This window comes from Aedes albopictus, chromosome 1, assembly GCF_035046485.1.
Source record: "Aedes albopictus strain Foshan chromosome 1, AalbF5, whole genome shotgun sequence".
In the NCBI taxonomy this organism is placed as follows: Eukaryota; Metazoa; Arthropoda; class Insecta; order Diptera; family Culicidae; genus Aedes; species Aedes albopictus.
Genome location: NC_085136.1, coordinates 233,594,387 through 233,738,565, shown reverse-complemented (window position 1 = coordinate 233,738,565; position 144,179 = coordinate 233,594,387). Strand labels below are relative to the sequence as shown.

At 40.7% G+C, this 144,179-nt stretch overlaps 2 protein-coding genes, 2 long non-coding RNA genes and 1 pseudogene across 4 annotated transcripts; 3 read left to right on the top strand and 2 right to left on the bottom strand.

Annotated features, from left to right (window-relative positions):
- Window positions 1-53,677: 53,677 nt before the first annotated feature.
- Window positions 53,678-57,323, bottom strand: LOC134285521 (uncharacterized). Its single transcript, XR_009996445.1, has 2 exons — window positions 56,329-57,323; window positions 53,678-55,615 (listed from the first exon to the last, which is right to left on the bottom strand). It is a non-coding gene; the product is annotated as an uncharacterized LOC134285521 (long non-coding RNA).
- Window positions 57,324-60,719: 3,396 nt separating this feature from the next.
- LOC115267097 (uncharacterized) lies at window positions 60,720-61,767 on the top strand. Its single transcript, XR_003897626.2, has 3 exons — window positions 60,720-61,060; window positions 61,119-61,217; window positions 61,282-61,767. It is a non-coding gene; the product is annotated as an uncharacterized LOC115267097 (long non-coding RNA).
- A 20,294-nt stretch (window positions 61,768-82,061) lies between these two features.
- Window positions 82,062-87,587, top strand: LOC109426713 (uncharacterized). The gene has a single exon (XM_062858828.1). The coding sequence runs from the start codon at window positions 82,062-82,064 to the stop codon at window positions 87,585-87,587; it is 5,526 nt and encodes a 1,841-aa protein (XP_062714812.1).
- Window positions 87,588-87,667: 80 nt separating this feature from the next.
- LOC134291289 (uncharacterized) lies at window positions 87,668-88,962 on the top strand. Its single transcript, XM_062858818.1, has 2 exons — window positions 87,668-88,306; window positions 88,858-88,962. Exons 1-2 carry the CDS (start codon window positions 87,668-87,670, stop codon window positions 88,960-88,962), a joined length of 744 nt encoding a protein of 247 aa, XP_062714802.1.
- Window positions 88,963-120,213: 31,251 nt separating this feature from the next.
- On the bottom strand, window positions 120,214-123,163 carry LOC115267030 (uncharacterized; annotated as a pseudogene).
- Window positions 123,164-144,179: the final 21,016 nt, after the last annotated feature.

Sequence of the window (144,179 nt, the reverse complement as noted above, 5' to 3'; positions counted from 1 at the left end):
ATAATTTGAGCAATGTGAAGCGACCCATACAAAGCCAATCAAGGTCAACGCTGAAAAATCAACTTCCAAGAAAGGGGATTTCAAAGTTTCTTCACTTCCGGCAGGCCAAGCGTCCAGCGCTAGTGCAACTGTCCTGGAAGCCCAAATGAAGATAATCAAAGAAGAGATGGTGATGAAGGAACAAGAGCTAATAGAACAGAAGGAACTGGAAAGGTGGGAACTCGATGTCTAACAACGTCAGATCGGGAAGCAGAAGCAGCTTATGGAGGAAGAACGACGACTTCGCCATCGAAAGCTGGACGAATGTCGGCGTTATTAGCGAAGCAGCAAATAATCCGAAAGGGATACAAGCGCCGACAGTAACCCGGATCGTCGTCCACCTATAACCGAAGGGTTCAGTCTCTTGTTCTAAAAACTCTCCTGGACAACAACCAAAGCACATGCATCAACACGGACGGAACACCCACACAGAACCATCCGAGACACATCATCTTCTGAAAGAAAGTGCAATTGAAAGAAGCCGTCAATGGAAGCATGCATGACTAATGGAGACTGAAGGACATCCATTATTCATGTCTTCTTTTTCCCATTATTGTTTCTCCGCTAAACCCCTCGATCACTGACATCGAAACACTTTTCTTGCCACGGTGGATGAAGTTGATTGGCGACCGCATCAACTCCATCAAGTAGCATCTAGGCATGATAAATCTGAAGAAACCACAATTCAACTGACCTGCACGACAGTCCAAGAATCATTGACAACTAACCACTTCCTGTTGCGTAACTCGAGCGGGTTCAAAACTCCTCCATCTGAGCCGATTGCTCAGCTAGGAACCCTGCGGAATAGCTGGAAGCCAACACAATCGATTTTCAACGAATTCTGGTATAGATGGATGAAAGAATTCGCACCAAACCGACGCTCATCGTACTGAATGTTGGAGATCTAGTTTTGATGGTTGAAGGGACTACGCGTAATCAGTCCGATCCGAAGATGCATAGAAAGGTTTATTCCGGGGAGTGACGGACTTATTCGTCGAGATCTAGTACGTACAGCATCGGAGTTCTTCAAAAGACCTGTGGTGAAACTAGCTCTACTAGACGTCGTGAAGAGCTGTGAACCTAAAGTCGTTCAAGATGGTGGCTCCAAGGAGGACTTCTAGGTTCACGGGTGGGGTAATGTCACGGTGATTCCTCTCCGCAGAACGGATATATTGACAAATGAGGCCAGCGATAGTAATACAAAGACAATTAGATGGTCGCCACATACTTGCTATCAATAATAGTGAGAACTACTTACCGAATTATATACAGTAGTAATAAATGTGCTCCTGATTTGAAAAAAAAAAACGGGACACTTTTCTCTGTCAGTCGCTGTTCGGCCATACGGGCCCATTACAACAAGGGGGCACCGTACAACATTGGACTAACGATGTGGTTTCGCTTTCTCAACACGTGCCAAACAGCAAACGAGTCTCTGCCGGCCTGGTCTGGTCTGTCTGCATGACTGACTGACCGGAAACGCTGCTGGAACGGAGATGATTAAGACTTTCCCCCATGAGCCTATGAATGCAGCCGAGAGATAATCCTTTCTACGGTTGCATGAATGTAGTGCCTCGCATCATCGAGACCTGTCTTGGAAAAGGGACAGAAAGAGGAAGTCGGCAACTATTAGCCCGTTGCAATCGGATGCAACTTTTCGATAGCTTCAATTACACCGATGTCCTACATGGAAAGTGCGTCCCAATATCACCTATCCCTACGACCCATGAGGAGGAACTTCATGGCCGATCGATGATCTACCTTTCTGTGCATTCATTCAAGCGAAAGCAGGATGAGATTAAACCACAACACAGAGCTGCGGAAATGAGAACAATCCCCAGATCAGAGGTCGTCAATTGTCGTGTGGTTTGAATGGCCAGACCTCTGGGGTAAATTATCTGGAATTAAAGACTGAAAATGGTGCACGCTTTCCTGCTTACTCTGGGAGTATCCATAAATGACGTAGTGTTTTAGGGGAAATCTCTGTGACGAGCCATATATGTAACATGTTTTCTATTGAATGTTTGAAAATGTTGCGTCACAACTGAAATCGACTGAGTTATATGTAGTAGCAGGTGCCCAAAATAGGTCCCTCTGCCCAAATAGTCTGTCACTTTTAGATTCTTCGGTTGAATTTCGTGTCCAGCATTGGTAGCATGTTCATGGAAGTGGTAAGTTTGTCAGCTAGATAACGTCTACTCCATCCATATTACTTTTAATAACATGCAGCAATGCCTCCGAAAATCAAAAAACGTAAGATTACAGCGGCTGAAAATACCAACCCGGCGAAGTTGTTTACCAAATTCGTCGAAAGCAAACCATCCCTAGAGAAGAAATCAACGGTAATAGAGTATTGCGGATAACATTGCATCTGGAAATCATCTAGGGTAGTGAAACCTTCTCGGCTAGGCTTCTATTTTGGGTACTTTTCCGCTGTAACTCAGTCAATTTTAAACCAATTGACAGGATTTTTTGTTCGCTGTGAGATACGTATAGTACACATCCGTGTACTAAAGTTCAAGTCAGTCGCAAAAACGCAAGGCAGCGTTTGGACGAGACAAAGCATTTGAGATTGCCTGCAGCCAGGAACAGATGCAAGAAGATCAAACTGGACACGGAGATAACGGATGATGGGTGCGAGGAGATGATCATCGAAGAAAAAGAAGGGGAAGGATCGGCTAAGAATTTAAGCGAAGCTATTATCGAAGAGGTTGTTTTTGCAGTACTGAACGCCAATTGAATTGAAATATATTGATTTTGCATTATTCCACAATGAAGTAGATCTTTCACAATGGAGATGGATATTTTTATTCGATCTTACTGCAGAACTATGTTTATCAACTGTATTTCATTCAGATTTATACTTGTTGAAATAAAACAAAATAAAATCACAAATAACTAGTTGAAGGACGAAACATTTCGCAAAACGGCGTGTCAGTTTTTGATCCTGGAGGTGTTCCATCAAGTATTGAGTACTTCAAAGTTGTCATTACAGGAGAAGCTGAAACATTTGCTCATTCGTTATTTGACCACAAGTCCGATGTTCATCGGATCTCGCCAGATGCGAGCAGTGATTATAGCAAACGTGGCTCATAGTTACCGTTTCACATTTTGCAGTTCGTTGAGGAGTGACGTTAATAACGGGGAAATGACGGCTCCTATTTCCATCATATTTTCATTTTATTGTTTTCTATGTTTTACTCCAAAGGCACTGAAATTATGTTTAAAGTTCATATCTATTGACCATATTGTTAGTTCAACTTATTTAAATGGTAAATCGCATAGGCCGATAGTATCAAATACTTGGAGTTTGAGTTGTTCAACGTGCGACAAGTATTCATTGACGTCAGCATTCGTCTCCATCCGTATCTCTTGCTACAATAAAAATGTTCATAAAAATTCAACCAGGATGATCAATTCACTCTTTATGTGTAAATATGGGAGTGCTTTGACATATTTATTTTATTTTTTATTTTAATTTTATTGAATTCATGTAACGTAAGATTAACAATCTTTTTAAATGTTACAATATGCAGGGTTCGAAATAGGATGTGCGAACAATATTTGCTTAACAAGTTCAATCTTTATTCATCTAATTTGAGTTCATTCTATGCTTAACTAATTCTAAGGTGCTGTGTATTTTCTACGCCGTGCGGCTCAACTCCAAGAGTAGGTTTCGTTTAAAGTTCGATAAATTAACGGATGTTTTAATGTTTATAGGCATAGAGTTCCAATTGACTATACCTCTCACAAACAGCGACTGACTATAATAGCTAGACTGATTTGAAGGAACAAAAACTCCTTGTTCTAGATTTTCTACATGTATTAAGTTTTGAAGACAGATAGGCTGGGTTGGCCTTTTTATTAACGTCACTTTAAACAATGAAGTTCATTCGTGACGGCGTTGGGTTTCCAGTAACAAGTATTTTAAAAATTTGACAACAAGATCTATATTTAAAGAAATCTTCAAATTGACAGCCAATTAAAGATTTTTGAAGATGAGTGACTCTTCCAAATCTAGGAATGTTGAAAACAAATCTGATGCAAGAATTAGGAGCGACACGTAGCCTGTTGACACTGTATGCAGAAGCATTCAAGTATACAAAATCGCTGTAGATGAAATGAGGATAAATAAGTGTTTTGAACAATTTTATTTTAGTTTGACGATTGAGATGCTTGGCAGTGAGAGAAAGTTTCTTAAGTATTCCGTAAATTTTTCCAACTTGAGAGTTAATGTGTGGTTCCCAATCTAACTTTGAGGTAAAAACAACACCCAAATTATTAACGTGATCCGTTAATTGAATTTGCTCATTATTGAGGAAAAGTACAGGTGCTTCAATGTTTACACGTCTCTTTGTTGGTCATAAAAGTTGAATTAATATGTGTTTTCGGATGTTCAATTGACAAACTTGTGATTATTGTGGTGTACGTTCAGATATAAGCAAATTTCTTGCGATTTCGCAAAACCAGTTACCTAGTTCTAGCATTAAGGGGACGATTTGTACATTATCGGCAAACATGTGAACTGAGCAGAATTTGATTACAGATGGAAGATCATTGATATATAATGAAAAGAGGAGTGGTCCAATTATCGATCCTTGAGGGACACCGGAGTTAATTGAACGTAGAGATGAATAAGTATCATTGTGTAGCACAGTTTGGTTTCTACCAATGAGATAAGTTCTCAATAAGTTAACAGCAGACTGAGAAAACTTAAATTGAGAAGCTAGTTTATGTAATAGTTTCTGGTGTGATACACGATCAAAAGCTTTGGCAAAGTCTATTAGTAAAAGAATTGCAATACCTTTCTTATCAATCGTTGAGGCAATATCATCGTGTACTTTCATCAAGGCTGTCTCGGTACTGTGATTTTTCCGAAAACCAGATTGATTGGGACTTAGATAATTATTAACACTCACATATTCAGACACTTGATAAGAGATTACCTTTTCGAAGGCTTTGGAAATCGCATTTGAAAGGCTAATGGGTCTGAGATTTGATATACTATTTGACCGACTTTTCTTTTTTATTGGTATTATCTTAACACATTTCAAAGCTTGTGGGAACTTCGAAGATGTTATGATTGTGTTGAATAAGTGAGTATATAATGGAAGAACAAGTGGAAGCATAATTTTGAAAAAGACTATTGGAAGATTATCGAGACCACAAGCATTCGACTTGACTGTAAACAGAGCATTGACAATTTCATAGTCTTCAACACATCTAAAACTAAAATCACCATGCATTGAGACAGTATTATCATTTTCAGTTTCGTTAGAAGAAAAATTTTCCGCAAAGTAATCGTTGATTTCATCAGCTGATGAGTCACAATTGATTGATAACTGTTTGTTTTTGGCTATTCCCAAATTTTTGATATTCTTCCAAAGCTGCTTACGAGGGACATTGGTGTTGATGCGCAGATTATCATAATTGGTTTTTGCATTTCTAATTAAAGTTGTCACTCTGTTTCTAAGAGTTTTATATAAGATATTATGAGCTTGTAGACGTCCATTTTTCCTACTTCTGTATGGTAAATCTCGTTCAATTATTGCCTTTTCAATTTCATGGTTAAACCACGGATTTCATTTATATTTATGAAACTTGAGGGGAAAAACTGATCATGCAAATATTGAAAATTTTCGTTTAACATATTTAGCAGCATATCAGAATCACGTAGAGTGAAAAAGTAATCCCAATTAATATTATTGAAAGCAACCGACAGCCCTTGGCTATCGAAGTTTTGGAAATTCCGGCAGAAGAAACCCGGTTCAGTTGCAGCTGAAAATATATCAAGTACAGAAAGAATCATATCGTGCCTCGAAATACCAGGCATTGATACTTGATTGACTCGTCTAACCACATTAGGAGAATCGGTAATAAAGAAATCGAGTAAGGAACATCCTGTTGTGTAGAAATATGTGGGTTCTTCATTGAGGCAAGAATAAGATAAATTGGATAGAGTATCCAAAAATCGCCTAATTCTAGATGAATCCTTTTTCAAATCAATGTTCAAATCAAGTCACCAGTAATAAAAGTCACATCATATTTCAATTTAAACTCTTCAAGATGTTCAAAAACTAGATTACTGCAATCGTTATTCGGTGGGTTGTAATAAACACCTAGAAAAAGTCTTTCATTGTCGGATGCAACCTGAAGTAGCAAATACTCAGTATTACTTGTTCTTTCAGAATGCTTAGGTGTGGACTTCTTTAACAGTTTAAAGCAAAGATTTTTCCTAAAATAAACGCATATCCCACCACCATGTCGATTTTGATCATTACGGATTAGATCGTAGCCTTCAATCTGAATCATTGAATCATCAATGGATTCATTAAGCCATGTTTCAGACATGCAGATAATATCAGCTTTACTGTTGACAAATAATGATTTCAACTCTTCGAATTTGGAAAACTTACGAGCACAGAGGCTTTGAACATTGATATGACATATGTTTATTTTATCTGCCCTAAAAACTGAGTTCATTACAGCCTTGGTAATGACGCTGTTTGAAGAAGTACCGTCAATTGAAATGCTACCCATAATCTAGCAGAGAGTGAGCACCGAACCAAAAACGAGCACCCATCGAAGAGCCAAGAGAGTACGCACTATACACAGAGCGTTAATGATTAATCATACATTTAATCATGATTAATGATTAATGATTAAGATTAATCAAAAATCAGTAATCATAATCACCAAAATTTCTCATTTAATCATTAATCATTAATCTTAATCACACTGATTTCGCAATTTAATCATTAATCAGTAATCATAATCATAAGAAAAAAAATTAATCAATCATTAATCATTCATCACCAAAAATTTTTCACCATATAAAATATATGATCCAATTTGAATTGGTTCAAATGCTGTTCTTATTGATTATTTTTTCAATAATCTCCCAGACAGAGTTACCTTTTACTTATGGAACTTCAAAAATATTTTAAACAATAATTATATTTTAATCATTTCCGTTTTTTTGTGATTGATTAATCATGATTAATCATGATTTTTAATCAATGAGCCATTTTTAATCATTAATCATAATCAATAATCACCGATAAAATCAATTTTAATCATTAATCATAATCATTAATCATCCCAAAAATCAAATAAATCATTATTCATAATCAATAATCACCGAAATTTGAATTTTAATCACCAATGATTAATCATGATTAAAATATTTGTTAATCATGAACGCTCTGACTATACACTACAGCAGAAAAAAACTTACAACTACACAAAATGATTAATGGGTTTGATTGCATAACAAAAGCTTCTGACTAACAACTCTACATCTTTCGGCAGAATGCAGTAAGATTCGGCAACAGCTTAAAATAGTGGGCAAAAACAGCAGCAGCAGCAGCAACAACGTAGGTCCACAACAATCCAAAAGCAAGACAGCAACAGCAATTCAACCGGCCAGCAACAGCAGAAAAACGTCGTGGTATTTGACTTTTAGGATGGAATAGTCATGGGAACTCTGGGATGGGTAGCAAGGGAAAAATGATGACAAGGATATAAGAGAGCATTGCGGATAGGTAAAAATACTAATAAAGAAATAACTTTTAGGAGGGGAAGAAAACATGGAAAAATAGGAAAGGCGCTAAAGGACAGCATCGGAAGAAGAGAGAAAATTATGAGGAAACGTTTAAAATATCCAGAAGATCCTGCTTCGAATGACATGGAATGACTGTATCCTTCAGCTTCCCACGTATCACACCATTCCTGGTTGTAACCCTCTGAATTCGCCCAGCTTTCTTCATCCTCATCGCCAAAGAACGAATATCGCGATCCCGTTTAGAAAGGCTTTCGTTGATGAATATACGCTGGCTCCCACTGAAATAGTATTTACTCTTTGCGTATCCGGATGTCGACCAGGCAGAGCGGTAAATTTCTCAGGTAGGCTTGGAAGAATTTATTTCTACTAGTACGGCGTGCGAATCGGCAGAGAATCGTTGTAGATGATTTTGACGGCAGTCGTGCTAGCTCCACAGCAGGTACATTTTCTTCATTGTATCCCAGATGCTTGGCAATACGATCAAACACCAAGTTCAAATCCTCATCCGTGACGTGTGGGACTCCAGAAATGACCAAATCCTTTTCTCTAGTTACACGGAGCAGCTTATCACGAGCCATTAGAGCATCCGAACGCACCTCTTGCACACACTCAGTCAGTTGATCAATGTCGGCGGTGCAGCAGTTGTGAATTGATGATATCCGAGCCTCGATGTCATTGATTGTATCGTTGAGTTTTTGTTGATACGAATCGATTTTGGATGTAATATTAGATTGCATCTGATGAATCATCTGTTGCATCGAGTAGATTTTACATAAAAATATCGACTGTTTAGATAATCAAAGTGAACATATTGTCTTTCAAAAAATCGCTTCTCTTCATGTCCTCGTATATCAGATGGCTCACAAAATACTTTTATTATTTCATGGTAGGCTTCTTGAATATAGTTTTGAGTTAAAATTGATGTTATAATACAACTTTTATTGAAAAAACCCAGATTAATCCACCTAGTGGTGACAGCGCCTTTCTCGTCGAATATACACGCAAAACAAGAAAAGCTACCAAAAATTGCGATATGCCTTTTCTACCAATTTATGTATTAGAAACGTACAGAAAATGTGATGAATCATAATCCATTCGTTGTATTAAGATGCGCTACACGGTTCCATAGCTTCCATACCACTACACACAAACACCTCCATTCAAACCCGAGAAGTTGAACCGGGTTGCGTCTAAAAATAACTTTCGCTTCGCTGCTGAGCTTCGCGTCCTATTGTCTACATGGAATTTTCCACTTGCAAACAGCAACCTGCTGGATGCGGGCTTTTCAGTGCACAATGGGTCTAGAGTCGTATTTACGAAGACAAAAATGATTCTGTCATTTCTTTTTTTTTTCATTTTTGTGAAATGATTACGGTCAATCAAGTGGGGCTTATCCAAAAATCTGCTGATTAATTATTCTCTATACAATATCAGAATGTTTTACAAAGTCACAGCAAATTTACAAAAATAAATCATTCGATTGATTTGATTGATTTGTCTTTATTAAAGAGACTTTCATCCTTTGGATAAAACATTCGAGTTATTAGAACTTTTCGAAAAGTTTTCAATAAATTGCAACTTTTTTGCCTTTGGTCATATTTTAGTCGAGTCCAACGATACATGAAGACCAGTACATTAGTCACAAACTTTCAAAATTTAATTTAATTCGGTTCGCTTAGTCCTAAGGTACAGTAATTTGATAAACGGAAGTCAAAAACTATCACGCAACCTGAGATTGGCAGATTCTAATACAATTGGGTATGAAACATATACAAATATTGTATTAGGGCCTTGCAAATACAAAAATTGGTAGGTGGCAGTATACCAAAAATTGTATTGGCTTCCTAGAATCTGGAAAAGGAAAATTTCGCATGTGTGCGTGTGCTCTGTCGCACTGGTTTCTCATTATTTGTTCTACTTTTAGACTGATCATGGCAGCAGCGGCGGCATCAAATACCAATACATGTTTAAAAATAAATACGGGCGGCGGTGGGAATCGAACCGAGACACTATCATGGTGATACACAGTATCCTGCGCTCAAACCAGCACGGCTATAACTGCACATGAATAGACAAGAGGCTGAAAGCCATCATGATCAACACAAACGTGGCTTGGTGATGGAAGTGATCAGGGAATGAAATTATCGATCACGATCGCGATAGTAGAAAACTCTCCCACCCGCATTATCGGCGAAAAAAGACGTGCGATAAATTCAGACCCGGGTTTCTCCCGAGAATGTGTTTTCGCTCGTTCAGCAGCGCCGAAAATCGATTATCATCAGCAATGAAAAGTTGGCTGGTTTGCTTTCTGCTCTTTGTTTGCCTTTCCGTAGTCCCGTCGTCACCGGCTGTAGCTTTTATGTATAAAATTTCTGCCCTCTCTCGAGCAGCTTGTGTGGTCGAGTGGTTATGGTGCACGCTCATACACATTTTTGTGGAGGGTCTATGTTCGAATCCCGTTAGCGGCAAATTTTTGTTATTTGCCTTCTGATAATTATCGCGATAACTTTGCAGGCGATAAAGTTGGATAGCGAAAATGAAAAGAGCGATATCCAGTTTTCGGCTATCTTTGATCGGGGACAAACAGCAACGACCGATAAACATTTCTCACAGGAAAAGTAAACACAGAAAAAATCGGTTGCTCGAAAAACGCCGTTTTTCGTCTCAATTTGCTGATAATTTCATTCCCTGGAAGTGATACAGCCGCCACACTGCACAATGGGTCCAGAGCCGTATTTGCGAAGACAAAACTGTTTAAGCTTCAGCTTTAAGTTTTTAGACACATATTGTGTTTTAGAAAGTTTATTTTCAATTGTTGACCCTATTCCCTATTATTGTTATGTTAGGGTGGTTCGTCTGGTTAAACTGATTCAAAAATCTGCTTTCTAATAATTTTATTTGCGATGCCATGATGGATGGTGATGGATCGTTTAATTAGAAATTCCACCAATAAACGGCAAATTCTAAATTTCATATATCTCAGGACTCTCACCACTTAGAAAGTTGGTGTCTTCGACAACGTTGTTAAGTGAGTCAAGGGCTTACAGTTAATGGTCCACTAGGCGGCGCTAGTTACACATTTGCAAAATCATTCAAATGATTGATATTTTTTCGTGAAGTAATCAACAAGCTGTAAGTTTATTTTCTTTGAACGTGTCCAAGTCAAGTCAAAGGTTTTTCAAAGAGCTATGTATTAGTCATAATTGTGCAATGTCGCATTTCATTCGGTTCACTTGATCCAGAGATATAGCAATTAAACGAAGAACTAGTTTTTGACTTCCGTTTATCAAATTACTGTACCTTAGGACTAAGCGAACCGAATTAAATTAAATTTTGAAAGTTTGTGACTAATATATTGGTCTTCATGTATCGTTGGACTCGACTAAAATATGACCAAAGGCAAAAAAGTTGCAATTTATTGAAAACTTTACGAAAAGTTCTAATGATTCGAATGTTTTATCCAAGGGCTGAAAGTCTCTTGAATAAAGACAAATCAATCAAATCAATCGAATGTTTTATTTTTGTAAATTTGCTATAACTTTGTAAAACATTCTGATATTGTATAGAGAATAATTAATGAGCAGATTTTTGGATAATCCACACTTGATTGACCGTAATCATTTCACAATAATGAAAAAAAAAAAAAGAAATGACAGAACTTGGCAGAAACATGTTTGTCTTCGTAAATACGACTCTAGACCCATTGTGCACTGAAAAGCCCGCATCCAGCAGGTTGCTGTTTGCAAGTGGAAAATTCCATGTAGACAATAGGACGCGAAGCTCAGCAGCGAAGCGAAAGTTATTTTTAGACGCAACCCGGTTCAACTTCTCGGGTTTGAATGGAGGTGTTTGTGTGTAGTGGTATGGAAGCTATGAAACCGTGTAGCGCATCTTAATACAACGAATGGATTATGATTTATCACATTTTCTGTACGTTTTTAATACATAAATTGGTAGAAAAGGCATACCTCAATTTTTGGTAGCTTTTCTTGTTTTGCGTGTAGATATAGATAGAAGGGCTCTAATTTCGTGTAAAGTTGAATAATCAATCAAGCCTAAATTTGCACCAATTAAATCAAACTCGTTGAGGAACAAGTAATCAAAATTTGAATAGTTTTGGTGGACTTTATAAAAGGATACAACTTGCTAAAAATATTTTAGGCATTTTTTAAAACTTAGCATGCTTTTGTATATACCACTAGGCGGTGCTAGAGGTCAAGCAAATTTTAAATTTAATATATCTCAGAATTCTGGTCACTTACAAAGTTGGTGTCTTTGACAATGTTGTTTGGTAGGTCAAGGGCTTACAGTTAATGGTCCACTTGTTTCGAAATTTTGCCACAAGGAAGCGCCAGTTACACATTTGCAAAATTATGGAAATGAATGTTTTTTTCGTAAAGCAATCAAAAAGCTGTAATTTAGTTTTCTTTGAACATATTTAAGTCAAGTCAAAGGTTTTTCAAAGAGCTATATATTAGTCATAAATGTGCAAAATTTCATTTCATTTGGTTCACTTAATCCAGAGATATAGCAGTTTAACGAAGAACACTCAAATATGATACATTTTACTAGAGTCGCTCCAACTTCATGTAAAATTATCCAATCGAGCTCAAATTTGTACCATTTATAGCTAATTAGTTGTGCAACTAGCAGATAAAATTTGAGAATATTCCCTACACATTATAGAAAGTTACAGGTTGCTGAATATATTCAAGATAATAAGTAAAAGATACATGCTTCTATGCAACTAGCGCCGTTTACTGGCAGAATCCTGAACCAATCAGCTAATCAACTGAAACGCCTTAATAAACCAAACAACATTGCCGAAGAAACCAACTTTCTAAGTAATCAGAGTTCTGAGATATATGGAATATAATAATTAATTTATCGTCAGCGCTACCTAGTGGTGGAATTTTAAATCAAACGGCCCATCACCAGTAAAACCTTGGCTGGCCTACCAACTTTGCCAAGTATACCGAATATTTAAGTAATCATGGTGCCAAGATGTACGGTATGGAAATTTCGCCAGTGCTACGTCTTGCTGTCTGTGATATCTGTCATACCAGAGACAAACAGACGTAACACTGATGAAATGTTTATACCAAATATATCATCATCCTGATTACTTAGAGAGTTGGTGTCTTCGGCAATATTATTTTGCTGGTCAGGAAATAACAAATGATGAGCCGTTTGATTCAAAATTCCACCACAAGGCAGCGCTAGTGAGCAAACAAATATTATATTCCATATATCTCAGGACTCAGATCACTTAGAAACTTGATGTCTTCGGCGATGTTGTTAGGTTGGTTACGGCCGCTCAGTTGATTAGCTGATTGGTTCAAGGTTCTGTCAGTAGGCGGCGCTAGTTACGAATTAATTGAAGCATGCAACTTTAATTTATTATTTCAAATATATTCAGTAAGCTGTAACTTTTTCAATAATGCACCAAATATTCTCAAATTTTTCCTGTCAGTTGCACAACTAGTAAGCTATAAACGGTACAAATTTGGGCTCGATTGGATAACTTTACATAAAATTGGAGCAACTCTAATAAAGTAGTTCATATTTGAGTGTTCTTCGTTTAATTGCTATATCTCTGGATCAAGGGGACCGAATGAAATGCGACATTGCACAATTATGACTAATACATAGCTTTTTGAAAAAACCTTTGACTTGACTTAGACACGTTCAAAGAAAACAAACTTACAGCTTGTTGATTACTTCACGAAAAATTATCAATCATTTGAATGATTTTGCAAATGTGTAACTAGCGCCGCCTAGTGGACCATTAACTGTAAGCCCTTGACTCACTTAACAACGTTGTCGAAGACACCAACTTTCTAAGTGGTGAGAGTCCTGAGATATATGAAATTTAAAATTTGCCGTTTATTGGTGGAATTTCTAATTAAAAGATCCATCACCATCCATCATGGCATCGGAAATAAAATTATTAGAAAGCAGATTTTTGAATCAGTTTAACCAGACGAATCACCCTAACATAACAATAATAGGGAATAGGGTCAACAATTGAAAATAAACTTTCTAAAACACAATATGTGTCTAAAAACTTAAAGCTGAAGCTTAAACAGTTTTGTCCGCAAATACGGCTCTGGACCCATTGTGCAGTGTGGCGGCTGTATCACTTCCATCACCAAGCCACGTTTGTGTTGATCATGATGGCTTTCAGCCTCTTGTCTATTCATGTGCAGTTATAGCCGTGCTCGTTAGAGCGCAGGATACCGTGTATCACCATGATAGTGTCTCGGTTCGATTCCCGCCGCCGCCCGTATTTATTTTTAAACATGTATTGGTATTTGATGCCACCGCTGCTGCCATGATCAGTCTAAAAATAGAACAAATAATGAGAAACCAGTGCGACAGAGCACACGCACACATGCGAAATTTTCCTTTTCCAGGTTCTAGGAAGCCAATACAATTTTTGGTATACTGCCACCTACCAATTTTTGTATTTGCAAGGCCCTAATACAATATTTGTATATGTTTCATACCCAAATGTATTAGAATCTGCCAATCTCAGGTTGCGTGTAGCAATTCAAATATTAATATAATAATTTCTGAAAAACCAGTACCGAGTGGATCTCTATGAAAGTACGGTGTAGAATTTAGTTCAACAAATTTCAACTCAAAGTTATAATAACTTCAAAATTCTGAAAAAAAAGAAAATGCTACTTTAGGGCGAAATTGATCAGCATACAATTGAACATCAGTTAGAATAGAAAATTGCCTTCAACACTAAATATTGATCTTCTAAATACGAATAACGCGTCAATACTCTTTAAACTAATAAATTCGGCTGTTGAATGGCAAATTAGAACTTCGAAATTGACCACTGAACGCCTGAATGTATGCAATTTCCTTTTAAATTAATTAGTTCAACCACAATAAAACACTTTTTCAACTGAAACTGAAAGTTTTGATATTGATGCGCGTACACATGTCGCTAAAAAGTGTAATAAGCTTTGAATTAGTGTTCTCAGTGTTGTACCTTTTAATTCCGCCCTTTATTGGTTATCCTTGGACATACATATAGGTACGCGACTTATACAAAATTGATAACACTCATTCAAAAAGGGAAATTTTGTTTAGAGGGTTAGAAAAGTCGGTACAAGATTTCCCAAGTGTGATCCGCTGTACGAAAAATGTAGAAAACTGCTGGTTCTTATTAAATCATTCGATTAGGTCATCTATAGCATGCTCAAATTAACTCTTTATGGTCAGACAGCAGCACTCCCATATTTCTCGATTCTCTCCGGTCGCATCGAGCGGAAGAAGCATCCTAGCTTATCAACGTCATTTGCACTTCCTCTAGCTACTGGTTTGGGATGCGCTAATCGCTGCTGGTGAGAAATTAGTGATATCTAGGTACTTTGATGTTAATTGAGATATGAGGTTTTTATGCCAATTTGAGCATGGCCATATGATGAAGGGTCAACTCAAACTGGCTTTTCCCCTCATCACAAAAAAAAATCATTAAGGCTTCAAGCCAGATGGAATGAGCAAATAAATAAATAAATAAATAAATTGCCATTGTATGAAGACACAAAGGGGATATAAGTCAAAAGGCTAATATCCACTTACTAAACAAGGGCCAATATCGGAGCGTTTCCATTTTCTCAACATCATCATATTATAATCTACACACTCAGATTCAGTTTCATTGTTCGGCAATTATTTTGCCGGAAAAATTCGGTAATGCGAGAAAACAACCGCTCTTTCGGTAAAGATGATTCATTTTACAAGAGTTCGGTAATAGTATTACCGATTGGGTTGTGATTTCATACTTTGACAGCATCATCTATCAAATAATTTACAGTATGGACAGAAAATTCGAAAAATTACCGTATACTGTAAGAAACATTACCGTACATTTTGTTAAATCACACCTCACTTTACCGAAGTTCGGTACAGATGCCAGCAACATTTGCGAAATGTCAAATTGGAAAAAGTAGACATTTTATTTCAGTTTAGTAGTCAATTCAGTAGTTCAAACTTGGTTTCCCTTGAAAAATCATTAAATCAAAACATCGTGCCGCCAGATAGTTGTTATTTTGTAAAGCGGAGCATCGTATTTTGTGAAATTGAGTAAGTATTTATAATTATATTTATTATGGCTTTCTCCCAATTGACTAATCAACATTTGGTTCCAGGTCTTCCAGGTGTTTACGTGGTGGAACGCAGTGGAAGTGCACTTCGCGACGTTCTTCAAATCAGTGCCGAAGCTGAATAATTATTAAAAAAAAAGAGTGACAAAATTATCGAAAATTATCGCAAAACTTGGTAAATAAAACATTCAAACTCTCCAGGCTGCATCTTTAATTTTTGCATGTACCGAAAATCTGTAAAATATTCAAAAGAAAACATTTAACTACCGAAATTCTACGGAAATTTTAAAACGTAGATTACCGAAGAATACGGTAATTTTTGACAGCCTTCGAAAATTTTGTTTTACCGGATGTTCGGTACACGTTTCGATTACCGAACGTTCAGCTGTTGAGAATTCGGTAAAAAATTACTGTAAAAAATCTAAGTGTGTAGGTAATTTATAGCATAAGTATCTTTATTTGTATTCATTTTGACCTTCTATGAGTCCTCTACGCCTCTCACATCACTGCACACTGGGCCAGGAATAGACATTAGAAGACAAAACCTCTAGCACATTGGGGTTACGTCCTATCAAGTTGGTGTCTTCGGCAAAGTTGTTGGATTTTATCTGCGTCTCAAATTGCGCTTGGAATTTAGTTCGTAATACCGCCGCATAGGTGGCGCTGCGGTGCTAACTTCTTTATTTTACATCCTAGAGCTATGGCGTCTTCGGTTGTAGAACGGGCAAAAATATGAAAAGTTGTCGAGGACACCAAAACTCTAGCTCTTGAAATAACAAAGTTACAATGAAATTTGTAAAATTGGTGTTAACTCTAATGATTTTCCATTGTTCATATCATTTCTGATCGCCTTATTCGTTCTAAAACATGAAGCTTCAATATTTATAGCTTTTCGTTCTCAATTGAATGTTTTGTTATTCACAATTTCAGATATTTCATCAAACCAATAAATTAATTATACAAACTCTCACTTTTTGAATATCAATTCAGTCCAATTTATTATATTGTTTTATATACACAACCAGGAAAGTTTTATGTTTGATATATTTTATTTTATTTTGTTATAAAGTTGTCCAAAAATTACTTTTACTATTTCAATAGACGCTGTACTGCTTCTGGGAATTCATCTTTGGGTGTATGAGGAAACTGTTTTTTGATGGTCATCACCGGGTCCGAGGTCAACATCAGCCAAGAAAACACATCTTCTGTGTTAGCCAGACGACTGAACTTTCTAGAATGATGTTCTCGAAACTTTCGAATTGATTTATTCCATGCTTCGGATATAGGCGTGTAATATTGGAACGACTTCAACTGCGTCGTCACGAATAGGTTATTCGGAGGCGTTGCTCAGTGCCATACCCGACGCACGGCAAATGTTACATGCCTGTGAGCTGGTTTCTGTTATGCTGTTGATAACCTTTCCATCAACCATGCTGAGAATCATCTCTGACGTAACAATCACGGTCATCCCATTTTTAATAAATTTTGTATCCTCTAGATGTTGGATTTGCGTGAGCATTAGACCGATGCAAATTTTGAAATTTTCGCTCCCCTATGCTTAATCGATGCCAAATTAGGTTCTGATTATCCTAACAAAATTTGAGCTCATTCGGATCAAATTTGATTGAGCACACGCCTTTTAAAGATTGTATGAAAATTACTATGGGAAAGTCAAACTTTCATTTGCACAAGTTGAAACTTTTTCCCATGTTGCGTTTAAAATGAAACCAATGTGGATTCGTATAGCTGACATTGCAATCTTTCACATTGCCGAAGACACCACACACGTGATACATACAGAAAATTTGCTGTTTATAAAAATGTAACTTTAAATCTTTTTAAATGATGTTTCTCTTTGCTTTATGGGAACACTGCCCGCGGAAATTTCTGCCTAGTAGGCCGATAGAAAAAATTGCAGCGCAGATGTCAAAACGAAAATGTGATGATATGCAGTACCAGCGAGGACAGCGATGCTCATTATTGGCTAGGTGATAAATTAGGCCAGGAATAAAAGACAGGAATTATCAAACTATCTATCTGCTATCGTTTGACAACCCGAAACTTTTAAACCCATTGGGGCCATAAACTATGTAGACTCTTAGGGGGGAGGGTGGTCTGGCCAAAGTCTACCGTCCAAACAAATTTTGTATTAGCAGAAGTCTACGAGGGGGTGGGAGGGGTCTAAGTTGACTAAAAAATGGGTCTTAGTTTATGAACAGCGCCTCATCAAGAATTGTATTCATGGGGTCATACTGCATGACAGTACAGCCACTTAGACTTTTGCTGAAATTATGAAAAACCTCTCCCTTGCCGCCTGTGCTCGAAGTTGAATCCATAGGAAACTTTCACAACAGCATCTGATAGACTATCCGAAGTCCACGCTCCATGCAAATCATAAAAGCATATGACCAAAAGTCTGTGGGAGGGAGCAATTTTGATCTATAATGATTTATCTTGAGTAATTACAGCAAAAGAGATGTTCATTATTAAGAACATATTGAAAAACACATTCATCATTCATAGGTTTCACAGTTTCACTGCTAATGTTGATTGTTGTACATATTCTCGTTCTGTCACTTTGAATTGCAAAATTGTGCTTTGGCCTACTAGGCAAAATTTTTCTCACACAGTGTTCCCATAAAACAAAAAGAAACATCTTTCCAAAAGATTGAAAGTTTTATTTTGTTGAATAACATTTTTTGTGTAGGTTTTACGTGTTAGGTGTTTTCGGCAATATGAAAGCTGATAATGTAAGCTATTTGAATCCACATCGGTTTTACTTCTAAGGCACAATGGAAAAAAGTTTCAACTTGTGTAAATGAAAGTTTGACTTTTCCATAGTAATTCCCATACAAACTTTAAATTGCGTGTGCTCAGTCAAATTTGATCCGAATGTGCTCAAATTTTGTTAGGATAATCAGAACCCCATATGGCATCGATTAAGCATAGGGGAGCGAAAATTTCAAAATTTGCATCGGTCTAGTGAGCATGTTGTTAACTTCAGCTTTTGTGATATCTGCTGTTTACTTTTGAAATACCATTTTGATAGGTCGACATAAATTTACAGAGGATGATGAACAATTGTTGTTCCAAACAATTTTACGTTCACTGGAAACTGGGTAGAAGTATATACGCACAGGGACCAGACAAATAAAAAAAAAGTGAGAGTAATTATAGGAAATGACATCATTTCCGATTTCTTCAAAAAAGGTCATTTTATACCGCGAGTGATTACTGGAACCATCACATCCCCACTTGAAAACAATTGAAAAGTTTCCCTGCTGTTGCATGTACGGTTCAATACATTCATCAACTGCTGTAAACATACGTTCAACCGTATGATCGATAAGATTCTGTAGCGGAACTTCTGCACAAGACGGTCGAATAGATATATCTGAAGCATAATAATAACAATGAATCAAGTAAAGAATATTTAAAAACTGTCACGCAGTTCAATATCTTACCTCTTGGATAACAAGTACCCTTTTTATCACGCACTTCGTTATACGTTGGAAATATATCATATCCTATTTTCATCGTCATGTTCCTAACGTTTTGGTACTGCTGCTTTGTTAAATCGTTCTCGCACAAAAATCGTAGAGCATCATCCACTGAAAAACGATCTTCCGCTAGCTCCTCGCTGGATTGGACAATCAGTTTTACACGCGCAGCTTTTTCAGGATGTTCAAAAAGGTGCTCAAGAATCCAACCAATTGAACGATAGCCATCACTTCGCAATGCCGTGCACCTGGCCGTAACCAATTCGGCAGTTGTGTGCTTTTCTCTGAAGCATTTGGATTTACAAAGTCTAGTTCGGTTGTTTCCATCACTGAATGACTTGCGTGGTCGTCCACCCACATTTTAAAAAAACAGGGCGCTATTCCGGCGGCTTTTGGAAAATCGTGCATCGAAATTTGCTTTAAGTTTACTGAGAGATTTCTTTAGGAGGCTTTGAAACGCTCCATCATTGGGGCCATTGATTTTAGCTTTCACATGAGATGCCACCTCATCCATCGACTGTTTTTTTCAAGAATAATTCCGCAATATACCGCACGCTAATGCTACGTACTGTAATTATTCCAAATATGATGAACATATTAAAATTATCAATGAATACAATAATTTACCTTTAGCCATGCCGCTTTCTCGACAACCCACAAAAATCGTCAATGGATAATTTGGAAACTGATTAATCTTTAAGATTTGCTGTTGCTGTAGATGTTGTTTCTGATTTGACGTGAAAACGGATGAAACAACTGTATAAAAAGATACGTGGAGTGAATTTACTCACCTTCGAAACATGCGTTTAAATCAGGAAGGTACACTCGACAAATAAAGCTACTCAAACACACTAAAACAGGAGTTGCTACTAGTAATACTTGAACAAACGAACGTTTTATTCTTCAAAACACAGGATTATTTCAAGAGTGAAATACAATGTCAAACATAAGACCTCGCTCGACTACTTTGATTATTGTTTGTTGTTACCACGGCAAGATAAACAAGATAATAACATAAAAGCGCGAATTTCGATGGTCCTTTTATAATATTCAATATAACTTTGCTATTTCAAGAGCTAGAGTTTTGGTATCTTCGACAACTTTTCATATTTTTGCCCGTTCTACAACTTTGCCGAAGACGCCATAGCTCTAGGATGTAAAATAAAGAAGTTAGCACCGCAGCGCCACCTTTGCGGCAGTATTACGAACTAAATTACAAGCGCAATTTGAGACGCTGGTAAAACCCAGCAACTTTGCCGAAGACACCAACTTGATAGGACGTAACCCCAATGTGCTAGAGGTTTTGTCTTGCTAATGTCTGTTCCTGGCCCAGTGTGCACTGTGGCCAGCACTAAATTATACCTATCTGAGGTGCTGGTACAAATCACAAGAGACCGTTCAGCTGTCCTAGGGGGTGACGGGTTCATTTCCCGGTCGGTCCGGGAACTTTTCAAAATGTACATCTCCTTGAGCACAGAGTATCTATTTAACACCTATTATTTCTCCAGAGGTGATCTGATCGAAAACGCCATTCTCTTATAACTGCGTGACCTGTGCTGATGTCGGTGTCGGTTTTGCGAACAAACTGTGCGTCGTCGTCCTGTATGTAATATGATGTATCTTCGGATTATTGCCTAAATTAAGTGGAATTGGTCACTCTTCTTCGTTCGCATCAAGTAAGTATAGTAGGCCCCGACTGTTTGAGGATTAGGTGATTTCCACTTTGTCCGAACAAACGGGCGGGGGCGTCTTGCATGGTCAACTTTCCCATTTTTGGGATTTGTGGGCGTTCAACAACTGGTGGAAACGGGAAAAAGCGGAAAAGTTGGACGGCTTATTTTTTACCGGCTACCACCGACCGACCACCAGCGATGAATGATGAGGATGATGAAGATGACGCTCGAATCAAGACTGTCGAAAGAAGCGACCACAAATAGGTTTCGAATAACTAATGGGACCTTTTTCTGTTGGGTGGTGAAGGAAAAAGTCAGCATCAATGGAGTGCTTTCAAATGTAAAAATCGGATTTTGCGACTAGGAGGAAAGGTTGGAAATTTCATAATCTAATCCTTGAATAGTGGTGGCTTGATTCGAAAGATAATAATGAGATTTACTAATAAATGGGATGTATTTAAGCTGGCCAAGCGTGATGAACTGGAACACTGGAACCTACTTTTATGCCATGAGATGAGGGTGCATAAATTAAAACAGGGCATAAAATGAGGAAGTTTACTTGAATTTCAGAAGCATTCCAACAATCTACAAAAAACAGTATCTTAAAAAAAAAACACTAAGCTGAAGAGAGAAAAGTCAAGTTCTATTCCATAACTGGAATTTTATTTTGGTTTCTCATCTTTGTCACATGGCATTTGCTAGGTTTATTACACACTTAAATTTTATTACCGAGTTCGGTAATTTTTTGACGAGAATAAAACTGCTGAGCACCGAGCTCGTTCAGCAAAAATGCCTTGTTTACCTTTTCCATACGATTTTGACAGTTGTTTTACTGAACCTCAGTAAAATCGATTACCGAAACTACCGAGATCGTACTGCTGTTATAATCTCGTCAAAAAAGTACCGAACAGGCAATTCAGAAATAAGTGTGTAGTTTCATATATTTCAATGTAAATGATGATTCTTCATGTTTTGCTCTGTCAAAATAAATTAAAGCTAAATCATGTGCTTTCACCATTTTTCAACGGCACTTTGAGAAAGTGTTAAAGGTTCATGTAGATCTCAGGTTCCATAGATAAATGTTACGAAAACAAAACATGATCGTTTCAAATAAGTTTTCGAAGCGTGCTCTATGACCTATCGATTTGCATAGCCGTGATTTTAAATCTCAATCAGTAGAAATATGTTTGCGTTACAACGTGTAAACGTATGCTGTCCGACTCGCTTACGCTCGTCGGACTTAAAAAAGGGATAACACCTCTGTTCGCATTATACCGGGCAAATGCTTGGATCTGCTGTTCGCCTAGAAGTGAATCGACGAAAACACGGCGCATCGGACTTTCGGAACATCGGCGGCTTTCTGCCGCCGATGTTCCTCAGTCCTCCATACAGTAGCAACGCAAAAATTTGCCAGAAGTAGTTTTATATTTTATGTTAAACGAATGTTTTGCGGTTCGCTATCTCGATCTTCAAAATAGCATACGATATCGATTTTAGACTTACATTCATAATGCCCGATCGATTGATATCCGCATTGCATGATATCATAGCACAAACCATCATTCCATGGCCGCCATCTTAGATTATGGTCTGTCATCTAGGATTTCAAATTAGCGTAAAATGTCTATTTTTAACATCTTCTCGTCAAGCCTGATCAATAGATACACATATTGCATGGTATCATAGTTCAAACCACCATTCCATGGCCGTAATCTTGGATTACGGTTTGCCATCTTGGATTTCAAAATGGTGTCAAATGTCGATTTTTGACTTCTACGCATCCAGCCCAATCGATTGACATCCATATTGCATGATATCATAGCTCATGGCTAGCATCTTGGATTATGGTTCGCCATCTTGTATTTATAGTTCGCCATCTTGAATTTCGAAATGGCGTCATATATCGATTTTTGATTTCTACCATCAAGCCCGATCGATGGATACCCATTAGCGTGGTTCAAAAAATCGTTTTTGCTCCACAGCGCTTATTCGATTCGTAACCAGATTCTAAGCCTTCTCCCAAAAATTGAGCTGATTTGGTTGAAAATTGAGACTGCACAAGCCCTTCAAAGTTTGTATGGGAATTACTATGGGAAAACGATGTTTTTCATTCAATCGCCCGTAGCATTTCCCCAAGTGCCCTAGAGGGTTAGTTGACCCTTGGTACTCCTAGGCTACTCTATCAGCTACAACTTTGCCGAAGACCGCATTCAAATCGGACACCTCAATAATTAGTTATCGATTTGTATCCAACTTGACAAACTTTAACAGTGATCCTCCAACTTCCCAGCAGGCAACATTGCAGCATATGGCGCCAAAGATAGCACACTGAAATCATGGCTACTATGTTCCACTGCAAAATGCAGTGATGCCCTTCGAATAGTTTAATCATCATGAGTAAAGATTTAGATTTTGAATAAAAATCAGAAACTAATTAATGAGGCGTCCGATTTGAATGCGGTCTTCGGCAAAGTTGTAGCTGATATAGTAGCCTAGGAGTACCAATGATCAATCAACCCTCTAGGGCACTTGGAGAAATACTACGGGCGATTGAATGAAAAACATCGTTTTCCCATAGTAATTCCCATACAAACTTTGAAGAGCTTGTGCAGTCTCAATTTTCAACCAAATCAGCTCAATTTCTGAGAGAAGGCTTAGAATCTGGTTACCAATCGAATAAGCGCTGTGGAGCAAAAACGATTTTTTGAACCACGCTAATACCCACACTGCATGGTATAATAGCTCAAACCACTATTCCATGGCCGCCATATTGGATTATGGTCCGCCATCTTGGATTGATAGTCCGCCATATTGGATTTCAAAATGGCGTCGGATATTGATTATTGACTTCTACTTCTAAGCCCGATCGATAGAAACCCATATTGCATCGTATCATAACTCAAACCACCATTCCATGGCCGCCGTCTTGGATTATAGTCCGCCATATTGGATTCCAAACTGGCGTCAAATATCTATTTTTGACTTCTACTCATCAAGCCTGATCGATAGATACCCATATTGCATGGTATCATAGCTCAAACCACCATGGCCGCCATCTTGGATTATAGTCCGCCATCTTGTATTTCAAAATGGCGTCATATATCTATTTTTGGCTTCTACTCATCAAGCCCGATCGATAGATACCCATATTGCATGGTATCATAGCTCTAACCACCATTCCATGACCGCCATCTTGGATTATGGTCCGCCATCTTGGATTCCAAAATGGCGTAAACATCTATTTTTGACTTCTAGTCGTCAAGCTTGAATGATAGATACCCATATTGCATGGTCAATACCACCCAAACCACCATTCCATGGCCACCATCTTGGATTATGGTCCGCCATATTGGATTAATAGTCCGCCATATTGGATTCCAAAATGGCGTCGGTTATTGATTTTTGACTTCTACTCATCAAGCCCGATCGAAAGATACCCATATTGCATGGTATAATTGCTCAAACCACTATTCCATGGCTGCCATCTTGGATTATCGTCCACCATGTTGGATTTATAGTCCGCCATATTGGATTCCAAAATGGCATCATATATCTATTTTTGACTTCTACTCATCAAGCCCGATCGATAGATACCCATACTGCATGGTATCATAGCTCGAACCATCATTCCATGGCCGCCATATTGGATTATGGTCCGCCATATTGGATTCCAAAATAGCGTCAAATATCTGTTTTTGACTTCTACTCGTCAAGCCCGCTTGATAGATACCCATATTGCATAGCTCAAACCACCATTCCATGGCCGCCATTTTGGATTATGGTCCGCCATCTTGGATTCAAATATGGCGTCAAATATCTATTTTTGACTGCTACTCATCAAGCCCGATCGATAGATACCCATATTGCATGGTATCATAGCTCTAACCACCATTCCATGGCCGCCATATTGGATTAATAGTCCGCCATATTGGATTGCTAAAATGGCGTCGGATATTGATTTTTGACTTCTACTCGTCAAGCCCGATTGATAGATACCCATATTGCATAGCTCAAACCACCATTTCATGGCCGCCATCTTGGATTATGTTCCGCCATCATGGATTCCAGAATGGCGTCAAATATCTATTTTTGACTTCTACTCGTCAAGCCCAATTGATAGATACCCATATTGCATGGTATCATAGTTCAAACCACAATTCCATGGCCGCCATTTTGGATTATGGTCCGCCATCTTGGATTCCAAAATGGCGTCAAATATCTATTTTTGACTTCTACTCGTTAAGCCCGATTGATAGATACCCATATTGCATGGTATCATAGTTCAAACTACCATTCCATGGCCACCATCTTGGATTATGGTCCGCCATGTTGGATTTATAGTCCGCCATATTGGATTTCAAAATGGCGTCAAATATCTATTTTTGACGGCTTAGGGACAAAACGTCGAAAGACAAAACGTCGAATGCCAAAACGTCGATTGCCAAAAGGTCGAATGCCAAAACGTCGAAAGGGACAAAACGTCGAACGGACAAAACGTCGAAAACGAGTGATCTAAGCAAATAGTGAGTTCTTTATTCTTTTAAAGGATACTCATTCTTTCACTTGTATCTGCCAACTAGTTCAGAGGGAAGCCTTCCTGAGGCTCCCTGAAACAACACCTCAGGGTCGGCATGTTCCTTGACCAGTTCTTCGTAGGTAAGGAATATTCGCACTGTCGTATATAAAAACTCACATCACGTCACGTTAACTGTAAAATTATTTATTTCCGAACTTTCCCGGCTTTTCTTCTCTTACTTCTTTGAGGTCCCTTCTACTGGCACCCAGTGTTGCATTTGAACTAAACGCGAGCCAAAAATGAACTGAGCTTGGATGTGTCATCAAATCTTATGTGCGTCCTGACCAAGGTGCTGCCCTAGGACTTTGTGACGCATGTGCATACATGCGTTGTTGCGCGAATATATGCGCCACAATGAAATGGGACATTTTGGCATCGGGCATTAAGATTGCACCGAAATCCGGATTTTCCGGTAATCCACGGTGCCGTGACCGAACTGGTTCCCCTCTCAATGGAGGGTGACTTTCTGAATCGAATCAACTCAAGATAGTTAGATATTGAAAAAATGGCAGACACATGACCATTTAAGTTGACCAGGTACCAGGCTGCCATGTTTTTGCGGGTGCAGTTCTTGATCAAATTTTGAACTGAACAATGTTCAAATCTCGGATACTTTTTCAAAACGACGTATAATACACGCAAATCCTATGTTGATACGTCGTTTTGAATAAGTATCCGAGAAATATGTTTGATCGCAGCGTGCCGTTTTTGAACTTCAACGCAAACTGATCGCGTTCAAATGCAACACTGCGAGTGGCACACTGTCACAAATTTCCTTCCACAAATTTTCAGCATTACGTCACAGCTTCCTTCAGGGTAGCTTCGATGGTAGCCTCTAGCTGTCGTCTGCCGGATCTCTGGCACCTTTAGGGTGGCGATGGTGATCATCGGGTGCATTGTTCCTTCAAGGGCGTCTGGTTTGGTTTACGGCACGACTTGCCGGTACTTTCCTTCTCAATGTAAGGGGTGGGAGGGAATGTATTCCTCATTCAGAACCGGAGTTCTACTTGAAATAGCGGGATTTTAACTAGCTGTCCTTCTCCGCAATTCATCCGGTATTCACAGAATATGGTACTAGTACAACAATGCTAAGTATCCTCGTAATAATCTTTACTCAGCTTGTGGTTTCAACTGAAGCATTATAGAGTGCAAAATGAGTCACTGACCTTCAGCGTTCGGGCAGTGACCCCAGAACGAGACAATGTTCGTGTATCCCCGTTAATCAGTTCGTCATCCTGCCATCTTGGTGGATCTACCGTATCACCACCCCTCTCAGGCTACCAACAGGATCGATTTAAATTCACACAAAATTTCAAAAAAAAATCCACGCTGAACTGTGAACACATACACACTTTTCGACGTTTTGTCCTTTCGACGTTTTGTCCCTTCGACGTTTTGTCCTTTCGACGTTTTGGCATTCGACGTTCTGGCATTCGACGTTTTGGCATTCGACGTTTTGTCACCCATTCATTTTTGACTTCTACTCATCAAGCCCGATCGATAGATACCCATATTACATGGTATCATAGCTCAAACCACCATTCCATGGCTGCCATTTTGGGTTATGGTCCGCCATCTTGGATTCCAAAATGGCGTCAAATATCTATTTTTGACTTCTACTCGTCAAGCCCGATCGATAGATACCCATATTACATGGTATCATAGCTCAAACCACCATTCCATGGCCGCCATTTTGGATTATGGTCCGCCATCTTGGATTCCAAAGTAGCGTCAAATATCTATTTTTGACTTCTACTCGTCAAGCCCGATTGATAGATACCCATATTGCATGGTATCATAGTTCAAACTACCATTCCATGGCCACCATCTTGGATTATGGTCCGCCATCTTGGATTCCAAAATAGCGTCAAATATCTATCTTTGACTTCTACTCGTCAAGCCCGATCGATAGATGCCCATATTACATGGTATCATAGCTCAAACCACCATTCCATGGCCGCCATTTTGGATTATGGTCCGCCATCTTGGATTCCAAAGTAGCGTCAAATATCTATTTTTGACTTCTACTCGTCAAGCCCGATTGATAGATACCCATATTGCATGGTATCATAGTTCAAACTACCATTCCATGGCCACCATCTTGGATTATGGTCCGCCATCTTGGATTCCAAAATAGCGTCAAATATCTATCTTTGACTTCTACTCGTCAAGCCCGATCGAATGATACCCATATTGCATGGTATCATAGCTCAAACCACCATTCCATGGCCGCCATCTTGGATTATGGTCCGCCATCTTGGATTCCAAAATGGCGTCAAATATATATTTTTGACTTCTACTCGTCAAGCCCGATCGATTGATACCGATATTGCATGGTATCATAGCTCAAACCACCAATCCATGGCCGCCATCTTAGATTATGGTCCGCCATCTTGGATTCCAAAATAGCGTCAAATATCTATCTTTGACTTCTACTCGTCAAGCCCGATTGATAGATACCCATATTGCATGGTATCATAGTTCAAACTACCATTCCATGGCCACCATCTTGGATTATGGTCCGCCATGTTGGGTTTATAGTCCGCCATATTGGATTTCAAAATGGCGTCGGATATTGATTTTTGACTTCTACTCATCAAGCCCGATCGAATGATACCCATATTGCATGGTATCATAGCTCAAACCACCACTTTATGGCCGCCGTCTTGGATTATGGTCCGCCATCTTGGATTCCAAAATAGCGTCAAATATCTATTTTTGACTTCTACTCGTCAAGCCCGATCGATAGATACCCATATTGCATGGTATCATAGCACAAACCACCATTCCATGGCCGTCATCTTGGATTTTTGTCCGCCATCTTGGATTAGGGTCCGCCATCTTAGATTCCAAAATGGCGTCGAATATCTATTTTTGACTTCCACTCATCAAGCCCCATCGATAGATACCCATATTGCATAGTATTCGTAACAGATTTACCGTTAAATAGCATGCCTTCTGACGTTTTGGCCGTTATCTTGGAATTCAAGTCGCCATCTTGAATTCCAAAACCCTTATAACCACCCTCTTAATTTAACAAATGTGTATACCAAATTTGGTTGAAATTGGTTGAGGCATTCCGGAGTTATGCTGGAATATACATACATACATACAAACAAATATACAAACATACAAACATACAAACTTACATACATTGACTTTTATATATATATATATATATATATATATATATATATATATATATATATATATATATATATATATATATATATATATATATATATATATATATATATATATATATATATATATATATATATATAGATATCTCTGGAGACTATTCTCCTTAACAATGTTGGTAGCATTTTATCCTCGACGTAATTCTCCCGAAAAATTTTCTTTAGCATATTATTGAAATAGTCCTCCTACAAAGTTAGTATAATTTACCCTCGAAACACCATGAACCCCCTAAAATCTTAAAAGACCCCTGATATAGCCCTAAGATCACCGGGAACCCCTTAAAATGAACCAGAAATCCCCTTAAACGGTGGAGTGGCGACCGGACAGTTGTCCTCGCTTTCGCCTTCGCTGTTTTGTGTCTTCGGTGCGGGTTTCGCGGCCCGTTTCGTGTCTTCTGCACGACGAGCTTCGGCGTCAACCCGAGGCGTAGTGATATACGTCTTCTTGTGTTCGCGCTTGTATAAGGCCCTTGCCTTGATGGGCGGGATTCCCTTGTCAGTCATGATCTTATTGATGGCCATCTCCTGCTTCCATACTGGACACTACGGTTGTGTAGGCACATGGGGCTCACCACAGTTGCGGCACTTGGTTGCCCCGCATGCTGCCTCCCCGTGGTATTGGCCGCATTTGTTGCAGTGTTTCTTGTTACGGCAGTGCTCCTGCGCATGCCCATATACGAAGCACCCCCTGCAGAGTAGGGGGCGCGGGTAGAAGCGACTTACTTTCACTGCGAGCGCGCCTACCCTGATTTCCTTCGGCGGTTGTGGGAGCTGAAATGTAAGGACATATATTCCGTTTCCTTTTCCCTGTACCCTGGTTAGTGTTGACAGGTTTAGCTTTTCTTTTATCTCATCGTCTGACCGACTCGCCAGCGCCGGGCACCTGATTACTCCTTTACTCCCATTTATTGATGGGTGTAGTTCGGCTTTGACCTTGGTGCCGTCTTCTAGCTCTTCTATTTGTATCAGGCTGTTGGATGTCTCACTATCTTTTACCCCGATGAGGTAATCTCCACTTTTTAGTAGTTTCGCTCTCTCGTTGATGCCCAGGTTCAACAATGTGTTGCCGATGGCGAAGGGATCGATTTCCCCTTCGCTACGTACCACTATAGATAGTAGAGTAAACTCTACTATCTATACGTACCACCACATAGACACTAGTCATGCTGATTCTGTTGAGGGAGAGATGAATCTTTTTTAATGTCTTTGATCATTTTCTGTGGATGTTTACCTACTTCGAATAATTTGTTCTGGCTTGCAGTCTTAATAATTGGCCTACGAATTTATTTTCTTGGCTCCAACGTTTCGATCCCATGTTTACCTACGTGGTGTAGATGGTTCCATCCCACCCAGTCACTATGGTGGTCATTGCGGAACGGGTTACAGGGACTCCGGAAGGTGATCAATTGGGTAACGACAATGAACTTCGTATAGTTTTCGCTCCAAAAACCAGCGCTACATGATGCAACCTTCGTGGATTTTCATATCTGTTGTTCTTGTGATAGGTACACAACGAGATTGATAGGCATCTTCTTCTTCTTCTTGGCGTAACATCCCTACTGGGAAAAATCCTGCTTCTGTTTTATGTGCACTTGTACTAGTATATACACTCATTGCACAATTATGGGTCACACACAATTATTAGTCACTTTCCGCTTTAATAGATAAATACTAATTAATTGCAAGCTTTTGTTAGCCATTATCATTTTTCATACATAAGTTGATATGTTTTGTATCACTATATGTATCGCACATAGGCTTATACGTCAAAACATACATACATACATTTATTTGTTCAACATCATTAAGACAAGACATAATCAACAATAGTACGCCACAATACTCGGTTTGTGGCTGCCGCTCTCCATCCTCGGTCGCGCCCAATGTTCGCCAACCCAAGTAACATTTCGAAGACAAATTAGTCTTGAAGAGGTTTCTAGAACCGTCATAAAACCTTATATCTTTTATTTTGGTTTTATTCCGGTTTTAAGAACATCTTCTAGTCTATTTGACTAAAAAATGTTACTTGGGAAGTCACGCTCCACCTGGTCCGCCCATCGTGCTCTCTGCGCTCCACGCCTTCTTGTGCCAACCGGATCCGTTGAAAACACCAGCTTTGCAGGGTTATTGTCCGGCATTCTTGCAACATGCCCTGCCCAACGTATCCTTCCGGCTTTGGCCACCTTCTGGATGCTGGGTTCGCCGTAAAGTGCAGCGAGCTCGTGGTTCATCCTTCTCCGCCACACACCGTTCTCCTGCACACCGCCGAAGATCGTTCTTAGCACGCGTCGCTCGAAAACTCCAAGTGCTTGTAGATCCTCCTCGAGCATGGTCCATGTCTCGTGCCCGTAGAGGATCACCGGTCTTATTAGCGTTTTGTACATGGTGCATTTGGTGCGTGGGTGAATCTTTTTCGACCGCAGTTTCTTCTGGAGCCCGTAGTAGGCCCGACTTCCGCTGATGATGCGCCTCCGAATTTCTCGGCTCACATTGTTGTCAGCCGTCAGTAAGGATCCGAGGTAGACGAATTCCTCCACCACCTCGAAAGTATCCCCGTCTATCGTAACATTACTACCCAGACGGATCCGGTCGGTTTTCGGTTCCGCCTACCAGCATGTACTTTGTTTTTGAGGCATTCACCACCAGTCCGACCTTTGCTGCTTCGCGTTTCAGGCGGGTGTACAGTTCTGCCACCGTTCCAAATGTTCTAGCGATAATGTCCATGTCGTCCGCAAAGCACACAAATTGGCCGGATTTTGTGAAAATCGTTCCCCGGCTGTTGAGCCCGGCTCGTCGCATCACACCTTCCAGCGCGATGTTGAAGAGTAGACATGAGAGTCCGTCACCTTGTCGCAGTCCCCGGCGAGATACGAATGAACTGGATAGTTCACCCGAAACCCTTACGTAGTTTTGCACACCGTCCATCGTTGCTTTAATCAGTCTAGTCAGCTTCCCAGGAAAGCCCTTTTCGTCCATGATTCTCCATAGCTCTGCGCGGTCGATACTATCGTATGCCGCTTTGAAGTCGATGAACAGGTGATGCGTTGGGACCTGGTATTCACGGCATTTCTGGAGGATTTGCCGTACGGTAAAGATCTGGTCCGTTGTCGACCGGCCGTCGATGAAGCCGGCTTGATAACTTCCCACTAACTCGTTTGTTTTAGGTGACAGACGACGGAAGATGATCTGGGATAGCACTTTGTAGGCAGCATTCAAAATAGTGATCGCCCTGAAGTTCTCACATTCCAAATGGTCGCCTTTCTTGTGAATGGGGCAGATTACCCCTTCCTTCCACTCCTCCGGTAGCTGTTCGGTTTCCCATATCCTGACTATCAGCCGATGCAGACAGGTGGCCAACTTTTCTGGGCCCATCTTGATGAGTTCAGCTGCGATACCATCCTTACCAGCTGCTTTGTTGGTTTTGAGCTGGTGAATGGCATCCTTAACTTCCCTCAGCGTGGGAGTTGGTTCATTTCCGTCCTCCGCTGCACTGGCGTCGTCGTTCCTTCCGTTGCCGTGGACTCCCGTGCCTACGTTCTCCACGCCGTTCAGGTGCTGATCGAAGTGCTGCTTCCACCTTTCGATCACCTCACGTCCGTCCGTCAAGAGGCCTCCGTCTTTATCCCTGCATATTTCGGCTCGCGGCACGAAGCCGTTGCGGGATGCGTTGAGCTTCTGATAGAACTTCCGTGTTTCTTGGGAACGGCACAGCAGTTCCATTTCTTCACACTCCGCTTCTTCCAGGCGGCGCTTTTTCTCCCGAAAGAGGCGGGTCTGCTGTTTCCGCTTCTGTTTATAACGTTCCACGTTCTGTCGAGTCCCTTGCTGCAGCATTACCGCCCTCGCTGCGTTCCTCTCCTCCAAAACCGTTCTGCACTCTTCGTCGAACCATTCGTTCCGTCGATTCCGTTCCACGTACCCGATGGTGCTCTCGGCTGCGTCGTTGATGGCTGCTTTCACTGTACTCCAGCAGTCCTCTAGAGGGGCCTCATCGAGCTCGCCCTCGTCTGGCAACGCGGCTTCGAGGTTCTGCGCGTATGCTGAGGCGACATCCGGTTGCTTCAGTCGCTCTAGGTTGTACCGTGGCGGTCGCCGGTACCGTACATTGTTGATGACGGAGAGTTTTGGGCGCAGTTTGACCATCACCAGATAGTGGTCGGAGTCGATGTTGGCGCCACCATAGGTCCTGACGTCGATAATGTCGGAGAAGTGCCGTCCGTCAATCAGAACGTGGTCGATTTGAGATTCCGTCTGCTGTGGTGATCTCCAGGTGTAACGATAAGGGAGGCTGTGTTGGAAAAAGGTGCTCCGTATGGCCATATTTTTGGAGGCGGCGAAATCAATGAGTCGTAGGCCGTTTTCGTTCGTTTGCTGGTGGGCGCTGAACTTACCAATCGTCGGTCTGAATTCCTCCTCCTGGCCTACCTGAGCGTTCAAATCTCCTATGATGATCTTGACGTCGTGGCTTGGGCAGCGATCGTACTCACGTTCGAGCTGCGCGTAAAATGCGTCCTTGTCATCATCAGTACTTCCGGAGTGTGGGCTGTGCACGTTTATTATGCTGAAGTTGAAGAATCGGCCCTTGATCCTCAACCTGCACATTCTTTCGTCGATCGGCCACCAACCGATCACGCGCCTCTGCATGTCACCCATCACGATGAAAGCTGTTCCCAGCTCGCGTGTGTTGCCGCAGCTCTGGTAGATGGTATGATTACCTCTAAACGTTCGCACCATGGATCCTGCCCAACACACCTCCTGCAGCGCTACGATGCCGAACCCGCGGTCCTTCAGTAGATCGGCGAGTATGCGGGTGCTCCCAATGAAGTTGAGAGATCGGCAGTTCCACGTACCGAGTTTCAAATCGCAAGTCCTTTTTGTTCGCTGGGGTTGTTGCCGTTGGTCTCGGTTCGTATTATTCTGTTGCTGATTTTCCGTTACAATGGTTTTTTACGGCTGGCTCGTAGGGCCTGACACCAACCCCCTACTTTCCGGAGGACCATAGTGCACAGTTGAGCTTAGAGTCCTTCCCTGGCACTCGGACGTAGATCAGCCGCCCCTAACATGGGGATCAGACGCTGTTGTGAGCCGCTCCTCCTGGAGAACAGACGCTCAGGTTTGCCGAAGCAAACCCCCCCTTCCCTGTCAGCCTACGACCAAAGTTCCCACCGGGGTTGGTTACCCGATCTTCCCTAAGGTTGCTCATAGTTACCGGCCGGTACCGCGTGGAGGTAGGGATAGGAGTTGCTGGGCAGAGGCTAGTGGATCACAATGGGATCTGAATTGCGCAGCATACCCAGCCTTTACCGTGCCACGTCAAAACATACATATTTTCAATATATTTTTGTTCGACGCAAAACCATCTGTCAAAGTAACACTTTTTTTTTTAACTTTAAACTGTATTTATTTATTCTTTTTCTTGTTGTAACAATCATTTTCATTACATTTTAAGTGATACAGGTCGGACTCGATTATCCGGGGATTCAATTAACCGGGGGCCTGATTATCCGGGGCTCGATTATCCGGAAAAAATGGCTCGATTATCCGGGGAAAAGTTTGTTTTTGCATTGTCTACACATTTTTAGATTACCATATGTCAAAAAATGTGATAAACATCAAATACAACACCTGTAAATAGGATTTAGCCTATTAGAAAATTGTTTTGATTTTTTCAATTTTTCAGCTAAAATTTAATTTTCTAAAAACATGATTATAATAATACCAGATGTTGAGTTTAGACACTACAACGTCATGTTTGTTAGCTTCTATGTTTAACGAACAGTTTTTGATTGAAGAACATCAAAAATAAAAGAAAAGAAGCATGGCTCGATTATCCGGGTGATTCAATTATCCGGGGTGAAATAATTTTGGAGTCACCCGGATAATCGAGTCCGACCTGTACCGCTAAATGCTATTCAGACTTTAGTTGCCTTCTCAGTTATCTTTAACTTATTTGTGTGTTTGCTTTTGTTATAAAAATATTTGTTGAGTTTAAACTTGTTTGTTTGTTGACATTTCAGCTCCTAATCTATACTATTCTAACCTACTATTTACACTATTTCCAAAATTTAATCTCACAGATACATATTTCTAATTGTTTGCCATTCAGATATAACAGCTCTGGCCTCGTGCTTTATGGAAAGGTTTTGTAATCTGTTACTGATCAGGTCCAGACAGGCTAGTCGATGGACCTCTGTTGTCCTAGTGCGTGTCGGAAGTTTGAAGATCATCTTCAAGAATTTGTTTTGGACCACTTGCAACTTCCTAATGTGGGTCCTGGCGCAGCCCATCCACACAGGGGAACGGTACACCAACATCGGGAGCACCACCTGTTTGTAGACTGCGAGTGTCGGTAGTAGAAACCTTCGATCGCCGATTGATGATAGGATACAATCGTTTCAGCATGATGGTACTTTTCTTCACTCTGTCATCCACGTGCGGTCGGAAGAGAAGTTTTTTGTCCATTAGCAGGCCTAGATAACGCACGACGTCGACCCAGTCTACTTCATTGTTCAGAACCTTCACTTTTGTGGTTGGCTTGAGGCGATCTGTATTTCTATGTGGAAACACGATGACCTGTGTCTTGGCAGCGTTCACCCGGATCTTCCAGTTTCTGAGGTAACCCACATAGGCGTCAAGGCCAGATTGCAGCTTGTTAACGAGTGCTCGAATTTGCTGAGTCATCAGCAAATAGCGAAAGAGTGCCCCCAGACGGTAGCGGCGGTATGTCCGAAGTATACAAGTTGTATAAAATCGGACCCAGAATACTGCCCTGCGGTACTCCAGCAGGGATAAGGTAGGGGTCTGAAAGTGCTCCGGACACGCTTACTTGGGATATCCTTCCTTGGAGATAGTTGGTGATCATCTTCACTAGGTAGGTTGGAAAATTCTGCTGCATTAGCTTATGTGTCAGGCCGTGATGCCATACATTATCAAAGGCCTTTTCAATATCCAGCAAGGCCATCACTGTTGTTTTAGACAACTCCTTCGATCGTCTGATCCGGTTCGTCACCCGTTGGAGTTGGTGGACGGTCGAGTGACCGCTCCTGAATCCGAACTGCTCGTCCAGTAGAATGTTGTTGTCCTCCGTATGGACCAGTAGTCTCCGGTAGATTACTCTCTTAAACAATTTGCTTATTGACGAGAGCAAACTGATTGGTCGGTAACTGGTTGACCTGGTGGGATCCTTCCCCGGCTTAAGGATGGGAACCACCTTAGAGAGCTTCCATCCGGATGGGAAGTACCCGATCTCCAGGCATCGATTGAAGACGTTGACCAGAGTGGTTATCGCTTTGGGTCCAAGGTTCTTGAGAACAATGTTAAATACTCCATCGAATCCCGGAGCCTTCATGTTCCGCATGCACTTGATGTAGCTGTTGAGTTCGTTTGCTGTTACTCTGTGATCATCAGGGAAATGATTAGGCAGGTAGGTCAAGTGGTTTACGCTGGCCGATACTGACGGTTCCATCGGACTGACCATGTCCCGACCCAGATTATGCGAGGCCAGGAACTGTTTTGAGATTAGATTGGCTTTTTCTTTGGCTGTTACATAAACTTTATCTTCGTCTTTGAGTGGTGTAACGGGTTTAGGTTTTGTTTTCAACACTTTAGCGAGACGCCAGAAGGGCTTGGAGTAGTTGGGCAAAGGTATAATTTACGTTCTAAATGTAGAAATCCATGTGCCTGCAGCTAATTAAAGCTTATTCCAGGCAAAATGTAAGTGACTCATTATTGTGCCAAGGAACACCGAAAATCACATAATTATGGGTCACTTTTTTGCAGCATAATATTGAGAGTTCTTCGTATATGGGCATTGCATACTTTTAGGCGTTTATCGGTGGTTGTGTTGGAGATTTTGTCCCAATTTTGAAAAATTGATTCCAAATCGTGAAAACACGCTTCGTTAAGAGGTTTGATACCAGTTTTAGATTCTGCTATATTTGATCTATCGAGAATAAGTGATCATTCATTGAAAAAATAGACAAAACATTATTACTGAGCCGATTCCTCTTGAGTGACCCATAATAGGAAATAAATTGATCCATCATTGTTACACAGCCAATTTTGACCCATAATTGTGGTTTTCATTATTCATCGACATTTTAGTAATTTTCGCCGCCAAAAGTGAACAGAACCGCATTGACCAGACCTGCCCAGAACCCTTCAAAAATGGTCTTAAACAATATGTTTAAGTTATGCAATAAAATGCATAAACGGAACACATTTGTGGATTTTCAAGCACATAGCAATAATGAAAACTAATATTTCGGATGTTCCGGATTTCCGGAACCGGTTCTCAATAATTAGTTAATATTAATGTCTAGTATCAAAGTCCACGTCAATACCTTTCCAACGACCCTTGGACGGCCCTGATTACTTGTTTGGTTATAGCTTGAAAAAGTTGGGGTCTCTAAAGCGGCATTTTTCAGTTGAAGCAGGTTCCCGGTGGCCACAGTGACCAAATCCGGATTTCTCCGGTGGTTATGAAAACTAGACTTGAGCCCCTTTCATTTGAGCCAAAGAGATCCAAAATCGGACAAGCCACTGATTTTTGCGAGCTGTTCAAAGCTTGGGGTCAAAAATGACCCCAGGGTCTTATTTGTAACTTATTAGGGACTAAGGAAGGTTAACAGAAGCAGTTGGGGGCATTAGTATTACGGCGCGAGAGGTGAAATTCGTAGACCGTCGTAAGACTAACTAAAGCCAAAGCATTTGCCATGGATGCTTTCATTAATCAAGAGCGAAAGTTAGAGGATCGAAGGCGATAAGATACCGCCCTAGTTCTAACCGCAAACTATGCCAATTAGCAATTGGGAGACGCTACATTATGGTGCTCTCAGTAGCTTCCGGGAAACTAAAATTAGGTTCCGAGGGAAGTATGGTTGCAAAGTTGAAACTTAAAGGACTTGACGGAAGGGCACCACCAGGAGTGGAGCATGCGGCTTAATTTGACTCAACACGGGTAAACTTGCCAGGTTAGAACTTATTGAGGTAACACAGATTAATAGCTCTTTCTCAAAATCAAGGGTAGTGGTTCAGTGCCGTTCTTAGTTCGTGGAATGATTTGTCTGGTTAATTCCAATAACGAACGTAACTCCATCAAATTAAATAGAACGCTATCAGCAGTCAGATGTTTGATACCGACGGATCGGGCAACGGTCGCTCGCGGCTCGCGCTCGGCCAGCGGTGTAGTGTGACCTGATGATACGTCACCCCATCGTGGTTGACCTCGCTACAATGTGCGCAGTAACACGTATCCTTGCCCGAAAGGGCCGGGAAATCGCTTAAATGCGCATGGCCGGGTAAAGGCACATACTAGGGTCGAAAGCCTTAGTATGGGCAATAGACCTGTTCACTTTTTTTTTTGACCTACCCGTGTCACATCAAATTATTAATCCACATGCAAAAACAAGTCTTCAGTCCAAAAATGAGCCAAATTGATAAAGGTTTAGAGGTGTATCAAATCGGTTTTGTGTTTTTTCGAGCATTTTCACGAAAATGTACTCCAATATCCAGAAAATTGCCCCGAAAAGGTATCGAAAACACCGTTAAAATATAGTTGGAACAATACTCTACAACTTTGCCGAAGAAACAACGGTGTTTAAATTGCTTATTTCAAAGTTATTAAACAATTTTCGTTGAAAAATCGCGAAAAAATACAATATTATAACGGTTTTTCATGTAAAAGTCATGTCATGTAAATTTACATTGTTTTAAGTGACTAATTTAATTAGCTATTGCTCCTATGTGTTACGAACATTTCGTCCATACATCATTTTAGTGTAGGAATTCGTTTTTATTGACTAATTATCAAAAGTATGTCACGTTGATACTAAAAATCGCATAGAGTTGCCAGCACAAAATTAAACAAAGTTACCCATGATTAAAACGTCATTACATTTCTTTGTCGCATCTGCATCAGTGGGGTGGGGGTAAGACGGACCGGGTGGGTAAGACGGACCACTGACTAGTTCTGTCACTTAAGAGCTGAAATTTGACTGGGATCTAATTTTGAGGCGGCAATAAATAAGCTTTCTAACATTAAATTGCTAGTTTTTGCATTTTATTTTAAGTTTCCCAGCAGTTTTAAACTGTTCCGTCCTATACACAACGGAGTTCAGGTACCGTGATTTCGGGTGTAATTGATCAGTGGGGTGAAATTGATCGACGAGAGGTCCATTTTTATTTGTTAAAAATAACGCTTTAAACTTTAAACAATTTGTGGAAAATGACCATCACCTTGCTCAAGGGTTATTGAATGATGAGTTTACATGTTTTACAGCCAATTAGTTGCATATTTCGGTATTAAAGTCAATATTTTCTGAAACTGCGTGTTAGACGATCTTCATAGACACTTACAAACTTTTGTTATCGTAGTTGTATCGCACATGTAATGAATATTCGAATGAATGTTTATAGCTGCCAAGTATTCGCTAAACCCGATTTCGTCATCAAAAGTTCTATAAATATTGTTATTTATGCATAAAATTGCACTTTTTCGGAAGTACAATCTTGATACACATAATTAGTGAGAAAATTGCATACTTTTTGGCGTTTTCGTTCCTTAAAACTTAAATAATTAAAAATTTCGTTCCTTTAAACTTAAATAATTAAAAATTTATTAAACTTGTAACAGTTTTGCATAGCTTTTCGCATTCTAGGGTGGTTAATTTAGATGGAAAACTAATTTTCAGCATTTACAAAGGCATTTCACTGACTGATCAATTTCACCCCGAAAGTAAAAGTTTTGATTTTTTATTTAAAATGATATTTATTATAATAAAATGATTTGCTGTAAAAGTTTTAACCTCGTTGACTGATGAAAAGCATGGTCGTACTTGTTTTAAAGCATTGAATTTAACCATATCGACAAACATTCAAAAATTAAACGCAAAAAACTGTGAAAAGTGATCAATTTCACCCGAAATCACGGTAAATTTCATGGATTATGAATAACTGTGGTGGAATGAATATTTTGCGTTGTGTGGGGGTAAGACGGTCCGCCTTGAGGGTGGGTAAGACGGACAGTGTTGGGGTTACTTTGATAGTGCCATGAGAAACACATTAAAACCCACACATTGTTCACGGATTGAAATCTATAGAATACAAAAATGATTGTGCAAGCCGTGTAAAGCATTTCATATTGATTTTTTGTTTAAAAAATCATTATATTTGAATTTTTGTTGTTGAAACAGTTTGAACTTTGTGAAAATACCAGAGCATTGCATACTGTTAGGCGTTTATCAGTCTATGGAGGTTTCCAATTTAAAAAATAGTTTTTAATTTGCAAAAACACGTTTCGCTAAGAGATTTAAGGCCAAATTTAGATTCTACTATGATTGATCTACCGAATACAAACGGCCACAAACAATATTTAACACAATTAGAGTCGTATTAGCTAAATTTCCAAACGTGTCCATCTTACCCACCCTACCGGTCCGTCTTACCCACACTGTTCAAAAACATACATTTGGAGATCACTTTTTAATTATCTCAAAAGTCCTGGAAAATCAAATTTTATTGCAAAATCGGCTTGCAGACTGTAAAGTACTTTAGTTGAAGTATATAGTATGGAGATAAAATTTTAATTATCGCATTGTTTACCCTGTCAAAATAGAGTGTTTTCTAAACATGTCCGTCTTACCCCCACCCCCCCTACATTTCTTTGTCGCATTTGCATCAGTTTCAATTTGGTGCAGATGGTTGAGCATGAGACTGCAGATTCGAAGATTCAAGGTTCGAGCCCTGGAATAGGATTTTTTGCGTCTCGATCCAGCTATAAGTTAATGAGACTACGCTCTGCATCTCATTGCAATTTGGCATCATAGCCTTGTTTCTAAACCATGGAGTGCAAAGTAGGAATGAAGTTTCCCTTTATCGTGTAGTTGTGTTGCTTGTGGCTAGATAGATGCAAGTGATCTCCACAAGCAGTTCCAGAAGCAGTTCCAGCATCGTATTGAATTGTTTTAGCTAAATTAATCAGTATCAAACAGATGTCCAATATTTCGTCCAGCTGATCTCGTCGAAAGCCTTAGTATGGGCAACTCCTACTTCCACCTCCACGCGGTACCTGATGGGATACCTTTGCTGTAAGGTATGCAAGCGGAAGAGGGGGGGGGGGGGTTCCCAGCCCGGGAACCTCGAACGCAAACAGTCCGCGCCACCTGACTAAGTAGCGAGCGTGCCAGAACATCAGAGGACTGGTCGAAACTTGAACGCGCACCATCAGACTGCAAAGCTGATGAAAGCACAAGCCATCCCAAACAGCCACAATAGTGACTGGGTGGGATGGATCCATCTACTCCAAGTAGATGAAACACCCAAGGAAAATGATCGAAGATCTTATCAAAGATTCATCTCTCCCTCAACAGAATCAGCATGACTAGCGTCTACGTAGTGGTCCGAAGCGAGGGGAAATCGACCCCTTCGCCATCGGTAAAACTTTGCTGAACCTGGGCATCAAGGAGAGAGCGAAACTACTAAAAAGTGGTGACTACCTCGTCGAGGTAAAAGATAGCGAGACAGCGAACAGCCTGATACAAGTACAAGAGCTTGAGGACGGCACCAAAGTAAAGGCTGAACTACACCCGTCAATGAATGGGAGCAAGGGAGTCATCCGATGCCCGGCACTGGCGAGCCGATCAGACGATGAGATAAAACAGAAGCTAAACATCCCAACGCTGACGAGGGTGCAGGGAAAAGGTAATGGAGTTTACGTACTTACCTTCCAGCTCCCGCAGCCACCCAAGGAGATAAGGGTAGGAGGGCTGATGGTAAAAGTGAGCCGTTTCAAAACAACGATATTATACAGCACGCCTTATCATAAAATTCACATCACTTCTTCTTACGCATTTGTAAAGCTTTGAACATGAGTAAAGCACGTTTTATGGTTCTGAAAATCACAAAATTACGGAAGGAAGACAATCTCTGTGTTGTAAAAAGTGGTCAAAAAACTTTTTAAACCTAGATTCCGTTCACTAATGAGTATATTACAATAGTCTTAGCAAGGTCAAGCGGATTCTCTGCAATTAAAGTAGACCACGTTGGATACGGTTAATTTGCATTTCATTTAAAAAAAAAACATAAATAATGAAATGAAATCAGCGAGAGTACCACGGCGAAAGGGGAACATCACTTTTCAAAACCTTCGGATACTTCTAGAAGAAAACTTGAGATACTCTGCATTAATAATCCTTGATATGCCCAATTGCGAGAACACTACCTGCTTGGGCCGATCAGCAATATAACGCAAAGTGTACATTATTTTTCCACAGCCTTGGAGACTCCCAAAAATAAACTAGTCCGCCGATACAGTGGCCTTATTGTTTTAGACATGACAGCGGTCTTCTTCAACACAAGATTCCGTCCACTAATATAGTGTTGAAGAATAGTTCAAGCACTATTCAGAAGCGGAAACTGGAAACAACATCATCAAGGACTGGAGGAACGTCACAGTGAGTGTCAGCCAAGCGTGTGCGGATCTGCGGCGCTCACGGAATGCGCTCACACCGTTCTTCCGTGCTATAACGGATGGTGGCCGGGAGAGCATGGGTGCACAGAGCAGCCCGGAATGCTGGTCTAGCGACCCTGGACCAAGCCGGCGTGGGATGGACACCCCACGTGCATCGCTAGACTCGGCGGTTTCGGTAGATCAGCGGGGAGGTCCGCACTTGAATTACTTAGAGACCACGTTGAATACGATTAATTTGGATGTCACCGAAAAGCCGGCAAATACACCTCTAACGGAAGACGTGTCGGAAAGAGGTCTCTCTCGAAATTAAATCAGTGAAAGTGCCCTGGCGAAAGATGACCATAATTTTTTCAACACCTTCCGAGGCTTCCAGAAGAAAACAAATCCGTTGACACTCTGGAGTAATCCTCGATATGGCTTAATGTGAGCACGTTGCTGGGACCGATCAGTAGTATTACAGCCAACCAAATAATGCGAAAAGTGAACATTATTTTCCCACACCCTCGGAGATACACTCCCAGAGGAAAACATGTCCGAAAACAATTTGGATTAATTGTATTAGACATGACCAAAGATGAAGACTCTGACGGCTCGGACCCATCAACAGCATTACAAATTGAACCAAATTCATGGATTTTGGATGATTTTGCAAACCGCTGTTGAAAAATGTAACTTATTTTGGAGCCGGTCTGTGGAAGATGATTTTGATGATTGTTCATTATTTTCAAAATATAATAAATAATTTTGAATTTCATTCTTGTGTACAAGAAATGTAGATAGAGCATGTTCGCATATGAGCAAGTTAAATAAATTTGAAGTTGATGCCCGTGTTAGGGAGATCGTTATTTTATTCGTCAGCTAGGGTAAAAAATATAATTTGGACATGTATGTAATTTGGACAGGCACGGCGTTGTATGTCTTGTTCCGGAGAGCTTATAAATGTAAATACTTCTCAATATCGATTATTGGATCAAGTAGACCCTATTCTGATGACTTACGGTGAAAATACGCTTAACAATTAATAATTTACTTCAAAATTATCGAAAATGTAAATTATTTCCCTAAAACCCCTCAAATGCGCAGGTATGCAAGACGACATACACTTCGCAGTCACATACAATATTCGCCTCCAAATCGTTGAATTAATAATTGTAAAAAATTTAAAAGCCTTATTGCAATGAAAAATGTTCAATAAAGAAGCATTAGGCAGCCAATCTCTTAACATACATCTGAAACGCTTAAAATAGGTGGTGTCCAAAATACATTACAAGTTTTCTACTGTAAATATATTTTGGTCATCTGACGATCTACATGGGCATGCTATACAATTGCATACTTGGAGGCGTATTCTGTGGGTCTGGCGATACTTTCTCTATTTTAACTAAAACTGTAATAGTTATCAAAATAGATGCCTGTTAAGCGGAGAAATTTGATTATTCGTAAGAAAATATTTGTTAATTAATGCTACTTCCATGATTTAGAAGTATTCATGGCTAAACATTGAGATAATTGCCCTGTCCAAATTATATATACCTGAGGGTGTCCAAAACATATATTCGGTGTCCAAAATGCTTTCGTTAAGGTTTTTGTCACCAGGAACGTAAAGTACAGTCATATTATAAGCGTATTAGTAACTTCGCGAAATAGTCAATTACTTTCTAAGAAAGCTAGGGGATGATTTTTCCAACGTTGTCTTTAGCCTGTCCATAATACATGAATTACCCTACTCCAGGACAAAATTATCAATTTAAAAACCCTACAAATGTAATGTAAAGAAACTACTGGAAGAGCAAAAGCACGAAATTTGTTGGTTCAGTGGGCTGACGTACACTCATAGCACAATTATGGGTCACTCAAGGAACAATCATTTCATAATATGAATCGTTTTTCATGCAAAATAACACTTTCATTATTTTTTATTGTATATTCTGTTCTTTGAAACTCCTTTTTATTGTTTTTAATAAAAATCTGCGTGTAAAATTCACATTAGGCGGCGAAAATTACTAAAATGTTGGTGAATAATGAAAACCACAATAATGGGTCAAAATTGGCTGTGTAACAAATCTGGGTCAATTTGTTGCCTATTAGGGGGATTAGGGGCATAATGGACACCCTAAGCAAACGGGTACGTTAGACCTGTATAACGAAGAAAAACTTAACATATTATCAGTTGGCTTACAGCTTTTACTTGTTTCCTACGTATTTCAATCATTTATAGCAGGTAGAATGTCTTTATTGTGAAGAAATAACGATTTTTAAATCGTGTGTTTTTTAGAGCTGGCAGAAAGGGTGTCCATTATGCCCCTAATCCCCCTATGGCTCACTCAAGAGGAATCGGCTCAACAATAATGTCTTGTCTATTTTTTCAATGGAGCAATATAAATGGTACTTTTAAAAAATAGCACCATGACTTCTTCCTTTACTTTTATGCATTAAAAGTTTAACATAAAAGTCAACGGTTTCGCCAAAAACAGGGGTGTCCATTTCGCCCCTAATCCCCCTATGGCTCACTCAAGAGGAATCGGCTCAACAATAACGTCTTGTGTATTTTTTCAATGAATGATCACTTATTCTCGATCGATCAACTAAAGTAGAATCTAAAACTGGTCTCAAACCTCTTAACGAAGCGTGTTTTCACGATTTGGAATCAAATTTTCAAAATTGGGACAAAATCTCCAACACAACCACCGATAAACGCCTAAAAGTATGCAATGCCCATGTACACAGAACTGTCAACTGGCCGCACCCCGTTCCATGGGTTGATCCATCTTTTTCCAGCGATACCGATCGTACACGTTGCTCGGACGCATAAGGTAACGTAGGTTCGGTGTGTTCGAGAGATCTGGTTCTCGCGGGAGATTCTTCTTTAAATGGGACGACACAAACACACAATTTCAAACGATTCGCGACAGCTCGGAGTGAGACGGATCACCGGGAGATTCAGACGCGCGAAGTTTCACAGCACATTATCACAACGTTGACGACGATTACCGTCGGAATTTGAGTGAATTTTTGATTTCAACCGGTTCGTACTTCGGAGGAAATATAATCTAGGGGATAACAATCACAACCTTACGTCAGTAACGGGTGGCGGCCATAGATTTGTTTATCTACGCTTCCACAGCGTGTTCACCATGCGCGATTTATCACTTCAGTTTAGCCGGTTTAAGCCGTGGAATGTGTCTGGAAAGGAAGGGACAAGAACATGACATGACATCAATTAAAAGAGTTAAAATTAGAAACTTTATCTGATGATGGTGAATGAATTTCAAATGAGAGTACAGGAATAGCATGAATTAAAAACTTTACATCAGACCTCCATGGCATTTTTCCATGGATTTGCTCAAGAAGTTTCTTCAAAAATTTCTCCAGGAATTCCTCCAGAACTTTCTCCAAGAATTCTGTCAGGAATTCCTCCTGGTTTCTTTAGAAAGTCCCAGGTGTTGCTTCAGGAAGTCCCCAGGGATTTTGTACACGAATTCCTCCAGAGATTTTATCAGGAAGTCCATCAGGGATTTCTTAAAAAAAAAGTCCTCCAGGGATTTCATCAGAATTTCCTCCATAGATTTCTTCTGGAATACCTCCAGGGATTTTATCAGAAAGTCCTCCAGAAATTTCTATAAAAAGTCCACCAGGAAGTCCTGCAGGGATTTCATTATACATTTCTCCAGGGATTTCTTCAGTAATTCCTCCAGGGGTTTTCTTCGGGAATTCCTCCAACAATTTCATCATGAATTGATTCAGGGATTTCTTCAGGAAGTCTTCCAGAAATTACGTCAGGAATTCCTCCAGGGATTCAGTCCGAAATTCCTCCATGGATTTCTTCAGGAAGTCCTCCAGCAATTTCTCCAGAAATCCCTTCAGGGATTTCTTTAGGAATTCTTCTAAGGACTTCTACTGTCAGTTATCCAGTTAATACTTCAGGAATTCCTCCAGGGATTTGTTCACTGCCAGTTTACGCATAGTTGTCCCATGTTGAAAAACTTGAAACTGAGAAAATCGCGATTAATGTTTCAAACTGGTTTTTCTTGTTTTTTGGCCAAATGGTGCAACAAATTGAGGGCTGCATAACGGTGAGTCGATAAGGAGAGCGTCCAATATAGCTCTGGTCCTCACAAGTTCCACGGGTCCACAAGTGCTTCCACGGGTCTAGCGATGACAAAGACCGCCAGCTAAGAGTTGTGTGCTTAGCTGGTAGTGCAGCCTGGGCACGGTTGTCCTTCTGACTTCAGCTAGATTGAGGAGGTACGTTTATTTTGGGGGGTGACTGGACCAGATAAAAGCAAAGCAATCAGTACGAGGACCACATTATTTTATGCGGTGTAACGTTCTGGAAATTCATGCAAAATTAAAAGTGCACGCATATCAGTTTCTAGGTAGATGATAAAGAAATCTTACTTTCGCCTTTTGAGAATGCTAGTCTAGTTATATTTAAGGGATAACGTATGTATTGTATTGGTTCATTGGATTAGATCACATAGGTTTTTGCCTTTCTCGTACACCAAGGTGTACCGAAAGGCTATATGTTCACTCCAAAAACGAAAATTTGATAGAGCCTCCGGAGGGGTCAAGTCTTATATACCAATCGACTCAGCTCGACGAATTGAGGTGATGTCTGTGTGTGTGTATGTGTGTGTGTGTGTATGTGTGTGTGTGTGTATGTGTGTGTACAAAAAAACTCACATCACTTTTTGGCAGTAAACCTCATCCGATTTCAATGACCGACGGTTCATTCGACGCGGAATCTGGTCCCATTGTTTCCTATTGAAAATGGTTCGGATCGGTCCAGCCGTTCCAGAGATATGGCCATTTAGGTGTTCCGGAACGGTACCCCAGGAAGGGACCAGATATGAAAATGCATCAAACCTATGCATGCGACACATCAAACCACGGCATTTTCGATAACCTGATGAGCGGTAAGCAGAAAAATAGTCTAAGACCATATCTGAACCGGTAGTGTTCCGGAACCGGTTCCGGGTGTCCCGCCGGAAGTGGCAAATATCAAAGTCAACCAAACCCATGCATGAGACACATCAAACCACGGCATTTTCGATAACCTGGTGAGCGGTAAGCAGGAAAATAGTCTCAGACCATATCTGAACCGGTAGTGTTCCCGAACCGGTTCTGAGCGTCCCGCTGTAAGTGGCCAAATATACATTTGTACCAAACCCATGCAAGCGACACATCAAACCACGGCATTTTATATGACCTGATGGACAATGAGCAGGAAAATCATCTCAGACCATATCTTAACCGGTAGTGTTCCGGAACCGGTTCTAGGCTTCCCGCTGGAAGTGGCCAAATATACAATTGTACCAAACCCATGCATGCGACACATCAAACCACGGCATTTTCGATAACCTGATGAGCGGTAAGCAAGAAAATAGTCTCAGCTCATATCTGAACCGGTAGTGTTCCGAAACCGGTTCTAGGTGTCCCGCAAACCACGGCATTTTCGATGACCTGATGGATAATGAGTATGAAAACCATCTTAGACCATATCTGAACCAGTAGTGTTCCGGAACCCGTGCCGGGGTTCCCGCCGAAGTGGTTAAATCTGAAAGAGAAACAAACCCGTAAATGCATCATATCAAATAGCGGATTTTTAGATTACCTAATGAACGGCCAGCAAGTGTTTCGGAATCGGTTTTGAGTGGCCGGAAGAGGCCAAATGTAAAAGTAAACCAAATCCAGGCATGTGACACATCAAATCGTGGCTTTTGCGATAACCTGATGAACAGTTAGCTAAAAAATAGCCTTACGTCACACTAAAGACAACTGGTAGTGTTCCTGAATTGGTTCCGAGAGTCCCGTCGAAATTGTCAAACCCTGCATGTGACACCTTCAATTTGCAGCGTTTTTGGTTAACCGATGAGCAGTTAACAAGACAATAATGTTAGACCATATTTGGTTCAGCCGGTAGTTACCCGGAATCAGATCCGGGTAGTAAAATGTAAAATTTAACCAAACCCATGGATGCGGTACATCAAATCACGACCAGTCTTGTAAACATTCGACACTTTATACTACCTTCATTTCGTTGCCGCAGTCGGAAGTCAGTCGGCTTTGTTACATTCGTGCGCTATCGTTACCTGTTACCTACACACAACACGAGCAGTAGAACGAAGATCAATAAACATAAGAAAGGGTCAAATCAATGTCATCTGACACGATGATATGTGTCTAATTCTAGCTTTACGCATAGATTTTCAGCCAATTCCGATTATGAATGTTAATATTAGATTATTATTGCATGTTGCATTGAATACGACACACAGATGGGCAACATAGCTTTTATTATGGAAGAAGACAGGAATAACAAGAGCCGAACCGTCTCCCAAAGCCGCTATCGTGGTGAAGTGCATTCGTTTGACATTTTTGTTTCGAACAGTAGTTTGATTGCTTGTGTTGCGAATGTCGGAGACAAAGAAGGCCGAATATTGACGAAAAGGTTCAAATGACTGTGATCTCTAACAAGACTTATCGACAACCTGATGGAAAAATAGGGTTAGACCACATTAGATTCCCGGTAGTGTTGCGGGTTCAGTTGTGGCTTCGAAAGTGGTTAGAAGTAAAAGTGAGGCAAATCCATTCATGCGATATATCAAATCGCATCAAATAAATAGCAATAAAATATTCTCAGACCATAATTGGGACAACCGGTAGTGTCATGGTCCATGACTCATGGAATCAGATCCGGCTATCCCACCGGAAATTACCAAATATAAAAATGAACCAAACCCATACATACGAAACATCAGATCGCAGATTTTTTGATAATCTAATGAACGGTTAGCAAGAAAATAGCCTTAGATCACGTTAGAGACTAGCTGTTGTGTAGCAGAACCAACGTTCATGTGAAAAATTAAATCGTGGCTTTGTTTAATGGCCTGATAAACATAAGGTATGAACAACAGTGACGAATAGGTCTAAGTTCTCATATATGAGAACAAAATATAGACAAAACTAAAGCGATCTCATCAAATGGTACCATTTCAGATTCCTAAGGTGTAAATTTATAGCAGGATGGGTCAACGTTGAATGAAAAAATAAGGATTTGATCGCGTCAACAGAAGATGGTGGCTGTTTTAAGGAATTTTGAGCTCTAAAACTATGTAAAATAAGTGTATTTGGTATGAGAAATATGTTCGGAGTCCACCAGAGTATCCAAGATAGCGGTCCAAAGTCCAAGATAATGGCCCAGTATTAGGGTGGCCCACACTTATATGAAAAACAAAAAATTCGAAAAATGCCAAGCCTTACCTCCTAAATCAGTTGTTTTGAACTCCCAGAAGCTACGTTCAAAATTTGAGCAAAATCGGTTGAGCCTGAGGGGGCGCTCAAAACGCTTGAAGTTTGTATGGAAAAACTTGGCCAAATGTATGCAGAAATTTTAAGTTTTCGAATTTTGCCGCTAGGTGGCGCTCTAAGCGTTCAATAAATAAACCCTTTGGCATTTTTGTAGGTGATTATATACCAAACAACTTTGTCGAAGACCGCAAAGTGATCCAACGTCTGTGAAAAAAGTTATACCCTAGGCAAAGTGAGGCAAAGAATTCAGATTTCATTATTGATATTATTTCTTTACATGTACTGGAAAAATATTAATAATGTTTTACCTCACCTTACCTAGGGTATAACTTTTTTCACAAACGTTACCAAAGGGTTTGATTATTGAACACTTACAGCGCCACCTAGCGGCAAAATTCGAAAACTTAAAATTTCTGCATACATTTAGCCAACTTTTCTCATACAAACTTCAAGCGTTTTGAGCGCCCCTTAGGCTTAACCGATTTTGCTCAAATTTTGAACGTAGCTTCTGGGAGTCCGAAACAACTAATTTAGGAGGTAAGACTTGGCATTTTTCGAAATTTTTGTTTTTCATATAAGTCTATTTCATATAAGCCTATTTTATAGGATTTTTAATTCTTGCATTATCGGCATATTTTGTATGAAAATATGTCCAGAATTCAAAATTTGTAATCAGAAAACCCAAGCCCTGCGCTGTTTCACAAGGTCTGCAATATGACTATAGTTTGAATGGGGAAGAATGCCGGTCTTCTTCCAAAACTGGTAACCAGAAAATCATAAACGACATGCCAAAATTCAATACGGCGACTATTTTATGTAATTTTTGGTGCAGAGTCCAAAAATGAATACCAGAACATCCAAGATGGTGTCTCAATGTTCAAGATGGCGGTTAGTTTAGTTGGGGTAAATATCCGGAGTCATAAAGTGATGACCGGAAAATCTAAAATGACGTTTCAAAATTTTGCGGCTTCATGACACTTGTTTGGTTTGAGTTTTGGATCGTTGTCTTATATTTTCTGAATATTGGATGTTATCTATATATATAAAAATGCAGTGGCATACGTGGACCGCGCATGACTTGCGAACGGAAGGTCCGATTTCGGTCGTCTTGATTTTGTTCTGTTAGTTTTCACCCAAGGAAGGTTTATGAGGCATAAAACATGGAGAGAAATTGATATTTTTTGAAAAACGATCTTCCATACCGGGGACCGGGGATTTGGTCTTGGCTAGAAACTTAAAACGTCAAAAAACGCAGTAGGCAAGACAAAGTTTGCCGGGTACAGCTAGTGCTAATATAAAATGTATCCATATTGAGTAGATTTAGCAGCAGTTTTCATATTGAATTTATGTCAATGTCATCAACATGTCGCTCGAGTTTTGTTGAAAGGATATTTAGAGCACGAGAAAGGCACCATCACCGCTAGGTGGATTAATTAGGGTTTTTTATTTTATACCCCGATAGTTATGCATTCTTCAAGTATAGCATGCGGCAGGAAAAAAATGCGAAAGTGTTTTTCAACTTCAAACCTCATTTTCGTCCATTTGACATTAACCAATCTATGTTTCAACGTTCCATGATCTATGATAGGCTAGTTTTATGAAAATTTAATTAAAAAATTTCCCATTTTGGTCACTAACCTTTACAGGGCGGCGCCTGAAGATGAAGACAGCCAGAATTTTCAAACCGCAGAAAATCGCACAGGTCGCTAAATTTCGCATCTGATAAAACAAAATTTTTGATTTTCTCTACAATATCATCAAATATATGTACTTATTTCAACTGGTATGTGAAACTACATGGCTCTGGATCAGTGTGGTCTGGTTGTTCATCGAATTTGAGCTAATTTTGTTACTGTTATAGTTATTTTGTTTAATGACCATTGGGCGCGCAGTTTATTGATATCCGCTTATTAGGCCTACATTATCACATGTTAAACATCAAATATGTTCATTTTTATTTTTCAGTGCTAGAATATAGACATTGACTGATACACTGTCATGAAAAAATAGTCATACATATCCCATATTTAGCGTGTAATAGTGCTGTTTGGGAGCTGGTCCTGACCTGTTTCCACGAGTGAACTGTAGATGATGGCTCTGAGAGTGATTCCTTGAATTTATCGAGGTGGACAGCATCGGGATTGACTGACGTTCTTCAGGTGGTTTTTTTCCGCAAATTGTATCCAATTCAACACATCACATTTGTTTAGTTATTTATTAACAAGGTCCATTACACATTCACGACAGTTTATTCAAACATTTAACAACTACATTTATTAACTAACAACTAATTACATTTAAACTGATATAAGTTTGGAAATGGGCGCCCAGGAGATAATATTTTACCTGAGCCCATTAAAAACACCACCCCCGGCGAAGACTGGCGCTCGAGCCTAGCTATTTAGCACTGTAGTTGGAGGAAATGCCAATGCAGAACCCGTAGCTTCCGGGAAGGTAAGCCCAGCTCCCTGGGTTAGTGGGTTGGTGTCAGGCCCTGCGAGCCAGCCGTAAAAAAGACTAGCACCGGAAAATCAACAAGAGAAGAATGCGAACCGATACCAATGGCGACGACCACAGCGACGAAAAGGGACTTGCGATTGGAAGCTCGGTACGTGGAACTGCAGATCTCTCAACTTCATCGGGAGCACCCGCATACTCGCCGATATACTGAAGGACCGCGGGTTCGGAATCGTAGCGCTGCAGGAGGTGTGTTGGACAGGATCTATGGTGCGAACGTTTAGAGGTAATCATACCATCTACCAGAGTTGCGGCAACACACGTGAGCTGGGAACAGCTTTTATAGTGATGGGCGACATGCAGAGGCGCGTGATCGGTTGGTGGCCGATCGACGAAAGAATGTGCAGGTTGAGGATCAAGGGCCGATTCTTCAACATCAGCATAATAAACGTGCACAGCCCTCACTCCGGAAGCACTGATGATGACAAAGACGCATTTTACGCGCAGCTCGAACGCGAGTACGACAGCTGCCCAAACCACGACGTCAAGATCATCATAGGGGATCTAAACGCTCAGGTAGGCCAGGAGGAGGAATTCAGACCGACAATTGGAAAGTTCAGCGCCCACCAGCTGACGAACGAAAATGGCCTACGCCTCATCGATTTCGCCGCCTCCAAGAACATGGCCATTCGTAGCACCTTCTTCCAGCACAGCCTCCCGTATCGTTACACCTGGAGATCACCACAACAAACGGAATCGCAAATCGACCACGTTCTGATTGATGGACGGCACTTCTCCGACATTATCGACGTCAGGACCTATCGTGGCGCTAATATCGACTCTGATCACTACCTGGTGATGGTTAAACTGCGCCCAAAACTCTCCGTTATTAACAATGTACAGTACCGGCGGCCGCCCCGGTACGATCTAGAGCGACTGAAGCAACCAGATGTCGCCACCGCATACGCGCAGAATCTCGAGGCAGCGTTGCCGGACGAGGGTGTGCTCGATGTGGCCCCTCTAGAGGACTGCTGGAGTACAGTCAAAGCAGCCATCAACAACGCAGCCGAGAGCACTATCGGGTATGGAGCGATTCCAAGCAACAGCATCAAAATTAAGGAAATTTTTTAATTCATGATTTTCTATTGAACTGAAACTTTGCACAGTTTTTAAGTTCCATCTAAATCGTCATTTTCTGATATCAAATTTTTATTTTGAATCACGACTAACTTTTCAAAAGGGTGTATGTGAAAATGGTTCAAAAATATTCAAAAATCTGCACAGCCAAAATGGTTCGTTCGATTGCAATAAATTTTTCAGCAAAGTTAGATAACTAAATGGTGATTCCTAAGAAAATATACACTGTGAAAAAACATCTTTTTTAACATTAAAAAATATCATTTTTGTCACAAAAACTCAAATATCTCAAAACCCTATCTTTTTACCAATGTAATTTTTTAGGGAAAACGGTCCATTGTATTAGCAATCTACCATAAAAATTTGGTGATGGTAAACTAATAAACAAAAAAGTTATAACATTTCAAACATTTCACAATTTTCACATTTGGTAAATATTTTTTTCTGTGTAAATTATTTCGATCAGAAATCGCAGTTAGATGCAGATTTTATTGTTCAGCAAAGTTAGATAACTAAATGGTGATTCCTAAGAAAATGTACACTGTGAAAAAAAATCTTTTTTAACATTAAAAAATATCATTTTTGCCACAAAAACTCAAATATCTCAAAACCCTATCTTTTTACCAATGTAATTTTTTAGGGAAAACGGTCCATTGTATTAGCAATCTACCATAAAAATTTGGTGATGATAAACTAATAAACAAAAAAGTTATGACAATTCAAACATTCCACAATTTTCACATTTAGTAATAATTTTTTTTAGTGTAAATTATTTCGGCCGGAAAGCGCAGTTTGATGCTGATTTTATTGTTAATGGCCTTGCGTGAGTAAAACAATCTGTTTTTATTATGTATTATGTATATTATATGTACAGTACTGTTCCGATTTTATCACGCCCTCCGCGCATTAGTCGTTAATTGATTAATTTTCTGTTACATTTGAGGACAAGTGTTTTCCCTCTTCTTCAAGATGAATGTTGAAAGCGTGTTTTGCAACGTTAAAAATATTGAAATGGGTATAAATGTTGAAGTATATTGCAAAGCATTTTTGAAAAGAGGCGTGATTAAATTGTTTAAACAGATGTCGCTGATGGTACGGTGGCATGACTCTCTGCACTTAGCACTTCTGGCAATTTCTCAGTTGTTGTCGTTTTCGAACTTCCTGCGCCCTGCTTTACCGATGATATACAGATGGCTCGTTTGTCAAAGTCTAGACGGCAGGACGTGCAAATGCGTAAATTTGTATTCAATTTGGGCATAACCAGTCTCTTTCAGTTTATCTATGAGATTTCGTAACTCTTTTGAACATTTTTTTTTTTCACAAGCGGTCTACAAGAGAGCGTTGAGTTGAAGACCTTTGAGAAAGCGACTGTTCATGTTGTTCGTTAGATTATAATAAACAAAATCACTTATTAGTTTTAACTGACTAGTTTGGTGTTGTTTGCTTGGACGAAGAAAAAAATTACTATAAAATTTTTAATATCCATAGCGGTAGTATTTTTTTTGCTTTTTCGTGAGCATTTTCATGGTACATATGTATACAGTAAGGTGGCCCACACTTATATGAAAAACAAAAATTTAGAAAAATGCCAAGTCTTACCTTCTAAATCAGTTGTTTTGGAGTCCCAGAAGCTACGTTCAAAATTTGAGCAAAATCGGTTGAGCCTAAGGGGGCGCTCAAAACGCTTGAAGTTTGTATGGGAAAACTTGGCCAAATGTATGCAGAAATTTTAAGTTTTCGAATTTTGCCGCCAGGTGGCGCTGTAAGCGTTCAATAATCAAACCCTTTGGTCTTATTGTAGGTGACTATATGCCAAACAACTTTGTCGAAGACCGCAAAGTGATCCAACGTCTGTGAAAAAAGTTATACCCTTGGTAAAGTGAGGATAAACTTTATTGTTGTTTTTCCAAAACATGTAAAAGAATAATATCAATAATGAAATCTCACTACTTTGCCTCACTTTGCCTAGGGTATAACTTTTTTCACAGGCGTCGGATCACTTTGCGGTCTTCGACAAAGTTGTTTGGCATATAGTCACCTACAATAATACCAAAGGGTTTGATTATTGAACGCTTACAGCGCCACCTAGCGGCAAAATTAGAAAACTTAAAATTTCTACATACATTTGGCCAAGTTTTCCCATATAAACTTCAAGCGTTTTGAGCGCCCCCTTAGGCTCAACCGATTTTACTCAAATTTTGAACGTAGCTTCTGGGAGTCCAAAACAACTTATTTAGGAGGTAAGACTTAGCATTTTTCGAAATTTTTGTTTTTCATATAAGTGTGGGCCACCCTAGTATACAGACAAACAAACGTAACACTGACGAAATTTTCATTGACCACGCCTTTAACGATCATTTTGAATCTTGGTTGTGGCTTTCATAACCAGAAGAGTGCCCATCGTTTTTCTTTGCGTTTGACGTTTCACACTAGCGCCTTCTGATGACGATATTGCACAACGCAGTGTTTCGTGAAACATTTCCACCAGGTGGTGGTAGTGTGAACTGGGCGATGGATTTTCACGAAAATTGTTCTAGGCGTTTTGTCTGTTTGTCTGTGGTATGTACCTCTCATGCATTTGTAGACGGGCTTGGTGGTCTAGTGGCTACCGCTTCTGATTCGTATGCAGAAGGTCATGGGTTCAATCCCTGGCCCGTCCTTTTCATCCTACTTTGTATCTTTCTATCCACTTTCTCTCACTCTCTCTCTTCTTTACATATACAACTCATGTATATTCATATGTTCATAGCCATCGCTAGAACCAGAAACGAATTGAAAAAAGTCGTTTCCCTCCCTTCCAACTTCCACTCACAGCACAGTGCAATATATAACGCCTATAGTTTATGCAACCAAAGCGTGCTGTGCCGCCTTGACCTTATTCACCTTATTCACCACACAATCTATCACGAACACTATAAATAACCCTATCCATGGATCGCATCACCGACCCAACGGTGACTCCCAGATCTCCCATCCTTTCCGTCTAACAAATACCCCAGTCCGTGCGGGTTGTGGGACGCAGAGTGCTCTCGGTCTCTAGTAGCAACAACCAGTACACTCTAACATTCCTTTCCCTTCCCAGCTGACTATAAGGACTTGGCCGGCGCCGTTATTGATCAAATATGCATGAGCTGCTAAAATTGCACTTTGAGAATAAGTGGAATGTCCCAGCCCCTTATTCAGTTGGATCAAAGTGCAACTGGTACCAGTTCAGATCAATCACGGAGGAGCAACCATTGACATGTATAGTCAGAATTGATCGATGATCGATCGTATGTACCTCTCATGCATTTGTTGTTGTTGAAGTTACTCGCATTTTTCCGATCATAAAGTCTGTTCTCTAAGGGCCGATTTCTTCACCTCGGCTTAACCCGTAAGCCAGGCTTACCCATATAGTTAAACCTGGCTTAACGCCTAAGCCAGGGTGAAGAAATCGACCCTAAGAGGTATTTTTTTGCAGATCAACTAGACGTATACGCGTATATATAAAACTTTTATTATGCAGCTTTCGTCTTCAAAATAAGTTTAATTCCATTTTTCTTATGATCAACAGCTTTTCAACATTATCAAGGGATTTTTTCACCAGTCACGTACAATAAAAAGTATGACAATCTCAATATTTTTGATCACAACACTGGATCGCGTGTAAGGTTCAAATAGATACTATAGTAATTATAAATAATCAAACAAAAATATCATGAAAACAACTTGTTTAATTCATGTGGTAGCCTTTACAATAAAATCAGCATCAAAATATAGTTCTCGAAATAATTTACACAGAAAAAAAATTTTTTTTTTGTTACTAAATGTAAAAATTGTGAAATGTTTGAAATGTCATAACTTTTTTGTTTATCAGTTTACCATCACCAAAATTTTATGGTAGATAGCTGATATAATGGGCCATTTTCCCTAAAAAATTGACGTTGGTAAAAAGATAGGGTTCTGAGATATTTGAGTTTTTGTGACAAAGATCATATTTTTTTATAGTAAAAAAAGAAATTTTTTACAGTGTATTTTTTCTAAGGAATCATCATTTAGTTATCTAACTTTGCTGAAAAATTCATAACAATCGAACAATCCGTTTTTGCTGTACAGCTTTTAGAATATTTTTGAACTATTTTCGCATACACCCTTTTGAAAAGTTAGTCGTGAGTGAATATGAAGGTTTGATATCGAAAAAAGGCGATTTAGATGAAATTGAAAAACTGTGCAAAGTTTCAGATATTTTTGAAATGGTCGCTCAGGATCGACTGACATGACTCCGTGGAATTCCTCTATGTAGAACGGAGTCGACGAAACGATTGGTTCGACGAGGAGTGCAGAGCGGTTCTGGAGGAGAAGGATGCAGCGCGGGCGGTAATGCTGCAGCATGGAACCCGACAGAATGTGGAGCGATACAGACAGAAGCGGAAGCAGCAGACCCGTCTCTTCCGGGAGAAAAAGCGCTGCCTGGAAGAAGCGGAGTGCGAGGAAATGGAACTGCTGTGCCGTTCACAGGAAATACGGAAGTTCTATCAGAAGCTCAACGCATCCCGCAAAGGCTACGTGCCGCAAGCCGAAATCTGCAGGGATAAGGATGGGAGCCTCCTGACGGACAAACGTGAGGTGATCGAAAGGTGGAAGCAGCACTTCGACGAGCACCTGAATGGCGAAGAGAATGTAGGCACGGAGGACCAAGGCAGCGGAGGAAATGACTATGTTGGTGCAGCAGAGGACGGGAACGAACCAACTCCCACGCTGAGGGAAGTTAAGGATGCCATCCACCAGCTCAAAAACAACAAAGCGGCTGGTAAGGACGGTATGGCAGCAGAACTCATCAAGATGGGCCCGGAAAAGTTGGCCACCTGTCTGCACCAGTTAGTAGTCAAGATCTGGGAAACCGAACAGCTACCGGAGGAGTGGAAGGAAGGGATAATCTGTCCCATCCACAAGAAAGGCGACAAGTTAATGTGTGAGAACTTTCGAGCGATCACCATTTTGAATGCCGCCTATAAAGTGCTATCCCAGATCATCTTCCGTCGTCTTTCACCTAAAGTAAATGAGTTCGTGGGAAGTTACCAAGCCGGTTTCATCGACGGCCGGTCGACAACGGACCAGATCTTCACCGTACGGCAAATCCTCCAGAAATGCCGTGAATACCAGGTCCCAACGCATCACCTGTTCATCGACTTCAAAGCGGCATACGACAGTATCGACCGCACAGAGCTATGGAAAATTATGGACGAGAACAGCTTTCCCGGGAAGCTGACTAGACTGATAAGAGCAACGATGGACGGTGTGCAGAACAGCGTAAGGATTTCGGGTGAACTATCCAGTTCATTTGAATCTCGACGGGGACTACGACAAGGTGATGGACTTTCCTGCCTACTATTCAACATTGCCCTGGAAGGTGTTATGCGACGAGCCGGGCTCAACAGCCGGGGTACGATCTTCACGAAATCCAGCCAATTTGTCTGTTTTGCGGATGACATGGATATTATTGCTAGAACATTTGGAACGGTGGCAGAACAGTACACCCGCCTGAAACGTGAAGCAGCAAAGGTCGGACTGGTGGTGAATGCGGCTAAGACAAAGTACATGCTGGTAGGTGGGACTGAGCGAGACAGGACAAGCCTTGGCAGCAATGTTACGATAGACGGGGATACTTTCGAGGTGGTAGAAGAATTCGTCTACCTCGGTTCCTTGCTAACGGCTGACAATAACGTGAGCCGTGAAATACGAAGGCGCATCATCAGTGGAAGTCGTGCCTACTATGGGCTCCAGAAGAAACTGCGGTCAAAAAAGATTCACCCCCGCACCAAATGTACCATGTACAAGACGTTAATAAGACCGGTGGTTCTCTACGGGCACGAGACGTGGACGATGCTCGACGAGGACATGCAAGCACTCGGAGTTTTCGAGCGACGGGTGCTAAGGACGATCTTCGGCGGCGTACAGGAGAACGGTGTGTGGCGGAGAAGGATGAACCACGAGCTCGCTGCACTTTACGGCGAACCCAGCATCCAGAAAGTGGCCAAAGCCGGAAGGATACGATGGGCAGGGCATGTTGCAAGAATGCCGGACAACAACCCTGCAAAGTTGGTGTTTGCTAACCATCCGGTTGGTACAAGAAGGCGTGGAGCGCAGAGAGCACGATGGGCGGACCAGGTGGAGCGTGATCTGGCGAGTGTTGGGCGTGACCGACGTTGGAGAGCTGCAGCTGCAAATCGAGTATTATGGCGGCAAATTGTTGATTCAGTATTATCATGAATTTGATGTTAACTAAATAAATGAAATGAATGAAGTTTGGAAATGGTTCCGTTCGAAGTTCCGTTGATCTCCACCTTTTTGAATTATCTGACTCGTTTCAGTTGCATGTACTCGTGTTCTTCATTCGGCTCCTTCAGTACTCTCGGGCACGATGTATTACCGAAGGTTCATCCAACACTCGAACAAGTGCCTTGAACTTTTCGCATTTTTTCCTGCCGCACCCTGTATGCCCTTGAGCACAGACTTGCAGAAGCAAGCAAAACTAGGTCACCAGCTGACCAGCTACCGTGTGCGATTTGCAATTTCGTTTCGTGCATGATGCATAATGGACGTTAATGTCTAATGAATAATGATTAATTAATTAATCAGGCTACGGTCGGTTCAATCTCCCCTTCGTTAATTAGCTGTTTGATATCTTGAATTGAAGATTTAAGATACAAACGGTTAGCGTTGGTTGTTATTATTCATGAATTTATAAAATGATATTGGTTATAAAATGCAAAGTTCCTAAAAGTTGTATAGTAATATATCTGATATATCTCTGGAGACTATTCTCCTGAACAATGTTGGTAGCATTTTATCCTCGACGTATTTCTCCCGAACAATTTTCTTTAAAATATTATTGAAATAGTCCTCCTACAAAGTTAGTATAATTTACCCTCGAAACACCCTGAACCCCCTTAAATCTTAAAAGACCCCTGATATAGCCCTAAGATCACCGGGAACCCATTAAAATGAACCAGAAATCCCCTTAAACGGTGGAGTGACGACCTGACGGTTGTCCTCGCTTTCGCCTTCGCTGTTTTGTGTCTTCGGTGCGGGTTTCGCGACCCGTTTCGTGTCTTCTGCACGACGAGCTTCGGCGTCAACCCGGGGCGTGGTGATATACGTCTTCTTGTGTTCGCGCTTGTATAGGGCCCTTGCCTTGATGGGCGGGATTCAATTGTCAGTCATGATCTTATTGATGGCCATCTCCTGAGGACACCATGGTTGTGTAGGCACATGGGGACACCACAGTTGCGGCACTTGGTTGCCCCCATGCTGCCTCCCCGTGGTATTGGCCGCATTTGTTGCAGTGTTTCTTGTTACGGCAGTGCTCCTGCGCATGCCCATATACGAAGCACCCCCTGCAGAGTAGGGGGCGCGGGTAGAAGCGGCTTATTTTCACTGCGAGCGCGCCTACCCTGATTTCCTTCGGCGGTTGCGGGATGTTGCGTACTAAGATTCGTTTTGATGAGAAACATTTACTAAGGTGTATTTATGATCATAATTTAATCAGTGTGCAATCAAAAGAGAAATACCGCTCAGCCCTGTCCCTCGCTTGAAAGGAATTACAAATAAAAAATTTGATCACCTCGCTGGCTGCACTGCTACCACCAACGAAGAGTGACGTTTTCATTTCCGCTGACACAACAGCGGCAGAACGAAAACCCGCACCGATGACAACAGCAACCGCGCGTGGTGCCACTAGTTTGCGAAAGAAAATAAGTGTAGTGAGAACGGAATCGGGCTAAATCTCCAGACCTGCGGGCCGGGCAAGACGCCAACCAGAAACCCGGCGGCGGCGACCATCTTTGCGTCCAGGATTCCACACATAAGGCAAGGGTTTCGACGGCCAATCAGCGACTCTTAGCTGCTGGAAGGATGGCGCCAACATATTCCAGTACCCGCTGATTAAATCTTCCGACTGCATCCACGTCGCACAACTGGTAGCACACGGCCGGTTCTTCCGCGGTTCTCCACACTTGGATCGCCCAGCAAAAGTAAGTCCACGAGTTAACCACGTGCAGACACAAACATTAACATGGTTGCATTCGACAGGCACAGCAACGCATTCGGAACAGGAGGTGGCTCAGTCGGCAGGGAGGTCGGTCGTCCGTCAGATCGGATCAGGCAGGAACACACGAAAGGCCCCGAAGGGTGAGTTAATTGCCGCAATCGTGCATAAAAGAAGTGTTATGTCTAAACAAACGTTGTTTGACAGGGCCTTTTGTTTTGTGGAACCATTCATAACCACGGCTGAATACGAATCTACAACGGACATCGCGACCAGCCGAGAGAGAGGATTCACGTTCAGGATTGCAGCCATTCTGGTCTGTGTTGGCTGGGGATCCCCGTCATCATCCGCCGCGGCTGCTGCTACACGTCAAGAGGGGGAGCGTTCATCGAGTCGGACGATTGGTGTCGTAATTCCATGCGCTGTCCTTGGATCGCGGCAAGTGGCAACAGCAGCGCTAACCGCCGACGTTTGACCCCAAGGAGACAAGATCGACCAAGAGGCGAGACGTAGAGGGCATTCGGCCTCTCGTGTAGATAGAGCTTCTCATCAGTCCCGAGGAGGTGGGACCGCGCCCGATCAGAAGTTCGACGGCGGCGCAGTGGTGGGCGTCAAGCGATTGCGGAGGTAGCGGAGCGGTGAGCAATGCACGAAACTTAATCTAAAAGACCTAGGCATGAAGATTTTGTAGCATGAAGGTGTAAAATCTGTACAGTCGTCGTACCGAAAACCTCTCACGCCTCAATCCACAGACTATTTTACCAACGCACTACGATACACGACTCGTCCGTTGCTCGTTCGTATCTCAACTCCCGGCGCTGCCAGCAGCTTGCTTCGCGCAGCACCTTCAGTCCCGGTTACCACTCGTTACCGTGTTGCCGGCGCCGCATATGTTTGGTACTAACTTCGTACTAATACACTAGTGTCATACACAGTTAATTCTGTTTACTCAATTGACTTGATAAACAATCATAAATAATACACCACAACTCTACATCCTTCTCCTTGCCCCGACAAAATGAGCAAGAAGAAATAAAAAAAATCCTCCAAGAATTTTCTTCTAAATGCATTTTCTGCAAAAATCGATCGAACATTGATTAGCGACATATTAAATTTTAATAATTTGTAAGTGTTCCTACATATTAGGTAAAAATACATAAACAATTTTTTTTTTTAAATTTTACTCATTTTTGTACAACACTAGCGCTCAATTTTTGAGTAAATTTTGTTTACATTTTTTTCGTACCTATTTGGTGTATTTGTTTTAGAGTGTAACAGTTCTCGGTCCGATTTTGTTTTGTGCTGCATGGGCCATTTGCTTGAAAAAAACAAACGGGTACACAATTTATTTTGCAAATATCACACGAGGCAGAACTGTCAATACAAACACATATTCACCAGGTGCAGTCTGCATCGTTGTTGTCCGACATCGCAAGAAAAATAAACTTTCTCTGCAAACCAGTCTTCCGCCAGTGGAACTGCGCTACATTGAAGTTGAGGCAAACTAGGAGCAACGAAGCTTTTCTTTTATCTCATCGTCTGACCGACTCGCCAGCGCCGGGCACCTGATTACTCCTTTACTCCCATTCATTGATGGGTGTAGTTCGGCTTTTACTTTGGTGCCGTCTTCTGGCTCTTGTATTTGTATCAGGCTGTTCGCTGTCTCACTATCTTTTACCCCGACGAGGTAGTCACTACTTTTTAGTAGTTTCGCTCTCTCGTTGATGCCCAGTTTCAACAATGTGTTTCCGATGGCGAAGGGGTCGATTTCCCCCTCGCTTCGTACCACTACATAGACACTAGTCATGCTGATTCTGTTGAGGGAGAGATGAATCTTTGTTAATGTCTTTGATCATTTTCCTTGGGTGTTTCATCTACGTGGAGTAGATGGTTCTATCCCACCCAGTCACTATGGTGGCTGTTTGGGATGACTTGTGCTTTCATCAGCTTTGCAGTCTGATGGTGCGCGTTCGAGTTTCGAACAGTCCTCTGATGTTCTGGCACGCTCGCTACTTAGTCAGGTGGCGCTGACTGTTTGCGTTTGAGGTTCCCGGGCTGGGAACCCACCCTCTTCCGCTTGCATACATTGCTACAAAGGTATCCCACCAGGTGCCGCGTGGAGGTGGAAGTAGGAGTTGCCCATACTAAGGCTTTCGACCCCAGTATGTGCCTTTACCCGGCTGCGCATTTAAGCGATTTCCCGGCCCTTTCGGGCAAGGATACGCGTTGCTGCGCACATTGTAGCGCGCGTGCAGCCCAGAACATCTAAGGGCATCACGGACCCGTTATCGCTCAATCTCATTTTGCTGAACACAAATTGTCCTATTAAGCAGAGGTCAACCACGATGGGGTGATGTATTATCAGGTCACACTACACCGCTGGCCGAGCGCGAGCCGCGAGCGACCGTTGCCCGAACCGCCGGTATCAAACATCTGACTGCTGATAGCGTTCTATTTAATTTGATGGAGTCACGTTCGTTATTGGAATTAACCAGACAAATCATTCCACGAACTAAGAACGGCCCTGAACCACTACCCTTGATTTTGAGAAAGATCTATTGATCTGTCTTACCTCAATAAGTTCTAACCTGGTAAGTTTATCCGTGTTGAGTCAAATTAAGCCGCATGCTCCACTCCTGGTGGTGCCCTTCCGTTAAGTCCTTTAAGTTTCAAGTTGGCAACCATACTTCCCTCGGAACCTAATTTTAGTTTCCTGGAAGCTACTGAGAGCACCATACCTAATGTAGCGTCTCCCAATAGCTAATTGGCATAGTTTACGGTTAGAACTAGGGCGGTATCTTATCGCCTTCGATCCTCTAACTTTCGCTCTTGATTAATGAAAGCATCCATGGCAAATGCTTTCGCTTTAGTTAGTCTTACGACGGTCTCTCTACTATTGCTTTTCTGGGTGTTTGAAGGTTTTCAGCAGGCTACCTTACCGGGGCCGCGCTGCCTACATTGCGTTGAAGGGGCTGCCTTCTTAGGTATAGCTGACGCAATACAGCATTTCATACTCAGCCGCTGGATGCCAGAACAGACGCTGTTTGAGCCGCACCTCCTTGGTGAACAGACGCTCGGATCGTACCTCCTCAATCTAGCTGAAGTCAGAAGGACAACAGTGCCCAGGCTGCACTACCAGCTAAGCACACAACTCTTAGCTGGCGGTCTTTGTCATCGTTTGACCCGTGGAAGCATGAGGTAGGAACTTGTGAGGACCAGAGCTATGTTGGACGCTCTCCTTATCGACTCACCGTTTTGCAGCCCAATCCATCAGATTATTATAAAGATTTGGGAGGATGAAGAATTGCCCACTAGTTGGTTGGATGGCCTCATATGCCCAATCTACAAGAAAGGGCACAGACAGTGCCGGATTTAGACTTCGGGAGGCCCGGGGCAAACCCTGTAAAGTGGGCCCCCAAAAACAACATTTTGGAGAAATACATTTACATTTTTTTAAATCCTGTGTATTATCCGTATTTTTTCAATTACGCAACTGTCTTGTTTATTAAAATAACCATTTTTTATTTGTTTTCAATTATATTTTTTGTATTATTGTTGTTGAAAATATTCAGGATAAATAATAAATCATTCTGATGTCTTTTAAAAAAAATCCCTCAAAATTTTGACAAGTTAATTAAGGACAGACTTGTTAGAATCCCAAAATGTTTCCCACAATGGCCGACTTTGGCACCTATTCACGATTTCGAGGGCACAAATCTCTTTAACAACACTAGCGCACCTGATCTTCTTATATAAGTGAGCAAGAACAGAATAACAAAATGCGCTGATGTCTGAAGCTTCTCGAGATTTGTGCGTCTGAAGTTCTGTTGCACTGTTGAAGCGGGAATTCAAGGCTTTTGTCCTTAAATAGATGAAAATTTAATCGTTTTTTATGTTTTGACTAAAATTTAAACAAAAAAAAAATTCTCAGATTTACAACGTAAATGTCATATTGTTTGGAAAAACTTTTCTGCAAATTTTTGCAAGTTTTCGAATTAAGCGTTCAGTTGAAAACCTAAATACGTATAGCAATTTTATTAGGAATTACAAAGCTGTACGACTATTCCATGATTCAGATTGAATACAGGTAGGTCTCTTACAGGCAACTGTAGCTATAAATACCAAAAACTTCTGTAAAACTCAACATACAGATATGTAAAACAAAATGTTCCGAGATGTTTTCGGACATAGTTTCCAAAACTGCCCCAAATTTCCAAATATCACCAGAAATCATAAAATTCTGTTTCCTATAATAGCGTCTCTGTCCTCAGCTAACTGATGCAGATCTACAAACAATGAACAAATGTTTCAAAATATAATCGTATAATCGACAGACGTATGTTTAGTCATTATAAAATTATTGATTAAATTGTGGAGGTTTTTGGTTCCTACTGTGATGGGATGTAATGTGAAATGAATTTTTCAGTCGCTACAAAATACAAATGCTGTTGTTTAATCTTGTCCGACGTTTTAGTCACATTTGGGACCTTCCTCAGAGACTCCAACATTCGTTCGATTCAACTTTATCTTTCTCGTACTGCACTGAAAAATGTATAGTTATCTAATACTATACCATGAATCATAAATTTTGGTTTTCGATTTATTCTCAAGTGAAAATTTAAATAATTGTCAATCAATAATCTGGGTTTCCTTTATGAACCCTATTATAACTTCCACCGGACATGTACAAAATATTAACGTCTATTATAGTGCCCTTCGTGGGATTTCGTTGAAAACAAATATATAGTACCTCAAGATTTTCGGGGGGCCCCCTAATTGGGAGGCCCGGGGCACTTGCCCCCTTTGCCCCCCCTTAAATCCGGGCCTGGGCACAGACTGGAGTGTGCCAATTACAGAGGGATTACTGGAGGAGGGGAAACTGGAGGAACATCGCCCAAGACCGACGAAGGTGGTGCTCTACTATACGCTCGGCATTGGAGTAAAGTTACTTTGTAGCCAACAAGGCAAGGCAAGGCAACGACGGTCTACGAATTTCACCTCTCGCGCCATAATACTAATGCTCCCAACTGCTTCTGTTAACCTTCCTTAGGGCCGATTTCTTCACCCGGGCTTAAATTTTAAACCAGGCTTAGCAACATTTTAAGCCGGGTTTAACTTTTTTTCGATTTCTTCACCTCGGCTTAACCACTAAACCCGGTTTAACAAAGCTACGGTTTACGTTAAGTGTGGCTTATTTTAAGCGGTGCTCTGAGGTGGCTTAGCAGCGCTAAGCCACGCTTTAGCCGTAAATTGCAGAGATTGGGTTTCTTCACCTGTTTCATAAATAAATTTTTGAAACAGCAGAAAATATTGTTAATGAAACATGTACATTTAGGAACGATACAATTGTAAACGTTCGGATGAAGACGATGATAAAGAAAATGATAACCTATAGCCGGCGGGTCGTCAATATAAAATATTCACATCGGTTTTTGGGATAATCAAGTTTTTACATTAGATTGAAAGTCTTCAAAAAGGCACCGTGTTGATAGTTTTGAAAATTTGTCATACTGATTTGGAAGTCGAAAGTACATTTGCATTGAAGTTTATATTTATTTTAACCCGGTCCTTCCGTAATTTCAGGTCACAATAAACATATTTTCGTCTCTTATGGTTCAAGAGATATTATTTTTTTTACATACAAGCTAAAGATGACACTAAAAAAATCTTCTAATACCTTTTTATACACTGATTTCTTATAAAAACTTAGTACAAAGCACGTTTAGCCCATCGAATATTCAACACTTTGACTCTAAATATAAAAAAGTATTATTCGTGGTGTACTTCTAAACATGACTTATTTTGAATACCTAATAGGGTGACGTTGGATATTATTGGCAGGTTTGTTCTCTCCGTCGTGGGGGGGTTTTGACGGCCAAAATGCCTGAAACATTTCCATATCATTCATCTTACTTTGGAAGGATTTGAGGCCAACTTTGAGTTCAATAGGTTTCTAAAAACCTCCCGTGACGAAGAGAACAAAACTGCCGAAAATACGACGCAAGTGGATTTTAAATATCTTTTTGCAACTCAGCACTATGCAATTTGATTTATACTTGCCGTATCACAACGGACTAGTTTATCGTACTATACCAAACAATTGCAATATGATTCATAATGCAACTGATTTTGGTTGTATTATGAATCATAATGCAATTGTTTGATCCATAACCAGAGTTGTCACGGCAAGAGCTTGCCAAATTGTCACGGTTATGGTACAGCTTGCTTGATCAAAATTTAGTGTCTAGCATGATAGAACACATGACTGTTCCCATCGAACCACCGCGAAGCACGATGGTACTGATAGAAATGATCATATTCTAGTGATTTGTTTTTCATTGCAAAAATGCTTTGCAACTCGTTGCAAAACTCTATTTTTAAAGCGCACATTTAATCCCATTTTTTCATGATGAATATTAATACCCTTTTCGAAGATATTCGATGACATTTAATCTAGATAGGTCGTAATTACGTTTTTGTAATTACGTTTCGAAAGTGCTTACTTTTCAATCGGTGAAAAGGCAGCGAATTGGCCTACTTTTCCAAACTTTAACAAGTGTGCCGAAAAGTACTATTTTTTGGCACTCTTAAGTGTGCCGAAAAGTAGTACTTTTCGGCACTGTTGTTTGATTGGACAATTTGCTCCTAGTTTGGCTTAATTTCTCATAGTTAACAAAGTTAATATGCCGGAAATCTATAAATGTTATGTCCGTGCACGTCCTTTCGGTCACTTCCTGTATTATTTCTTCCAAAAACTTCTCCTCTTAGAAGAAAAAGTACCAGACTTAACTGGACGAGAGCTTGAAAATTTGTGACCGACCATTTCGGTCTGTCCTGGTCTGTAGGCCTAGTGAAACGCCTACTTGATCGGATAATAGGCTAAGATGGCTAATACACGTGGGAGCCCGCTGGCATGTTTTCTCAGAATGTGGAGTTAAGGTTCTAATTGATGGGTGTATTTCGTAATTACTAAAAACTTTGTATGCAACACGTTGCAAAACTCGATTTTTTCTGCACTCGTTGTATTTATCCAACTCGGCAAGCCTGGGTTGGATAAATGTACAACTCGTGCTGAAAAAATCATCATTTTTGCAACTTGTGGCATAAATAACTATTTCAGTACTGCAAAAAACGTTCCATTTCATATTTTAGTACAAGGCAGCGTGCATCGTATTAACACATTTTTGTATTAAAATCCTAATATTTTGCATGGGCCGTAACGCACGATCATATTTTCCTTTTCTTTAGAGCATTGAGAACGGCATCTAAACATTTTTAAAATAAAGTATTAAAAACACCAACGAATGGAATACCCTGGCCAAGTTCGCAGGGGTTGACGGTATTAAAGTGAAGGAGTTTCATTTTGATTATTTTAATGTAGTGTTCTTTAGTGAAACATATCACCTTTTTAACACTTTAATGCGCCTCCAACGGTTCATCACGAACCGGCTGCTGCAGATGGAGTATGGCTGATCATATGCATCAGACATGCCCGATAAACAGGAGGAACCGCCGGGGCTCAGTAGAGTCTATTCCCAAGCAATAGGTCCAAGTCGGTTGGATTTGAGAAGGTTTTGATGATCGTTACAAATCCTAATAAAAGTATTATAGAATTTGTGTTAGGTTTTGGAACCTTTTACAGCCATCTGACTTCAAAATGTTGTTTGGGCTCTATTTCCTACGTTTCTCGGTTGATTTTTATTACATAGTAATTTATTAATGTCATAGTCGCTTTTTCGAATTTTAACAATGTTAGTTGGCCATATTTTCTTTAAATAAAGCAATAAAAATCGACCGAAGAATCAATAGTGGGAAGGAGATTTGCAGCACTTAATTGTGTTGATAGGTTCGAAGCTAACGTGCGAACACTTAAACGCATTGTTGGCGTCAATGCGTTCGACGTAACATTTTGGACAAAAACTGACTGCTTTATATTAACTGAACAACGTTACTTGTGTATGACTAGGTTGACATTTCTAGGCTACGCTTGAGAAAATGACATGATTCATCTAGGTAGGATCGATAGGACTAGTGAACGAATTTGAATATTTTTAATAGTATTTATAGCGGGATGAAAGTTGACATAAAATCTTTATTATTTTAAAATTTTATTGCAATCAACTGACCAACTTGGCGTATTTTTGATTATCTCTTAGATGTTCAGAAGTTCAGTTACATGTTTCTGTGGATTTTGGGCCGATGACAATTTAAGGACACAAGAGATGAACACAAGTATAAAACGATTAGCGAAATCAAGAAAACAATTTGACACAGGATCGACTATATGTTAACATACAGGGTTCGATTGATTCGATGAAAAAAAAACAATATACGACAACTGACTTAACGAGGAGAAAAACATATTTAACCATACCACATAATCAAACAAGGAGACAAACACAAACCGTGTGACCATAACACTACATAGGCAAATCCTGACTGACTGACCAATTGAAAACTTTCCAATCTTCTACCGTAACTTTCTGAGTCAGTAGGCAACAGTGTCTTAATGCATATCATTTTCCGCGTACGGCTGGCAAACTGCTTCTGAAAGATTACGTACTCTTTTCTATCTTCGGGTCTAGTGTAGAGGTTTCAACTCTATTCAGAGTGCAGCTAGAAACCTAGCAAAAAAAAAAAAAATAGCGTCAAATATCTATGAAATTCAAATAACTCAACGTACATATGTACAGATGGGTAAATTATTGGTTAAATTGGAAAAAAATCCACAGCTCAGGTGAGATTTGAACTCACGACCTTAATTAATAATAAGGGTCGTGAGTTCAAATCTCACCTGAGCTGTGGATTTTTTCCCAATTTAACCAATAATTCACTTATCTGTACATATGTACGTTGAGTTATTTGAATTTCATAATTTGACCACACGGATTGGTGTTACCGAAAATTTGCACTTCAAGTGAGTCGTCAAATATCTATTTTTGACTTCTACTCATCAAGCCCGTTTGATAGATACCCATATTGCATGGTATCATAGCTCAAACCACCATTCCATGGCCGCCATCTTGGATTATGTTCCGCCATCTTGGATTCCAAAATGGCGTCAAATATCTATTTTTGACTTCTACTCATCAAGCTTGATCGATAGATACCCATATTGCATGATATAATAGCTCAAACCACGATTCCATGGCCGCCATCTTGGATTATAGTCCGCCATCTTGGATTCCAAAATGGCGTCAAATATCTATTTTTGACTTCTACTCGTCAAGCCCGATCGATAGATACCCATATTGCATGGTTGAATAACTCAAACCACCATTCCATGGGCGCCATCTTGGATTATGGTCCGCCATCTTGGATTCCAAAATGGCGTCAAATATCTATTTTTGACTTCTACTCGTCAAGCCCGATTGATAGATACTTATATTGCATGGTATCATAGCTCAAACCACGATTCCATGGCCGCCATCTTGGATTATAGTCCGCCATCTTGGATTCCAAAATGGCGTCAAATATCTATTTTTGACTTCTACTCATCAAGCCCGATCGATAGATACCCATATTGCATGGTTGAATAGCTCAAACAACCATTCCATGGCCGCCATCTTGGATTATGGTCCGCCATCTTGGGTTCCAAAATGGCGTCAAATATCTATTTTTGACTTCTACTCGTCAAGCCCGATTGATAGATACCCATATTGCATGGTATCATAGCTCAAACCACCATTCCATGGCCGCCATCTTGGATTATGGTCCGCCATCTTGGATTCCAAAATGGCGTCAAATATCTATTTTTGACTTCTACTCGTCAAACCCGATTGATAGATACCCATATTGCATGGTTGAATAGCTCAAACCACCATTCCATGGCCGCCATCTTGGATTATGGTCCGCCATGTTGGATTTCAAAATGGCGTCGGATATTCATTTCTGACTTCTACTCATCAAGCCCGATCGATAGATACCCATATTGCATGGTTGAATAGCTCAAACCACCATTCCATGGCCGCCATCTTGGATTATGGTCCACCGTCTTGGGTTCCAAAATGGCGTCAAATATCTATTTTTGACTTCTACTCGTCAAGCCCGATTGATAGATACCCATATTGCATGGTATCATAGCTCAAACCACCATTCCATGGCCGCCATCTTGGATTATGGTCCGCCATGTTGGATTTCAAAATGGCGTCGGATATTCATTTCTGACTTCTACTCATCAAGCCCGATCGATAGATACCCATATTGCATGGTATCATAGCTCAAACCACGATTCCATGGCCGCCATCTTAGATTATAGTCCGCCATCTTGGAACCCGAGCCGCCATCTTGAATTCCAATACCCTTATAACCACCTCCTTAACCTAACAAATGTGTATACCAAATTTGGTTGAAATTGGTTGAGGCACTCCAGAGTTATGCTGGAACATACATACATACATACATACAAACATACAAATTAACATACAAATTAACATACAAATTTACATACAAATTAACATACAAACATACATACATTGACTTTTATATATATAGATAGATTATCAAAAGTATGTCACGTTGATACCGTAAACCGGGGTCAAATTGATCAGCGGGGTGAAATTGATCACTCGGGTACTACATTGTAATTCCATACTAGGAACTCTTAAGCGTCGTAATGATCTTAAACTTTTTACGTCATCTGATTCGTAGATGTCTGGAGATGAGTGTAGACTTTTAATTTTTTAGAAAAAAGTTAGTTTTGTCTTATTTTTTCAAGAAATTTGCAATGTATTTCTCATTGAGCTGAAATCATTGCTACTAAACAATCAATTGCTAATAGGACTTCCCGTGAATTCTCTGTTTTAACATTTTTGTGGAGCCTTGTTTGGGATGTCATGCAGCTAATCAGAACATGAAATTGTTATAAAAAGTTCATTTTATGAAGAAATAGTCATTTATTGTAATAGAAATCACTTATTTCAAATGAAATTGCCTACCTTTAGGCGTTTAAGGAGGAAATTTCGAAATTTAAATTTGCATCTAAAATATTAAATTCACTAGTTGTAAGATTTTAAACGCGTTATTCGGTTTTAGAAGAGCAAAATTAAGCGGTGAAGGAAATTTTCCTTTCCAACCGATGCTTAATTGTATACTGATCAATTTCGCCCCAAAGTGGCATTTCCAATATTTTGATATTTGAAGTTATTTAACTTAAAGTTTAAATTTGTTGAACAAAATTCTGTCACATGGTTTCATGGAGATCCACTGGGTACTGGTTTTACATAAATTCTTTTGGCAATACTTGAACAGGCACTGATGTTATCCGCAAAAGTTGTTTTAATGTGATCAATTTGACCCCGGATTACGGTACTAAAAATCGCATAGAGTTGCCAGCACAAAATTAAACAAAGTTACCCATGATTAAAACGTCATTACATTTCTTTGTCGCATCTGCATCAGTGGGGTGGGGGTAAGACGGACCGGGTGGGTAAGACGGACCACTGACTAGTTCTGTCACTTAAGAGCTGAAATTTGACTTTCTTTTACGATTAACTATATCTTCTTGTCAGTTGATGATTATTGAACCACTCCATGAGAGAATACATATGTCAAAAGTGCAAAAAATAATCAATCATTTACCAGGCTACACGCTTGTGTGCTGGGATCTAATTTTGAGGCGGCAATAAATAAGCTTTCTAACATTAAATTGCTAAGTTTTTGCATTTTATTCTAAGTTTCCCAGCAGTTTTAAACTGTTCCGTCCTATACACAACGAAATTCAGGTATATTTCATGGATTATGAATAACTGTGGTGGAATGAATATTTTGCGTTGTGTGGGGGTAAGACGGTCCGCCTTGAGGGTGGGTAAGACGGACAGTGTTGGGGTTACTTTGATAGTGCCATGAGAAACACATTAAAACCCACACATTGTTCACGGATTGAAATCTATAGAATACAAAAATGATTGTGCAAGCCGTGTAAAGCATTTCATATTGATTTTTTGTTTAAACAGTTGTTGAAACAGTTTGAACTTTGTGAAAATACCAGAGCATTGCATACTGTTAGGCGTTTATCAGTCTATGGAGGTTTCCAATTTAAAAAATAGATTTTAATTTGCAAAAACACGTTTCGCTAAGAGATTTAAGGCCAAATTTAGATTCTACTATGATTGATCTACCGAATACAAACGGCCACAAACAATATTTAACACAATTAGAGGCGTATTAGCTAAATTTCCAAACGTGTCCATCTTACCCACCCTACCGGTCCGTCTTACCCACACTGTTCAAAAACATACATTTGGAGATCACTTTTTAATTATCTCAAAAGTCCTGGAAAATCAAATTTTATTGCAAAATCGGCTTGCAGACTGTAAAGTACTTTAGTTGAAGTATATATTATGGAGATAAAATTTTAATTATCGCATTGTTTACCCTGTCAAAATAGAGTGTTTTCTTTGTCGCATTTGCATCAGTTTCAATTTGGTGTAGATGGTTGAGCATGAGACTGCAGATTCGAAGATTCAAGGTTCGAGCCCTGGAATAGGATTTTTTGCGTCTCGATCCAGCTATAAGTGAATGAGACTACGCTCTGCATCTCATTGCAATTTGGCATCATAGCCTTGTTCCTAAACCATGGAGTGCATAGAAGGAATGAAGTTTCCCTTTATCGTGTAGTTGTGTTGCTTGTGGCTAGATAGATGCAAGTAATCTCCACAGTTGTATGATAAATTTTGCATCCAGAAGCAGTTCCAGCATCGTATTGAATTGTTTTAGCTAAATTAATCAGTATCAAACAGATGTCCAATATTTCGTCCAGCTGATCTCGTCGAAAGCCTTAGTATGGGCAACTCCTACTTCCACCTCCACGCGGTACCTGGTGGGATACCTTTGCTGTAAGGTATGCAAGCGGAAGAGGGGGGGTTCCCAGCTCGGGAACCTCGAACGCAAACAGTCAGCGCCACCTGACTAAGTAGCGAGCGTGCCAGAACATCAGAGGACTGGTCGAAACTTGAACGCGCACCATCAGACTGCAAAGCTGATAAAAGCACAAGCCATCCCAAACAGCCTTAATAGTGACTGGGTGGGATGGATCCATCTACTCCAAGTAGATGAAACACCCAAGGAAAATGATCGAAGATCTTAACAAAGATTCATCTCTCCCTCAACAGAATCAGCATGACTAGCTTCTACGTAGTGGTCCGAAGCGAGGGGGAAATCGACCCCTTCGCCATCAGTAACACTTTGCTGAACCTGGGCATCAACGAGAGAGCGAAACTACTAAAAGTGGTGACTACCTCGTCGAGGTAAAAGATAGCGAGACAGCGAACAGCCTGATACAAGTACAAGAGCTTGAGGACGGCACCAAAGTAAAGGCTGAACTACACCCGTCAATGAATGGGAGCAAGGGAGTCATCCGATGCCCGGCACTGGCGAGCCGATCAGACGATGAGATAAAACAGAAGCTAAACATCCCAACGCTGACGAGGGTGCAGGGAAAAGGTAATGGAGTTTACGTACTTACCTTCCAGCTCCCGCAGCCACCCAAGGAGATAAGGGTAGGAGCGCTGATGGTAAAAGTGAGCCGTTTCTACCCGCGCCCCCTGCTCTGCAGGGGTTGTTTCGTGTATGGACACGCGCAGGAGCACTGCCGCAATAAGAGACATTGCAATAAATGTGACCAATACCAATGATTGTGGTGGGCCCCACGTGCCCACGCAACCGTGGTGTCCGGCGTGGAAACAGGAGATGGCAATAAACACGATTATGATCGATAAAGGAATCCCGCCCATCAAGGCTAGGGCCCTTTATAAGCGAGAACACAAGAAGTCGTATATCAACAAGTCCCGGTTGACGCGAAAGTTCGTCGTGCAGAGATGAACCTGGACCATCCCAGAAACGGGCCGCGAAACCCGCTCCGAAGTCACAAAACAACGAAGGCGAAAGCGAGGATAACCGTCCGGCCGCTACTCCACCGGCCAAGAAGGCAAAGCAGAAGATTCGCCGTAAGTCCACCAAATACTAATGGTAGAACAGTATAGAGAATGAATGAATAAATGAATCAGCAATCAACACACCAAACACTTGAACAAATTATTACAACATATCCGAACTGATACTCCAACCAGACACGTGGTTCGGAGGGGAGGTTGATGGGCGTACCCCTGATGCATTGAAGTCAGTTGGACGAGCAATGTGATCAGGTGGGAAGGCCCAAAGGATCACAAGGGTGCATGCGCGAGGGGAAAATGGAATATTCATCCTCTCCTTTGATCTTCAACAGCCGCCCAAGGAGATCTCCGCTTATCAATGAAGGTCTCCACTTTCTATCCGCGCCCGATGATCTGTCGAAAGTGCTACATGTTCGGACACACGGCGAGCACATGCATCAACAATCCGGCGTGTCAAAGATGCGGCTAATACCATGAGCAGCAATATTTTAGCTCTAAATCAACGGCATAACCCCTGCCAGGGGGTGACATTGGGTCAAACATTGAAATTGGAACAAAACAGTTCATGTGAGAAAATATCGCTTGCAAATCAAAACTATACTTGCGCACAACACATCAGTATCTAATCACATTAAAATGAAATCACAGACAAGCAAACGTGAAAGTTCTACAACATTCATTGTAAACGATCAATGATCCAATACAATACATCCGCTATCCCTTATATATAATTCCAACTAACATTCTCAAAAGACGAGTTATGTTTCTTTTACATCTACCTAGTAACTGATTTGCGTGCATTTTTAAGTTTGCTTGAATCTAATAGTTATTTCCAAAACTTTACACCGTATTGCTATGCATAAAATAATGCGAATACTGTCAATGTTTTAATTCACATTTGTAGGGTTCTCGTTCTGATTGCAGTGCTTTTATATCGCCCAAAGTTATCCACAAAATAAATTATTTTTACCACAGCTCGAATAAATCAGTTCTTCATGCAAAACAGTATACAAACCAGGAAATACTCATATTACTTTTCAAAGCAACTGCAATTCATTACATGTTCGGTGTTCAGCTGTTTTTACTGGGCAAAACAACGATATTATACAGTACGCCTAGTCATAAAATTCACATCACTTCTTCTAACGCATTTGTAAAGCTCTGGATTTGAACATGAGCAAAGCACGTTTTATGGTTCTGATTACCGTAAAACCGGGGTATCATTGATCAGCGGGGTAACATTGATCGGCTAAACCGACCTCATGAAATGTTCAAACAAGCATTTTACATTGAATCCGTTTCTGCTATCGAATGGTATATCGTAATCTGCTATTATTCAGCTATCAAATGACATGTAATACGCGATAATTAAATTTCATAAACAATGAAATAAATCGATTTTTCCATAAGTGTGTTTCGTAACGCAATGAGATACATTGTCAAAAAATCATGCATGACATGAATACTAGATACAATATGAGGATCGAAATCACTGTGTTACTCCAATATGATATCCTAGAGTTGGATTTAATCACCGAAACTTTTATGAGTATACCATTTTTCAATAAAATATACGATTTATTACAAGTAGGCTATCAATTCAATCAAATTCCTTAAGCCATTGCCTACCTTTAGGCGTTATTCGCGGATTGGAGGATTTTAATCCAAAAATAATTCAAAAAGTACAAAACTTGTAAGAATTTGAACAACATATTCGAAATCAGCGACCCCGAATTTAGTAAGTAAGGGTATTTTCAACACAAACGAATATCGATCTCTGACATGATCAATGTTACCCCAAATCAACAAAATCAAAAATTAGATTAAAAAGCCTATTTAAACATGATTTAAAGTTTTATACTACTTTTTCGAGTAGCTTAACACAAACTCAGAGGGCCAGTACCTGTTTTAACAATATAAAACAGGTAACGTTTGCTTTAACAAAAGAATTATTCAAGAAAGGTCGAAAATTCTGATCAATGTTACCCCGGATTACGGTACTACAAAATTACGGAAGGAAGACAACCTCTGTGTTACAATAAAGGGTCAATAAATTCTTCAAACCTAGACTCCGTTTACTAATGAGTATATTACAATAGTGTAAGCAAGGTCAAACGGATTATCTGTAATTAAAGTAGACCACGATGAATACGGTTAATTTGCATTTCATTTTAAAAAAACATACTGCCATCAGAAGACGACGGAAGACGGTCTGTCTCGAAATGAAATCAGTGAGAGTAGAAGAAAACTTGTGCAACTCTGCATTAATCATCTTTGATATGACCAATTGCGAGAACACTGCTTGCTTGGGCCGATCAGCAATATAACTCAAAGTGTACATTATTGTTCCACAGCCTTGGAGACTCCCAAAAATAAACTAGTCCGCCGATACGGTGGCCTTATTGTTTTGGACATGACAGCGGTCGATGAATCAACAAATTCTTCAACACAAGATTCCGTTCACTAATATAGTGTTGAAGAATAATTCAAGCACTATTCAGAAGCGGAAACTGGAAATAACATCATCAAGGACTGGAGGAACGTCACAGTGAGGGTCAACCAAGCGTGTGCGGATCTGCGGCGCTCACGGAATGCGCTCACACCGTTCTTCCGTGCTATAACGGATGGTGGCCGGGAGAGCATGGATGCGCAGAGCAGCCGGGAGTGCTCGTCTAGCGACCCTGGACCAAGCCGGCGTTGGATGGACATCGCAAGACTCGGCGGTTTCGGTAGATCAGCGGGGAGGTCCGCACTTGAATTACTTAGAGACCACGTTGAATACGATTAATTTGGATGTCACCGAAAAGCCGGCAAATACACCTCTAACGGAAGACGTGTCGGAAAGAGGTCTCTCTCGAAATGAAATCAGTGAAAGTGCCCTGGCGAAAGATGACCATAATTTTTTCGACACCTTCCGAGGCTTCCAGAAGAAAACAAATCCGTTGACACTCTGGAGTAATCCTCGATATGGCTTAATGTGAGCACGTTGCTGGGACCGATCAGTAGTATTACAGCCAACCAAATAATGCGAAAAGTGAACATTATTTTCCCACACCCTCGGAGATACACTCCCAGAGGAAAACATGTCCGAAAACAATCTGGATTAATTGTTTTAGACATGACCAAAGATGAAGACGCTGACGGCTCGGACCCATCAACAGCATTACAAATTGAACCAAATTCATGGATTTTGGATGATTTTGCAAACCGCTGTTGAAAAATGTAACTTATTTTGGAGCCGGTCTGTGGAAGATGATTTTGATGATTGTTCATTATTTTCAATGAAACGCTTAAAAATAAATAATTTTGAATTTCATTCTTGTGTACAAGAAATGTAGAAAGAGCATGTTCGCATATGAGCAAGTTAAATAAATTTGAAGTTGATGCCCGTGTTAGGGAGATCGTTATTTTATTCGTCAGCTACTCCAGGACAAAATTATCAATTTAAAAACCCTACAAATGTAATGTAAAGAAACTACTGGAAGAGCAAAAGCACGAAATTTGTTGGTTCAGTGGCCTGACGTACACTCATAGCACAATTATGGGTCACTCAAGGAACAATCATTTCATAATATGAATCGTTTTTCACGCAAAATAACACTTTCATTATTTTTTATTGTATATTCTGTTCTTTGAAACTCCTTTTTATTGTTTTTAATAAAAATCTGCGTGTAAAATTCACTTTAGGCGGCGAAAATTACTAAAATGTTGGTGAATAATGAAAACCACAATAATGGGTCAAAATTGGCTGTGTAACAAATCTGGGTCAATTTGTTGCCTATTATGGCTCACTCAAGAGGAATCGACTCAACAATAATGTCTTGTCTATTTTTTCAATGAATGATCACTTATTCTCGATCGATCAACTAAAGTAGAATCTAAAACTGGTCTCAAACCTCTTAACGAAGCGTGTTTTCACGATTTGGAATCAAATTTTCAAAATTGGGACAAAATCTCCAACACAACCAACGATAAACGCCTAAAAGTATGCAATGCCCATGTACACAGAACTGTCAATATTATGCTGCACAAAAAGTGACCCATAATTGTGTGATTTTCGGTGTTCCTTGGCACAATAATGAGTCACTTAAATTTTGCCTGAAATAAGCTTTAATTAGCTGCAGTCACATGAATTTCTACATTTAGAACGTAAATTATACCATTGTTCTGGTGACGATACCATTTCGCACTTGAAAATCACTAAAGCTCGCTTTTAAAGAGCTTACGAAAGCAGCGCACGCACTTTCCGAAATTTACAACCGAGGCGTTACTTTGACAGATGGTTTTGCGCCGAAAAAGAAAATATTAAAAATATGAATGTTTTAACGTATAAGCTTGTGTGCGATACGCATACTGACAAAAAACAAATCAACTTGTGAACGAAAAATGATAATGGCTAACAAAAGCTTGCAAATAATTAGTAATTATCTATTAAAGTGGAAAGTGACTGACAATTGTGTGTGACCCATAATTGTGCAATGAGAGTACACTTGCACAATTCGAGGAGATGGAGCACAACATCCAGTTCAAGCTAGTACAGATCGCATCTCACTAGTCAGAATAGTCTGATAGTTTGCAAAAAAATCTGTTGTGAAGGGCAGACCGCGAAACTATTTGACTGTTGAGATGATAAGGTACCGATCACGTGACATAACCCAATGACAATCACTTATTTCGGTCCCTGCACAGTGAGAAAAGTCACCGACTTCGACAACGTTTCAACCAAATCTCAACCGCTGAGCATTCGGTAAAACTCCATAATTTGGATTAATTAAAAAGTGTTTATCGAAAAGTGGATAGTATTTTGCAACATTTGCATCCATTTAGACTCGGCCTAAATTCATTATTATAACAGTCGAATTTCACACACGACTTCGCAGCGCCTGTACGCCTGTAGCAGGGTTGCCATTATGCCAGATTTATCTGGCACTGCCAGATTTTTCGATGGCAGAAAGACAAAAAGACAAACCATCGATTTTGCCAGATTTTTTATATCGAGACAGATTTTACAACAACCAAATTAAATAGAGTACTGTGTTCCTTAAGCATCGATTTATATCAAATTTCAGATAACAGACAATAAGACGGAACACTTTGAACAAATTACATTCAAAATCATAGTCACGAAACCATAATCTAATGCAGTAGATGGCGAAAGAGAGCAAACGCCAAACAACAACAAGAAAAAAAAAACCGATGCTACTTGTGGCCATTCGACTTTGTACCGTATTTGGAATTCATCGTTGGAAATTCGAACGATGGAGAACTAGTAGAGTGTGACGTCTATTTCTGTGTATTAACTCTCGAGCAGTCGCGCCTTCAACCACCTTCACAAGCGTGTATTTTTCATGGTGCGTGTACTCAGTACACGACGCGACCGCTCCCGGGTCATTATTGTACCACTGACAGTGGTAGCTTTTTATTGTAAACTTCAATAGTCTTTCATTATTCCAAAATTTATTTAATAGTTGTTTTTGAGGGTATTCGTATCTATTTTTTATGAAAAATAGTGCTCCATCGTTTTTGAATTTTATTATTATTATTAATATCACTCTATTATGGGGAAATTCAGTTCGAGGCTGGTTCATCCCCGTACAAATTAATAAAGCTGAAGAAGTTCAAATTAACGAGGTTTTATTTGCCAGATTTTGCCAGATTTTTTACAACTAGTTTGCCAGATAATTTCAAAAATATAGTGGCAACCCTGGCCTGTAGGCAAGTTCGCTTGTGTTCATTACAGTGTCGTCACTGCCCAACAGCCAAACGAAATAAGTTTGATTTGTGTGAAATGTAGCTGGAAAATGATAATTCAATGGATTCTCAAATTAACATTAATGAGAACCTCAATATGTCAATATGATAAATATAACTTGCGTTGACCATCCGGTGTAGAAAAAAGTCACATTTTGTTGAATTTCCATTAAGTCAAAGTGACGTGAATTATATGGTTAGGCGTGCTGAACAGTATCGTTGTTTTAAAATGCCCGTAACCGATAACCATAAGATGCGCTTAACCACCCATTCGGAATATAATTCGAACAGAAGGCGGTATTGTTGAACCGTCTGCATTATGGTTCGTGTATGGTGTTGATTCATTGGGGTTGAGCAGTTCTTTTGAGAAGAAATATCAATTTTCTTGGTTTTGTATTTTATTTTGCATGAAGAACTTATTTATTCGAGCAGTAGTACAAATAATTGAGCTGCTTCCTTCGCCGCCACCGCCTGCGGATGGTGAGGACTGTGACGACGTCTGGGACTCGGTGCCGGGTCTTGTGGGACTGGAAGTGGTGGCCGCACCCCGTTCCATGGGTTGATCCATCTTTTTCCAGTGTAAAAGAACAACAGGGTAGTCAGACCATGGTGAGTTCCGTATCACCCGTGTCTATCCCTGCGGATGACATGAGATTTGATGGATTGGATCTCACAAAAAGGAACGAAGGATGACGTTTCACATCGGAGTTGCGAGAGCAAAGGTGCAACGTAATTGTGCTAACGAAAGCAAGTGCTAGCTAATTCTCCATACCGTATTTCCAATTTACTTTCTTATTTGAGCCGATTAATCGCAAGGCAGTTAAACCAAAATGTATGAAAGTTATTTTTCCTGAAGTTGAGCAATTATTATTAATGAAAAATTTATAAATTTATAGATCCTAAGCCTTAATAGTACGGAGTGGGTAAACGTATGCATTTATTGATCATTGAGTGAATTTCTCTGTAAGTCATGCAAAATTGAATTGATTCCTATTATAAATAACTTATCTACTAAATTTGTTCAACCTAGATAAAACTCATGCAAATTCATGCATACTGATATTAGAAGTGTTTCGGGATAATATACTAAAGACACGAAATGTAAGTCTGAAACTATGTACACCTTGATGAAACTTAACCTAAAACAAATACAATTACAGCTTGAAGCTGCATTCGCTGCTGAAAAGACGTGGCCACTTAATACCCATCCGAAACAAACTTCAAGATTTCCGGTATACGACGATCGGTAGACGACCTGCAGAGTAAGCAGCCAAACTATCTGGATCGGCCGTGCAGTATACGGCAGTGGTAGAAGTACTGCGAAGTAAGCAGCTACCCGCAACGATGATGCAGCCCGCAAAGGTATGTGGAAAATGTTCGTCCGGCGGTTCGATTGGACAGATGCTCGGATGCGATATGTGCGACGTCTGGTTCCATGCTGGCTGCGTAGATGAGACGGATACGAACCTCAACCCGGACAGGACTTGGAAGTGCAGCCGTTGCGTGAAGGACGACGCTGGAGAGGTATCTAGCCATCACGCTAGCAAGTCGGTGAGGAGTTCGGCTAGTAGCAGAGCCCGACGGGAACTACTTCTACAACAGCTGGAGGAACAACGCGCCTTGAAGCTAAAACAACGCGCGGAGGAGGACGAGATAAGGAGAAAGCGTGCTGAGGAGGATGATGCGTTTCTTCAACAAAAATTGGAGCTTATGCTGGACGATGACAACGAAAGCAGGCGTAGTAAGCTTAGCAGTCGGGCTAGCAGGCAGAAGGTCGAAGGCTGGCTCAATGACGGCCGAGGCGGCCAAACAGTAGCGACCGGTCCGACAAGCGATATAGTCACCCCGAAGCAAGGAGAAGTACATCAACCTGGCCTTATCACCTCAGTTGGAGCAGCGCACCTACCAGAGTGCGCACCCTCAACTTCTGGGATGCAGAGAGAGGTTCCAACATCGACGTCAACACCTCAGGCAGGTAAAACGCACAAACTAGTACTAGTAGAAGACCCTCGAAATGGTATGCCGCAACATGTAGGCCACCTTAACTATTTAGGCAACAGTAAGGGGTACTGCGGTGGTAACAGTATATTACCACCGTCAAGTTTAGTAGGACCGAACGTGGGAGGGCAGCCTTTCCCTTTGCATGCGTCGTGCCAAATTGCACCAGTTAGCGAACTTTCCGAAAATTGTATTGCGAAAACGACAAGTGCCGAGACAAAAGTTACCTTTTCAGGATACATTCCTCCATTTGTACCCAGTGTTCATCAAAATACATTCGGTGTGAATTATCAAGGTGTGGGAACTTGCCAGGGGCAATCAGTCAAGCCTCCAGTTTCGCGAAGTACAATCATTCCTCCGTTCGTGGGTGCCTCCGTAATAGCACCCGAAGTGTTTCCAAGTGTTACCGTGCAAAATGCGAATGTGCCAGTTCTACCATCGTCGACATCAGTTCCCAATATAGACGCCGAACAGCGAGCATCAGCAGTCAGCGCAGTGGAATCATTCGGTGGCGCAAGTGCAGCCGAGTTGCAGCCAAATCCGGCAGGCGTACAGCAGTTTGGAGGACCACAAGTGGGAATATCGTTTCAGCCCGTGCCTAGTAGCGCGCAGTTAGCAGCGAGGCAGGTGATGCCACGTGAGTTGCCCAACTTTTCTGGCGATCCGCAGGACTGGCCCTTGTTTTCAAGCTCCTTCTACAACTCTACGACAGCATGTGGGTTCACAGATGCGGAGAACCTAGCCAGGCTTCAACGATGCCTGAAAGGGCATGCGCTGGATTCAGTGAAGAGTCGTCTACTGATGCCGGAGTCTGTACCACATGTGATGGAAACATTGCGTAAACTGTATGGGCGACCAGAGGTGCTTATCCACACACTTCTACGAAGACTGCGCAGTGTACCACCACCGAGAACCGAGAATCTGCAGTCGGTCATCACGTTCGGGATGGCCGTTCGGAACTTGGTCGACCACATGTTCGTCGCGCAGCTGATGGACCATCTTCGTAATCCTATGCTACTTCACGAGTTAGTGGAAAAGCTCCCGTCGTCGATGAAAATGCAGTGGTCGTGGTATAAGCGATTACAAGCGGAAGTCAATCTTGCCACATTCGGGGAATTCATGACTGAAATGGTCAACACGGCCTCCGACGTGACTCTACCAACAACGGATGCCGCTGTTCACCAAGCTAGACCGAATCAGGCTGGGAAAGAGAACCAGAAACTATACGTGCACGCTGAGACACGAGGCGAACGAGGCGGCTTGAATTGCACACCAGGACCAGCCGGAACAAGGCGACCGTGCCACTACTGTTCAGATGAGGAGCACGAGGTAGTTACATGTCCACAGTTCAAGTCATTGGACGTATATGGTAGGTGGAAAGCAATGCGGTTGAAAGGTCTATGCAGAACGTGCCTGATCCCGCATCGAAAGTGGCCATGCCGTTCAGGAAGGGAGTGTGGAGTCGAAGGTTGCCGGATGCGTCATCATGAACTGTTGCATTCGCGGGACGCTATTGACTCATCGGCTGGGCAAGCGGGATCTGAAAGAAGATCGGGTCCAAGCGGAGCGAGTGTCATTCAGCAGAATCACCATTTAGCGTTGAACTTTTGCCTTTTCCGGTATTTGCCGGTAACCCTCGAGGGAAACGGAAAACAGGTGGAAACGTTCGCCTTCCTTGATGACGGTTGTCAAACAACGCTTATGGAAGCCGGACTGGCAGAAGACCTGGATATCGCCGGACCAGCTGAGTCCCTTTGGCTAGGATGGACGGGCAACATCTCTCGAGAGGAAAAGGGTTCGCAACGCCTATCAGTGAAGATATCTGGCGACGGGATGAAGAACCAGTACAAGTTGAGCAACGTACGTACGGTCCAGCGGCTTCAACTGCAAGGACAAACGTTCCACTACGAAGAGCTTATGAAGATGTACCCACACCTACGTGGACTTTCGCTACGCAGTTATGTCAACGCCGTGCCCAGAATCATCATCGGCATTGAACATGCACAGCTGCTGACTGCATTGAAAGTACGAGAGGGCAAGTCAAATGATCCAGTAGCAGTTAAGACTCGATTAGGCTGGTGCGTTTACGGCAAGCAGACGTCTGGAGGTAGTTCTGCCATTGAGCGAGTACATCTGCACACGGAGGAGCAACAAATTGGGAATCGTGAGCTCCATGATTTGATGAAGCAGTACTTCGCCATTGAGGAAGCTGCGGTGGCTACCCCTATCGAGTCGGCAGAAGACAGCCGAGCTCGTGCCATCTTACAGAAAACAACGCGCAGGATTGAAGGAGGGTTTGAAACTGGCCTGATCTGGAAGTACGACCATCCGGTTTTCCCGGATAGCTTTCCTCTAGCCCTGCGGAGACTGCAGTCGTTAGAAAAGCGTCTCGCAAAGGACCAAGAGCTGGGAGAAAAGGTGTCATCGCTGATTCGAGATTACGAAACAAAGGGATATGCACACAAAATCACACAGGAGGAGTTGGAATCCACCGATCCTAGCCGCGTGTGGTATCTTCCTCTGGGAGTAGTAAGGAACCCGAAGAAACCGGAGAAGGTCCGTCTAATCTGGGACGCTGCGGCGCGGGAACATCGACTGTCCTTCAACGATATGCTTCTCAAAGGACCAGATATGATGACATCGTTGGTCGCTGTTCTGTTAAGATTCAGGCAGAGATCGATCGCAATCTGTGGGGACATTCGTGAAATGTTTCATCAGGTCCGGATCATCCCTGAGGACAAGCAGTCACAAAGGTTTTTGTTCCGTTGTCACCCAGATGATCCACCGCAAATCTACGTAATGGACGTGGCGACGTTTGGTGCGTCATGCTCTCCTTGCTCGTCACAGTTCGTTAAGAACAAAAACGCACAAGAGTTCGCTTCGCAGTTTCCGAGGGCATCGGAGGCCATTATCAAGGCTCACTACGTGGACGACTACCTGGATAGCGTAGACACTGTCGAGGAAGCGGTTCAGCTAGTCAACGAGGTGAAGTACGTGCACGCGCTAGGAGGATTCGAAATAAGGAATTTTTCATCGAATTCGTCAGCTGTTCTTCAAAGTCTGGGTGAAACGGAGCGTTCACCGAAATCGCTGGATCTGGAAGGTTCAGTTTACGTCGAGCGAGTCCTGGGGATGGTGTGGAAGCCAGCTGAAGATTTGTTCTCCTTCGATGTAACGGTGAAAGATGACCTGAAGAACTTTTTGGAAGGAAATACGGTGCCGACGAAGCGACAAGTGCTGCGACTAGTTATGTCGCTGTTTGATCCTTGCGGATTCATTGCCCACTACATCGTGCATGGTAAAATCCTGATGCAGCATATTTGGAGATCGGGCACGGATTGGGACGATGGTATCTCGCTGGAGGTACAAGGAATGTGGAGAAACTGGATACTACTTCTGGAGCGGTTAGCAGAAGTTAAAGTCCCACGTTGTCTGTTTGGTGAAACCAGCAGTAAGGAACCCGCTACCATTCAGCTGCACGTTTTTGTAGATGCCAGTGAGCTAGCCTATGCGTGCTGTGCCTATTTAAGAATAGTGCAGGCAGGCGTTATCCGTTGCTGTCTCGTCGCAGCGAAAACAAAGGTTGCTCCCTTGAAGCCGCTGTCAATTCCACGCCTTGAGCTACAAGCTTGCGTAATCGGATGTCGCCTCATGGAAACTGTTTGCGTCACCTTAGATTTGACAATCGAAGGACGGTACTTGTGGACGGACTCCGCAACAGCACTCGCCTGGATAAAATCTGACAGCCGACGCTATCATCCATATGTAGCGTTCCGAGTAGGCGAAATACTGAATTCCTCCAGTGTAGATGAATGGTTCCACGTTCCATCGAAACAAAATGTAGCCGACGATGCCACGAAATGGGGAAGTGGTCCGAACTTCAGCCCAAACAATCGCTGGTTTGCCGGCGAGTCATTCCTATATGAACCAATGACCAAATGGCCGAAGCAGACCGGGTTACAGTGGAAAACAAATGAAGAATTACGTGCTGCGTTTCATCTTCATCAAGAGTTACCAGAATCAACTATTGACGTGAGCAAGTTCTCCAACTGGAGCCGTTTGCTGCGAGCAACTGCGTATGTTCAACGAGCGGCGCAAAACTTCCGTGGTCGGAAGATAGGAGGTGAGCTGACAAGTGATGAGCTGTTGCGAGCTGAAAACCTTTTATGGCGTCAAACACAGCAGCAAGCGTACCCGGATGAATACAGCGTGCTGAAGCATAATCTGGAACACCCGGAAAAAACACCGAAGTTGTTAGAGAAGAGTAGTTCATTGTTTCAGGAATCTCCTCTCATGGACAGCGCAGGAGTAATCAGAATGAACAGTAGAATTTCAACGGCTCCTTCCGCACCCTTCGCAACCAAATATCCAGTCATTCTCCCCAAGGACCACGCTTTAACACGTCTGCTAGTTGACAGCTACCACCGGCGTTTTCTGCACATGCATAACGAAACTGTCTTTAACGAAGTTCGCCAAAGATTCAGAATTCCGCAGTTACGTCCGGTCATCAAAAGGGTTGCCAGAGAATGCCAGCGCTGCCGAATCACAAAATCCGTACCACAAGCACCGATGATGAGTCCACTTCCAGCAGTCCGGCTTACTCCAAACGTCCGGGCGTTCAGTTACACTGGTGTGGATTACTTCGGCCCAATCATGGTGAAGCAGGGACGCAGTTTGGTGAAGCGCTGGGTGGCGCTGTTCACGTGCCTCACCATACGTGCGGTACACCTAGAGGTCGTTCACAGCTTGTCGATGAAATCCTGCGTTATGGCCATTCGACGCTTTGTTAGCCGTAGGGGCGCCCCGAAGCCTTTTACTCTGACAACGGGACGTGCTTTAAAGGTGCCAGCAATTTGCTTACAGATCAGCTGAAGGAAATTCATGAGGGTTGCGCGGTGACATTTACGAACGCCAGAACTACTTGGCATTTCAACCCGCCATCTGCACCACATATGGGCGGTTGTTGGGAGCGGATGGTTCGCTCCGTCAAGGTGGCAATGGCAGCCGTCGCAGACCACACGCATCATCCGAATGATGAGGTTTTGGAGACCGTTGTTTTAGAAGCTGAATCCATCGTCAATTCACGCCCACTGACCTACATCCCAGTTGACGACGCAAATCAGGAAGCCCTTACACCAAACCATTTCCTGCTCTACGGTAATCAAGGAGTCGTACAACCCAGGACAGCGTTTTCGGTGGAAGGAGCAACATTGCGGGACAGTTGGAAGCTGACCCAATACTTATCGGATCTGATTTGGAAGCGATGGGTGCGTGAGTATTTGCCTACGTTGACCAGGCGCACAAAGTGGTTCCAGCCTACGAAACCATTGGAACCTGGAGATGTAGTGTTTGTGGTCGACGAGAATAAGCGAAACGGATGGCTGCGAGGACGAATAGTTAAGGTGTTCCAAGGAAAGGATGGACAAGTTCGGAGAGCTGTTGTGCAGACCAATGACGGGATCTTGTCGAGGCCGGCTATCAAGTTAGCGCTGTTAGATGTCCGTCCAAACCGGCAGCAGCCTGGTGACAGGAGTTCCCCGGAACTACACGGGAGGGGGAATGTAAAAGAACAACAGGGTAGTCAGACCATGGTGAGTTCCGTATCACCCGTGTCTATCCCTGCGGATGACATGAGATTTGATGGATTGGATCTCACAAAAAGGAACGAAGGATGACGTTTCACATCGGAGTTGCGAGAGCAAAGGTGCAACGTAATTGTGCTAACGAAAGCAAGTGCTAGCTAATTCTCCATACCGTATTTCCAATTTACTTTCTTATTTGAGCCGATTAATCGCAAGGCAGTTAAACCAAAATGTATGAAAGTTATTTTTCCTGAAGTTGAGCAATTATTATTAATGAAAAATTTATAAATTTATAGATCCTAAGCCTTAATAGTACGGAGTGGGTAAACGTATGCATTTATTGATCATTGAGTGAATTTCTCTGTAAGTCATGCAAAATTGAATTGATTCCTATTATAAATAACTTATCTACTAAATTTGTTCAACCTAGATAAAACTCATGCAAATTCATGCATACTGATATTAGAAGTGTTTCGGGATAATATACTAAAGACACGAAATGTAAGTCTGAAACTATGTACACCTTGATGAAACTTAACCTAAAACAAATACAATTACAGCTTGAAGCTGCATTCGCTGCTGAAAAGACGTGGCCACTTAATACCCATCCGAAACATCCAGCGATACCGATCGTACACGTTGTTCGGACGCATACGGTAACGTAGGTTCGGAGTGTTCGGGAGATCTGGTCCTCACGGGAGATTCTTCTTTAAATGGGACGACACAAACACGCAATTTCAAACGATTCGCGACAGCTCGGAGTGAGACGGATCACCGGGAGATTCAGACGCGCGAAGTTTCACAGCACATTATCACAACGTTGACGACGATTACCGTCGGAATTTGAGGGAATTTTTGGTTTTAATCGGTTCGTACTTCGGAGGAGATATAATCTAGGGGATAACAATCACAACCTTACGTCAGCAGCGGATAGCGGCCGTAGATTTGTTTATCTACGCTTTCACGTGTTCGCCATGCGCGATTTATCCCTTCAGTTTAGTCGGTTTAAGTCGTTGAATGTGTCTAGAAAGGAAGGAACAAGAACAATGACATGATAATCAATTAGAAGAGTTAAAATTAGAAACTTTATCTGATGGTGGTGGATGAATTTCAAATGAGAGTACAGGAATATCATGAATTAAAAACTTTACATCAGACCTCCATGGCATTTTTCCATGGATTTGCTCAAGGAGTTTCTCCAAAAATTTCTCCAGGAATTCTTCCAGAACTTTCTCCGAGAATTCTGTCAGGAATTCCTCCTGGTTTCTTTAAGTCCCAGGGGTTGCTTCAGGAAGTCCCAAGGGATTTTGTACACGAGTTCCTCCAGAGATTTCATCAGAATTTCCTCCAGAGATTTCTTCAGGAATACCTCCAGGGATTTTATCAGAAAATCCTCCAGAAATTTATATAAACAGTCCACCAGGAAGTCTTGCAGGGATTTCATCATAAATTTCTCCAGGGATTTCTTCAGTAATTCCTCCAGGAGTTTTCTTCGGGAATTCCTCCAGGAAGAAAATAAACTCCTCCAGGGATTTCTTCAGGAATTCCTCCAACAATTTCATCATGAATTGATCCAGGGATTTCTTCAGGAAGTCCTCCAGGAATTATGTCAAGAATTCCTCCATGGATTTCTTCAGGAAGTCCTCCAGCAATTTCTCCTGAAATTCCTTCAGGGATTTCTTTCGGAATTCCACTAAGGACTTCTACTGTCAGTTATCCAGTTAATACTACAGGAATTCCTCCAGAGATTTCTTCAGGAATTCCTTCAGGGATTTCTTCACTGCCAGTTTACGCATAGTTGTCCCATGTTGAAAAACTTGAAACTGAGAAAATCGCGATTGAAGTTTCAAACAGGTTTTTCTTGTTTTTTGGCCAAATGATGCAACAAATTGAGGGCTGCAAAACGGTGAGTCGATAAGGAGACATAGCTCTGGTCCTCACAAGTTCCTACTTCATGCTTCCACGGGTCAAGCGATGACAAAAACCGCCGCCAGCTAAGAGTTGTGTGCTTAGCTGGTAGTGCAGCCTGGGCACTGTTGTCCTTCTGACTTCAGCTAGATTGAGGAGGTACCGTAATCCGGGGTATCATTGATCAGCGGGGTAACATTGATCGGCTTGACCCACCTCAGGAAATGTTCAAACAAGCATTTTACATTGAATCAGTTTCTGCCATCGAATGGTATATCGTAATCTGCTATCATTCAGCTATTAAATGACATGCAATTCATGAATATTTAATTTTATAAACATTGAAATAAATCGATTTTTCCATAACTGTGTTTCGTAACGCAATGAGATACATTTCAAACATTCATGCTTGGCGTGAATACTAGATACAATATGAGGTTTGAAATCACTGTATTACTTCAATATGATGTCCTAGAGTTGCATTTATTAAACGAAACTTTTCTGAAAATGCTCTTTTTCAGTAAAATATACGATTTATTAAAAGTCAACTATCAATTCCTTAAGCCATTGCCTATTTTTAGCCGTTATTCGTGGTTTAGAGAATTTTAATCCTAAAATAACTTAAAAAGTACATAATTTGTAAGAATTTGGACAACATATTCGAAATCAGCGACCCCGAATTTAGTAAGTAAGGGTATTTTCAACACAAATGAACATTGATCACTGACATGATCAATGTTACCCCAAATCAACACAATCAAAAATTAGATTAAAAAAACCTATTTAAACATGTTTTAAAGTTTTACAATATTTTTTCGAGTAGCTTGACACATACTCAGAGGGCCAGTATTGTTTTAAAAATATAAAACATGTAACGTTTGCTTTAGCAAGAGAATTATTCAAGAAAGATCGAAAATTCTGACCAATGTTACCCCGGATTACGGTACGTTTATTTTGGGGGTGACTGGACCAGATAAAAGCAAAGCAATCAGTACGAGAACCCTACAAATGTAAATTAAAACAACTGAGAGTATTCACAATATTTTATGCATAATACGGTGTAACGTTCTGGAAATTCATGCAAAATTATAAGTGGACGCATATCAGTTTCTAGGTAGATGATGAAGAAATCTTACTTTCGCCTTTTGAGAATGCTAGTCTAGTTATATTAAGGGATAACAGATGTATTGTATTGGATCATTGTATTAGATCACATTGAATTGTTTTGTTGAATTTTAGAGTTGGGTCCAATGTCACCCCCTAGAAGGGGTGAAATTAGGCCAAATTCAATTAAGCTATATCATTGTCAAAATGAAAGTTGAAGTAATTATACTCAGGTGTCTATCGAATTCAACATCGGTTTAGAGGTAAAATATTATTGTAACGATGTACAAAGGGATGGACTATGTAGTTTTGGCCCAATAACAGCCCCACTGACAGTACCGTAATCCGGGGTCAAATTGATCACTTTAAAACAACTTTTGCGGATAATATTATTATTATTATTATTAGCTTTATTAGGGAGATTTTCAGCCCGAGGCTGGTTCATCTCCAGCAGATAATATCAGTGGCAAATTTTGCCAAAAGAATTTCTGTATAACCTGTACCCAGTGGATCTCCATGGAATCATGTGACAGAATTTTGTTCAAAAAATTTAAAGTTTAAGTTAAATAACTCCAATAATCAAAAAAATGGAAATGCCACTTTGGGGCGAAATTGATCAGTAAACAGTTAGGTTGGAAAGGAAAATTTCATTCTCCGCTTAATTTTGCTCTTCTAAAACCGAATAACGCGTTTAAAATCTTACAACTAGTGTATTTAATACTTTCAATGTAAAATTAAATATTGAAATTTCCCCTTAAACGCCTAAAGGTAGGCAATTTCATTGGATAAGTGATAAGTGATAAGTGATTTCTATCACAATAAATGACTATTTCCTAGTATGGAATTACAATGTAGTACCCGAATGATCAATTTCACCCCGCTGATTAATTTGACCCCGGTTAACGGTACCTATGCTAGCATTCAATGGCTATAGTAAAGCCAGTATCCTTTCTATGTTGTCCTTTGTTTCGCATATAATCAATAGGTCATCCGCGTATGCGATAATGTATGGCATTTGTAGTTGCCCAATGTACTCCAGGATCATTTAACCGTGGACTTATCAGGCACCCTTGGTTGATGCCTCTGCCTTTAGACACTCTTGGCGTACGCTGTGACCATTGTAATGATGTTTCTTCCATTAGGCACGCTTCTACAATTCTATTTATAAGCGCGGAGGATACGCCTACCTCTTGTAGAATTGAGGATAGTTTTAAAACCTCGATTGTGTCAATTGTCAATAATATTGATTGCCTCCCTTTCCTCCATCGCTTGTCTAATATTCGCCTCAATACGAACATTTGATCAGCAGCTCTTTGGGATTCAGTGGAAAGCCATTTGATACGACAGCATTTTGGGGGAAGTTGATTCTTCAATCGGATCAGCAGGATGTTGGCATAAACCTTGTAGGCTACCATTGCATAGATGCACTTGTGGTATAATAGTGGATCAATGTTGCATCAGTAAACTTTGATCGTATCAATCCGGATTCCGGAACAAAGCCTTTTCGATCTTCACCGGTGCTTTGTGAACTGCACTATACCCAGGTGCGACCGTCCGCGCCCCCACACCTCGTACCGCGATAGAAACCCCTATGAGATTCATCACGTGAATCCCTACCTCTCAGCACCTTCCCAATGGGGCTCAAACTCCTCTCAAACCTTGCAACCGATGACGCTGTCCTGGATACGCCAAAAAAGCCTGTTGAAGACCGTAACGCTATTCGACACTTGAACCAAAAGTACTGCGTACAGATCGTCTGATTGTAACATTTAACGTATAACGAAATGACATCAATAGTGAAATACATAGGATACTCAAAATAACTGGGACAGGTAAAATTTTTACTTTTCAAAAAATGTTCAACTCGCTGTAACTTTTCGAAAAGGGCATCAAATATTCTCAAATTTTTACTGTAAGTTCATCAACTAGTTGTGTATCTGTGGTCAAAATTTGAAAAAGATCGGGCTATTCTACACGAAGTTATAAACGTTCTAGAAAAAGGTATAGTTATTCGATAGCCAACTTTGAGCTGTTATATCTCCGGATTCAATGAACCGAATGCAATGAAATTTTGATCATTTTCGACTTATATAATGAGCTATTAAAACATTTGACTAAACTTAAAATTCTTTACACGAAAGAAAATTATAGCGATAAGATATTTTTTCTAATATAACACCAATTTATCCAAAACTTCGTCATCGTTTCAAAATTCGAGATAGTAATTATAGTTCATTTAAATTCCCTCTAATTAACTTGAATATATTTATGTTTCAAAGCAAAGCAACCAAATAGCCGGCATTTAATTGAAAAAGTAATGGGATGAATATGAAAAATTGATAAATTCACTAAAAAAACATGGAATAAATAAAATCGCTATAGCTTTTTTTCTTAATAATAATTTCAAATTAAGTCAACTGTTCTTCAAAGTTCATTATATTAGTCATAAATGAACAAAATTACATTACATTTGGTTCATTGAATCCGGAGATATAACAGCTCAAAGTTGGCTATTGGATAATTATACCATTTTCTAGAATCTTTATAACTTCGTGTAGAATGGCCCGATCATTTCCAAATTTGAACCACTGATGCACAACTAGTTGATGAACTTACAGTAAAAATTTGAGAATATTTGATGCCCTTTTCAAAAAGTTACAGCGAGTTGATCATTTTTTGAAAAGTGAAAATTTTACCTGTCCCAGTTATTTTGAGTATCCTCTGTATCATCTTTTCCAGGCATATTCCGGCGAGTAGGGCATCACCAGCAACATGGTCCCAGACGAATTCGTGAAAAATGTATAACAATACGACCTCTCGTAACACGGAATGCGTGGACAAACAGGATCAACAAGCGTATCCCAACACCACAAAGCCGTTCCGGACGTCAAAAAAGATCGAAAAAGCTATGATCCAAGATATCGACCTTGTTGATTTTGTTGATCATACTATATCCGTTCCTTCAACAAACGAGCTACAAAATCTTGGTTCGTTATCAACTTACGCAATTTTCCTTGATTCGAATATTCGTAATCGGTATGTAGAGAACATTGGATCCGTGAACTCTCCGCGTAAACTGGTCAGAAATCCCAGATAATGTATCGACCGACCATGTGATTAATTATTTGTCACAACATCGTTCTCCGTTCACCGGGGATCATTTTTTTAAAACCCGAAGCCCGGAGGCATATAAGGAATTCATGGATGGCTATTTGAGTGACGTTACAGGGCGGAAGCTGAAGGAATATTATGTGGTGTGTGGCAGGTGTGTTCTTCAGACTTATATCTAAACTATTAATAAAACTCAAAATCAAATTCAGGTAGCACATTCTATAAAAATGGATAAAGCTCTACTAAACCCCTGAATCATAATCCATGAGAACGGAACAATCGCATCAGCTCAATGTACGTATGTGATTGAATTAAGAAAAACCTGCTCACACGTAAGCACGGTGTTTGAAGCGCCACGAAGCCATTCTCAGGTTGTTTCGATTTATGTTTTTAGAAATGGAAAAGAAATATTTGTTGCAGATATATCAGATTTGGTGATTGTGGTCAGACGTACTCCTGCACATTTCGAGAAGATGAAGCACAACATCCTGTCCAGCTGGTACTGATCGCCACTCGCTAGTCAGAATAGTCTCTGCTAGTTTGCAGAAAAAAATGTTAATAAGTACAGGCCGCAAAAATATTAGAAAGTTGATGAGCGGATGATAAGGTACCGACAGCACATCTAGCACGACTAGCACATCTTTAAATTTTCCTACTCAGAGACTGTGCTGTATTTGCTCAAATAACAATATGTTTATGATTATTTCACAAATTCAACAACAAAATTTGGGCAACCCATTGATAATTTATTTCACCACTTTCAATTAGAAATGAGTTGAACAACAAAACAATTATTGTTTTCCTATAGTAAAATCAACACATTCTGTGCCAATGCCAATCACTCATTTTTGGTCCCTACACAGGGAGCAAAAATGAGTGAAAAAAAACACCGACATCGGCAACGCTTCACCTAAATCTCAGCGGTTGCTGATCGTTCGGTAAAAATCCTTACAGAAAAACAACAGTCAATGCAGTAAATTTTACCGAAATTCGTAAAGTTTGACAGATAAATGATATATTGTGCACACTAGGAAGGAAAGGAACACTGAATTCGGTGATGGTTTGATGAAATATCTACCGCTGAGCGTTCGGGAAACATTTTTACCGGAAAATATAAGTAAAGTAAGTCAATGGATCACTAAAATAACTAAAACGACCGCTATGAAATGAACAGATAGCGCCACCGTAGCCTTGTGTGTTTGACGTAACTCGACTGCTGTCACTGTGTTACCGTCCATATACGGTGGCGCTTTTATTTTGATGCGGTGAGTAGCGGAAAAATTCGCTTCAATGATCCATTTCACCGAACTTCAGTAGAATCATTCTACTAGAATGTTACACAGTACGAACAAAAACTGTAAATTTATATTTATGACGAACTGAATGTAACAAATTGACCTCCATCGTGTTCGGCAGAAATTTATGTGTGATTTTAAAACTACACTGCTGATTGGTGAAAAAAGTTCTAATTATAGCACCGACTTTTCAAAGAATCTTTAAAAAATCTCAACACGAGAATCGAACTTAAATCTTTTGAGTGAGACTCCACGCCTAACCCCTCTAGGCTGTCTCACCAAGTTGAAGTGAAGGCAATCGAAGACAAACATCTTCCACCAAAAACGAACAAACTGTTGTACCGCTTTGGCCTCAGAGAGAGGGAGAGCCGTCCCCGCAGCGAGGCAGATGAAAAAAAAAAACATTCCGATTGGCTGACGACTGAGCGTGGCTGTTCTCGTTTACGTTACTGCATGTGATTGGCTGATTACTTAGCGAACTGCATTATCTCACAGCAAATGGTTGTAATTTTCAAGTTTCTGCTATGATTTTAAGTCGATCCCTCCGTTACGTGCTGTTTAATTTTCATGATTTCTTTCTGTGTATCTTTAAAAGCAAGTCAAAAATGATAGAAATAAATAATTTGCTACTCAACTATCTCGTATACTGGCCTGGAAAGGAACTTTTGCATCCCAGCAGCCAGGCTTGTCCGCACTGAGCGCATGGAAATTCTACTCCTTGGATTTACACCATCAAGCACATCATAAATTTTAAATCTTTTCATCTTATCAGTTAGAAGGATGTTAACAATGAGCCATTTTACGAAGTGATAACATTGTTGATGATGATATTGAATTTCACGGGTTAGAACGCTACCTCCTGTCAAATTTTCATTCATAAAATCAGCCCGTAAAATGGACTATTGAAATATTGTAAATATCATTTCGAACTGTCAAAAAACCGCACCGTATACGAGCCACCGTATATCTATGGACTTATCCACGGTCTTCTTTTTTCCCCCGAGTTGATTCTTCTTTTCTTCTGCAAATGCGGGCACTGTTTACCTAAAATGACACATTCATGAACATCCAGTGACCGAAAGCTCACTGGATGTTCACCGGATCTTGCCGGATGCAAGATGCGAGCAGTGATCTTTGTCAACACAATTATCGTTTCACATCTTGCCGTTCGTTGGCGCACGGAAAAACGGAACTACCTATTTTTTGAGTTTTTTTAACGTAAAATTGAGTATTTCGCTTAAAGTACCCAGCTGGGTAGAAATTGATGTGTTCAAGTAGGTCGTTTTGACCCATCGGATGGGTAATGTAAGAGTAACCTAGCAGTGGGTAAAAAAATACTTATACATTATTGGTGGGAAAATATGGAAAATATTTCATTTATTTTATGAACACGTTTGAGCAAAGAAATAATTATGAAATTCAAATAACTCAACGTACATATGTACAGATGGGTAAATTATTGGTCAAATTGGGAAAAAATCCACAGCTCAGGTGAGATTTGAACTCACGACCCTTATTCGCTAGACAAGTGCTTTACCAACTAAGCTACCGAGCCAATTAATGACCCGGCAACTTAGTTGTCATAAGGTTCAATTCTAATCTCATCGATCTATATCATCTTCCCCTAAACCGCAAATATAACCATCTCTGTTGTACATATGTACGAAGAGCGAAAGCGATTTGTTTATTGTTTGAAACTGTTTGCCTATCGTACAGGCAACGCTTCCTCAACCACTTGTAGAGGAAGAACATATCTCTTCGTACATATGTACAACAGAGATGGTTATATTTGCGGTTTAGGGGAAGATGATATAGATCGATGAGATTAGAATTGAACCTTATGACAACTAAGTTGCCGGGTCATTAATTGGCTCGGTAGCTTAGTTGGTAAAGCACTTGTCTAGCGAATAAGGGTCGTGAGTTCAAATCTCACCTGAGCTGTGGATTTTTTCCCAATTTGACCAATAATTTACCCATCTGTACATATGTACGTTGAGTTATTTGAATTTCATAATTTGACCACACGGATTGGTATTACCGAAAATTTGCACTTCAAGTGAGTCAAAGAAATAAGTTTTTCATTCATATCGTTTGTTTCAAATATTTAAATAAAAATAATACTTTAAAAAAAAGACACGGACAACGTCTTCAGCTTTCGGTTGTACAGATTGTTTTAAACTTAACATTAGACAACGGACAACGGAGCATGCACCAGTGGAAACGGGGAAGAAACTATTCTCACGAAAAGTTTCAACGCCCGAAGCGGGAATCGAACCCTAACCCCATAGCATGGTGCGATTATAAGCTTGGTGACCCTAACCGCACGGCTAAGAGGCTCCACCAAGCAGAGTCAACCTAATAGCACCGACTAAACCGACGTGCCACTCGATTCCGAGACTTGACCGAAACCATTACACGGTAAATTCAAATTGCAGTGATCGCTAGTGTCAAATTGAAAGTGACGTTTAGCCCGTCATGACATTTACACAGCCGGCGTCGCGGCGTCTCGATCGAACGCGGTGTAAACAAAAACACGTGATTGCCAGTATTGTCAATCTGTAGCTTCGCTTTGCCTCAGAATGGAGTATAACGGCAATTACGGGATGCTTAAGAATTTTAGGAAGCAATTAAGAATGTTATATTAAATGTCCCAGCCTGAAAATAAATCCAAACAGTGGTGGCTGTTACCATCTGCACGGTACATTCCCATCGGATTATGCAAGCGTCGCGACGATGATGCTGCTCCTGCTGCCGTTTTAGTGACGCTGACTGGGCTGACTACTGTTTCAACTTTTATGTGAAAAAAGAAAATCTCCCAGAAGTCAATAGGACTTATATGAATTAGGCCTATTAATAAATTGTGCTTTCTAAAAATTAAGATATGAAATTGTGTTCTGGTAAAATCAGCAGAGTGGCTGCAGTATGACGAAGGCATGACCACCGACGACGGCGACGCCGCGGAATACAAACAAACACTCTACGTTTAAACCAATCAAAGTATGAAATTCTGTAAGATTATTGAGTCTTTTACGCTCCTAAAAAAAATTGTTTTGAACATAGTTCGTGAATCTATCTTTTCTTAGTTTATCATGAGAACTTTTGGTAATTACATATTATAAAATAAACAGCATTATCCAATGTTTGAAGAATCTGTTCATTCCAGCACACCTATGGGTGGCGTTATTTAAGAGTGTTCGAAATATTTCGGCTAAAATAGTTCTGAACCAAAATCAACAGATGGCGCTAGGTTTTTATTTTAAAATTTCGGACGAGAATTTCATGAACCTTTGCACTAGCTGGCATGTCGGTTCGTCGGTGCTAATAGTGGCCAACTGATTGAAACGAAGCAAAATATATTCCAAGTCCCTTTTTACCCAACGTTGGCTATAAGCGGTATAGTTGGCGTTGGGTGAAAATTTTGAGCAGTGCCTGTTTGCTGCATCTTGGTCATCTCAGTCATTCTGATTCAAGACCCCGCAATTGCAGGAAGCAAATTTTGATTTTGCGCAAAATCAGTTTTAGAAAATTTTTGTAAAAAAAGATTTACTTTGAAGGTCCGTCATTCACGTTTTACATTCGATCGCTGCTGCTACTGCGTCCTGTCCGGCGATCCAAGTTCCCGCTTCACCCTCATTTTGCCGCCGTCGTTCCTAAAAGTAAGTTATATTGTTGCAGGGCTGTTACAGATGGCGCGGATTTTGCGTTTTTCGCGGTTTTTGCGTTTCGCGCGGATTTCGCGCGTTTTTGCTGAATTCGGCGCGGATTTTGCGGAAATGGTTTTCAAATGCACTTACATCAAACATTTAGACAAGTAGCTCAACGAAACCAGAAAAAGAACGTTTTTAAATTAGTGTTATAGAATGTTGTGAATCAATGTTAATAGTCCCTAGCTTGGAGTGCTAAAATTACACTGCACCATAGGCGCCAACTTAGGGGGGGCAAGCATAGGTTTGCCCCCCCAATATTTGACGATTTTTTAATTTTCCCATACAAAATACCCGAAAAAACAGGCTTTGCCCCCCCAATAATTTGGCCAAGTTGGCGCGTCTGCACTGCACTATACGCATTTGTTAAACTGAGAAGATCCTCTTCTGAATTTTTCTATTGAAGTTATTTCTGTCTTAACTCCGAAATCAATTTTTGGCTAAAATTTTGGATAGAATGGCAAGATTTTTGATATAGTTGTTTCTTGATGATTCTGAAATCTTTTTTTGCAAAGAGATATCTACCGGAAGTTTTAGAGAAACATTTTGTTGAATTTTGTAGTTAAATTTAACAGAATCTTGTAAAGAAAATCATTGGTTTGGTAGACTGTGCGTGTCGTAAGAAATCAAAATAGAAAAGATACAGGTAAGACGTCCTGGAGCTTTTTATGATTACATTCTTAGATAATTCCATTGAAAAGACTTTAAAATCTCTGGATAGAATATTATTCATTAGAAATTTCTAGCGATTTTTAAACATGCAAGAATGCTTTGATTCATTATGGATGAGTTTCAGAATGACGAAGTTGACGAAATTCCTGATTCAGTTATTACTACTTGCGAAACAATTTGTTTTGCTAAAACTATTTCCAATCGGAGCACCCGTTGAGAGGGGTACAGTTATTAAAGGGTTTCTTGGTAATTTTTTTTTGCAAAATAAGTGAGAAAAATGTTGAAGCTTTCGAAATCCTTAGAATAAGAACATTTTGCTGAAATATCCATCCAATCCTAATTTTCAAGAGTGTGGTGTAACCAGAAACTCTTATCATGAATGATCCAATGAAATTATACTTTTTCAAGTATCTCTTGCTTAATGTTCAGAACATTTTATAAATATTGCCCTAAGGAATAAAATTTAGTGGTGATTCAATCAAAAATTTCACTAGTATTACTCCATTTGTTTCTGCAAAAAGTAATCCTTGAATTTCTCAAAAAGTTTTTGGAAATTCTCAAATGATCTTTTGGGATTTCAGGATTTCACCCATAAGGTTGATTATAAATTATTGCAAAAATTTCGTCAAACTGCTGCCTTTTCTCGTAAAATAGTTGCACTGATTGATAAGCAATCGAACAATTATTGATCCAAAATTTTTTTATTGCAATTAAAACAACAAGCCTGTTTGCAACATGTTTAAACTTTTGTTTGAAGTAGAAGTGCTTATACAAAGTCATGGATTAGTAATTAAAGATCAACTTATTAATTGATCAATTCATTTTCTCTTAAAAATTTTGGCTTTTAACGAGTTTGAGTCATCACAGCCATATGTTTTGTACTGGCGCGGATTTGATGACCTCGGCGCGGATTTCAAATGGCTTGGCGCGGATTTTGCGGTTTTCAAATCGATACTTTTGTAACAGCCCTGTTGTTGTTCAATTTGTTAAATTAATAGCGTTATTTAAAAAAACAATACGCTTCTCAGGCCACTCTGTTCGTCACCGCTGCCCGTGTTTGGACGCAGCTGCACAAACTCGCTTCCGATAGTCCGGTGTCCCGTGTAGTGTGATCCAGATTTCACTCGACCGCTGTGCTTCGTTACTGACCGTCCGGTGTTTCGGGTTCGTTCCTGCTTGTTCACCGTCGATATTGCTGCTGTTGTGCTCAACGGTATGTATATTTTTTTTTGCAAAATTATAAGCAACATTGTATTAAAATTAAGAAAAAAAACCCAGATTAATCCACCTAGTGGTGATAGCGCCTTTCTCGTCGAATATGTACTCTAAGATATTTCCGTCGCCATAAGCCGAAGTGTTCCTGAATTCTGAAAATACTCTAGAACGGAACAAATATCATTTTCTTCTTTTGTCACAGTGCTCGTTCGTCAATGAGGGGGTGGAGTTGATAAATAATAAATGTACTTGATGAAAAAAATACTCAAACAATTAAGTTTAACCGATTATCTCATCGGGTTTGGTAAGAAATTTTCTGGAAGACTCTTCACCTTAAAATTTAAAAATTAATTTGTTTTTTCATGTGTGCCCTTCCTCAAAATGTTGAATTCCGATCCAAAATTTCGAAGGGGGGACCCCTCTTGACTTAAGAGAAAATCGAAATTTGTGTCAGCCTTGTTCAGAAAAGCAAGAACCTTATTAAAGCCATAATCGAATTTGGAAACTTATTGATGGCTCATATTCCTATGTTATGTATTATGTTAAACGTATAAGCAGAGCTGAAATAGTACTTAGTTTACGCAACAAAGTGCAGAATGAGGATTTTTACAGCACGAGTCGTACATTTATCCAACGAGGCTTGCCGAGTTGGATAATTACGATGAGTGCTGTAAAAATCGCTTTCTGCATCGAGTTTCGTACAACGTTATTTGCAATTTCATAAATTACCACATAAGTGACCCGATTTTGTCAGCCTCTTTTTCACATTTTTTTTACTCTTTTCAAAGACTGAAACAGTTATTCATACTTTTTATCCCTCTATGTTCTGCATCTCAGCAGTAGTTTGATGATAAAAATTATTAAATTGCATAAAATGTGAAAATATGGTAAAGGGAGCAAAAAGTTTTTTGCAAAATGGGGCTGACAAAATCAGGTCCTTACTGTACTTGAGGCAAGATTTGAGGATAATTTTAAACAAAACTTTTTCATCAAACTCCATTTTGATGTTCATAGCCATGTTTAAGGACAAACGTTTTGAAAACCCGCTTCAACAGTGCATCAGAACTTCAGACGCACAAATCTCAAGAAGCAAGCTTCATACAACAGTGCATTTTATTATTCTGTTCTTGCTCACTTGTAATAAGCTTAAAATAAGAAGCTCAAGTTCGCTGGTTTTGTTTACTAAGAGATTTGTGCTTTCGAAATCGTGAGTAGGTACCAATGTCGGCCATTGTGACGGCCATTTTGGGATTCTAACAAGTCTGTCCTTAAGAAAGTGTGATCATAGCAGGTTATGCTGTGTAGTTGTCAGAAATTTTTAAACCTGCGTCCAGAAGCATCAAGAAGTTGATCAAAACTGAAAACAGTGCTGTAATGGTTCATTCTCTCTCTTCTTGGCGTAACGTCCTCATTGGGACAAAGCCTGCATCTCAGCTTAGTGTTCTATGAGCACTTCCACAGTTATTAACTGAGAGCTTCCTCTGCCAATGAACATTTTGCATGCGTATATCGTGTGGCAGGCACGAAGATACATTATGCCCAAGGAAGTCAAGGAAATTTCCTTTACGAAAAGATCCTGGACCGACCGAGAATCGAACCCGTCACCCTCAACATGGTCATGCTGAATACCCGTGCGTTTACCGCCTCGGCTATATGGGCCCTGGTTCAGTACGCAACGCAAATCAGTGCTGTAATGAACCATTATCGCACTGCTAATTTGGTGTGGGAGAGTAAGCCTTTTCCTGTCAGATTTGCGTGAGGGTAAACAGCCTATTACGATGAGAAATTGCAAAAAATATTAAACCGATCAGTTGACTGCTTGACCACCTTCACTAGTACTGGATGCCGAACATTATCAAGACATTTCAGCATTTTTTTTCTGCACAGTTTAGCCTTTACTTTATTATCATTGGTTATACTGCCGTTCTACGCATGATTATCCCATGTTATATGGGATTCCCATATAACATGGGACAATTAGGCGTGGAACGGCAGTATAAGATTCATGTAAAATTTGACAAAAAAAGTTCAAGCAAGTAAAATTTCCCATAATAAAACCCATTCAAATTTTAACCGTGTTACAGAGCGCGATGGCTCAACCAGTTGCATCAAAATTGTGCGCAGTAATTTAAGTGCTATACTCGGTGCTATAAAATTAAAATTTTCCCATACAACGTTGATTCATCCTACTGTATAATTACGCCTCAGGAAAATGGTGTGATTTGCAAGATCGCTTGAATTTTAATCAAAATTTTGTTCTTTTGCGCATATGTATCGCTTGCATCGATTTTGTTTTGTTGTAATTTCAGCGATGCACCTAATCCTGATTCTGCAACACTGCCGGTAATCTTAGGTGTGGTCAGAGCTTGGTCAAAGACTATTTTCCTGCTGCCCGTTTATCTGGTTATCGAACATTTTTGATGATTTGATATTTCGCATGCATGGGTTTGGTTCACTTTTTAAACTGGCCACTTCCGGCTAGACATCTGGAAACGGTTCCGGAACACAATCGGTTCAGATATGTTATTTAGAGGATTGATTGGTGATTATCGGTGATATACAGCTTGTTTAGCTTTAAGCGTTTCGACCTACTATTCTTCGGTCATCATCAGAAGCATTCAGCAGGATTCATCCCTTCAACTTCGTCAGTTTACTATATTAGCGATTCAGATATGGTCTGAAACTATTTCCTGCTTACCGTTAATCTGATTATCGATAAAGCCGATATTTGGTGTGTCACATGTCTGGGTTCGGCTTACTTTTTTAATTGGCCACTTCCAGCGGGACACCTGGAACCGGTTCCGGAACACAACCGGTTCAGATATAGTCCTGCTTACTGTTCATCTGGTTATCAAAAAAGTCGCTCTTTGATGCGTTGCATGCATGGGTTTGGTACACTTTTATAGTTGGCCACTTCCGGCGGAACACTTGGAACCAGTTCCGGAACACAACCGGTTCAGATATGGACTGAAACTATCTTACTGCTTACCGTTCATCTGGTTATCGAAAAAGCCGCTCTTTGATGTGTCGCATGTCTGGGTTTAGTTCACTTTTTTAATTGGCCACTTCCGGCCGGAAACCTGGAACCGGTTCCGGAACACAACCGGTTCAGATATGGGCTGAAACTATTTTACAGCTTACCGTTCATTTGGTTATCGAAAAAGCCGCTCTTTGATGTGTCACATGCATGGGTTTGGTTCACTTTTTTAGTTGGCCACTTCCGGCGGGACACCTGGAACCGATTCTGGAACACAACCGGTTCAGATATGGTCTGAAACTATTGTCCTGCTTACCGTTCATCAGGTTATCGAAAAAGCCGCTGTTTGATGTGTCGCATGCATGGGTTTGGTTCACTTTTATATTTGGCTACTTCCGGCGGGACACCCGGAACCGGTTCCGAAACACTACCGGTTCAGATATAGTCTGAGACCGTTTTCCTACTTCCTTTTCATCAGATAATCGAAAATGCAGTGGTTTGATGGGTCGCATGCATGGGTTTGTTGCATTTTCATATCTGGCCCCTTCCTGGGGTACCGGTCCGGAACACCTAAATGGCCATAACTCCGGAACGGCTGAACCGATCTGAACCATTTTCAATAGGAAACAATGGGGCAATATACCGCGTCGAATGAACCATCGGTCGTTGAAATCGGTTTATATTTACTATCTAAAAATGAGGTGACCTTTTTGTACACATACACACACACACACATACATACACACACACACATACATACACACAGACATCATCTCAACTCGTCGAGCTGAGTCGATTGGTATATAACACTTGACCCCTCCGGGGGCTCTATCAAATTTTCGTTTTTGGAGTGAACATATAGCCTTTCGGTACACCTTGGTGTACGAGAAAGGCAAAAACCGTTTTAGGTCTGTTCGTCATCCGTGTTTTGACCGCTGCTGGATCTGATCGTCCAGTGTCCGTGTTTTGATCGTTATCGCTGTGCTGCTGCTGCTCCCGCTCTAGACCGTCGGATGTTCTTGCTCGCCGCTGTTATCGAGCTTGATCCGGGTTGTTCCGTGTCGTTGGCCGCTGCTGCTAACACTCTTCTGGCGTTCAATTTAATGAAACCGTCGCCACCGCTTAGCTGATCCTGTTGCTGATACGGATCCGCGTACCTCGCCCCGCTAACTACGTCATAAGCTGGCACGTATAATTTCTATTAGGGTCATAAAATCTCTAGATTCCCTTGAGGTATTCCTTGCAAAAGTCCTTGTAGGAATCTCTATGAAATTCTTATTTAAAATAATTTGTTTTTTTTTTTGTTTACGCCTTTTAGGTACTGATTCAGGAAGATATTGAGGACGCGCTACAACCCCGATCTCCGTTTGCTAAAATAACACAGTGAGCCTATCACCTCGCCTATCACCGTAAGCGCCTGGAGAAAAAGTTTGATAATGGAAGTATGAATAAGTTGAAAGGTTAGTGTTTACAAATTCATTGTTTTATTCTTGATATCATATCCCTTTTGGGCTAGACACTGTTTTTAATGTTATTGGCATAAGGATATCGATGTTATTGGCATAAGGAAATATCGGAAGGCATGGCATTATCGTTCGATTTCAGAAAGAGGTATGGGCGCGTTCTGCCAACTTGGTCGAGGCAGATTTCTTGTGAGAACAAGTTGCATGCGGACATTCAAAAGTGCCTGAACGAAAGATGTTGCTTGTGAGGATCACTTGAAGATCGGATGGCAGATCATTATTTTTTTCGTCTATTTGTTGCACTTCATGTTCGTATATTTTAAGTTTCATCTTCAACTGAGTTTGATGAACGCTGCTAGCCAGCGGGGATGATCTTCTCATCTGCATCCGTTGAACCATTCTGAATGGCCGTCGTGAAAGTATCACCAAAAGCGCTACTAACATTTTTTATTTTTTTTCTTGTATCTGAGTACCATGAGTGATAGCAATAAGCAGTGATAGCAGTGGAAAATGGAAGTAATGCAGTACGACTGGTACGACGGTGGTGCGATGCTGGTAAAAATTATCGCTGGAGATAAGCATTGTTTGTACTCAGCCATGTCTAAGCCGTGCTCTAATGTGCCAGTTAGTACATGCCTAAAGCACTAATCTACAAAATCCCAGGAAAAAGTTGAAGGCCAGCTGTAGACAAGATGTGGCTATGAGAGGATGTTCGTTGGAATATTGAAATGACATTGTCAACGACAGAGGCAATGCAGCAGGAGATGGTGAAGTTTAACTACGAAGACGGTTTGCTAGAGACCACGGACAGCAAAATGACAGGCTTATCGTATTTCGATGGGAATGGCGATGAGGAAAAGCAGCATTTCAAAAACATAACCAAAATTTAACCACATTTGCTTACCACAAAAAAAAACAACACGATCGAACGAAAACAGGAAAGAGCAACTCAACTTAGAAACACAACCAGTATTGTATTATTGTATTGTATTACTGGTTTTGTTTTGATGTTAAGTTGCAATGTTCAAAACGCTTACCCCAAACAAGCGACTCAAAGGTAAATTACGTTGACCATTTAACTAACAACACATTCTCTTACAGCTCAATACACCACATCGATTTCCCACCTTTCCCAATCCTTAAGGCCACGCAAAACTTAAAAGCCGCAGAGTTGGCCCTATGACCTCCTTGTGCATCAATAAAATAAAATAAAATAAATAAAACACAGGAACAGAACCATTTTATTGAATACATCACATTTTGGGCACTAGAAGCTGTTAAATCAATTGAGTTATTTTTTTTGAACAGAGTTAGCAACATTCAGTGCTGTGTACAATAATTCATATCATTTGGTTTGATTTTGACTTAATTGTAGTGATAAGTGCCTAACATAACCCCCTGCCCAAATGGTGGTCACTCTTCATAGTGTGCCAAACACATACTGGGCACTTCTTTGGTACAATATTTATAAGGGGCTGTCCATTAATTACGTAAGGGTTTATAGGGGGAGGGGGGGTTTGAAAAATCTTACGAGCCATATAAAAAATTTTGGGCTCTCATACAAAAAATCTTACAAGGGGGGGTGGGGGTGTCGGAAAATCGTAAAAAATCCCTTACGTAATTAATGGACAGCCCCTAATCAGAGGCACCGTTGAAAAGAAATCTTTGATTATATAAACAAAGCTGACAACCGTTGAGTCAAAGCGGTCAAAACAGTAACCGTAAATAAAAACAGGACTTTTGTCGCACACTGCCGCGTATATTTTGAACATAATCTCAAAGGACTCTATAACATCGGACAACAACATGATATCAATAGTCAAATCATAAGTTAATAACAACGCTGTGAAGAATCATAAAAACATTCTATTATCTATTGGTACATCATTTAGTATTGAAGTTGATGGAAATATTGGTAGAGAAATAATACATAATCAGCACGAGGATATACTGTAACAGATTCACGTGATTCTGAGTTTAAGGATGTTGATTATTTAGATTTTATTGATGGTAGGTCGTTTTAAGTGATTATCTCATATAACAGCCAACTCTTTATGTTCAAACTTGGCTACATCTATTAACAGTAATGAAATCGTTCAACAGTTTTCGTCGTCACAAGGTACGCGCTATATGGATTGCAAAACTACAAATTAAAAATCATCGTCTGATCAATTCAAGATACCTATTTATCTATTGTTTCCTTTTGCGCTACCCTACATCAAAGCACTCCCATATTTACACATAAAGAGTGAATTGATCATCCTGGTTGAATTTTTATGAACATTTTTATTGTAGCAAGAGATACGGATGGAGACGAATGCTGACGTCAATGAATACTTGTCGCACGTTGAGCAACTCAAACTCCAAGTATTTGATACTATCGGCCGATGCGATTTATCATTCAAATAAGCTGAACTAGCAATATGTTCAATAGATATGAACTTTAAACATAATTGCAGTGCCTTTGGAGTAAAACAACAGTATAGAAATAGAAAATTTTCCCGTTGCACTAAGGGGATTCAGGTGGCCAAAAATCGAAAAACGATTTTATTCAATTTGATATTTAGGTTCGGTAGCTGAAAGTAGACCACTTGGACCAGTAAACCCCAGAATATTAGTTTGCTAATCCCTATACTTATCGAGATATTGGCAGCTGAATGAGACCACCCAGCAAACACAAAGTCTTATATGATGTTACATAGAATGCTTAAGTGGAGGCCATATGCGTACATGGTTCCTTAAACCGCGTGTAAAGAGTGCGTATATCGCCTCCACTTTTGCATCCTATTCAACATCATATGCGATCATTTAAAAATCAAATTTTCCTCATACAAACCGTTCCATACAAAAGTTGGAGGGGTTGTATACTAGACACGACCGCAAGTCTGACGTTGAATAACGTCCGTTTATGCATTAGTTTCGGTTATTGAATGCTGTAATTAACATTGATAAAGATCAGTGTACGATCACCTTTCGATCAGAATAGACGTGCTTGTTCTCTCGTAGGCTTGTTTTCGTTACTCTGTTTCATCGCGCACGGTATTCGTACTCACGGTCGAAATGTGCAGTGAAGCTACAGTTAAAAACACACTGGCTTTTGTTTTTCCCGACGATGCAGCTCAGCCAAGTTTGGCTGAAATGGCCCGCTTCATCAAATCACTTGCCGGAGACGTGGCAATGATGGAAACCACGTACAAAATCTCCGATGAGAAATCGGTCTTTATTCGATACCGGAATGAAGATGCGATGAAGTTTTCATTGGAAAATAACTCCAATGTGATTCCCTTCCATTACACTAATGGAACAAAGGTAATGGTCCGCATGTGCGTTGCGGGAGGAAATATTCGTTATGTGAGGGTTTTCGACCTGCCTCCAGAGGTTTCGGACCAGCACATAACCTCTGTTATGGCGAAGTACAGGAAAGTGAATCGCACCGTGGGTGAACGGTTCCCGGCTGAATTCCAGCTCGATATGTTTACCGGAGTGCGTGGAATCTACATGGATATCGAGCAAGATATCCCTGAGGTGATCTATTTCCACCATAGAAAAGCTAGAGTTTGCTACGATGGAAGGAAAACCAAATGTTTCGTGTGTAAATCGGAAACACACATGAAAAAATCATGCCCGGTGCTACAGGAACGACGGCAAAAGGACGGATCTCACTTGGAACCAACAATAAAACCCCAGAGCGTAGAAGCAACAGCGGCTGGTGGCGGTGAAGCTGATCATCACCGCTGGGTTGTACAGCGCAGCAGAAGATCAAAACAAAAGGCGAAAAAATCTGGAACAATGCCACAACGATCTGCCGAAACAACGAGCACGATCAGTTCGTCGGCAAGCAAAGAAGATAGCAGCCATTCAGCAACCCCCTCGGTATCTCTTTCTTCTTGCGTGAAGAGAAGGTGCCGCGTTCCAACGTACGAATGGTTTGACGATGAGAACGAACGTCGGGAGCTGATAGAATCGGACAGACAAAGGTTAGCAGCAGCGTACAATATTAGTGTAGATGAAATTGAAGTGTATCATGGTTAAAAATTGTTATTATTATAGTTATCGGCTCCGCAAAGAGTCATGCACAATTGAGCCTACCAAATAAATATATTGGATAAAAAAAAAATTGATAAAGATTGTGATGCGAAATTTTGATTTGGTTTAGTTTTATTGTAGACGGCGATTGAAAGTGGAGTATGTTATATGGGTTCATTCATATATTACGTAATGCAAAATTTGGCAGTTCTCGACCCCCTCCCTCCCCCACGTAACAACTTCTATATAAGATATTTTGAAATTTTGTATGAAGCGTAACACAGCTCGAGACCTCCCTCCCCCTCAGTGTTGCGTAATATTTGAAAGGACCCTATGAATTCGATAATTAACCCTTGAGCGGAATTTTCGGTGGCCCTGAAAAGAACTGTTGGTTTGATTGGAGATGGTGATTGGTCAATTTTGTTGTTAATGAAGATTGATTTGTCGCCATATCATGCATCTTGATGCCGATGAAGGTTTGTGGAACAAGCACAGAAGATTGGTTGGAATCGGTTGGTGTTACTGTTTTGAAAAATATGCAATTATTGAATAAAAAGAAAATAGGGTTAAGTACTGTTCCTTTTAATTCCACTAAGAATTTGCATACTTTGACTGATACGTATTTCGACCTCAGCTGTAAGGTCATCTTCAGTGTCTTGTACTTGACTCGACTTCACCATCATGCAATTATTATAAGTAGATAATCAAAGTTCATGGTTAACTCATAAATACTGTCAGCATCGGTCGGTGGTGGAGGAAGCACCGCATAGCATCTCTAGGTTTCATACCTCACATTTCGAGGAAATGTCAAATCCTCGAATAATCCTTTTTGAGTTGTTGCTTGAGCCGTGTTTGACGCCAGATTGATGCAGATTTCAGATCCTCTCGCACAATATCTCTGCTTTTGCAGGTTTTTGAAATTTTGAATGGACGCTAAAAGACTTGACCTGCGTAGTAGTTGGTTTTAACATATTTTCATAAACGAATTTGTCAAAACTATTTAATAATCTTTACCTATAACAGAATTGTCTTGGTAACCGTTCAATTTATAAGAATTAAAACCTATGCAATCCAACAGATCATTCAAAAATGCAAATCATCAAGCTTTTGCTGATGGTGAACTAAATTTACCAATACTTAATTAAATAACTAATAATTTTTAGATATCGTTCAGTTTTCTTCTAGATTGTGTGGCAAAAATGGGCATAGAAGTGTTCAATTTTTGCGGAGACAATACACATTGAAATTTGGCTGGGAAATATCAAGGATGCTACAAGAATCTAATATATTTCCACTACTCCGTTTGCAAAGTTTATGCTATGGTTTTGGACTTAGACGGTTTTGACACATTTGTGACCTGCCGCGTCGTCTAAGAAAGTTATTCGGGTCACTCTTGTGAGGAACATTTTTGAAGCCCTCAGAAGGGCTGTTTAATTTTATTTGTTGTACAATAATCGTTCAATTATTGCATGAGATGGAAATCGGTAGCTATGCCAACCAAATCCAGAACGGCATCGGTGGCGTTGACTTCGATGGGGGTTTTGCGATGGCGATGCTGCGCAACCTCGGGGCAAAAGCAAGCCCTCGTTGTTGCCGCGCACCAGTTTGAACTGGCTGATTGCTCCACTGGCGCCGCGTACAACGATGCGTATGAGAGCGGAACAGCCAATAACCACCGCGCTCGGCTTGCCAAAGCATACTGATGGAAAACGCAAACGGAGAAACTGGCTAGCTCTCCTTCGATGCGATCCCCTCGAGGGGTCAAGAAAGAATGATGGAAGATGAGAAGAAGCAGTTTGCTGTTATACGGCACAATGGCCTGGCTTCCCCTCTCGAACGTGATTGGTTGTGAGGGGAGTAAAATTCAACGATGCCATACAAATTTATCTGCATTAATTTATTATAGCGGAGTATTAAAATATACTAAAATGATTATTATTAGCCATTGCCAAATCAGTAGGTAGACTTAGGATTAACCAATATTATAATGTTTAGTAAGGAATGACAGTATATAGTACAAAAGTCATGTATTTTCGACCAAAATTTCTAAAGATTACAGATATTTGAAATTCTAAAATTCTTATTGAAATTTGGCAACGCTGGTTAACAGTTTTCATTTTCCAGCAAACCTGCCATTTTTCAAAGTTGTAGAAATTTCAAGCAGATTTATGATGCGCGCATCAGTTTAGGCTTTTGTTACCGTATCTTGAATTAAGAATAGATTCTACATCAAGCGGTTAAAATATTCCCAGTTGTTGCCATGCCCATCCGCTACCGCACTGGGAAAATGCGAATGAGCCACCGCCGCGGCTGCTTCTAGGTTGCTGGCGGTGCTCTCGAAGTAGGTTTCAAAATGTTTGCAGGAATTCGAATCAACTCTTACGTGGAATTTAAAAATGTAGCCCTAATCAGGGCTGTTTAATTTTGATATCACAAAACCAAACCGCGTTGCTGCCATGTCGTCGGCGCCCATCCGCTTCCGAACTGGGGAAATGATAAATTATTCCACCACCGCCGCTGCTGCTCGGTTGTCGTCGGTGCGTCCGTCTGTCTAGCGCGGTCGACAGCGTGAGAATGTGCTGTGAAAAGAGAATGCTGAGCGAAAATGCAAACCGAGCTGTGCTCCTCCGTCTCTGATCCGGTAAACGAGCTGCCGCGCGCGAAGAGGCACCGACCATCGCGCTCGGCTTGCCAAAGAACACTAAATGAAAACGCAAACGGAGCAAACTGCACAGCTCTCTGCCGATGCATTCCCCTCGAGGTGTTGATGAAGAATGAAGGAAGAGGGGAAGAAGAAATAGCTTTTATACTGCCAGGCGCTCGACGGAAACGTCCAAAACTGTGCTTGAACGTGATTGGCTGGATAAAACATGGGCTCACTTTTCTTAAGTTTTCAATAGTTTGTTGTTGAAAATCAATAGTAACCTTAGATAGATTCGATGCGTAGATAAATTTGTGATCAATTCATGCAAACATTTTGAAAATCCATCAAGAAATGATAGAGTTATTAACGGTTAAAATCTAACCACTTTTCGTTACATGCTCAAATTTTCGGTTTTCTGAAGTTACACCCCTATATGTTGCCGAAGGACGTTATTCGACGTCAAAAAAAAAAGTTTCGCAAAGTTTCGCTTCGGGACTACCACTATGTCTTTGTTTAGGATCCCTGGGAGACATTGAATTGAAATTTGGCTGCAATATCCAAATTGGCCATTAAAAACCTCTGGGGAAACATTCGGTTGTCTTGGCCACTTTTCTCGGTAGATCAATCATAGTGCAGTCTTATTCTGGTCTTGGATCTCTAGCGAAGCGCGTTTTAACGAATTGGAATGCATTTTGTATTATGTTTCCAGTTCAAAACCGAATTAGCGACATTTTTTCTTTGACTTCCGCTGCTTTTACCTTGCGTTAAACACAATGTCGGAAGTGGGGCGCTGTATTGTACACCTGGTGCGCTATACAGCGCCCCACTTCCGACATTGTGTTCAACGCAAGGCAAAAGCAACGGAAGTCAAAGAAAAAATGTCGCTAATTCGGTTTTGAACTGGAAACATAATAAATACTAACAGAAATCCTTAAACGCCTAAAAGTATGCAATGCCCTTATAATATTATGCTGCTTGAAACTGTCGTGTTCAAACAACCTGTTCAACATGTTTTTTCATATTTTTCAGGCATAAACCCTACGAATAGGAGCAAGACATTATGAAATTGACGAGAAAATATTTTTGGCCACCTGTTTGTATGGAGCCGCCTCATAGTTCGTCGATAACGTCACTCGTCAACATATTGAAAAATGTGAAACGGTAACTGTGAGCCGTAATTGCTATAATCACTGCTCGCATCTGGCGAGATCCGATGAACATTGGACAGGTTACCACTTTAGTGGTCAAATAACGAATGAGCAAATCCGCAACTACCGCCGATTTTTGACGTAGGACTACGTCTCTGTTTTCTATACCCGGTGTCATTTCAAAATTTATGAAACCAAGAGCGTTACGTTTGAGTGAAAGATTTTAAACGCTCACAGTACCTTTCCCACTGAACGAAATGATAAACAAATCCCGTTATCCGAGAGATGAAACTCCCGCGTTCAATTTGTAATATTCGGTGAACCTGAAAATCATTGATAAATAGTTGAAAAGTTGTTTTAAAGTAAGACATTGAAATCGCTGAAATCTATAAATATGGGTAGCGGACAAATTTTCTCGTTCAGTATACCAACGCTCTCTGATTGGTGCGCATCGTGGGGGCAACTACGATGCAGGAAGGAATGCGATCATGCGAGAGCTGATCGTCAGTTCCATTTCGACCACCGTCGAGGTGACACCTCGAGCTGGGCAGCGGCACATCGACTCAGCGACGACACTTGGCTATCGTACTGATAGCACCAGGAATCTCATTCACAACAGCAAGCGGCGGGCCAGTTTTCGATTGCGTCTAGCGTTGAGCGCGGAGAAAATCAACACGAATTGCGTGGCATTGTAAATTCATCAAAATCGTCCATTATTCAAACGGTTCTTTTCAGGACTATCGAAAAAGATTTCTCAAGAGTTAATTGGATGAATCTCCACCCTCGATCGAGAAAGGTGTAGTGCAAAGCAAGGACAGAGCGGCGTTTCTCAGCAAAAGCAAAGCCGGTCATTAATCGCATGCGCGGCAGCAAGCGGCGGGCCAGTTTTCGGTGGCGTTCAGCATTTAGTGCGGAGAAAACAAACACGCATAGTGGCATAGTGAATTCATTTAATTTTCTTCCTAAAATTATTCATTATCCAAACGGTCCTTTTAAGGACCATCGAAAATGATTTTTCAAGAGCTGTGAATCGGATAATTCCATTCCAACGAACAGGAAAAGTGTAATACAACCGAAAAGTGAATGATTTTGAATGCTGTGACTCAGCCAGCAACAATTATGACGTCTAATTGTTCCACCCGGACTTTGGCAACGCATTATCATATCCGGGCCATTTTGCGTGAAAAATGTTTCAATTCTAACATTTTCCAAATTAAAATGATCTAAATCATCTAATATTTTGGTTACATTATCCGTTCAATGGAAATTTTCTCATTTCTCGGTTGATTAATCGTTTGATGCGTCTGGAGCATAAGGGGCGGGTCATGCAAACGAAATTAACTGAAAAGCCAGCCGAATGGGAGGAGCTTCATCTGCCAATCTAGGGGTATAAAAGCAGTGTTCTCTGTTTTCTTTCGTCATTTTCGTTGGATCAGTCAAGGAGGTTGGAGGTGGATGTCACCTCCAGCAAGGCAGCAGCAAAACAACCCAGCGACTACTCTCGGATATCGTGCTGATGATAGCACTTGGAATCGCATCCATGGCAGCGGCGGTGGGCCAATTTTCGACGGCGTCCAGCATTCTCCGCACTCCGCAGCGAAAACCAACATGCATTGCATGCCATGGTGAATGCATCAAAATCGTCCATTATTCAAACCGGTCCTTTTCAGGACCATCGAAAATGATTCCTCAAGAGTTAATTGGATAATTTCCAACATCGATCGAGATGTAGTGCAACCAAAAAGCAAAAGACAGAGCATCGTTGCCAGCAATAGTGAAACTGGTCATTATTGTAATCCACGGCGGTCCAGTTTTCGGTGGCGTTTATCATTCAGCACGGAGAAAACCAACACGCATTGCGTGACATGGTGAATTCATGCCATTTCGTTCCTAAAATCGTCAATTAATCAAACGGTCTTGTTCAGGACCACCGTAAATTATTCCTTAAGAGTTTGTGAATCAGCTAATTTCATTCCATCGAACGAGAAAAGTGTGGTGCAATTGAGAAGTGAAAGATTGAATACTTGGTGGCCCAGCAATAATGATGAAGCCGGTCACTAATGGCCTAATGGTTCCACCCGGAATTTAACAACGCATTACTCTATCCGAACTATTTTGCGTGAAACATTGTTTAATTAAAATTAAGTTTAAACATTTTTCGAAAATGTTCGAAGGTGAATATATGACGAAGCCACACCTAGAATTTTCTAGAGCACAAATCTGAAGAACCGAATGTCGGTTTGCGCTTAAAAGTTGATCGTTTGGTTACCCGCTGGTGGTGAATCGAAATTATCCAATCCGTTCAATGAAAATTTGCTCATTTCTCGGTTGGTTAGTTGCTTGATGCGTCTGGAGCATTCGGGGCGGGTCATGCAAACGAAATAAACTGGAAAGCCAGCCAAATGGGAGGAGCCTAATCTACTAATCAAGGGGAATAAAAGCAGTGACCTCTGTTTTCTTCCGTCATTTTCGTTGAATCAGTCAAAGGGAATGGATGTCACCTCCGCAGCTGCACACCAATCCTGCGATGACTCTCGGCTATTTAGCTGATAGAACCAGGAATGTCATCCACGGCAGTAAGCGATGGCAGTTTTCGATAGCTTCCAGCATTCAGTGCGGATAATTTTCAATTGTCTTGCCGAAATCTCCTGTTATTTAAAAGGTCCTTTTCAGGACCAGTGAAAATTATTCCTCCAGAGTTATGAATCGGATAATTAAAAGCGACTGACTGAAAACTTAGCAACAGTATAGCCGGCCTCTAATTGTTGTTCGCGTAACTATACAACGTATTGTTGAATCTAGAATATTTCATGAAACTGCAATCAAAATTATCTAAAATTTCGTTAACAGCAATTGAGTTGTGTCAAATACACATGGCTACGGTGGCTCCATCTGTTCATTTCATAGCGGCAATTTTAGTTATTTTAATGATTGTTGCGATTGCAATATGATGTTTGGGAAGCTATGGCTTAACGCCTTTCAATATTATAATCATTCTTTCCTTTCGACGAAAATTCTTTCAAACAACGGTTGAACATTTATCTTCAAAATAAAATAACACTCAACCCTCAAGTGATGGCCAACCGCGCGAGTTACGGAAGGTTTAACTAATTAACATCTTATGAATGCGTTCAGTGAAATGGATCACATAGGTAACAACTTTAATCACCACATCACTCCGCCGAATTGAATTTTGCCAGCATACATTGTGTAGGCCTTTTATCGTCGGTTTCCTCCAATAGGGGCACAACTCAAAAAATGTGAATTTTCAGAATAAGCGTTTAAAAATTGGCAATCATGAAGCACCTCCTGCAAATTCACTTATTTCTCTCATCACTTGACAAATGTAAACAAATTTTGATTGTTGTATCATTGAAAGGGGCTGAAGGACTATCTGTTTCATGAATTTTTGACAACTATTTTTCAACGACTATTGAAAAAATTGACTGATTTTGAGTTGTGCCCTTACTGCGGAAAATTGGTGAAAATGCCCAAATCTCGCGTTTCTCATCGAATTTTGGAACGGGTCTTTGTGAGATGAAATTTTACATAGTTTTTCATCATTTGCCATCAAAATCTCAAAAATGACATATTTTGAGTTGTGCCCCTATTGCAGGAAACCGACGTTATGTGATAAATTCGTTATGCATTTATTTACGAAGGTCGGACAACAATGACACGAAAAATCAGCTGATTTAAGACTTCAAATTAAAGGGCCCATTTCAATATATAAAAGTCGGAACCTCATTCCAGCCTTTGTCCTACGTCAACAATGCGGTTATGTCTCAGACATTACCCATCCCTAGTTTTTCTCTAGGGTATGGTTTACTTGCGACGATTTTGGTAACGAACTTCGCCAGGTTGGTATTTTCTGCCGTTGTAATCTACAATGTTTTGGTTTTGACGTTGAATAACGTCCTTCGGCAACATATAGGGGTGTAACTTCAGAAAAACCAAAAATCGGCCGCGTCACGAAAAGTGGTCAGCTTTCGAACGATAATAACTCAGTCATTTATGGACTATTAGCAAATGCTTAATGATTTGCATTTTTGAATGATCTGTAGGATTGCATCTCTGTTTAAATTCTTATAAAATGAACGGTTACCAAGACAATTCTGTTATAGGTAAAGATTTTTAAATGGTTTTGAAAAATTCGTTTATGGAAACATTTTAAAACCAACTACTACGCGGAACAAGTCTTGTCGCGTCCATTCTAAATTTCTATATATAAACCTGTAAAAGCAGAGAAATTGTGCGAGAGGATTTGAAATCTGCATCAATTTTCTTCGCAAAATAATTACCTGTTAGCATCCACAGAAATTCAAAGGTAGGAAACTACAGTTGGCCCGCTGAAATTATTCTGCAAATTGACTCACTGTATTTCGAGAGCAACAACATAGTTTAATGAAAGAGAAACTAGTTACGACTACCAGTACCTGGGCTGCCCATAGATGGTGAACCAAGAAAACCTAGTGCTGGGCTAGTACACTAGTTCTGACGTTCGATTTGAATAGGTCGTATCTGTATAGGAATCCCAGCAAATTTACGACCTATTCAAATTGAACGGCAAAGTTCATAAGGAATGGATCGGATAGAAAATAATGATACATAATAAAATTCACTATCAATTTCCGTCTACAATCAAACTAAACCAAACCAAAATTTCACATCACAGTCTTTATCAATGTTAATATAGCATTCAATAATCGAAACTAATGCATAAACGGACGTTATTCAACGTCAGACTTGCGGTCGTGTCTAGTATACAACCCCTCCAACTTTTTTTTTGTACGGGAAAATCGAAAAATCGTCAAATATTGGGGGGCAAAACCATGCTTGCAAGTCGAAGCTGCAGTCGAAGATGTGCCCTTTCTCGGCGAGTCTTCTACACACATCGAGGTTGATGAATCAACGATCATGCCGGGCCATGAACCAACTGAAAGCTGCTTGCAGCGTGGGGCCCGATGGGATCCCGCCCATTTTGCTGAAACAGTGTGCCGTTAGCATGGTCGTTCCTCTCCAACGCATCTTCGGGTTGTGGCTAACCAGCGGCAAATTTCCTACCTTATGGAAATCTGCATTTTAGTTCCCTGTTCATAAAAAAGGGGATAAAATGTGCGTCGAGAACGACCGTGGCTGCGTTCGTATCTCATCGGCCGCCAGCTCACCGTAAGAATTGGAGATGTAATTTCACGTATGCTCCTTCTGGGATTCCCCAAGGTAGCCACCTTGGTCCCCTGATCTTTCTTATATACTTCAAAGATCTTAATATGAAATTTAAGGTTCCTCGCTTGTCCTTCGCCGACGAAATATTTTTTTTTTCAAATTAGTTCGCCTGCCGATGCCCGCTTTCTCCAGCAACAGCTAATCAATTTTGCAGAGTGGTGCACTACAAACCGGATGAAAGTACACTCATTGCACAATTATGGGTCACTCAAGGAACAACCATTTCATAATATGAATCGTTTTTCATACAAAAGTAACACTTTCATTATTTTTATTTTATATTCTCTTCATTGAAACCCTTTTTTATTGTTTTATATAAAAATCTGCTTGTAAAATTCACTTTAGGCGGTGAAAATTACTAAAAAGTTGGTGAATAATGAAAACCACAATAATGGGTCATAATAGGCTGTGTAACAATTATGGGTCAATTTATTGCCTATTATGGGTTACTCAAGAGAAATCGGCTCAACAATAATGTGTTGTCTATTTTTTCAATGAATGATCACTTATTCTCGATAGATCAACTATAGTAGAATCCAAAACTGGTCTCAAACCTCTTAAGGACAGACTTGTTAGAATCCCAAAATGGCCGTCACAATGGCCGACTATGGCACCTTCTCACGATTTCGAGGGCACAAATCTCTTCGTAAACAAAACCAGCGCACCTGATCTTCTTATTTTAAGCTTGTTACGAGTGAGCAAGAACAGAATAATGAAATGCACTGTTGTGTGAAGCTTGCTTCTTGAGATTTGTGCGTTGGAAGTTCTGATGCACTGTTGAAGCGGGATTTCAAGACGTTTGTCCTTAACGAAACGTGTTTTCACGATTTGAAATCAATTTTTCAAAATTGGGACAAATTCTCCAACACAACCACCGATAAACGCCTAAAAGTATGCAATGTCCATGTACGCAGAGCTCTAAATATTATGCTGCACAAAAGGTGACCCATAATTGTGTGATTTTCGGTGTTCCTTGGCACAATAATGAGTCACTTAAATTTTGCCTGAAATAAGCTTTAATTAGCTGCAGTCACATGAATTTCTACATTCAGAACGTAAATTATACCTTTGTTTTGGTGGCATTTGGCACTTGAAAATCACTAAATCTCGCTTTTACAGAGCTTACGAAAGCAGCGCACGCATTGTCCGATATTCACAATCGAGACGTTACTTTGACAGCTAGTTTTGCGCCGTATAAAAAAATCTTAAAAAAATGTATGTTTTGATGTATAAGCCCGTGTGTGATACGTATAGTGACACAAAACAAATCAACTCATGTGCGAAAAATAATAATAGCTAACAAAAGCTTGCAATTAATTAGTATACATGCTATTCATGGCGAGTTCTCCAATTTTTTAGGTTGTTTTTTAATGTTTTTTTTAACAAATTTTAAATATGGTCTGGGACCATTTGGGCAGGAGCACCTATTTTGGGCACTTGCTGCTGTAGCTCAGTCAATTTTCAGCCAATTGTTTTGATTTTTGTAATACGGTCAGATACGCCCAGTCTTTAGCCATGTACAAAATTTCATATCAATTATTTTGAAATTGACTGAGTACACAGATTTATCTACAAGATATTCCAACAACATTGCATACTTTTAGGCGTTTATCAATGTATGGAGATTTATGTCACAATAATTGTGTGTATAGTTCAAAGATTGTTTTATTAGGTGTAGAGTATAAGGTATGTGTGGGTATGTATTGTTATCTATTTGTTGGCCCGTCCTGCCGCTGCGGCCTTTCCTTTCCCCTTCTTCACGGGGGGGCCTTCTTCGGCGGGGCCTTGGTTTCCTCGTCGTCGTCGCTGCTCTTGTTGCTTGTGTCCAGAATTGCTACGAGCGGGGTGGGGGCACTTTTCCTCTTCAGCCCGGCCGTTGTAGCCTTGCTAGTGCCCCCACCCTGGTCGGAGGGTTCGGCCACCTTCGGCTTCGGCTCGACCTTACGTGCCTCCGGAGCTGCTTTTGGTGGCACAACGTAAGACTTCTTGTTATCTTTCTTGTATGTGGCCCGGGCCTTGATGGCCGGGATGTTCCTATCGATCATCATCCGGTTTATCGCCATTTCTTGCCTCCAGACTTTGCATACTTGGGCAGTCGGGTGGTGCCCTCCTCCGCAGTTCCGGCATTTCAGCGGGGGGCACCGCCCTTCATGATATTGGCCGCAGTCTGGGCATGCCGCGTTGTTGCGGCATGCCCCGGCCGTGTGTCCGTATATGTAACAGTTTTTGCACAACATAGGCCGGGGGTAAAACGTGGCCACCTTCGCCTATAGCACCCCGATCTTCACTTCCTTCGGCGGCTGAGGGAGGTCAAAGGTGAGAACGAACGTACCGTTCTCCCCCCGGGCCTGTACCCGGGTGACCTTCTGCGCCTCGAGATGCTTTTGGATTACTTCCTCGGTCTTATTTCGGATGGCCGGGCATTTAATCACGCCTTCGCTCCCGTTTAGGGAGGCGTGTTTACTGACCTCGACATAGGTTCCATCGTCGATCCTGATCAGTGTTGCCAGTCTCTCGGCCGTCTCGCTATCCTCCGTAGTGATAAGGTATTCATCATTCTTTCTCTGTTCGTATCTAAGAATTTTTAGCTCAAATGCTTCGATGGTTGCATCGATGGCCCATGGGTCGATTTCTCCACCTTCTTTCGCACGGAGGGTGAAGTATTGGGTCATCTTGGTATCCTTATTTTTATCACTTATCACTTTCTGTGGAAGGATAAAGATATCTGTTAGTATTCTTCTTCATAAGAAAGCTATTTGTACTTGCAAAAGAGTTATTAGAAACATTTTCTACCAGTTTTCACAAGGGTTGAGGATCTCCCCATCAGAGCAACGGAGTACGATAGAGCACTTGGATGGCTCCCGCATCGGCAGCGAGGACGGCGAGCCCAACCGCAGCACGCGAGTTCACGACAACCATCAGCGCACGGATTACCTATGGCTGCAGAGTCATATCGGAACGAAATGGTCTACCTGATAGTTTGTTGCAGCAGGGTAAACTAAATTCACTGGAGACCTCCGGAAAACAACATGATGGTTGTTATCTCGTGACAAAGTCTAGCCACACCACGAACATTTGCCCGGAAACCAGTTCATATAACTTCCTTAGGCTACCCCTCCGAAATCCCCATGATGACATACATATAAATATAAAAGGTAACAATAAGGAACGAACTCACCGAGTAATCCTGTTCAGCTGGTTTTCTGTGTTTGCCTTCGGTCTCAGCATCCTAATGGTATAGTATGCAGTACTGTTCACTCGTTCACACCAATCGCTGATTCTCCGGTCGTCCATCGAAGGATAACCGAAAAAAAAATAAGCGCGAATGTCCGACGAACATAAAAATAATCACTCGGATACTGGCATTGTTTACGATGGGATCGCACTCGAACTGTTTTTCCCTCCCGACTTTGGAATGACGACGAACACAGGGGGAATGACACTCCTTTTGCTAATCGGAAAAATCCGCATCCAGCCACCAAAGCAAACTGGCCGGATCAGAACATGCAGAGTCACTTATTGGAGAATTTCTCGATGAACTTCTGAAAGAACTCTTGAAGGAACATCAGCAAAAGTCCTCTTTGTTTTTTTTTATTGAAGGTTTATTAATTGTTTATCAACTTTTCAGATGAATCGCTGGCAGCTTTGTTAAGGATTTTTTTGAAGACTTGAGGAAGAAATTTCTGAAAAGATTCCCGAGGGAAGTTCTGGAAGAAGTCTCCCAGAGCAACTCCTGTAAGAACCATACAAAGCTACAATAATTTACTCAGGACCCCATTTTTTAGAGTTTCTTCGGCAATTTCTTCTTAAGGATTACCATTTCAACCTTGTCTATTTTTTTGTTGATAATAACTGAACGATTTTTTTTTTCTTTTAATGTTTTATTTCAGTATATTTTCGAAGTGCTCTCTATTTTGCCTTACACAAATATTCAATCTTCTCTTTGTTTTTTTAACAATGGACATATTTTCCATTTTTGTCTGAACTGTATGAGCCCCAAGAAATATCCTCTCAATGAGCTGCTCCCGCGTTTAAGTTGGAACTGAATAAACTTCTTGTTTCATGTGACCCCACAGATAAAAATCCATCGGAGTCAAATCGGGGCTCCGAGGAGGCCAACCAATTGGTCCATTACGGCCAATCCACGGTTGCCGGAATGTAGCATTGAGCCAATCTTTTACGGCATTAGTCGAATGGGGTGGCGCTCCATCTTGTTGGAATACGAGATTCCTCCTGGTTGCCAGGACCACTTCTTCCAGCAGCACTGGCAGCACGTTTCTTAAAAAATCTAGGTACTGCGCACTGTTCAGGTTTCCGTCAAAAATATGGGGGCCAATTGAATGATGCCCAATCATGCCGGCCCATGCATTGACCTTGAATGTACCTATACTGTGTTTTTGTTTGTTTAAAAACTACAAGGGTATAACCCTAGGGGTTGTACGAAAGGGTGACGTAGGACCACGATGACTTGGATTCAGTAGTGTGATGATTCTTGTAGAAGGGATATTATATCCTAGAATTACGAGGTTTGTTGCTGCAAATTACTCTTTCATGTTCATTACTCCTTCCATAAGCATTTCAAACAATTTTGCCATGGCCGTAAATTTCACAAGACTGCTGCCAAGTCCTCTACCAATTTACCATTCAGTACTTTTCGGGACTACCGATAGAAATTTCTCTCAAGAGTTAATCGTTAATTTCTGCACGACGGCTTTGTACTAGTAGGTTTTGAAATGTTGGAATTTACGTGTTTTCAATTCGGTAACTGTTCAAATTGGATTTCACTAGATATAACAACTATAAACGCGATACTAGCACGGTTCGTCAAGAAGAGGCTGAAGAACGGCGTTCGGCGAGAAGGGCACATTGATTGGTGAAAAGGCAGAAGAGTTAGTTAGAATCCGATCGGCAAGAGGAAAGCAATGAACATCAATTTTACAAAACTGATGGCAAGTCTACTACCAATTAACCATTCACTCCTTTTCAGAACTACCGATAGAGGTTTCACTTAAGAGTTAATCATTAATTTCCGCACGGTGCCTTCATAGTACATCGTTGGTTTCGAAATGTCGACACCTAATTCTAGGAGAATTAGGTAATAACTCTGGCAGAAAATTCAGAATTGTAGTCCTCACAACGGCTGTTTAAATTTGATTTCGTGATATGAAAATGTGATCAACTTGCAGAAGAGATTTGTTCGACGATGGTGCTGGCTCCGATGTCGAAATTTTAATTCACGCGGGACCGGGTTAGCTCCGATGAAGTAAATAATTATTCCCAGTTGCTGTCCTCCCATCCGCTGCCGCACTGGGAAAATGCGAATGAGCCACCATCGCCACCTGCTCAGTTGCCGGCGGTGCGTCTACCGCGCCCAGCGGCGCTTTTGCAGTGGTTTGTTTCAAAATGTCGGCATTTGCTAGGAAAATTTAGTATTAACTCCTGTGGAAAATTCGATTTCTAGCCCTTAGAAGGACTGTTTGAATTTGATTTCGCAAAATCAAATCTGCTTGAAATCCTGAAGATCAGTTGCTTCGACGATGGTGCTGGCTCCGATGGTGGAAGTGCAAATGACGCACGCTCCGATGATGAAAATTTGATTTCACCACCGCCGCTACTGCTCGGTTGGCAGCGTCCGTCCGTCTGTCGTGTGAGAAGAATGGGAAAGCGAAACGCAAAAGCGCTCTCGCCGACCCCACCGCACTCGATGACGCACAGAAGAATACTGAGCGAAAACGAGAAGAAGATTTGAATTTATACTCCAGGAGCGCTCCGCTGATGCGTTCTCGTCGAGGCATCGAAGAAGACTGATGGAAGATGAGAAGAAGCAGTAAGCTTACATACGCCGCAAAAATTTGGATTCCCCTCTCGCACGTGATTGGCTAGACGAGAGAGGGGTTAAAATCAGTGATGCCATGCAGATTTACCTGCAATCAAAGAGATGTAGCACAAGTTAAGAGTTATTTAATATTAAACATTATTAAACTATTGCTAATAAGTAGACTGCTCATTATCTATAAATTATCTTAGACAAACTATGTTTCATACGATAAGCCTTCAATTATTGGCCAAATCAGTGTAAATTAATCAAATTATTGCGATGGAAAATTATATTGTAATTTGGCAACACCGGTCAACGATTTTCATTTTCATTCTTCAAACCTAAATGTTGTATGAATTGAAGAAAATTGATGGTTTTATTGCTCTTTATAGATAATTTAATTTAATTTAATTCTTTAATATCACTCTATTTTGGCAGATTCAAAATCAAATCTATCATAGATGCAAGAAAGCGCGATTTAATTTCCACACGACGCATTCGTTCAAGTTGGTTTTGAAATGTCGGCACTTTCTAGGAAAATTCGGTAACAACTCTTGCAGAAAATTCAGAATTGTAGTCCTTACAAGGACTGTTTAAATTTGATTTCACGAAACCATAATGTGGTCAACTTTAGGAAGGAATTTGTTCATCGCAGATGCTGGCTCCGATGTCGAGATTTCAACTCACGCGGGACCGGGTTAGCTCCGATGAAGTAAATAATTATTCCCAGTTGCTGTCTTACCCATCCGCTACCGCACTGGGAAAATGCGAATGAGCCACCATCGCCACCTGCTCGGTTGCCGGCGGTGCGTCTACCACGCCCAGCGGCGCTTTTGCAGTGGTTTGTTTCAAAATGTCGGCACTTGTATTAACTCTTGTGGAAAATCCGATTTCTAGCCCTTAGAAGGACTGTTTAGATTTGATTTCGCAAAATCAAATCTTGGAGATCACTTGCTTCGACGATGGTGCTGGCTCCGATGCTGGAAGTGCAAATGATGACGCACGCTCCGATGATGAAAATTTGATTTCACCGCCGCCGCTACTGCTCGGTTGGCAGCGTCCGTCCGTCTGCCACGCTCGGCAGTCTGGTGAAGAATGGGCAAGCGAAACGCAAAAGCGCTCTCGCCGACCCTCCCCAGTTCCGCACTCGACGACGCACGGAAGAACACTGAGCGAAAAGGAGAAGAAGATTTTAATTTATACTCCACGGGCGCTCCGCTGATGCGTTCTCGTCGAGGCATCGAAGAAGACTGATGGAAGATGAGAAGAAGCAGAATGCTTTTATACCGCAAGGAAAAATCCAAAATTCTGCTTGCACGTGATTGGTCAGTGAAAAGATGGGTCAACAATTTTCTATTTTTCAATAGTTTATGATTGAAAATAGTAACTTTCAAGTTTTGTAGAAAATTGTTGTGCAGTTTTCCCATCGATTCGAGCTATAATCCGAAAAATCCATCGTTTACTTATTGAGTTATTAACGTTTGAAATCTTTCATAACTTCGTGACGCGGCCGATTTTTGGTTTTTGCAAAGTGTACCCCGGTATAGAAAATAAAGACGTAGTCCTACGTCAAAACTCGTGGATTTTCAGTGGCCCAGGTATGGTCATTATGTGTATTGAAGAATCCTGCACGTGTAAAAGTGTATTCATCCGACCACAGCACATTATTCAAAAAATTATTGTCAGTGCCCAGTTTATCGATCATAAAGGTACAAAAGTCCAGCCGCTTTGCTGAATCTCCTGGCCGGAGCTCTTACACTTGCATGGTATGAAACGGATGCAATCCCTCGTTGTGCACCACGCTCCATACGTCCCTATGGAAAATATGGAGCTGCGCCCCCACTCGTCGGGTACTTGTAGTAGGATCTTCCTGCACTGCCCTGAGAATTTGCTCTTTTACTTCCGTTGTTAATCTTCGACGCGGTTGATCTGCCCGGGGTGCCGTTGAAAACAATGTCTCCTCCTGGACACGGCGATACGTTGTTGAAAATGTTCCTATATTACGTTATGCACTTTTGTAATAAATATGTTAGGGGGATTAGGGGCATAATGGACACCCGGGGCGAAATGGACACCCCTGTTTTTGCCGAAACCGTTGACTTTTATGTAAAACTTTTGATGCATAAGTGTAAAGGAACAAGTCATTGTTCTATTTTACAAAAGTACCATTTATATTCCTTCAAAATAATCAAAATATCATTGAAATTGAAGTATGTTTTTCAAATGGTGGATTTCTTATAATTTCGAAGCAGCAGCAAATAAGGTATTACGAGTGTTTGAGTGTGTCCACCATAAAAACAAGTGAATTGTTAGCTTATCTACATGTATACGCAGATCTAGCAATGAATGAAATATTATATGTTTGATCAGAATTTACTCAAAATAGCAATTGCAATGTTGTAGTCGATTCGGGGCGAAATGAACACTGGCAATTATGAATGGATGTACGCGCGTTGCATACTGTTAGGCGTTTTAGAGAGTATGGAAAAAATCAATCCGCTTATTTTAGCCTAAAACTTATTTAATTAACTCTGATGTTATGTAAACTCGTCTAAGATGGATTATTATAGCTGTGGTATTGATCTCCGTAGGCAAATTACTTAACTGGCCGATGTTATCAAAGATACAGCATAAAACATGCAGGGGTGTCCATTATACCCCGATGGGTGTCCATTATACCCCGATGGGTGTCCACTGTCCATTTCGCCCCGTACCTTTCCTGCCAGCCCTGAAAAACACTCGGTTTACAATTCATTATTTCTTCACAATAATGATATTACCCCTGCTGTAAATGATTGAAATACGTAGGAAACAAGTTAAAGTTGTAAACCAACTAATAATATGTTAAATTTTTGCCTGTTATACAGGCCTAACGTACTCATTTGCTTAGGGTGTCCATTATGCCCCTAATCCCCCTACTCGTAGATTAATATTTTCTTACTTGAATCTGGTAGAGCACGGTTAGGGAATCTAACGTCTGTACTCTTCTCTAGCGGCCGCTGCATTCCCGTCTGCAAACCCATAGCAGAAAAGAATATCTGCCAATTCCACTCCAGAGTACCGTAATCCGGGGTACCGTGATTTCGGGTGAAATTGATCAGTGGGGTGAAATTGATCGACGTGAGGGCAATTTTTATTTGTCAAAAATAATGTTTTGAACTTAAAACAATTTGTAAAAAATGACCATCATCTGGCTCAAGGGTTATTGAATGATGAGTTTACATGTTTTACAGATAATTAGTCACATATTTCTGTATTAAATTTGAAATTTTCCGAAACTGTGTGTTTGGCGATTTTTAAAGACACTTTCAAACTTTTGTAACCGTAGCTGTATCGCACATGGAATTAATATTCGAATGAATGTTTATAGCTGCCAAGTGTTCGCCAATCCCGATTTCGTCATCAAAAGTTCTATAAATATTGATATTTATGTATAAAATTGTACTTTTTCTAATGTAATGACTTGTTAGTAGGGAAATTGCATACTTTGAGGCGTTTTAGTTAGATTTATTAACCTTCCTTAGTCCCTAAAAAAAAGTTACAAATAAGACCCTGGGGTCATTTTTGACCCCAAACTTTGAACGGCTCTCAAAAATCAGTGGCTGGGCCGATTTTGATTTTCTTTGGCCCAAATGAAAGCCACACATGTCTAGTTTTCAAAACCCCCGGAGAGTTCCGGATTTGGTCACTGTGGCCACCGGGAACCTGCTTCAACTGAAAAATGCCGCTTTAGAGACCCTAACTTTGGCAAGCTATAACTTTGCAACCGAACAAGTAATCAGGACCGTTCAAGAATCGTTGGAAAGGTATTCACGTGGACTTTGATTAAAGACATTAATATTGACTAATTCTTAAGAACCGGTTCCGGAAATCCGGAACATCCGGAAAGTAATGTTTTTCACGATAATGTGCTAGAAAGCACATTCATATTATTCACAGGATAGAAGTTTTTGCATCAAACTTCTTTAGGCCATAATACAATCTGTCGAGAACTATTTCTGTATGTTTCTGGTTATGTCCCGTCCTTCTGGAACCGGTTCCAGGGATCCCACAAGATGGCCCACGAGTTGACTGTAACGAAATTGAACGGTTTTCCGCGCTAAACACATCTGCGTTGGTTATTTCATGATGAAATCTCAATAATTTTACATGCTCCATATTGTTGTGATATGTAAAAATATTGTTGGACATTGTGGTCTTATGTGGCCACCGGAGTGACCACCGGAGAAACCCGTATTGAGGGGCTTCCATGTTTTTGCAACAAAGATAGGCATTCGACGGCTCTAACTTCATGATATTTCATGGCCATGTGGCTTCTGGCATTAAATAGAAGAATTGACCATTCTGGTCTGTTTTGGCCACCGGAGTGACCACCGGAGAAATCCGTATTGAGGGAGTTTCATGGTTGTGCAACAAAGATAGGCATTCGACGGTTCTAACTTCACGATTTTTCATGGCCATGTGGGTTCTGGCATTGAAAAGAAGAATTGACCACAATAGTCTGTTTTGGCCACCGGAGTGACCACCGGAGAAACCCGTATTGAGGGACTTCCATGTTTTTGCAACAAAGATAGGCATTCGACGGCTCTAACTTTATGTTTTTTCATGGCCATGTGGCTTCTGGCATTAAATAGAAGAATTGACCATTCTGGTCTGTTTTTGGCTACCGGAGTGACCACCGGAGAAATCCGTATTAAGGGAGTTTCACGTTTTTGCAACAAAGATAGGCATTCGACGGCTCTAACTTCATGATTTTTCATGGCCATGTGGCTTCTGGCATTGAAAAGAAGAAGTGACCACAATGGTCTGTTTTGGCCACCGGAGTGACCACCGGAGAAACTCGTATTGAGGGAGTTTCATGTTTTTGCAACAAAGATAGGCATTCGAAGGCTCCAACTTCATGATTTTTCATGGATATGTTGCTTCTGGTATTAAATAGAACAATTGAATATTCTGGTTCGCTTTGGCCACCGGAGTGACCACCGGTGAAATTCGTATTGAGGGAGTTTCATGTTTTTGCAACAAAGATAGGCATTCGACGGCTCTAACTTCATGATTTTTCATGGCCATGTGGCTTCTGGCATTAAAAAGAAGAATTGACCATTCTGGTCCGTTTTGGCACTGGCTCGGTCCACGGCGACGGCGGCGACGACGACGAAGTGATGATGAAGAATAAATTAACGACAGTTTGGTTTGGGGGAGACCACGCAAAGTAGTTGGAACGAATCGAGGATAATGATCGAGCATATGATGATGAGGATCAACAACGGGGCGCAAGAAATTTTTTAGGGGTTACCAATCGTGATGTTGTCAGAGGCGTAGCTGGATGTTCATCATACGTTATTTATTTATCGGCGCAAATATTGTGTATATGATAGTTGTGGAAATTTTACTATACTGTTGTTGAAAGCTTTATTGAATTAAAGCTCTGATTCATTAGACGGACTCAGAGATGAGCCAGCCTAGGGCTGCAAATCTCTTAAATAAAGATAATAATGATAATAATAATTTGACGGACTTTGTGGTTTAATGTTTAATGTTCCTGATTACTCCTGGGCACTGGGTTTTATCCCTGGCCCTGACCAGTCTCTTTCAACTTATTTTATAACTTTGTATATACAGTCGAGACTCCTATAAGATCACAGGTCGGGGGGCGCAATAGGAATCCGCTTAATAGGAGACTAAGAGCTTATGGGTTTTCGGCCTTTTGGGGGTATGGCCTATTATCTCGGGTGTGTTAAGAGTTAGCGCAATACTTTCTTCGGAAAAGTTTTAGGGCTTGATAAGATCTACCATTTAGAACTTTGGTTCATAGGATTAGTTGGCAACTTGGCCGCTAGAGGGACCATCAACAGTTTGATGCTAAATTGCACTACAGAAACCATATCAGGTTGTCAAGCAAACGTTACGATATGCGACAGCTCAAGACCCTGATAATTTGGAAGGATAGTGTCTTCGGAAAAGTTGTTGGGTACGCCAATAACTTACTGACGATGAGTTGCGAAGTTCAAAATTCCTCCACTGGGCGGCGCTAGTGAATATGCAAATTTTAGGAATTTCATAGCTCAGAATCCTGATAACTTACGAAGTTGGTGTCTTCAGCAAAGTTGATCAGTATGACATAAACTTACATAAAAATAAACACATGTTTCAAAATTCTGCCACTAGGTGGCGTATACCGTTTTTTTCGTCTTTTTCCGACTTTTTTGGAGTTTTTCGGCTTGGCAAAACTAGTGTCGCTCCCCCCGATAACTTATTAAGTTGGTGTCTTTGGAAAAGTTAATCAGTATGACATAAACTTTCATAACAATAAACACTTGTTTCGCAAATCTGCCACTAGGCGAAGCTAGTGACCATGCAAATTTTAGAAATCTCATAGCTCAGAATCCTGATAACTTAGAAAGTTGGTGTCTTCGGCAAAGTTGATCAGTATGACATAAACTTACATAAAAATAAACACTTGTTTTGCAATTCTGCCACTAGGCGGCGCTAGTGAACATGCAAATTTTAGAAAACTCATAGCTCAGAATCCTGATAACTTAGAAAGATGGTGTCTTCGGCAAAGTTGATCAGTATGACATAAACTTACATAAAAATAAACACTTGTTTCAAAATTCTGCCACTAGCCGGCCTTTACCGTTTTTTTTTTCGACTTTTTTTGAAGTTTTTCGGCTCAGCAAAACTAGTGTCGCTCCCCCCGATAACTAAGAAAGTAGGTGTCTTCAGCAAAATTGACCAGTATGACATAGACTTACATAAAAGGGAAACCTTGCTTCGCAATTCTGCCATTAGGTGGCGCTAGTGAACTTGCAAATTTTAGAAATTGTATAGCTCAGAATCCTAATAACTTAGGAAGATGGTGTCTTCGGCAAAGTTGATCAGTATGACATAGACTTACACAAAATGGGACACTTGTGTCAGAATTCTGCCTCTACGTGGCACCAGTAAACACGCAAATTTTGAAAATCTCAGAGCTCAGAATTCTGCAATCTTGGATAGACTGTATTCTTCATTGATGAGATACTTGGTTTGAAATTCTGCCCCTGGGCAGCATGCACATTTTATTAATTATATACCTTGATGTCAGTCGGACTCGAAAGGAATCCTCCGTGGAACTTTTAAGAGTATGCCAATTGAAACTACTAGACGAATTAATTTAATTAAAAAATTTAAAGATTCGCGAAATGTTCATAAAATTCACTAAATGGATAATATTTGTGACTGAATTCCTCGATTGCAGAACTTGATAATTCCCTAATTCAAGTGAAACATTGTTTGTCTTCCTCAAGAAAGCCCTTCTCCTACCAACTAAGACAACTTTTCATTCTGAAAAAGCTGACTTCACGTAAGTATAAGAAAATAGAGCCAGCAAGAAAGGAGAAAGCATATCAAGTACTAACAAATAATGTGGACACATTTAAAAAGATAATGAAAAGAAACGATGTGATTTTCAAGAACAGTGAACATAGACGACCAAAACGTTAAGTGGTGTTAACCAAAATATATGATGAAAGGTTTGTTTGTGAACCGAAGTAAAACTATCCTCAATTCTCGAACTAACTATATTACCATTGACAGTGCAGTATCAGACTACAAGAATCGCAGTATATTTTAACATGAATTGCCTCTACTACAGAATAACCTTGTTGAACAATAAGAATAACAACTGAGCATAAAGATAATATGTCGCGTGTCGAAGCATGAAAATTGAGCCGTCGAAAGACTGCTTCTGGTTCTAAATCTAGATAATATGAGCGTTTAAAAATAAACATAGGAGTTCCCTAGTATGTGTTTCTCCAGGGGGTCACTCCGATGGCCAAAGCAGACCAGAATAGTCAAAATTGTACACAATCATGAAGTTATAGCCGTCGAATGCCCATCTTTGTTGCAAAAACATGGAAGTCCCTCAATGCGATTTTTTCCGGTGGACACTCCGGTGGCCAAAACGGATCAGAATGGTCAATTCTTCTTTTCAATGCCAGAAGCCACATGGCCATGAAAAATCATGAAGTTAGAGCCGTCGAATGTCTATATTTGTTGCAAAAACATGAAACTCCCTCAATACGGATTTCACCAGTGGTCACTCCGGTGGCCAAAGCGAACCAGAATATTCAATTGTTCTTTTTAATACAAGAAGCAACATGTCCATGAATAATCATGAAGTTAGAGCCTTCGAATGCCTGTCTTTGTTGCAAAAACATGAAACTCCCTCAATACGAGTTTCTCCGGTGGTCACTCCGGTAGCCAAAAACAGACCAGAATGGTAAATTCTTCTATTTAATGCCAGAAGCCACATGGCCATGAAAAAACATAAAGTTAGAGCCGTCGAATGCCTATCTTTGTTGCAAAAACATGGAAGTCCCTCAATACGGGTTTCTCCTGTGGTCACTCCGGTGGCCAAAACAGACTATTGTGGTCAATTCTTCTTTTCAATGGCAGAAGCCACATGGCCATGAAAAATCATGAAGTTAGAGCCGTCGAATGCCTATCTTTGTTGCAAAAATATGGAAGTCCCTCAATACGGGTTTCTCCGGTGGTCACTCCGGTGGCCAAAACAGACCAGAATGGTTAATTCTTCTTTTCAATGCCAGAACCCACATGGCCATGAAAAATCATGAAGTTATAGCCGTCGAATGCCTATCTTTGTTGCAAAAACATGAAACTCCCTCAATACGGATTTCTCCGGTGGTCACTCCGGTGGCCAAAACAGACCAGAATGGTCAATTCTTCTATTTAATGCCAGAAGCCACATGGCCATGAAATATCATGAAGTAAGAGCCGTCGAATGCCTATCTTTGTTGCAAAAACATGGAAGTCCCTCAATACGGGTTTCTCCGGTGGTCACTCCGGTGGCCAAAACAGACTATTGTGGTCAATTCTTCTTTTCAATGCCAGAAGCCACATGGCCATGAAAAATCATGAAGTTAGAGCCGTCGAATGCCTATCTTTGTTGCAAAAACATGAAACTCCCTCAATACGGATTTCTCCGGTGGTCACTCCGGTGGCCAAAACAGACCAGAATGGTCAATTCTTCTATTTAATGCCAGAAGCCACATGGCCATGAAATATCATGAAGTTAGAGCCGTCGAATGCCTATCTTTGTTGCAAAAACATGGAAGCCCCTCAATACGGGTTTCTCCGGTGGTCACTCCGGTGGCCACATAAGACCACAATGTCCAACAATATTTTTACATATCACAACAATATGGAGCATGTAAAATTATTGAGATTTCATCATGAAATAACCAACGCAGATGTGTTTAGCGCGGAAAACCGTTCAATTTCGTTACAGTCAACTCGTGGGCCATCTTGTGGGATCCCTGGAACCGGTTCCAGAAGGACGGGACATAACCAGAAACATACAGAAATAGTTCTCGACAGATTGTATTATGGCCTAAAGAAGTTTGATGCAAAAACTTCTATCCTGTGAATAATATGAATGTGCTTTCTAGCACATTATCGTGAAAAACATTACTTTCCGGATGTTCCGGATTTCCGGAACCGGTTCTTAAGAATTAGTCAATATTAATGTCTTTAATCAAAGTCCACGTGAATACCTTTCCAACGATTCTTGAACGGTCCTGATTACTTGTTCGGTTGCAAAGTTATAGCTTGCCAAAGTTAGGGTCTCTAAAGCGGCATTTTTCAGTTGAAGCAGGTTCCCGGTGGCCACAGTGACCAAATCCGGAACTCTCCGGGGGTTTTGAAAACTAGACATGTGTGGCTTTCATTTGGGCCAAAGAAAATCAAAATCGGCCCAGCCACTGATTTTTGAGAGCCGTTCAAAGTTTGGGGTCAAAAATGACCCCAGGGTCTTATTTGTAACTTTTTTTATGGGAGCTCCCCTAGGGGTCGTCCAATGTTTTGGATGAATGGAAATGATAGTTTTCCACAAAAAAATAATTGTCTGAAAATTTCAGATTTCTAGGCCTTTCGAAACAAAAGCTATAGCGAATTGAAATTCGGAAAAGGTCAAAAAAGACCCCAAGACCTTACTAAGGTTAAACTTTAAATTTAAATAATTAAGAATTTATTAACCTTGTAAAAGTTTTACAAAGCTTTTTGCATTCTGGGGTGGATAATTCAGATGGAAAATTTATTTCCAGCACTTACAAAGACATTTCACTGACTGATCAATTTCACCCCGAAACTAAAATTTCTGATTTTTTATTTCAAATGATATTTATTGCAATAAAATGATTTGCAGTAAAAGTTTCAACCTCGTTAACTGATGAAACCCGTGGTCGTACTTGTTTTAAAGCAATGAGTTTGACCATATCGATAACTATTCAAAAATTAGAAGCCAGAAACTGTGAAAAGTGATCAATTTCACCCGAAATCACGGTACCGTGATTTCGGGTGAAATTGATCATTGGGATGAAATTGTTCGGCTAGAGGTCCATTTTTATTTGTTAAAAATAACGCTTTAAACCTAAAGTAATTTGTAAAAAATATCCATTATCTGGATCATGGGTTATTGAATGATGAGTTTACAAATTTTACAGCCAATTAGTCACATATTTATGTATAAAATTCAATATTTTCCGAAACTGCGTGCTAGACGAACTTCAAAGACACTTTCAAACTTTTGTTACCGTAGCTGTATCGCAATAGCTTACGCAAATCTGACAGGAAAAGGCCTACTTTCCCACACCAAATTAACAGTGCTGTAATGGTTCATTACAGCACTGATTTGCGTTGCGTAATGAACCATTACAGCACTGTTTTCAGTTGTGGTCAACTTCTTGATTCTTTCTGGACGCAGTTTTGAAAAACTGTGACAACTGCACAGTATAACCTGTTATGTTCAGACTTTCTTAAACATGGCTATGATCATCAGTGTGCAGTTTGATGAAGAAGTTTTGGTAAAAACTATCCTCAAGTGTTTTTTTTTTAACTAGTTTTAGATTTATTAAAGTACAAGTTTGTAAAAATTACAATTCCAGCATAAAATTATTAACATTAAAATTCTCTGTTGAAGTATTACATGTGAAATAAACAAACTTAGCAAATAGTTTTTTGATTTTGAGTGTATCTCTGGATGGCATGCCTCTTAATTCAGGGAAAAGAAAGTAGTTATGATTTTTATTTCGAAGAGATGGTTTTACCGTTGCTATAATTGACTTTAGAAAAATCCAAACTGGTTTGGATAAACAACACGAAAAGAGTTTGTGTTCAATTGTTTCAACAACTCCTGGACAATGTTCACAAAGAGGGGAGTTGCGACGTCTTTGTTTGAAGAACAATTCGTTATGGTTTATCTTCCCGTGGATCGCCGTGTACCAAACGGAACGAAGATGCGAATCAATTCGGTGATCTGCTATGTTCTTGAAGATTAGCGTCCATCGGCGATTTACACTCAGCACAGCAGGATCGTTTTCTGCTAATAGTAGTTCAGAGTATATTCTCGAAGAACAGTGGTGTTGCAGAGCCTCATTGCTAAGCGTTGCTACTTCTAATGCAAAGACCTTGATTTGTGGATAAGCAGCTGGAATCTGAAGGATCTGGTCCGTATTTAAAAGCCCTCGTAAAAACGGTAGATCGTACAAATTCTCTATAATTCTGTTCGTTAATAACGAAACAGATTTCAACCCTGGACTGTGAAGATTCAAGCCTCCTCGATTTTTTGTCAGAAATAGAGTTTCTAGACGTATATGATTTTTCCCGCCAATCCAAAGAAAATTTCTGTATTCCTTAAGAATTTGTTGCTCAAATTTCTTAGGTAAGGGAAGCGTTGAAGCTGTATACCACATCTTGGATGAAACGAACGTCTTAATCAAGACTGTCTTTTGAATTAGATTCAACGAGCGTGCTCTACTCATCCACAACCGCCACTTCATATTTTTGACTACGTTAGTCCAGGTTGAGTCCATAGTCTCCTTGACGCTGCAGGAAAAACTAATTCCCAATATTTTCACACAGTTGGTGATGTTAAGCCAAGGTAGATGGTCTCCAGATTGAAAGTTTCCTATTTTCAGTGCCACTGTTTTCTGCTGATTAAGAACCGCACCAGAGACGCCATGGAAATCCATTATTATCTACACTACACGTTGTAATGTTTCCATATCAGGAACGAAGATGCTGATGTCGTCTGCGTACACGTTCAACCCATCGCCAGCACATCCAGAGTCCACAATTTTGTCTATCAGAGGTTGCATGTATAATACGAAGAGGAACATACTAAGTGGATCTCCTTGTCTTACCGAACAGTTGATTTTGAATGCCCTTGACAGTTTACCGTTGATAAGCACTCTTGAGGAAGAGTTGCTCATAATTCTTCGGAGTAGTTCTATGAATTGTTCATTGAACTTCATACGATGCATTGTTTGTAGAAGGAAACTGTGCTTCACCCTGTCAAATGCATGATCGAGGTCGAAAGACACTAACAGCGAGGATTTCTTTGAATGCTTGAGAGAGGAGATTGTGTCTAGTATTTTGCTAGTAGCTTCGAAGATGTTTCGCTCCCCGTTTGAACATTTTTGGTGTTTGGATAGAACAAATTGCAAAAGCGGGGCCATTCTACGTTTCAAAACTCTAGTCAGAACCTTGTAGTCGAAGTTTAGGAGCGTGATTGGACGATAAGCACTGATTGTTTTAGAAGTACCTTTCTTCTTGACCAGAACGACGATTCCGTTCATCATTCTGGAATCAATATTAGGACCGCGAATCATTTCGTTCAAGACAAGCGTGAACTCACGACCAATAATGTTCCAATATTTCATGTAGAATTCCTTTGGAAGTCCATCCTCTCCTGGCGATTTCCTAGAATAGCTGGATTTGATGCAACGGTGAATTTCATCAGCTTCAAGTGGATCCATCAGCTTTTCGTTTGCTGCATTATTATCAGGTATGCACGATGACGGGAGGAAGGTGCATGTCGTCGCCTGATGCTGCATGTTTTCTTGAAACAGATCTTCGAAGTATGTGACCACGCATTGCTCTATCTGATTGCTATCGTTGATGATATTCCCTCCATTATCTATTTCGGATATTAAGGTCTTGGAACGGTTTTGATTCTTGTCATAAAGGTGAAACAGAGAAGTTGGTTCTCCTGCCAGGTATGTTTCCTTCAGTTGCCGCCAATTGCTAGAAGACTCACGTTGTTTCAGGAGCATAATGCTTTTGATCCGGTTGATTCGTGTGAGTTGCGTTGGGTCGTTACCATACAAGTCATACGCTCTTGTAAGTTCGCCATGCAGAAGGTTCATTGTATTCTGGAAGTCTCGAAGCTGGAGAGAAGTGCACCATCGCAGAAAGGAAACCACTTTAGGTTTTGCGAAATCCAACCACCATAAGGACCAGGAACGAAAATGTTGTCTCTGCCGTACTATGTAATTCCATCTGTCTCGAAACCGATGGAGTGTATCCTCATCATCCAGAACATGGGGATTAAGCCTCCAGAGACCCCTCCCGATAAAACCCAAGTAACCAAAAGTTCAGATAAAAGGGTATTTTATAAGCTAAGCAGCTTGTTCGAGGTCGCTCATTAGCCTTCTAAGCAGCTTCATTTTTAAGTAATTTTGGAACTTGAAAGTTCACATAAACACGCTGGATAGCCTTCTAAGCAGCTTCTGACAGAACTTTGTCAAAATTCATGCAGAAACAAAAACGTGTTTTTTCAGAATCACACCCTGTTGGGGGGGGGGGGGGGGGGGGGTGTGATTCACGTCTGGAAATTGCTACTGATAATTATATTTTCACATATGTCGCTGGTATGTAGATTTGAACTGGATCCTCCTGCGTAATAGCCTGCCGACTTACCGCTGTGCTGTTGAAGACACTTGATAGAGTCAAGCTAACTTCACTACTGTACAAATGTGCAAAACTAGCTGCCGATAGAAAATCGATTCAAGTCAGACTTTACCTGCTGTCCACTCAATCGCAGCTGTAGTACTGTGGTAGAGCGTAGGGCTCTCACGCAGCGACTATCGGTTCGAATCCGATAGGCGGCATTTTTTTTTTTTTGCTCAAGCCTAGTATTCATTAATTTGATAAATTCATATTTGTCTTTCATTTGTGTATGATTAAACAGTTGTTTTCTGCAAAAGAAATAAATTTAATCTTCATTGAAACACAATGCTACTGAACCGAACTTCTATGAACTTGAAAGTTCCGACAAAGTTCCGAGTAGCATCTTAAGCAGCTTTAAAGTTCCGCGAAGTTCAGATAAAGTTCCGAATGGAACTTTCTGGCTGCTTAAGAGGCTAACAATTAGCCTTGCCGGAACTTGTGACCGAAGTTCCAGCAAGGCTCATCGTTAGCCTCTTAAGCAGCCAGAAAGTTCCGTTTGGAACTTTATCTGAACTTCGCGGAACTTGAAAGTGCATTTTGTCATGGGAAGCGGAACTTTTGGTTACTTGGGAAGGGCCAGTAACGGGTAGAACTATACGGATTATTACTGCTTTATGATCAGTAAAGCAGGTAACTGAGTGACTAATTGTCCTCAACCAAGCTGTTGAGGATTTCGAGATAAGAAAACGGTCTAACCTGGAGCAAGATCCAGCACGCACAAAAGTGAAATCCGTGTCATTACGACGAAGAAACCGCCAAACATCGATTAGATCTAATGAGTTCATCATTCTTGACGTCATATGACTCCGCGGGGTAGCTTCAGTTGCGTCTTTGGGATTTACCACAGAATTAAAATCACCCCCTAAGATGATAGGTCCTGTACAGTTGCGGAGATAGTGTGCACATGTTAAATTGAAGAAGTCTTCCCGAGATGTCCTATTTTGTGTTCCTGTCGGTGCATAAATATTGCACAGTGTGACCCCATTCTTTAGTGTTATCGTTATCAGTCTACCATCCAGAGATTTCTGACATAATATGTATTCGATACTAGGCTTATAAGCAATTGCGACGCCCCTATTCCTATTGTCAATGTTGAACTCTATAGAATAACCTGCCAATTGTATGGATGAATTTTCTACCTCTTGCAGATAAACTACGTCAATTTCGTTTGTACGTAAAAATGAGTTGAGCGCATCAATCTTAGTTTGACTGTGGATGTTAGCAATATTTATGGTTGCGAAATTGTAGCTCAAATTATCCATTTCTATATTTTAAGAAAGGGGCGAGCTGGATACAATATGAGGTTCGAAATCACTTTATTACTTCAATATGATACCCTAGAGTTGGATTTAATGAACGAAACTTCTATGAAAATGTTCTTTTTCAATATTTTTGACGTAGGACTACGTCTCTCTTTTCTATACCGGGTGTCATTCTAAATTTTCAGAAATCAGCCGCGTTACGTTTAAAGTGGAGATTTTGAGCGTTAATAGCTCAGCCATTTTTTGTTGAATTTTCAAAATTTTGGCACCAATCGAATGCAAATCTTTACACCAATTATGTCCAATAATAATATTTGCTGTTTTTCAATAACAAATTATTGAAAAATTGGGAAAAGTGAACCCATGTTTATTCCAGCCAATCACGATCGAGCACATTTTGGAGCACATTTTGGATGCTCCCGTCGAATATAAAAGCTACTGCTTCTTCGCATCTTCCCTCATTTGCCTTTGTCGTCTCGAGGTGAACGCATCGAACGAGAGCTGCCCACTTTCATCGTTTGCGTTTTCGCTCATTATTCTTTGACGGCCGTGTTGGCTCGATGTCGGTGGTTGTCGGCAAGGGTGCTGTTGCACATTCGCCTTCTAACCGTCTAACGCGGCAGACGAAGGAAAGAATACGTTTCATCGATTGCTCGGCGGTGGTGGCAGAGGCAGCAAAATCCACAGAAAGATCAGCGACATACGAATTTGCGAGTTGCGTCGCTGTCCTCGGGGCTCGGTCCTTTCGCCGATTGATTGGCGGTGGCGCATTGATGATAGCATCAGGAACATCCAGGGCAACAAGCGGCGGGCCAATTTTCGACGGCGTTCAGCATACAGCACGGAGGAATCCAACACGCATTGCGTGGCATGATAAATTCATGTCATTTTTTGTCTAAAATCGTCCAATATTCAATCGGTTCTTTTCAGGACCATAGAAAATTATTCATCAAGAGTTGTGAATCAGATAATTATTTCATTCCATCATGGATCGGTAAAAGTGTGGTGCAACCGAAAAGTGAAAGATTGAATGCTTGGTGGCCCCGCAAGAATGATGATGCCGGCCACTAATGGTTCCATCCGGAATTTATCAACCCTATCCGAACCATTTTTCGTGAAACATCGATAAATTATAACGTTGTTCGAGTTAAAATGATCTTAACCTTACAATATTTTGATTACTTTATTCGTTAAATGGAAATTTTCTCATTTCTCGGTTGATTAACCGTTTCAAGCGTCTGGTGCATGCGGGGCGGGTCATGCAAATAAAATATACTGAAAAGCCAGCCGAATGGGAGGAGCTTCATCTGCTAATCTAGGGCATAAAAGCTGCTCCCTCTGATTTCTTTCGTCATTTTCGTTGGATCAGTCAAGCAGGGTGGATGTCACCTCCACACCTGAGCACTACCCATCGGCGACTCTCGGCTATCGTGCTGATAGCGTCATGAATCTTATCCACGGCAGAAAGCGGCCTACCAATTTTCGGTGGCATCCTGCAGGATTAGCACGGAGAAAACCAACACGCATTGCGTGGCAAGGCGGTTTCATGCCATTTTCTTCCTGAAATCGTTACTTTATCAAACGGTCCTTATCAGGATCACCAAAAAATGATTCTTCAAGAGTTGTAAATCAGATAATTTTACTCCATCAATCGAGAAAAGTGTGGTTCACCCGAAAAATGAATGATTGAATTCCGGCCACTAATGGTTCCACCCAGAATTCAGCAACGCATTACCCTATCAGAACTATTTTCCGTAAAACATTGTTTAACTCTAACAATTTTCGAATTAAAATGATCTAAATCATCCAATATTTTGTTTACTTTAACGCTTAATGAAATTTTTTTCCATTTCTGGGTTGATTAATCGTTTGAAGCGTCTGAAGCAGGCGGGGCAACACAACACCACAAATTTCGTCGGTTTCCTGCAATAGGGGCACAACTCAAAAAATGTGAATTTTCAGAATAAGCGTTTGAAAATTGGCAATCATGAAGCACCTCCTGCAAATTCACTTATTTCTCTCATCATTTGACAAAAGTAAACAAATTTTGATTGTTGTATCATTGAAAGGGGCTGAAGGACTATCTGTTTCATGAATTTTTGACAACTATTTTTCAACGACTATTGAAAAAGTTGACTGATTTTGAGTTGTGCCCTTACTGCGGAAAATTGGTGAAAATGCCCAAATCTCGCGTTTCACAACGAATTTTGGAACGGGTCTTTGTGAGATGAAATTTTACATAGTTTTTCATCATTTGCCATCAAAATCTCAAAAATGACAAATTTTGAGTTGTGCCCCTATTGAAGGAAACCGACGATTTATGCTTCCTAGCTGGGGCTCAATTGAATGATGTGCCTTGACTGAGGCTGGAGCTGAAAATTAGTAAAAGCTCGAGATCAGTCTTACCCAACCAATCACAATCAAGCATAGTTCTGTGAGGCGACACGACGTAACTTATATAAGTGGTGCACACACTCATTTCGATCATTTCATCGGCACACACAGCAGCGGACGGACAGCACTGAGCGGCAGCAAGATCCCAAAAAAGATCCGCTTCAACGGATGAGCAAGCGGGTGGCACCGCCCTCTGTCCAACGAAGCCTCGATTCTTTTCGGATCCATCGGCGGTGGAGGCAACAGCGGAAGCAACATCCAAAGAAAAATCCGCCTCGGCAAACGAAAATTCGATTGGCGTCACTTTTTGTTTGCCGGGGCCCCGATTCTTTCATGGATTGTCGGTGGCAGCAGCAGCAAGATCCCAAAAAAGATCCGCTTCAACGGATGAGCAAGCGGGTGGCACCGCCCTCTGTCCAATGAAGCCTCGATTCTTTTCGGATCAATCGGTGGTGGCGGCATGGGTTGCAATGAATTATACCAAAATGGTTCTTTTAAGGGCCCCAAAGCTTCCGAAAGAGTTATTTGGAGCATTATTCAATTATTTCTAAAAATTCAACTAGTTCTAATTTTTATAGTTTAGTTTATCGATAAAGTTTAATTTTTATACTAAATATACACCGCTGTATATATGGTATTTGAAATTCCAAATTTACTGTCAATGTCATTCCAATCGAGTAGGATACCTGTCTAATGCGCTTAAGGTTGAAGGATTCGTCATTGACATAATCGTCATCATTGAAAGTTCGAAAGCAGTTTTCTCATTCTAAACTGAAATTTCTGCAGTGAAAATAAGTTCACTGTACTCCAATCTTCAGCCGCAATACAGTGAATACATTTTCACTGCGGAAATTTCAGCTTTGTACGAGAAAACTGCTTTCGAATTTTCAATGATGACGATTATGTCAATGACGAATCCTTCAACTTTAAAGGCATTGCTCGGCAGCATCATCGTCATGATACGGGAATCATCATTACCAGCAACAATCGCCAGATTTCGAGTCTTTAGCGTATAGTGATTTTACTCTGGCCGTTATTTCATCGGTTTCCTGCAATAGGGGCACAACTCAAAATTTGTCATTTTTGAGGTTTTGATGACAAATGATGAAAAACCATGCAAACTTTCATCTGACAAAGACCCGTTCCGAAATTCGATGAGAAACGCGAGATTTTTGCATTTTCACCAATTTTCCGCAGTAAAGGCACAACTCAAAATCAGTCAACTTTTTCAATAGTCGATGAAAAATAGTAATCTAAAATTTATGAAAGAGATAGTCCTTCAGTCCCTTTCCATGATACAACAATCAAAATTCGTATACTTTTGTCTAATAATGAGAGAAATAAGTGAACTTGTAGGATGTGCTTCAAGATTGCCAATTTTCAAACGCTCATTCTGAAAATTCACATTTTTTGAGTTGTGCCCCTATTGCAGGAAACCGACGATTTATGCTGAATAGATACACGTTTACTTCATCTGTGAGCCCCAAATTCTTTATTATGCGTTAAAAATTAGTCCTACGTCAACATTGCGGTTATGTCTCAGACATTACACACTCCTAGTTTTTTTGTTGATTTTCTGGTGCTAGTCTTTTTTACGGCTGGCTCGCAGGGCCTGACACCAACCCACTAACCCAGGGAGCTGGGCTTACCTTCCCGGAAGCTACGGGTTCTGCATTGGCAGTTCCTCCAACTACAGTCGAAGCGCCAGTCTTCGATTTTTTATACGATTTATTAAAAGTAGGCTATCAATTCATAGCCTACCTTGAGGCGTTATTCGCGGTTCGGAGGATTTTAATCTTAAAATAACTCAAAAAGTACAGAACTTGTGAGAATTTGGATAACATTTTCGTAATCAGCGACCCCGAATTTAGTAAGTAAAGGTATTTTCAACACAAACGAACATTGATCACTGACATGATCAATGTTACCCCAAATCAACAAAATCAAAAATAAGATTAAAAAGCCTATTTACACATGTTAATAGTAGTTTACGCAATAAGGTGCAGAATGACGATTTTTACAGCACGAGGCGTACATTTATCCAACGAGGCTTGCCGAGTTGGACAATTACGACGAGTGCTCGAAAAATCGAGTTCTACACCGAGTTGCGGACAACGTTTTTTG

Bases quoted from the DNA above. Each gene is read 5' to 3' on its own strand.
- LOC134291289 (XM_062858818.1), top strand. From the start codon at position 87,668: ATGGGCGGTTGTTGGGAGCGGATGGTTCGCTCCGTCAAGGTGGCAATG. The intron at 88,307-88,857 runs GTGAGTTCCGTA...ATACAATTACAG, and splicing joins AACAGGGTAGTCAGACCATG to CTTGAAGCTGCATTCGCTGC.
- LOC109426713 (XM_062858828.1), top strand. From the start codon at position 82,062: ATGATGCAGCCCGCAAAGGTATGTGGAAAATGTTCGTCCGGCGGTTCG.